Source organism: Poeciliopsis prolifica, unplaced genomic scaffold (assembly GCF_027474105.1).
Source record: "Poeciliopsis prolifica strain line A6 unplaced genomic scaffold, Auburn_PproV2 SCAFFOLD098, whole genome shotgun sequence".
Taxonomy (NCBI): domain Eukaryota; kingdom Metazoa; phylum Chordata; class Actinopteri; order Cyprinodontiformes; family Poeciliidae; genus Poeciliopsis; species Poeciliopsis prolifica.
This window is the reverse complement of record NW_026562473.1, coordinates 189,771-331,701: the sequence shown is the minus strand read 5'-3', so window position 1 is coordinate 331,701 and position 141,931 is coordinate 189,771. Positions and strand designations below refer to the sequence as shown.

Here is a 141,931-nt window from a genome sequence, read left to right as displayed (position 1 = left end):
CCCACCAGGTTTGTAATAATGTTTTTCTGAAAGTCTGACCTCGTCTGAGCGTCAGCCACTTTCTCTCTGGCCATGCCGGCGATGTGACTCAGATGGTGGTAGTTCTTCTTGACCCTGTGCAGTTCACGCAGCGTGTCCACCACCTCGCCCTGCACCCTCTGCAGCTGCTCCAGAACCTGCAATGTGATGTTTCCCCATCATTGTTTCTTAGGGGCTACTTCGCTCTGCTAAATGATCCACAGTATAAGGTTCGCATGCCGTCTCACTCGTTTGGCGCGGATCTCCTTGGCGTTGTGGATGCTTTTGGAAGCGTCTCCAAAAAGCCGACGGTATTCTTCTGCAGCAGCGAGTCGAGAGGCGGCAGTCTGAGCTGTGGCGTCCACCACCGAGCGCCACACTCCAAACACACTCCTGAAAACACACACACCAGCAACAATAACTTACACTCATGCAATATACACACAGAAAGTCACTAAATCAGAACTTAAATAAGGTAAGCCTCACTGTGGGGCCAGCGGAAAGAGGCTTGAAGCAACAAACCGGTGTACTTCCAAATTAATATGCATCGTCCCTGCTTTAATTAAATAGATTTGAATATATGGGCATTCAAGTAAATTATTAAATAAAGCATTAATTACATATACTGTTAAAATAATGTGTTCTCACATCTGTTCTGTGCAGACATATTCAGCAAAAATACAATGGATTTCCATTATATTACTTATTAATCTTTGTGCCATAATCATGTTTGCATTAGTCATGTTATTGATTTAGTACCTTAGGAGCCTGAACAATGGGAATAAAGTATAAAAATAACTTTGTGATTCTGATAATTCACCAAAAACTTTGTTCATTTTCACCGTATTAAAAATGAAATATTTTGCTAAGTGAGACAGGATGGAGGTAGTCAGTTTTTCTTACTTTTGCTGCTCATTGTGTAACATAATCAGACACCAATGGCTGCATAGTTTACAACAACCATGTTTATCCCGTGTGGGGAAAATGACCCACACAGGATATTCATAACAAGACGGAATGAAAAAGTGTTGTGTGAATAGTATCTGTGTGTGCGTGTGTTCGTCACCCAGAAATCACAGTGTCTGTATTTCCTCTCTGCCAGTCTCTCTTCTGGTACTGGACAGCTAACCTCTGAAGAGCCTGAAAACGAGATAACCTCATGCATAATAACTGTTTTACACAGGTAGATGCATTATTTATGCCACAAAAACAAATAAAGTTATTTTAACTTCTACTAGCAACCAATCCACCCACCACCATCAAAATAAATACATGTATAATAAAGCTTGGCAGGAAGTATGTTTTCCATCTTGATAGTTTTATCTGATGTTTGAGTGCACTAGTTTAATAAGTATTGCATAACATTTTGTTTTAATAATCTGATCTCAAGAATCTAAATTGCATAAAGAATTAGGATGTGTGCCACACAGCAGGGAAGACACACGTGCCTTCACATGAAGGTGAGCCATTTCTCACACACGAGTGTGTAAACATTTCAGGAAACTGGAGTTCAGCCAGGAAGCTGAAAGCATGCCCAATCAAAACCCTCCAGGTCCTGGTAGATTTTATGAAGAATTCTGGAATATTCTGGCAGGAAATGGGGGAAATTAACAGATTTCTGCCAAATATTAATTCTGCCAACAATAGTCTCCTGCTAAAACCAGGAAAGGACCCAAGTGACAGATCCATTATTAATGTTGATCTTAAAATAATCTGTAAAGCCCTCAAAAAAAGACTGGAGATGGTATCTGCTCTCATAGAACAATAGATGCATGATGCAGCTGTTTCAAACCTGCACTGTCACCAAATGTCTCTATTTATTCTTTTAAACCTTAGCCAAAAAACAGCAGCTGGATTTTAAAACTAAGGTAAGGTCATGTGTGTGTTCCAGGAATGGTGATCCTTAAAAAGTCAATTTATTAAGTAATATAAATCATCAGTAAGATAGATATATGAATGAATTGTATAATAAATCATATGTAAACACAAAAAGGAAAATTTATTTGGAAAGTTTTTGCAGATGTTAATCCTTACAAGTTACGTGCTGAAAAAAACATTCCATGGCATTGAAAACACTGGAAATCATCATTTCTCTAATGAGATATTTATGACAACAAAATCTCCTTTAATCTCCATGACAACCATTCAGCTGTGCAAAATGCCTGGGTGGACGTAGCCCCGCCTTTGAGGATGAAGCTCCTCATTGAAGTTGCTGTGTCTGAGCTTCTTGCTTGTAGAACCCCATCAACCCTATCCTGCAACTTCCTCATCCAGCTCCTTCAGACTAGACAGCAGCAATTAGCAAACACCTGGTGGAACTGTGCATCTGCTGAGCTCAGTGCAACACTGGTAAAAATGTTGTTAAAGGCTTTCTAGAGGAGCCACATTGTGATGGGTTTCAGAAAGAGCAGGAGCCTTTAAAGATACAGAGGCTCAATTTTAAGGTGTTAAGCTCAAAAGTCACATTTCTTTTAGGTCATATTTGGTATCTACAACATTTTTTATAACAACTGAATGTAACACAGCTACTTGATTGTGCTATAAAATGGCAGTACGTGGCTGAAAAACACAATCTGCTCCTTTAAAACCTCAGCGTGAAAACAAAGGTGAAACTCACACACTCATCGCACTTAGTAAATATTTTGGGTGTGTCAACTTTTTGTCAGGAAATGCATTTTTGCTTAATGAACAAAACAGGGTTTATTTTTGCTGTTTACTCACAATGAAATCATTTCTTTTCCAGTGATAAATGAAGACTAGACTAAAAAGCTGGATATTTAATGAGGCATTCTTTTTTTCACGTCTACAAAAGTAGCTGTAGTACTGTGCACTGCTGTGCAAAACTAACATTCACAGGTGAGCTGAAGCTAGAAACCATCACTGTCTTGTTCCTGACAGCAGGGCCCAGTAATGTCACAACAGAAGCAAATATAGAATAGGAATTCAATAAAGAAGATGCTTCCTAGTAAAACCATAAAAGGTGCCAGTAAACGGTCCAGCAGTGGACTGAAATAGAACATGTGTCCTCACCTGAGCATACTCCTTCTCTATAGCCGCTCTCTGCTTACTGAAGGACCTTGGGGAAAACAGAGACAAACAGAATATGACACTGTTTCAATTGAATGTCAGTATTGATCTGTCAGCCTATCAGTGATCCTGTTGGAGGGCACGTGGGGGGTAGAGGGGGAGCGGCAGGGTTCATACAGATATCCCCCAATCTGTGTTATGATCCACCTGATCTCGTCCAGCAGCTCGGTGTCCTGGTGCTGTTTGGACTGCAGTTTGCTGAGCTGCTCTGAGAATAGCAGCTTCACCTGCTGGCTTTCCTTTACCTGCACACAGGTTCAGAGATGGGTGTGGTGGAAAATTACTACAAGTTAACATCTGCTGATCATGTTATATGAAACTCTCACCAAAACACCACAAACTAAAGTGTTGTCTCTGTCTTCATTATTGATTGTCCTACAAGCTCTCTGTATTGTGCACAATATATGAATAAACCTGATTGAGTGGTTTCCCGTTTTCTCATATCCACAACTTCACAGAGATAATCCAACTCTTCATACATTTTGTCAGTAGAATTTAAACATGGACGACAAAGGGCTTATAAAAGCTTTTTTGTAGTTTGACCAAATTATAATCTTTGTTAATATGTCATATATCTTGGTATTTTAATAGCATTCTTACCAAACAAAAATATTTAGCAGCTACAGGTTAGACGGGATGTGTATCTGACTATCAGCCTTCGGACCCAGATCAGCAATTCCAGTTGTTGTCTTTTTCTGCAGGTGTGGGAGCCGTCTTCTGGGATGTGGACTTGGTTTCTCTGCTTCTTTCTTTCCTCTTATCTTTGGCTCTACCTTTAAAACTTTTCCCCACTTTTTCCCCTTTGCGTTCTCCTTTATTTACCGTCTGCATGTCCATTACATTTGAGCCCAAAGTGAGTTGATGTGGTTATACTGTTTAAAGGCAGGTTGCACTGTGGTGCAGTTGGTAGTACTGTTGCCTTGCAGCAAGAAGGTCCTGGGTCACACACCGGAGGTTCGGGGTCTTCTGTATAAAGTTTGCATGTTCTCCCTGTGCATGGGAGAACATGCACAGGTACTCCGGCGTCCTCCCACAATCCAAAAACATGACTGGTTAATTGGTTTCTCCCTACTTGTGAGTGTGTGTATGTGTATGGTTGTTTGTCCTGTTTGTCTCTGTGTTGCCCTGTGACATTCTGGTGACCTGTCCAGGGTGAACACCACCTCTTGCCCAGAATGTTAGCTACAGATAGGCACCAGCACCTCCCAATCCCACTAGGGATAAGAGTGTTAGAAAATGGATTGATGGATGGACTGTTTAAAGGACTGCAGTATGTGCAACTCCATTCCGATATTATAAATGAATAGTTCAGTTAGTTTTGTTGTGCTCTCTCACTCCATTATGCAATGGTGCCAGCTAAAGCGATAGCGTGTTTTACAATGCATGACCAGCAGAAACCACAAACAGTGAGTTGTGAACTTTCTCATCATACTAGCCTGGCTCTTATGACTCCTCCTATGACTTAAAGAACAGACTCGCAGCATCTGCTTTGCCGTTGCTAAACATCCTGTTTACGATGACCCAATTCAAGTGACGTATGAGTAGATATGGAGAAGAGGTAACTTCTTCCTTCCTGCCCCCCATGGCAGAAGAGTTTTCACATGTCACCAGCCTGCCACAAAGAACAGCGATGGCGCTATGCTAGTGCTAACAGGGCACAGATTATCCTTGTAGAGACCATGGTCTGTGTTAATGATGTGAATAGTCGGCATGATAGTGAAGGGAAACGAGCGGCAGGTTGCTGTGTGTTTGTGGTCAAGAGAGAGCAGCTGAAAAACCACCTAGTAACATTTGATATTGATAGAAAAAGAGCAGTGTTTATTAAAGTGGAACCTCCTGATTAACTTGAACTGCACTGAAGTTTAGTGCAGCAGGTTTAATTACTGAGTCATATGGAAACAGAGAACATGGTGATAGCAGCTTAGCATGTCCACAGTCAGCAGGAGGGAGATGGAAAAGGATATCTAGAAACAAACCATAAGAAAACTAAATATTTAGCTTCCAAAGTAAACATTTAGCTCGCTAAATAAGTGTTTAATTTTGAAATGAATCAATTATATTGCTAACTAAGCATTTAAATTGGCATTAAATATTTAGTTTGTAAGCTCTACTAGTTTGCTAAGTAAATATGTAGCTTGAAACAGTGGCATTTATAAATGAATGAATGGCATGCTGAAAATAGGACTTTGAAAACTGAACCTCCTTTTCTTTGTTATGACTAGCTAAATATCCAAAATTGTCGCTGTTCGTTTTTGTTCACTCCACCCAATAAACAGCAGCTGCTCAATATATTATAGATTATTTTCACATCAAACCAATCTGACATATTCAGAAAGCAGTTGAAGTTCCATTGGTATTTAGCTAGATGTATTTATTTATGTTTGTGGTGGTAGGGCAGAAAGACACTTTCCCTGGTATCACTTTCAAACCAAAATCAGATTTATGAAAACATTTTTGTGAGACATGCCAGCATGTAGCTTCCTTTCATTTAGCATACTGTAGAACACAGGTGTCAAACTCCAGTCCTCAAGGTCCATGTCCTGCAACTTTTAGATGTTTCTCCTCTGCACCACACCTGAATAGAATAATTGGGTCATTAGCAAGGCTCCGGAGAACTGATCTACACAAAGAGGAGATAATTAAGCCATTTCATTCCAGTGTTTTGTAAATGTGGCACATTTAAAAACTGCAGGACACTGGCCCTTGAGGACTGGAGTTTGACACCCCTGCTGTAGAAGAAGTCCGAACAATAACCTCCACTTTTAATCTGTACTGCCCCCTTTCCTCACTAACATGACTATTTTCAGACATGAGAAAACATTTTACAGAAAAAGATCAATATTATCTCATTTAATGTGAATATAGTCAACAGAGTAAATTCATGAAGATATTCTTGAAACAGATTTTACTGGACATCAGACATCTGATTTTACAAAGTTTTGATGCTAACTGAACAATATTTCTAATGAACTGTTTCAAGAAAAGCTGGGAGGGCATTCATTGTTTTCCCCCAAAGAGTAAACATTTCAAATATTACAAATACGTTGCTGTCACACACAGGAACCTAATGTCAGCTTTGTTTAATGATCAAGGAATGGCCTTAAAATAACGGTTCAATCTGTTCAGATGTGATCCAAGTCAAGCAAACAGAAAAGTGAAAGTAGGTTTTAAAGTGAGTGAATATTCAGCCATCCTTCATCAAACCCTCTTACCTTCCTGGGTGGCGGCTGCATGCTGCGGTCGCTGCTTCAGGGTCTGCCTTTATGGAACTGTCGTAGTTTGGGTTAGCTGCGACTTCCTCAGTAGGTTAACCTAACAGTTTTGTTAGCCCTTCACTCTTTCCTCCCTCTCTTCCTCTCTCCCTTTCTTTGTCACTGTGTTATTTGGAAAGAATCCCGTAGAGGGCGCCAAAGACCAGCAGACGCAGCAGAAGCAGAGGCGACATCTTGAAGCTTCATTTTCACTGCCAAATTCAATTTCTGCTGGCCCAACAAACATTATTATTTTTGTAAAATAAGTGCCGTATTGACCAAAATATATATTTAATATGAGAATTACCAGCCTGGCCATCGCCTTCCTTAGCAATTTCGCTCGAAAAAGATCTCGCTTCCAACAGTCTGGACTTCCTCCCATAGACATGAACACGCTTTCTCCGCTTGACTCGTATTGTTCCCGGTTGATTTTTGGCGGGGCCAATCAGCGAACAGAAGAAAAAGTTGAGACAGTCTATATAACACCCTGGCATTCTTGTCTTGTCTGTTTTGTTACTTATTTGTATTGTTCTTTTTGCTGTTTTATAAACCCCTTTATTATCATGTTGAAATAGAATTTTAAAAGTAGCACAATAGTACATAAGTTAACTTTTACGTTAAGACAAACTTAGATAAAAATCCAAACTAAAACAACTGGCCACTCTAAAAGTTTTACATGAATTGTATAGGGAGGATCTTAAAGAAAGACAGAAGAAACACAAACCCTTTGAAACTCGACTCTTTGGATTTTCTTCTCTTTAGACAGGGCATCTATCTGCCAGACAATTAACAAATTCCTTAGCATGGTTCAAAAGTTCACTAGGATCTTAAAACTTTTCATAAATAATTTTATCTATATTAGAATTAAATATATTTCTTTAAGCATGTTTTGAATTAGTTATTTCTTAGATCCAAACTTATAGTCATTATTAAGCAATACATTTTGTGCGAGTTTGTTTAAAAAACACCAACTGGTTTCTTGTTGAATCATTTTGAGGCAGAGATAATGCTGCAGCTGCACGTCATATATCACAGTCTGGCCAGAGACTGATACGAGAAGAGCTGGGTGTTTCAGTGGGTCTCAGAGGTAATAAAATTAACATTTAAGACAGCCCACACAAAGGAAAAACACACCTCCTAATGCATATATTTAAATGAGGAGAATACACATTTTTATAAAATGGTTTGTTTTACAGCAGAAGTTCGAATCTCTTTGTGCTGAGTGAGAGTTTCCCAGAAGATGCATCTTTTGTTTGTTTCTGTTTCCCTTTTTACTCAGTTAATTGTTTCTGTTTTGTCATGTCTTGGACTTTTGATGATCTAGGTGAGATGCTTATTGTAACATTCTTCTTGCATTGATTTTCTCTGGATAAAACTCTGGATATCTGAAGTCTGATGTCGTATGATTGCTCTTTCTCCCTGCTTATATATACAGACACAAGAATTCGGGACAAAGAGGAATGAATTAAAGAGCTAAATCAAGTTATTCCTCTTTTTAATTCTCAACAATTAATAAAAAAAATTAAAAATAAACAAATAAATAATGAAGCCGTTCAGTCCATGTTTGCCAAATACTGAAACAGCTGCTTTATCTCACCCAGACCCACTCTATGAAGTGATGTGTTTTTACAACAATACATATTTGATAACTTTGGAAGTCCGTTTCCGCCACTCTGTTAAAAAAATAAAATAAAATAATCTCATTATAATGAGATACTATCTCATTATAATGAGATACTATCTCAAAATAATGAGATAGTATCTCATTATAATGAGATAGTATCTCAAAATAGTATCTCATTATAATGAGATTATTTTATTTTATTTTAACAGAGTGGCGGAAACGGGCTTCCATAGATAACGTATGAAATTATTTTATTGATGAAAAGAAAAAAAAAATGCTCTTGGGGTCCCCTGGTGGCCGCGGAAGGTACCGCACACTTCGCAGGTGACGACCTGCTGTGCAATGTGCAGAGCATCCAAACGTCCAAAGCTCCGGTCAGAAGTTAAGTAAGCAAAACAATGTCTCAAAAAGAAACTTATCCTCCAGGGAGGGAGACTGCCGTACAGGAGACATAAAAGACTCACCTGGTATAAATTCTATTTTTAGCTATTGCAGTCAAGCTTAAGAGAAATGTATTTATTCAAAGAATGTCATCAATATGTGAGTAGAGCTGCACGATTGCAGTTTTCGGGCCGATCCCTGGTTACCGATTTTAAAAAGCCTGACCTGCCAATTTTGATTTTGTCTGAAATGTTGCTAAATATAGCAAGAAAGTCACTGAGTTGGCAAAAATAGGGTGAATGTTGTAAACATTCAGACCTGACCTGGTGGGCTGGTCTGTCAGTCAAAACCTCTCACTGTAGAGCAGAAGAGGAAAGAGGCTAATTTTTAAACCTTTGCTGACAAAGATGTGGGATAAGAAGGGCTTCACATGTCAGCATCGACAGATAACGATCCCCCAAACTTAAGGAAATCAGCGCCCAGAAATCAACTGATAAATCAGTTGGTCAATAAATGTATTCTATGTTATACATGTACATGATGTAAACAGCACTGCCGGAGATGCAATAAGTTTATAGCAGGTGTGTGAATGATCTAATGATCAGACTGCTGATCCACATTGTTAGAACCAGAGGGCCCCAAAACCAAATTTTGCTTAGGGCCCATGGAGGCGTAGGCCGGCCCTGCCGTCACCTCACCCAGATTTTGGGCCTGATCATTAATTTCTAGTTGTAATAACTGAGGTTGTAATAATTAACTTTAGGATTTAGTTTTGACTCCATCCTTGTTCTTTGTGACTGACGATTTAAGAGCTATTTTGCCTTCACCTGGTAACACATGTGGCTTCAATCAGTGACTAGTCAGGATAGCGTAAAGCAGAAATATACACTCACAAAGAGGATACATTGTTAAAGATTAATTTATTCATGCACAATAAAATAACACTTCAGGACCAAAGTAACACAACAAATTTCATACAAAGTAAAGAAACAAGGGAACTGTTCAATATGACCAAACTGGAAGGGGATCCTTGCATATTATCTCAATAAGACATCAGTATGATGTTAACTTTCAGTTACATGTTTAAATCACATAAGTTCAACACTTTTCTTAACATATATAAATACACAAAACTAAAGTATAAAAACTCAATATGCGTCTGCAATATATTCATAAATTAATGATAAATAAAATAAATAAGTAAACCCTTTAACATCACATAGCACATACCATGATCAACTTCATAATGTTACATTTTACAAATGTACTGTTTTATACTGGCATAGTGTTTGATAAACCGTACTTTTTGGAATAAACATCTCCTGGTTAATTATAAGAAAGTACTGATAATATTCAGAATACAGTCACAAACTAATAGAGACATTCCTTCATCACTTCTTTAGCTAGATTACTTCTTTCTTTGTTTTAGTCAGAATCGTTTGACCAGATTGGTTCTTCTGACCTTAAATAATAATAATAACAAAAAATAAAAAATAAGGAAGAAACTGGATTGATTGTAAAAAAAAAAAATAATGACAATAATATGTTTAACAATGAAAGATTGATTGTTGCACAGAAAGGATAATTGTAGGAAGGTAGTCGGGAGGTTTCAAATGTTTCCCCAACATTCTGAGAAATATATCGATGCCCAGTTTTTATGAGATTAGCAGTGATCCCCAAAACTCTGAATCTGATGGAACTGCATTCTGGTCTGAATTAAACGTTGCATTTCTCTCGGAACTTCTGCAGCAGGTTTGTCAGTTTTTCATCCAAACCTTCTAGTGAGGTGATGGGAGCAGAACTCTCAGTTGTGTTTGCACAGTACAGGTTCACCTACAGGGAGAAACAGCAGTTAGACCCAATGCTGCCATTTTTCTTAAATCGTGTTTCCCAAAGCTATAAAGCTATGAAGCCTGTTCTGTTTTCTTCTTGCATGATTCCTTCCCACTCATAAGGTTTTAGCTCCTGCTTCCCTATCTGTTTGCTACATCATGTTGAAATCCAGTGGTTTCCTGGCAAGTATGTTATTTTTAATTTTGAACCTTTCCAGATGTGTCTACAGAACAACCACCGAATGAAAATGTCAGTGTAAAATGCTACTCGTTCCGAATGGAGACAGCAAGTGTGTCATAGTTACTTACCAGAACTGGGCAATCGTTAGCGATATTCAGCCTGCTGATCAAGTGCTCGATGTGTCTGACATCAAAATCGTTCTTCTGTAATTTGCATTCTGTTAAAACCAGGCTGAGCAGGTTTCTGAATTGACTAGGAAAGGCACATGTCTGCACAGAGGGAGAAACACGATGTTATAAAATAAACTCACACACAGTTTTCTGACACCTGCCAAGTTGTTGGACCACAAAGTTGCCACTGATCCCAGACTACTGCAAAGCTCTTTCATGATGTCACTTAATATTTGGGTCATTCCAAGGAATTTCAGCTTTCCATCTGGGTGCAGATTTAACAAAAGGAACATTTAAAGTGTAATCTTTTTTTTATATTTATTTAAATTTTTTCACTGAATCTGTACCTTTATCTGTTTCAGGCACAACAGTGTCTAATAAGTGAAAGCAGTAAATCTGTGGTAAACGCTTCTAGAAGAAAATCCACTACATGTATAAATGCTCGTGTTTCAATCATCCATAGTTTCGTTAATATCTTTGTATAACTCTTTGAAGAATTTTGAATGAATATGTGTGAAAGGCTAAAAAATGAAATGGAACCCTTACCTCCTGTGATGAAGAGAGGCGGCTTAGTGATGAATTCTGCAGGAAAAAGCAAAAAGGCGTGTTACTCATTACTGCATGAAACCATCAAATCGCTCCCAGAGAGTGCAAATGCTAACTGTGTAACCACAACGCAAGTCTTCATCTAACTGCCTCAGCTGGTTCATGTGTGACAGCAGCAGAGGAAAGAGGAAGTGGTGAAAGCACGGGGATGCTGAGCCTCTCTGGTGGCCCTGCACATCAGCCTCAGCCGCATGATGCAGACTGCTCATCTAGCACTTTTTAATTCTTCATGATAAAATGAACATTTCTAGCAGGATCAGCTCTCCTAATTCTCTATGGTGCTGCTGTGCTTTCTGTACACATTGGATCATTTTAAAGTCACACTGTCTTAAAATAATTGTTACTTTTTAAAGTCCCTGTTGACCTCGGCAGAAGTTAACAAGTTAAACACTATATTGAAAAGTTATTTCAATATAGAAAAGTTATTTTTAATATTTCAAGTTTTTTAAAAATATATTATTATTGAAGCATGGAGTCTTTTCAAAATCAGACTGGCATCCGTATATCAGCTTAAAGGCAATGGAGAGTGCAGAGAGTAGGATTCTTAGATCAGTTTAGCCCCAAAAAGAAACTGCTATTTCCAGGGCAATCATAATAAATTTTAACTTTGCATTTTAAAAAAAATCAAACAACAGATTCAGGAGTAAAAAATAAATAAATGTATCGGTTGTACTTACCAAGTTGTCACACCCAGGGTTTTTCTGTCAAGTCAGAAAAACAGGATTAGATACATCAGACCAGAAGCGTTACAACCAAAGAAGAGCTGAAGACAGTGAAGCAGCTGTAGTGACAGTTAACTGACAGCATTCAAAGTTATCTCTGCATCGCTGAACCCACACACACACTCATCTGCTCTCTCAGTGGCTGACATGACGACCAGAATGCTACATCTTGTCAGTCAGTCAGATGGTGAAGTGCATCTCTTAACCCAAAGCAGAACTTTGCACCCAGTTCCTGCTGCCTTCATGACGCAGAGCACAGATATGTGAAGCACGGCGTTCCCAGTGTCTCCCTTACCTCTTTCAGATCCCTTAGTCCAGCTAAATTCTTCTGAAACTCCTCAATACCAACGTCCTTACAAGCTGTGACATTGCAAGTGATGGTAACAGGAGCAGCGGATGTCTGATAAAAAGAGATGAAGAAAGGCAGCAGCAGCAGGACGCTCAGTGTCCATGTGGAGGTAGATGATCCGGCCATGGCTTGCAGTTAGACTCAGCTTCTGTTCAACGTCCAGATGATAAACTTAAAACTAAGCTTTTGCCTGTTGTACTTCTGTTATCAACTTGGATTTTGTCACTATAAAGATCCAGCTAATGCAAGGTTCTGGTGTTCTGATGCTCTTGTTGCATGGAGGTTCTGCTGCTGCTTTGTCGATGGATAGGTGACAATTTGAGGGCCTTAAATACAAACAGGTTAGGTCTTTTCCTGACCTGTGGGGAATCCCGACCCATGTTGTCCTTGGTTCAATCACTTTCATTCAGAATGTTTCCACGCAGGATGTCCTTAGTCAACAGGACCCTGACACTATGGCAAGAGAGCTGCACTGTCAGCCACATATCAGCCAAATCTGACTGATTATGACTGTTGCGGCATTTCCTCACCTCTCTGAAAACATGGCGGCCTGTGCACAAAGGAAAGTCAGAAGCAGACATTTTTTCCTGCTGCTTTGCGGCCATGAGTGGGCAGAGTTCCCAACCAGGTAAGACTCCGACATCCACAATGACGTCGAGGGCAATCCCAGGCAACAGATCCTCCACAGATTTTGACACCTCAAATGATTCAATCTTTAGGAATGCAGAAAGCTCCTTCATCATATTGTTTCCAGAAAAGAACATATTTTATCTAAGCCGGTATTAAATATGTTTTTTAACATGTGTATCAGTGTCACTGATAACAAAAGTGCCATGTTTCTATTTTGTTGCTTTTCTGGAACGCTCTGTGCCTTTATTGCTCTTGTTTTCTATTGCACAATGTGCTCTTGGTGGGAAACAATATTTAATAAATTCTTCTGGTGAAAAGATATCAGAAGAAATAAAAAGAAATTAATGTTGAATCTTTTTTCCTCTACTGTTGCTACAACTGCTGCAGCACATAGGCAGACACACAGGATCAGGCTTGGGATTGAATTGTAACTGACTTCGGTCCCAACATGGAACTGTCAAACCCATTTTCATTTTGAGCCATATCAAGATTATGAAGATCCTCCAAGGACCAACAGTGGCTCAATGTATTTATAAAACCCAATTACAAACCATTAAAATATCAACTGGTATACTGGTCTCAGCACTTGATGAGTACTTCTAAATTTAATAATATTGAACATCTTTTCATAATGATATATATCAATAAAAATGTCTTTGATTTGCTTTCTAACATTTTATTTAAGCATATAAAGTTATATTTATGTGTCCCTTTAGAGTCTAGAGGGCCATTAAAAAGCTGTAGTGGGCTGGATTTGGCCCCCGGGCCCTGAGTTTGACACAGTGAACCCTTCCTCTAAGTGAGACTCAGCAGTCAATTAAATGAACATCCTGAGAATGTACACAATTTGTTCTGCCAAAAAAAAAAGAACACATTTAATACATTTTACATTTCAACATTATTTTATTGTCAATTAATCAAGCTTCATTAATTTTTATCAGATATCACTTTGCAACAGCGTCTTCACAGGTCTGTCCAACAAATCAATCCTCCAGCTGCAGCTGATCCAGACGCTGCTGCTCCTGTTCTCACTAAAACCAGGAAGATAGAGACATAACAGCAGTTTTACAGTCCCTCCACTGGCTCCCTGTAGCTCAAAGAATAGATTTTAAAATACTGTTGTTAGTTTATAAATTACTGAATGGTTTAGCACCACAATACATCAAAGATCTGCTGTTGTTGTATCAACCTTCCAGACTCTCAGGTTCTGGTTCTGGTCTGCTTTACATCCCCAGAACCAGAACCAAGAGAGGAGAAGCAGCTTTCAGCATCTATGCACTAAAAATTTGGAACAAACTTCCAGAAAACTGTAAAACAGCAGAAACCCTGACTTCCTTTAAATCTCAATTAAAAACACACCTGTTTAGAATTGTATTTGAAATGTAATGTGTAACAATGTATTGTTTATTCCATGATGCATGACTTTGTGTTTTTGTGTTTATGATGTAAAGCACTTTGAAATGCCTTGCTGCTGAAATGTGCTATACAAATAAAAATTGATTGATGTATTGCTTGGTTTTAATCTGCTGTTGATTTTACTGTGTTTCTCATGTTATTTCTTTACGTTAGTATCAGCTGGGGAAGTTGTTACAGTTCAGGTTCAAAAGGATGCAGAATTCCACTCACAGAAAATGTAATAAGCACATTGGCTTATTTTCTAGTGTTGCTTTTGTTGATAAACATGAAAGAAAAGTGTGAGAAAAATTCCCAGCCCTTTCCCCACACACAGCCTTACACTGGAGATAGAGAGAAATAATCGCCCCCAAAAAAGTCCTTTAAAGGTCACTTTTTGTTTTTTCCAAGCAGATGATATTGTTGTCTAAAACAGTCGGGTTTTCACAAATTTCCACATCAAGCAGTGTAAGCAGGGCCTTGCTGCAGCCGAGGAACACATTCAGACTGTAACTGAGATGCAGCAGATTACGCTGTGAAGTGGTTTTCTTGGAAAGTAAAACCACAGCACCACATCTTAGGGTGTCACTGTTGTCAGCGGACATTTAGTTGGGAGCATGCTGCTGACAAAATGGCTGACAGCGATCTCTCCGTGAGTAGAAAGTCCACAAAAGCACTTTTAAAAAAAATAATTAGCTTACATGGCAAGCTGCTTCAGAGGTTCCCGAAGCAGAAGAGGGCTGTTGATTTACACCAAACCAAACTGATAGTGGTGCCAGCGTTGCCAGGTTCACATCATCAAGGAGTGAAAATGGTTTTCTGATTCCCCTCCCCTCAGCACTGGAAAGATGCTTAACTTTTCCTTCCTTTTGTCTTTGCTGCATCACCTAGAACAGGATGTCAAACTCATTTTCATTTTAGGCCATATCAAAAATTTGAATGTTCTTAAAGAACCTGTTGTGTCAGAATGTCTTGATAAAATTATTACACTGTTAAAATACCTATCACTAGCTGTTTGTTTCACCATTCAATAAGTGTTTCTTAAAATTAAATAGTGAACATCTTTTCACACTGATCAGTCCCTCCAGGATTTCGTGACTGTTTTTGTGGTTTTATGTAGTTTTGTGGTGCTAAATATGTGTAAGGAATGTCTGACGTTAAACGTGACTTTTTATGACTTGCCTTATCAATAACAGGCTACAACTTGACATTTGCCGTCAGCGGACATTTAGGCAGCACTCAATTAAACTCAATGTTTTTGACCAATTATGAGAAAAAAATTGCAGTAAAAATCAAAAGGAAATGTGGAGATCTGTTGACTTTGTGTGAATTTGACATATTTGTGGAAAACTGGAGGGATTTGTTGATGGAATTTGGAGTCCAGAGGACCACATACAAAGCTACTGGGGGCCAGATTTGGCCCCCGGGCCTTGAGTTTGACACATGTGACCAAGATCAGGGTGTCTGACTCATTTTCATTTTGGGTCACATCAAGATGACATGTGTCCTCAAAGCGTCAGTTGGAGCACAACATATCGATAAAAGTATCCACTGACATCCTGTTAAAATGTTAATACTTTTGAAGAGAACATAGACTTAAATAATATTCTACATGTTTGATGTTATTTGATAGTATCCAGACAAAAACACTGATAAAATCACTTTCACACTGTACCGTGTTGAATGAAACAAAGCCTTTGAAAAACTTACCCCCCTCCTGGCCTATGGGGGCGCTGCAACAAGAACCACCAAAGGAAATGACACTGAAGAAGACACTGAACTCAACTTCCTTATTGATGAATTAGGAACACTCTTTCTACTTCTGTCAGAAATAAGGATCAGAAAACTAAAGCAGCTATGACAAAGACAGAAAAACATTTTGAACCAGTTTACCTTCTAAAACATATCCATCCATTTGATTGTGGTCAGAGTATGAAACAGCTGCCGGCCTACAAAGATATGACCTTCCACTTCAACCAACAAGCTGGGCAGGCAGAGCATTAATATTAACAAGCCAATTAGTCACTTCCTTCACCTGGCCTCGTCAGTCCAAACCTTCATGTAGCTTCATGAAACATAATCTAAGTTTCTACACTGATGCAAACAATAAAGGTAAATAAGTTACTGTATGCTGTAATCTTTGCTCCACATGTGAGATTATGTACCTCACATGTACCTTCTTTGTATTTAAAACAAAGAAGTTTTAAATAATCTGCTTTCTGTTTATAATCTGATGCAGATTGTAGCTTTGTGTTGGTTTTTTTTTTATTTGTATGTACCTTCTTTGTATTTTAAACATATAAATAAGTCAGTGATGCATTAGAAATTTCAAGTCATTACATTTGTAGTGTCTGGTAACGTGTTACTATATAGGAGGGGAGACTGTTTCAAAGATGGTTAGGAATCCTTTAACGTTCAATTCGTCTGTAATTTCTGATGTCAGGTTGATTGACTTAAAGTCTTCCTTTGTTCAGAAAAGTCTGCGTTAAAAGGATAACTTCCTCAAACCCTCGCACTAACAGTTTGAAGGTGACCAACAAGAACTTTGTTCAGTTGAGCTGGACTTTGTTGGGAAAGTTTTAGACTATGGGAAAGTTATTTTATTTGTTACTATGCTGCATACTACCAGATTTCTGGTTTGGTTTACTTATCACATTTTAAAGTTTCAGATCTTCAAACTAATTTTACCATCAAATAAGTAAATATAAGTTGCTTTCTGATCATGTGTTCAGCCTTCTTGGACCGACCCAGTCCAAGAAGGCTGTGTGAAAAAAAAAATAGCTGTAATTTTGTGATAAAACAGAAAGACTGAGTTTAACTTGAACTTGGTAGAATGAATAAATCATTTAGATAGAGCCTGTCTGGCAACATAAAGTGGGCTAAAGAGCTCAAAAAGCAACCTACATTGGTTCAATCTAAAAGAACTCAAGAACAGATACAAACCAGAGAGTTCTTCAACGACCCACAAGTACTGCTGAGCAAAAAGAACATAAGCAATCATCCGACATCTACAAAATTAAAAAAAAAACATTCTAATAAAGAGAAAACTTCTGCAACCTGAGAACACAAATATTTATGTTTTTGCAAAATTCTCTCCAGTACTATCTGGGGTAAAACTAACACAGGAACACGGTACCTCCTATTAAACATGGTAGTGTGATCTGTAGGGTTCCTCTATCAGTTTGTCATCTTAAAATCAAATACAGTTGTGTTATGCAGCAGAATTATGGTCCAAAACACTTCAAAACGGTCGCCTGTCTGGGACAAAAAAAGAAAAAAGAAAAAGAAAAAAAACACAAAACAAACAAAATAAGAGAAAACTTCAGAGGTCTACTAAAACCTGAACCTACAGTGACGTTCTGGCAGGATCTTAAACATTCTACTCAGCTCTTCAATGTTGTTAAATTGAAAAATAATAATAATCAGTTCAATTCTGTAAAAGACCATGACATTATTGTATCAGCTCAGGCTATTTTTGTGTAGCATTGGCATTGGTTTGGTGATCTGAAATCATTTAACTAAATAACGTATAAAAAAAAGATTGAGGGCCAAATTGTTTGCCACATCACCGTTGATACATGACAGGTGCAAAGGTTTCTTTAGAAAAACATCCACTGAAGATATCACCATTAAAATAGAAACTCAAACTGATTTTGGTGATGAACCGAAGCAGCACTTCAGGAGGGTCCTCAGTATTACTCATGGTGATACTGAAGTTAGTTATTCTTCACCAGAATTAAACACCATTATCTTAAGTTTAAACGCTTGTTCTAAGTAAAACACATAAGATGTTGTAAATTTTATAGAGTTGGGGAATGAGTAATAAGTCTGCTCTGACATTTGTGTGAAGGATTCAGTTTTGACTCCATGCCCACTGAGGACAGATATGATCAGAGTTTCATGGCAGAGACAGATGTCCAGCAGAGCAGTGGGGTTCTGAGGAAGTTAGAACACGGTGTGGGAAAGACGAGCTGTGCCGGTTGGTTGCCACGTCACTTTTCAAGTGACTTTGGAAGATTGGGATGTATTGATATACTCTAAAACACAAGAGGTAAAAATATCAAAGGTCTTGAAACACATTCTGGCACAATGAGAAGCTATCATTGCAGAAATGAAAATTGAAATTCACAGAAGCTCAGCCCCAGCTGTGACTAGACAACAACAGAAAAAGAAATATGTCACATGGAAAAGTGAATTCTGAGTTTGTCGGGAGCATTGATGGTTATGAAGCCTAATAGCTGCTGGGAGGAAGGATCTATGGTAATGTTCATTAGTGCACATAAGATGCCACAGTCTGTCACTGAAGGACTTCTCCAGTTCAGTGACAGCTTCATGCATGTGTTGGGACACTTTATGATGCTGAGTTAGCCAGAGTTCTTCTGTCTCCCATCACCTCCATCAGGTTCAGTGGTTGGATCATCTTCACCTAATAACCCAAACACAAATAATGATGTCAGCTTGTTGCATTTTGGTCACATGTTTCAAGGTGTGAATATGTGTAAAACCAGCAGGGGATATAAGTCAGGGCTGCAGAGGTGATGTTAAAAAGATGAAACCTGAGGCCAACCCCTCAGTTTAAGGTTGCATGTTCGAATCATAGATGCCGTCTTTCATCCCTCTCTTGAATCACTCATCTTCACTATCTTTAAATGAGACCTGATAGTTTTTTGACCTTCTGTGTTGGGACATCAGTTTGTGTAGCTGCTGTTCAGTTTCTCCAATGTAGGATGAGAACAAAAAAATAATAAAATATTTATTACCAAGAAGAAATAGCCAACCAACCAAGCCTGGATGTCACCTTTTTGTTTCGAGCAGCAAGAATAAACATGTTCTTTCCCTGCTTATATTTTGACTGTCACAGAGATTGGTGTGATATCAAGTGTAGAGTGTGAAAAACAAAACAGGATGATGTAGTAAAGCTAAATTTGCAATCCAGCACTCACCGCATTTACATGTGATGTATTGCACATGAGAAATATGACTGTGGAGGCAATTTCATCTTCTCATTGTTTTCAGGTCCTTCATGCTCGAAGGCCCTCTTGGTGTGGCAGCTGGAAAATGGTTCTGCAGAAACAAAAGGTATGAAATAATCTACAGTGATGTCTCCCAGCTCATATAAAATCCTTTCTCAGGTCATGTCCAGAATGTCATCCTAATATTCTTGATTGGAGTTTTCTGCTGGAGTTCAGTGAATTTAGACCCTTGGGAATTCCACAGCATATTTCTTTTTGAAGACAAATTATTCTATGATTATTTTGTGCCTTTAATGATTTATGGAGAGTATCAAACACGTAAAAATGAAAGCACTGGCTTTAAATTGGATATGTATAATGTTGGTTATAATGAAAATATTTCTGAAGTGCTTTTGTTGATGGTTTGAGGAGATTTAAAGTCTATCTGGGTCCTTATTAAGGGAAAGTGAGCATTGTCCTTCTAGATTCCCCTCATCACTCAGGTATTCTGTCAGTTTGACTCAAAAACAATCAAATTTCAAATAGAAGATATAATTATTTCAGGCCCAGTATGATGCCTCAGTAAAACTGATGTATGCTTTGAAAATGTATGATTTGATGCCTTCAAGTCGGTTTATTATCTTCTGCCTGTCTGGTGGTGGAGGCAGCAGCCTCAGCAGGGAGACCCAGATTTCCCTCTCAGCCACTTGGATCAGCCACTTGGATCAGCAACTGGAAATTTCTCTGAGTCTTCCTCTGTGGGATACTTGGGCAACTGATTTCTGTCAGATACCACCTAACCTGGCTTCTCTCCACATGGAGTGGTCTCTGATACTTGTGGCGACCAGCTACTCTGAGTCTCTTCTGGATGTCCAAATCATATCAAAATCAAATCAAATTTTAATTGTATAGCACATTTCAGCAAGGCATTTCAAAGTGCTTTACATCATAAACACAAGAACACAAAGTCATGCAACACATAATAAACAATACATTGTTACATATTACATTTCAAATACAATTCTAAACAGTGTGTTTTTAATTGAGATTTAAAGGTAGTCAGGGTTTCTGCTGTTTTACAGTTTTCTGGAAGTTTGTTCCAAATTTTTGGTGCATAAATGCTGAAAGCTGCTTCTCCTCTCTTGGTTCTGGTTCTGGGGATGCAAAGCAGACCAGAACCAGAAGACCTGAGAGTCTGGAAGGTTGATACAACAACAGCAGATCTTTGATGTATTGTGGTGCTAAACCGTTCAGTGATTTGTAAACTAACAACAGTTTTTAAAATCTATTCTTTGAGCTACAGGGAGCCAGTGGAGGGACTGTAAAACTGCTGTTATGTCTCTATCTTCCTGGTTCTAGTGAGAACAGGAGCAGCAGCGTCTGGATCAGCTGCAGCTGGAGGATTGATTTGTTGGACAGGCCTGTGAAGATCAATCAATGAGGCTAAAGATAAACGTATGGATGAGTTTCTCTAGATCTGGCTGAGACATTAGTCCTCTCACCCTGTCTGTAGGGGATAGTCGAGACACCCTGTGGAAAAAAGTCATTTGGGCCGCTTGTTTCTGCAATTTCGTTCTTTCTATCACTGCCCTTCACTCACTACCATCCAGTGTTCAGTAAACTGACACATGACAGACCACTCCACTGCAGATGCAGCATCCATGCAACAAACTAGTGTGTTGAGTGGGTGTTTAAAGTTGCAGTAAATAACTTTTTTTTAAAATATTTTTTGACATGTTTGTTGACACTGCCACTATGTTGTGACAGTATGGATGAGACAGAAAATCAGTGAAAAAACTTGAGCTCCTCTGCTTTCTCCCATTGCTAACTAGAAACAACCAATCAGAGCCAGGAGGCGGGTTTAGCGTGTCAGTCACCCTCTGCAAATATGGCCAGAGCAAAATATGATGGCTCACTCTCCTCCCTTGCTCTCTGTTACAAAACAGCTTCTCCCCATCAGCGCCGCCTGTCATGAATGCTCATGCTAGTTAGCAAGGTCATCGATAACGGCAGCAAAACTGTTTTTCTGTAACAGTAAGGTGTTTCTCTGCCATTCACATATTTTGCATTGAGTACATGAGTTTGATTGACAGCACTAAGGCCCTCCTCCTGGCTCTGATTGGTTGTTTTTGGTCAGGAGTGGTGAATTTCTTCAGATGGCGATAAAAGCTCATGGATGAGGTGGAGCAGATGGATCTCTTCACAGATTATCTGTTTCATTGTATACTATTACAACATGGTGATAATTTTAAGGAATATGTAAAAGCATATTTTTTTTAATAAAAGTTACAAATTGGAGCTTTAAGAGGTCACAGGGAGAGTGAAATGACTGTGCAATCAGTTATTGTAGCTTAAATTAATGTATTTCAGTAAATTAACTCACACAGAGAAACTCATTATATAATTAAACACAGATTGATGTTTCCAAGTCTTTATTTGTTAATGACAATATTTTTCTGCTTGCAGCTAATTGAAAAATTTTAATATTACATCAGACCAATAAAAAAGTTTAATGCAGAAAGTATGTTATCTCATTAAAGGTTTTTATTTTCAAAAGCTACTTTTATTCTGACAAACAAGCCTCAATGGAATGCATAGTGTACACACCTGAATCTGTTTTCAAAGATAATTCTGTTAACACTGAGCAGGTTTCTTATGAGCCCAATAGAACATAAATTATTTTTAATCGGGTTACAACAATAACTCCCCCAGTTGGAATGGTTTTCACAGTGCTCATAGTTGCTTCTTCACTGGATATATCATTTAATGTCAATCAGCAAGAATTTTTTCTGTTTCTGCTCAGACGGCCTGCTGCCTCCTGGAACGTTTCATCCAAATCAATCTATATGTAAATAGAACGGAACTGAGGAAAGTTCTGTTTTCATAAATATCCAGAAGAGTTCAGATTACAATATAAAATTTAAAAAAATACTAGATATTTTTGTATTTTATTTGAACTAAAGCTTTACTTCTGTGTCAAAGATTAAGGTAAAATAATGAAATCTGTTCGAATGGAGATAACCACACAACAACATAGTGGAGCTGCTGTTCATATTTTACATTGTCTTGTCACATAGAGTATTATTAGCTTGCAGTGTGGAAGCATTTCTCATCGCTCACCGGTATCTTGACAAATACATCTTAAAAATAAAGAAAAACAGATTATTAGTCAACCTGAAAATTGAGAAAAGTCCTTGTTTGTTAACTCTGAAATGCTGACTAATTTAAAGGTGGAAAGGGATTTATGCGGCCCGAGCAAAATACGATGGCTGAGATAGAGGAAGAGAAAGTGAGAGAGCAGTCGCCTGTCTTATCTCGGTGCCGTGACGAGGAGTTCAGAACACACCACCACGTGGTTTTCCACAGGCCTATTTATGAAAGTGAACATTTGCACTGTTCCTCTGAACTGTCTCAATTCACTGAACTGTACTCTTCCTGAGAATTCCTGTTCTACACAGAAGAACAGAAGTTGTTGTGTTCAGAGGTTTTCCTTTGCATCTTTCTTTCTTGATATTGAATCTATTAATAAACTGAATTTAGTAAGAGCAGATCATTACATAAGCACCTCAGATTTTTGCGGTGTAGCTGAGCCTCTGCGTGTTTTACGATAGCTGACACATTTTTCCTTGCGCTTATCTAAACGATTAATGTAGAGCTGAGTTTGAAGGATTTCTGCTTATCTTACTACAGCTCCCTCTATGAGTGTAATGGGGCAACCACAGCAATGTTGCCTCTGAACTTGCAGTAACTGGTGTAGATAATGTGGAATCAAAGGCTTCCACTTTAGCCAACAGATCCAGGTGGGGGAGTTCCGATGTGGAAGGTCACAAGGCTGAGGCAGGTCTCCAGGCACAACTATAGCAAAGGTGATGACTGTTGTCTGAATGAACTTTACAACTCTGGTCAGAATGTTACAGCCATCCATCACAAACATGACAATTAAGTCATGTTCGACTTATTTGAGCCATTCATTCCTTCTACAGAGTGAAACAACTGTTACTACTTACCTTACCTTACTTCCAGCAGGGTTCTGGATCAGCTGGAGTTGTCTGGCTGATTTTTCAGTCTGATCCTGTGTAGACGCTGCTGCAATAATCAGTGCAATGAAAGATAAACACTTGGATGAGTTTCTCTAAACCTGAGACATTCTTCCTTTCATCCAGGAAATGTTCTTCAGGTGATAGAAGACAAGTTCTATCACCTTTGTAGCTCTGAAGGTTCAGATCAGAGGTCATCTCTACTCCCAGATTTCAACCTGATCTCTGATTTCTATCTGTCATAACTGAAGCTGTGTGCTAAGCCTAGATCATTCCTCTTTGGGTCCAAAGATAATAACTTCAGTTTTGTTTCTGTTCAGCTGGAGAAAGTTATGGCACATTCACACAATGAGAGGAATGTCTATTATAAGATTGGAGGGGGAGAATGATGACTGATGAGTTAGAATTTTTATTTTTATTTACATGTCAGTAGCAAATAAGAACCGAAGACATCTGTGAGACATTCTCCTGCTGCATCGGACCAGAACAGAGCAGAGGGAGTTTCATGTTTCAGTCTTCAAGGTCTCGATTCCTCAAAGCTATCCATCCTGCTCTGTGGCTCAGAAACCAGCTTGTGGAAGCTGAGTGGCAGCCCGCACAATTCTGACCAATCACACAACAGCTTGTACCCCACCTCTCCATTTGGCTTATTAAAAGATTAAACCACAGGTTCTGATTGGTTCTGATACAATGAGATGGATGATGAGTTGTGGCTCAACTTCTAGCCAGTTTTTAATGTCTTTCTTGGATTAAGGTTTATCAGGTAAATGGATGTGAATTTTATAGCACCGTTCTACTCACATGACCACTCAAAGTGCTTCACACCACAGTCACATTCACCCAACCACACACACACACCCATGCACGCACACGCACACACACACACACACGCGCACACCCACACACCCACGCACGCACGCACACACACACCCACACACTCACACACGCACACACACATTCAAACACTGGTACGCAGATGAAAAGGCAAATTGGGGTTATCTGCCTTGCTCAGAGGTACATTGACAACTGACAGAAGTCTTCCCTCTGCTGTTGGTAATTCTTTTAATACTGACTGATGTTCTAATACATGATCTAAATGTGGGTGTCTGGAACACAGTAACTTTATTACATACTGAAAACTTATGGCTAGACATTTTCACGGGACACAAAAACACTTTCATCACTCCAAATAAAGTCACATTACACACAACACTGCTGAGATAATGACATGACACAAAGTCATGTCATTATCTCATCATTCATAGCTGCAGTTATATGTATTGACAAATATAGAAAGAAATTACAATTCAGATTTGATCCCAACACTAAATAGTAAAAGCTTCATCTAGGCTTTCATAGCTTCAGAGCCCACAATAGCTTATTGCAGCACCAACATATAGTCTCTCACCGAGATGTCAACCAAACAGCGCCCTCTGCTGTCCGGTGGAATGTTCTGCTGATTGAAAATATTTTCCATAATTTTACAGAAATGTTCACTTTTTTCCCTTGAGTTTTGAGTTGTTTTCACACACAAAACAACTCAAAATTCAAACTTACAGGTCCATGTAGGTTTGACTTTTTTCTTCCTTAATAATAAATGTCCACATCAGACAGACATGTCTGGGTTTGTCAAGTGTATTGTTTGGTGCATAAGGGATTCCGGAGGGGGGCAGTTCTCAGGAGTTGTGCTTGGCCCTTTAGTGTCAGTGAGAGGAACTCTTAATGCTGCAGCATGTGGGACATTTTGGAGAATTACAAGCTTCACACTTTGTGGGAACAGTAGGTGGATGGTTCCTTCAGTGACTGTGTACCAGGACACAAAACAAAGTAAAGACAGGGACAACTGAGGACAGAGGGACAGAACAGCTTTGGGATAAATTAGAGTAGAGACAACAAGCCAGGAATTCTCTCCCATTAAATTGTTCCCACAAATGATCCAGACATGTGCAGCTCCACAATTTTCCTCTTGATATCTTGACAGATTTTTGTTTTTTACTTTCCCATCGTGTCAAACAGGAAAGCAGTCTGTTTCAGGAGTGGCCCTGAAATGCATCCACAGGTTTCACAAAAATGTGCCAATTAACCTATTAAATGTTTATGGAAGGAAGCCCACAAAGTTTGACCCAAGTCTTACATTTTGAGAGGCAGATATTCCTGATACTGACCAAATGTATGAAAACTTTTGAGTTCAAGGAAAGTTACAAAATAAAAAAATAAAAATAATAAAAATCTAAAAATGTTCTTGTTAAATTTTCTGGCATTCAGCAAATAGAAATGGTTTTGATCATTCTAATTGAGCAAAAACAAAGCATGAAAAGTCTGATGTACTTTGACCCGAGGTCTCTCTACTACATCCGGCAGAGGCAAATTATATGCAATCATGACAGATTCCAACGGACATGCTAAAGCTTTCTTAACCTGAACTAAAACTACATCTTTACGGCTGCAGTGTGGATTTATTCTGTTACAGTTACACAAACACTTTCCTGATAAAAACATGAGATTTTCTAAAGAGTGGTCAGACACCACGTCACCAGCAGACAAACCAACAACCCAGATGCTTTGCTGCCAGCTGGTGCTTTGCTTTGGCATGTGCACTGTGTCCAGATGTGTGACTCGCTGTCCTGTCTGTATTTGGGTTGATGCCGATGTCTGTCTCTCCTGCTCCCTCCCACATTCCCGTCTTGCCCGTCCTCCCTCCGTGTTTCACGCAGCTCTTGTCTTCCCGCAGGAGGAGACAGAGACAGGGAAAAGTCATCCACTGCGGGAGGGGATGAGGAGTCGACGCAGTCCAACCAGTCTGCAGCGGAGGATCGTGGGTAACCATCCTGCGGTGCAGAACCTGGAAACATGAACTTCCAGTAGGAATCTCCTCTGAACAGATAAACAGAACCTGAAAGTGGGAGAAGAAATTTACAACAGGGACAAGGCTACACTGATAACTTCAGCAGTTTCTAGACGAAACACTCAGCCAACTTTTTAAATTTTTATTTTTAAAGGGGCAGCATTATGTAAAATCACATTTTTTGAGCTTTACATCATGTCATAATGTGATTTTCTCATCTAAAGCATACCAGACGCAGCCCCTCCTAAGTGCTGCAGTTTCTAGGCTTTCAAGTTTCCGCTTCACTGCTCCCCCACATCTCCCTCACTCAGCTCCTTCAGACTAGCCAGCAGCAAACAGCAAACACCTGATAGAACTGCTCATCTCCTGAGCTCATTATAGGAGCTAGTTTTCAGTGAAACGCTGGTACAAATGTAGCTAAAGGGTTAACAGAGGAGCCATGTTGTTACGACTTTCTGAAGGTTTCTGAAGTTTCAGAAAGAGCAGGAGTTTTAAAGACACAGAGGTCCAATTGCAAGGTCTTAAATTATGAAGTCAAACTTCTTTTAAGTCATAACTGATTGTAAAGTTTTGGAGATTTTTTTTTTTAAGTTAATGTAGTTACTTGATTGTGCTATAAAATGAAACCATGTGTCTGGCTGGAAAACACAAATAACTGGCCCTTCAAGCAACTGAATTCCACTTCAATTGATTTCTATTCATATTTAAAATTAGAGCAGAGGTTCCAACACATTCCAAGGCCATTCACTTCCTCACCATCGTTATCGGTGGTGATGCCGCTGACACCGTCCCTAAGCAGCTGACTCCACTTGTCTTCCTGCTTCTTTTCCTCTAAATCTCCCACTTTTCCCCACACAGGTCCTTCCTCTGGATCCCACACCAGGGCCCACTGTCCAGATCCCCGCACTGCCTCATCTTCATCATCATCATCGGGCTCTCCTCGGGTCAGGCTCACCCCCATCCGGAGAGCAGTCAGGGGCTGAGGGTAGCCGTCCTGAAGGGCCAGATCTCTGAACAGCCAGAACCTGGAGCCTGCAGCAGCACAGACAGTGTCCAGGTAAGGCAGCTGAAGCTGTACACTGCAAAAGAGTTCACACCTACTGAATAACTCTGACTAAACGTGATAAAGAACCAAACAATGTTTCTACATATAGCTATGACAAATACAGATTTTATGTCAGGAACTGGGTCAGGACAGAACACTGTGGTGAGGTCTACCGCTGATGAAGATGATGGCGTGATCTGAATGCCTCTCCAACACGGCGTCCAGGCGCAGCAGGTCAGGGGGCAAACCCCTCCACAACCTCCTGACTGCAGCGCCACGCCCTGACACCAAACCCCCACCGTTCACCCGCCACACCGTCAGGCCTGCAGCGACACCAACGAACACATGATGTCACACAAATGTTATTATTCTGAAAGTTACAAAGCTGAAGAAAGAGTTTCTAGTTGTCCCTCCAGAATGTGCTTATTGGAGGCAACATTGGCAGATCAACAGCTTAAACAGGAAACATGAGAGCCTTCAGCACACTGAAGGATGATGTTTATAGAGACAGAGATTTATATTAAAGATAAATAGAGTTTATAGATTTTTTTCATTTTTTTATTTTAGTCTTTCTGTCTTTTTGTGCTATAAATGTTTTCAGAAGCACATGCAGTTAGCTACTGTTGCTATAAGCTACAAGCTCAATGGATAGCTCTGTAAAAAATTAAGAGACCTTTTAAAATGATCAGTTTCTATGTTTTTACTTTTTACAGGTTAATGTTTGAGTAAAATGAACATTGTTCTTTTATTCTATAAACAACATGACAACATGTCTCTGAAATTCCAAGCAAAACTTTAGTATTTATTTGCAGAAAATGAGAAATGGTCAAAATAATGAAAAAGAACTCAATAATGCGAAGGAAAAGTTCATGTTCATTTAGAAACAACAATACTAATGTTTTCATTGTGGAAGAGGTTCAGAAATTAATATTTGGTGGAATAACCATGAGGCTTTCAATGGGGTTCAGTGCAGTGGATCTTCATTTGTATACATTGAAAGAGATAACAAGTTTAATTTATTTATTGTTTCTAACAATTCTGATGGAACTATGGCAACTTTCAAACCTTTGAAGAAGAAAGTCTCTCCTCTTATCTTTGCCACAGCATCAAAGCTGGTGTTACAGCGATCTATGGGAGGGCTGAAGGGACAAAAACAGAGTCAAAAGACTCATGGTGATTCATTTGGTGCCAAAACATAAGTAAACTGTCTTTTGTGTTCGTTTCCATCACTCACACACTTTTTGACTCTGTGCTGATCCTACATCTGTTACTGTCAAAGTGTCACTCAGTTCCCCTCCAGCTCTACTAAACTGTGTTACATACAACTACTTCAATGAACTCACCCTGGGTTTTCTTGGCTACGTTTTTACTCACTTAAGCCTTGAATGTGCAACTTCCTCTGAGCTCAGCGCTATCACTGGCCTTCAAGAAAGACTATGAAAAATGTACTAATACAGAATTTTAGCTGTAAACACTGAAAGCATTTTGAATGAATGGCTTATCCCAACTCCATTGTGACAGTCTCCGTCTTTGTCTTTGTACAGGACGAACCCATGTCTGTGATGATGGTGATGGACTCTGTGGTGCAGCTTAGGCTCCGTTGTAAGATGAGGAGCATCTGTCGGCAGAAGCTGGTTCCTTTTGCCTGCAGCGGAAATTAAAATACATTGAACTTGTTAAACCTCACACAACAGGAATGGGGTTATTCACATAAAACCCTTAAAACCAGTTGGTTACTTTTATCTGCAAACGTGGTAAAAGTAACCACCACAAAGAGAAGGGAATGTTGAGAAAACATGCAGACAGGCATCTATGTCTGCAGAGTTTTCAGGGTATTCTGGGAAAGGAAATGATGCAATCAGTTCCACATTTCACCAGATTTTTCCCTTCCTCTGATCCTCTGATGCTTTACAATACAAGGTTTTGACATGGGATGGCAGGGCAATGTGGAGGTTAAAGCTGACAGCAAACAGCAGTCAGTAACAGCAGATGTCAGACCCGCCAACATATTCTATTGACCTCTTGGGATGCATTCACATCAGCCCCTTTTAGCTTAACTTTAGTTCATTTGCCTAGAAAGTTTGGTTCATTTGTGGAGGTTTGAATGTATAATCGAACTCTGATGAGGATCAAAAACATGAATTCTGATCCATCTAAAACCAAGTCCTGGGTTCAGTTGAAGTGAAATTTGGTGCAGTGGTTCAAATGCATATGTGAACACGAAGCAAACCAGAGACCGCTCTAAAAGCAGGAATCAGACTGTAGCACAGATAATTCTGGGTAAATACAACCAAAATATAAATAAGCAAGTCTAGCACTAAATTTTGTTTTACCAAAGACAAAAAGAAATCCTATAGCCGCTAAAAATCTGACTCTTACTCCATTTTGGTTTTCATTTTGCAAAGAAAAAAGTTGCTCTCAGTGTCTTCAGAGGTTTTTTTATTGCTTCTCTGAGTTGCATTGGAAGAGGCTGTCAGGACCAGGAAGAGGCTGTAGTTTACAGGATAATGTTATCCCTCATGGGGTTCGGTTTATTTGACTCAGTGCAGTGTGAAAGCAAAGCGCACCAGCTGAAAAAGGAACAAACATCATTTTCTTCCCAAAGTTGACAATTGAACTAAGAGTGAAAACAGTCTTTATTGTAGTCTAAATCCTTGCATGTTTTCATTCCAATGCACGAAGATGCTCAGATATAATAAAAGTTGCGTTTTGGTTCATCTATCTTGTGCTTCTTTACAATTACTTACAATTACATTCAAGGTTGTCATGTGGCAGTGATGTAGTGATGTTCCTACCATAGATGTGAGTGATGTGCTCCAGGTCTTGCTGTCCCAGGCGGTAGTGCAAAGGGTCTCCAACAGGACCCTGGTAGTATGGCCTCATCACCGAGTGGCGGGACGAAGAGTGGGCCAGGCCCAGAGCGTGGCCAAACTCATGGACCAACACTGTAAACAGGTCTGTGCCCTCATAAGCTGGAGGGGAATATACACAGATAAACAAGAGTTACCACAAAGTAGATGTGTCTTTTAAAGCTCGTTTCTGACCACAGGATGGCGCTGTTGGACAGACATGAACCAACTACAACCCAAGAACCTTCGGGGTGATCTTTGACAAATGGTTTTGCACATGAAGTGAGCAGAGGGATCTTTTTAAAACGCAATACCACAAACATCCACTAAACTGTGCCTCCAAAACATTTCCAGTTTCTGATTCACAGATAAAGAGTTAAAACATCACAACCAGTGATGCAAAACTTAGTTAATTCCAGGGTCTGTAATTAATTATGTGATGTTAAACTGAAAATTGTACAATGTCAAAACAAGTAACACTCTCAATTTAACAAAAAAACTATTTTTGCTGTAAAAATTATTGAATCATATACATATGAGCGCAACAAGCAAGACATTTATTGTTATTAAGATGGTGTTTGTTCAACCATCAGATTGGTGCAAAGTGGTATTAGACCCATACAAACAACATCAGAGAAGTTCATGATCATTCATATTGGAGCCACTGTATATAGAACAAAAGGAATACACTTACATAAAAAGTTTGAGATTATTTTCAGAAAAAATGCCAGAAAAAAAGCCCAATTATTTTCTTGTTCCCAACACAAGCAGTTGTGTTGGGAATGTTAGCATTGGGGACATCTGTGGTTATCATTGAGATGCTATTTTAGGCTTGAATAACTTCACTGACCGGCTAACTCCTTTCAGCACAAGTTGAACACAACAATAGTCTTTTCCAGGTCCAGTCACATTGATTTATGAAGCTAAAACTAATCACATGATCCAAGTGTAGCAAGTTCTCTTGGCTTGTGTTGTTTAAAACAACATGTTTTTGAGCATCAGATTTATGGTGTACCAAAAATGATTCAATACATGCAATGTATGTAAAAAAATCAAAAATGTAATTAATTGTGTTAAAAATTTGAACACTATAAGCTTCTAAGTTCAAATCGAAATGAACGTGTTAAAGTTCCAGACCTGGTAGAAATTTTTAAATATAGCTGATTAAATTACTAATTACAATGTAGTAAAACAACACTTCTCTGGTCTTTAAACAATCATGCAGATTTCTACTTAAAGTCAGATGAATGGAGTCTTTTTGCCAACAGGTGTGCAATGGCAGATTAATATGTGTAAAATGCCTTCTGCCCAGTGCACCATTCTCTTGGAGGAGAGCATAAACACTCTAAAATAAAGGTACTATTTATGTTTTTTTTTTCATTAATAAATAAGTGCAGGCTGACCCGGCTGTCTGAAAGCCCACTGCTCCTCTGCATCCAGATGAACTCCTCCTGCCCTGGCAGGATCTGAAGGGAAGAAAGCATGACCCACTGCTCCGCCCGCTCCATCGAAGGGATAGCCATCACCATGGTAACCTTGGAGAAAGTCTACCTGCAGGTCAGCTGCCTCTGGGCTGCCCACCTGGATTCAAGACAAATAAACAGAGTACAACACCCAACAAAAGTATCCATGGCAACCACAAACTTTGGCACTTCACTGGCATTTTAGTGGATAGAAATATTTTGGCCCCCTGCCTCAATAATCTGAACAACTTCCTTTCACTGAAACCTAATTATCCAAGTTTTGATTATTCGATAAGAGGTTTGCCCCTATTTGTTTCATGAACTCTCAGTGGTGAATTGCCTATTTTATTTGATTTTAACAGGCACCATAAAACAAATGTGCCGACCTCATGGAATTCCAGCGGCGTTGGCTCTGCCCAGACTCTTAGAGCATAGAAGACCAGAGAACGAATCATCTCCTTGGACAGGTGTGAAGAGGAAGGGTAGGAGTGCAACCTAAAAAGGTGAAAATACTCGTGTGAGTAGCAGAAAAGGGCAAAGTGAAAGAAAAATGATAACTGCACTTTTATAGAGCTTCACAATGCATGTTTTCCTTACATGCAACATAAACCACAGGATCTGTGTTCAGTAATAGACTCAGCAATATTATCAACCATTCAAACATCTACCAAAATAAAAAGAAAGGACAATGTATCAGCCTCAACTATGATTTATCAATAATAACTGTACTTCAAAGCACACCACCACGACACAAATATCAGTTCTGTATTATTCTGAGGTCAACATGATATTAATTTTTTTATCCTCAGCTGCTACGTTTTCAAAAACAGAAGTAGGTTTTATTTGTAAAGCAACTAAAAGCGACCAGGAAGAGGCTTTAGTTTACAAGATAATGTTATCCCATCTGGGTTCAGTTTCACTCTTTTACTAGCTACTAACTTCAAGACAACTAAATTAAAACATGATTCCACTAAAAGACTAAATGTGGCCAGATTGCTCCAATAGACCAAAGGTAATATGAAACAAACACTACCACACATGACTGCAACATACAATGTGACAGACATTGTCACGTTCATTTAATGAAGCAACATTGGTTGCAATGAGCTATTGATGCTTTACAACTGCTTCACTTAACCACATTGAAGCACCATGATGGACAGGGAACGGAATGCAATTGTTTCCTAAGTTGTTACTGCCAGTTTAGTCGTGGCTTCTAATTGTTCAAGTCTGGAGAAGCACCACACCTATTTATAGTGACAAAGCAAGTAACTTATTTACAAACCAACACATACCTTCTCTCCACTGAATTGTTTGTTCATTTGTTCAAATTTCTGACTTTTTCTGAATTTACGCAACATGATTTATTCCACTATGTCATAGACAATATTTGTCTTACACTGGAGGAGGCTTAAACACGTACAAAGGTTTATATGCTTGTACGTTAGGCAACATGATAGTGGGTAGTTACTTACTATTGATTAGACGTGTACCTTCTCCATAATGCAATATCCGATTGCATCTCACTAATCTTGATGACTCGTGAAGTATATGAAGATTAATCTTTTTACTTTATAAAAAGTGTTTACTGAAAATCTGCAAATACACAGAGGGTTTTCCGTTCTTATGATTGGCAGCTGTTTTCCTTCGCCGTCTTCGTTCCTCATCAGAAGGTTTATGATAAAATGACAAGCTTGGTTTGCATCCTCATCTGTTTGTGCATCTGTTCAGCTCCCTGTGAGCATTTCTAAATAAAAGCAATATTAGTCAACTGTCTGTTTTGGGATAATCATTACAGGAGTTAACGCAGGTATGGGTTGTTTTGCTCTCAAATTTAGGCTACGCTGCAAGTTCTGGTATTCTGGACGAGCCCCCAGTTTCTAATCTGATCAGACCATTTTGACTCCAACATGAAATGCAAGCTTAGTGCTCTCTTTTAAACCAGACCTAGCATGCCTTCCCTTGGTCTAAAAAGGTTTACATTTTTTGGATGACATGAATGATACACACCAATGTGCAATTAGGCAAAGTAAGAAGAGTCGAAATAGATTTCCATCCAACCTCCAGTTTATGTTCCTGCGGGTCCACATGGAGACAGATCTCTTCCTCCTCTTCCTCTTTCGTATGTCCTTCCCCTGCTGGAGGACCAGTAACTTGGATGGTCCTTCTTGGTCAGGAAGGGAGCAGCGTGGGCTCTTCATCAGTGCCAGTGTCTCCTCATCTAGACAGTCCAAGTACAGAAAGATACGTTCACATTTAAACCTCGGCTCAGAGGAGAAGTCAACCGTCAGTCCAACATCGGGTGTCGTCCTCACCTAAAACTCCAGAGTCTTTGAGGCCGGCAAACATTTGCATGGCTTTGACAGCGTCAGTGACAGCTGTCCAGGCTTGCAGCTGCCCGGTGGAGGAGTCAGACGGGGGCAGGTAGCCATACTTGATCAACCAGTCCTACAGAAAAGTAATTAGGCCTTTTATATAAAATCCTTGTCTCTTCTTTGGGTTAATGAGCCACCTCATACTTGGTAGGACATTATCTTTTTGGATCACTGAAACTTCAATTTAAAGTCAGAAATCTGTTTGTGGAAAGTGATTCTCAGATAATTTCTCACTTTAATTAGTTAATTTTTCTAAGTGTAAATCTATCTTTGTGAATTAGTCTACCATAGCAGTCTGCAGAAACAAGTAGAGTATCTTTCAACGCTGCATATCTACTAAATAAGATGTACTTCTATATTGTCTATATTGGTGAAGCTATTTGTCTTCATATATATTTCACAAAAGCGCTGCTGTCTCAAAATAATGTGACTTAAATTCACATATCAAATATTGTTTAATAAATAAAAACTATCTGTTATTTTACCACCAGCTGGGTGCTCTCATCTTCGGTGGGTGTAGCGGGTTGAGACGAGGGAGTTGGGGTCACACTGGCAGCAGAAGCTGTCTGCATCCATTCATTACTCAGACACAGGATGAAAATCCACATTTTCATCTTGGTTGCATGTTTTTTTGTACAGGAAGACTCAGCTCTCATGGACTGTCAGCCAGAACTCCATCCCTGGTGGAACAAAAAGCAACTGCAGCGTTAATGTCAGAATGTTTATCATTCAGCTATTTGACTCAGAATGAAATGAAATAACATAAGATATTATCAACTAACAATTATCTAATTGAACGATTATTCTATCAATTTTTGGGAGGTTCAACTGATTAATTTTTGCACTAAACAAGAATTAATTGTATGGCAAAATGTACTTAATAGGAGATTTTGTTTCTGACAGAATTTGAACCAGGTGAAGTTAAAACTACAACTTCAGGACATCTGGGTAGAACAGATTTACAGACACAGAAGGTTTTTATCTAAAATCTAAATGTATATTTTTGTATCGTTTTTGCTTAGCTACTTGTTGCAAATAGTCTTTTTTGAGGCTACTCAAAGAAAGGCCAGTTCATAATAAATGGATTACTGGATTAGTTGATACTCATTTCAAAAATCAGTTAATCAGGATTAATCAGGGTTAATCTGATTAATCGTTTCAGTCCTATATCATAGGAAGCATGTTCCAACAATAAAACATTTCCTTATTATGGTATAGTAAGGTATCAGCAACATTGTAAAATGCCCCCCAAAAACAAATTGGTATTTCTTTTGAAATTTGCTTATCTAGTTATAGTAGACATTAATCCTTTCATTGTAAAACAGAGAAAATATTACATATTACAAGTCATCTATGTGTCTGTTTGCAAGCCTAGAATCTTTTAATCTTCAGGGAGGCTTTGGAAGAAAAACAAATTAAAGTCGTTTGCAATGTCTAAAACTTTAAGATGTCCTCATATCTGAGCACAGTCTGAATTTGGACCAGGACATTTTGTTTATGAAGGGTCTGGAACATTTGGATGGTTGTACTAAACCCTCTGGTGTACCTTCAAACTGTCACAGGTTTCACTTTTAGAAGTCAGAGGCCTGCTAAAGCTAGCAGTATCAGCACAGTATTTGGTTTGTTTGTCAACTTGCTTTTTTAATCCACACAGTGATCCATATTGTCTGGCTTCAATCTGCCAATACTGCTGCCACGGCGATGCTGAGATCTCATCTTCCAAAGAGCTCCTCTTCCTCTGGATGCATGACGACTCCTGATTAAGTCATCAGCTGCTGTCAGCATTATGCTGAAGCTGCTCTAGCAGTTTAGGCTGATTTTACAAGCTTTAGAAGCTTGTATCATGCTGCGTATTACCAAAGGGATTGCTATGATTTTTTTTATTTTTCATATGGGGAATTGAATTTGACCACTTTGACAGAAATCATGTTTTTTTTTTTAAGTTTATTTTGGCACTAGAGGCCTTTATTTGAAAGTGCTGGAACAGAAAAGTAGGAAAAGAGAGAGAGGGAAAACATGTGGCAAAGATCACCATTCTGGGAATCTAATCTGTGATGGCTGCATGGAGGACTAAGGCATCTTTATGAGAGTTGTACTTAACTCCTGGATGGATGGATGGATGGATGGACGAACGGACGGACGGACGGATGGATGGATGGATGGATGGATGGACGGATGGATGGATGGATACTTCAGGGCTTCATACGCAGTGATACCTCAGATACCTCAAGACTGACATCTGATTGGCTCCCTTTGAACTTTTGCATTGTGTCTGATGTGCCCATAAAACTGACTCACAAGTATAATCCTCTAACAACAGTGATGGACTTCACAGCTCCTTCTTTTGGGCCATTTTTGCTTCAAAAAACAATCTGTTTGGACGATGGTGTTCAAATTGTGTTAGATGGATTTAGCCTGTCAGCTCTTCAAGCCTAAAATAGCATCTCAGTGCTAAACATGCAGCTGCAGCACAGTCAACCCCAACGCTAATGTTAGCAGCTGCAGTCCACATTTCCAAAGAAGTTCCATGAATGATCAGGAAAGCGGAATGAATAGAATAACACTTTGAATCTAAATAACAGATTGAAAAGACTAAGTATCTTTGTTGTTGATTTTATATGTATATTTATTCAATAAATATACACGTCCCTGATTCAGCAGCAAAAAAAAAATAAAAATGCCACCAATAGCATGTCAGTGTTTTGGGGGTCTGCTACACAACAATATGGAACTGGACAATTTTCCATGAATAATTTAGAGTTACGTTCCGCAGAAAACTTAACTGCGGAACGTTACATTTTCTGGTTGAATCAGCAGAAATGTAAAGCAAACAGGCAGGGGTCAATCACATCTCAACCAAGCCAAGGTAGTTCCTGGCCTAAATATTCTGAGGATTCACAAAAATGCTACTTTTATGTTAGATATGATTGTTTGATTTGAATAAAATGTTATGTGACAATAGCAGCAGAAAGCAGTACCCCACTTTATATGATATATTTAAAATGAAAGTGATCAAATGAGCAGTTCTGCACTGAAGTCCTCAGAGTTGACTCTCCTTGAAGCAGAGAAACATGTTCAAAAGCAGCAGGAGACTACTCTACTCTCTGCTGGCCCTCTCTTTCCCCAGTCTTTGCCCATTCAGATAAAGAGGAAGCACCTTCAGTTGGCTCCACTCTGCAGGATTGAAAGAAATGAAGAAACACTCAGTGCTTTCTCTCCAGATCTCATGCCAACTTTTATTGCGTCTATGTCTCTGTTTTTCCCAGTAAATATCAGCTAGAACACCTTCACCTCACAATATCACTCCAACACAAGTCAGTCAGTGCTGCGGGTGAAAAAAGCTGACGGGAAACATTTGTACTGTTGCCCCAACAGAGATATGGGGGGGCGACAACGGAGGGATGCAATCAGAAGATGGAAGGGAATTAGCATAGAGTACAGAGGGGAGGGTGCTGCTGAGTGGGAGTGTGTGTGGCTGTGTTGGGTTGAAGATGCTTCATTTAATTAAGTTAGAGGGTTCCCAGTTTCAAACAGGGTGGGAGGGAGGTAAAGAAGATGAATGGATGAACCAGTGCAGCGTTGAGAAAATGAATCCAAAGGCGAACAGAGAGAAGGTCAGAAGACAGCGAACACTCCCATCTAAACACAACACACAGACCTGTGCTGCTGTGAAGATCCGTTATGCTAAAGCATGCATTCATGATTTAGCAAAGATACTGAGGCCCACAGAACATGTTTCAAATGAGTTCAAAGTTTTCTTCTTACATGATTTACTGAAGGAGGGAAGTAAAACGTCCGTCAGGTTTAGGTAATTATGTTGTTCAGGGAAAAGGACAGAAGAGTTTGGTGCTACAGCCCACTCTGCCACGATGAACATTAAAACTATATGTGTACATTAACTTGTCAAAACAGACAATTAGTAGACTAATATTGCTGTTAACTTCACTGTAAAAACAGTCACAGGAAGCTGCATGGTCGTCTCCCCAAACAGACGAGGACGAAACCCAAACTTGTCTCCACAACCTTTTGAAGAGGAAGGAAGACGACGATGGACAGCAACCATCCATCACGAGAACTGAAGACCATAGAAACATTTGCAGATTTGCAGCAAACACGTTTTACAAAGTAAGATTAACATTTATATATACTTCAGAAATAAGTAAGATTAATAAGATGCAATCAAATATTGAACTTTGGAGATGATATCTAATCATTAGTAGCCATGGAGAAAATGTCCTCCTGTCATCATGTTTTCTACCTTGTAGGAAAAAGAATTAGTTAGCATCCAGATTTTTGTGCAATTGTAAGTCTGCTCCAGTCTGAAGGAACATGTGCAACTAGACTCAAGAAATGTTTTTACTGACACTGCATTATTAGTTAGAATTAAACAGTCAATTTAAATGAAAAGCTGAAATTGAAATAAGTTTGAATTTTTAAAACTGAAAACAAATGTCCAAAATAAACATCAGTATTCCAACTATTAACTTCAACTTGGATCTCAGGGATTTCTGTCCTACCCTGACCTTGGTGCTGATCCCTGATCCAGTCTGATTGTGCAGGTCAACAGAATGCTGTGAATCAGCCTCCAGCATCCGTTGCTGAATCCTGTCAGTTCATCCTGGCTGTCATGGTTTTCTGCTCCCCGTCACAGTTCACTTGTTAGTTTTTAACTTGTAAACAACTGATTCCAAACATTCTGCTGCAAGAACACCTGCTTCACAATACTTAGCATTACTTTACATCATTTTCAGTGTGTGGTTAAATTGTGGGGAAGTGAAGAAGTGAATCAGCTGTACAGTGATTCTGTCTCTATCTGCTCAGATGCTAACAGTACTGTCACCATCTGCTGCTGTAGTCTCTCATCACACAGCCTGCTTCTTCCACACACACCATGCTGCCATCAGACATAAACTTGGCTCTTGTAGAGACTCCAGATTGTCCCCCAGACACCCTCCACTCCCCGCAACCCCCGGTCACTGAAATCAGCCTGAACAGAGGCAGAAAGCTACAGAATCGTTTCTCCTGCTTACCTTCCTGCTCCTGCTCACGCTGTGCGTCTAACTCCCTCTCCAGCTCTCTTTATCTGCTGGGGGATGAACAGATGGGTCCTTCCTCTTCTCTAGCTTCTTCTTTCTCTCAAAGCTTCGTCTTTAACCTCCCCAGATCCCCCGACTGCCCCCTCCGCCTCCAACCCACCCACTGTCAAAACCATGGTGATGAATGTAGCCTCACTTCGTGCCCTTCATTGGTCCCTTTACACTCTACTTTTCCTGAACATCAGAGCATATTGGACCAATATGAAAATGAAATAAAAAAATAGAAATAAAAAAAAAAACCTGAAACAATTAGTTAGAAGGCAGAATGCTTCCCCGCACGCAGGAACAAGCAGTGGAGTCAGCAGGGAGGATTAGTGTGTGTTACACAGAAAAGATAGGCTTTGTGAGTGAGTGTGTGCGCAACATCTGCATGTATCTTCGCTCGTGATGCCATCAACATTTTCCTCCCAATCCTCTTAACGTGAGGATTAAAACAAAAGTAAAATGAAGTCGAACAGATTTGTCACTCCATCCCTTCCTGTCTGCTCTGGCCTCTCATGCTGCTTCTTCATGTTTAAGCTACTGAACCAACTGTTAGACAGCAACACGCCATGACCTGCCATTCACCGCTCACATGCAGCTTCCTCTCTCTATGAAAGCATCTACGCAATGCAAAGCTGGAAAACAATTTGACTGGGTGTGTCTCTGTAATAAAAAAACGTTTGTTCCTGGTTTTCCTGGTTCATATTTTCTGTATTTCTACAGATTGGGGAACATCGATGCTAATACTGTTTCTTCCATTGTTGGACTCCCTGGCCTATTAACTCCTGCCGAGTCCCACTGGGATCATTACGCTCCATCTCATCTGTGTGTGGAGCTGGATGGAGGTTTAGCAGAAACACGACTCTTTCTGCAGCTTCACACACACATCAGACACGTTTTCTCCAGACACAGGTAATTGTCTTCAACGTAGATTTTACAGAGTCTTGAAAAGCTTTTCAATTCTCTTTGACTTTTCTGGACTTTGTATATCTTTGGGATATTAGGTGTAATTGTCTGAGTTTTTGCTGCAATCATGTTTCTCCACTCAAAAATGTGAGACCTGGCTACATTTATGTCTACAGAATAAATACTCGTAGCCTGTCCATGGATACTAATTATATTGTTTTTATAAAATTCAGGATATTTATATATTGTGTTTTACTTACTTCTGTATAAATACAATCTACTTAAAATGACTAAGTTGAATGAAACTATATTTTATCATTCAGGTCAACAACATCAAATAATCGATAAATTCTACCCAATATAAATTGCCATACGCTTTCTCTCCAGAAATTGCACAACACTGAAACAGTGTTTTGTGTGTTTTTTTTTTCTTAAATTTTACGTTCTTACAAATCAATTCAGTTATTTTAACTGTCACTTTGAAAAACAGGTTACCTGTTAGTTGGACTTTCTCAGATTTTATTGCATGTTCAATCAACTTGCATTGTTGGTCACCATGTCAAGTAATATAAAAAGAACTACAGCTGCCTCACTTCATATTTTATTAAAAATTGGATGCACACTTGCTTAGAATCAAATTGCTTGCTGATCTGATTTGAATGTGTAAAACATTTTTTTTTTTTTTGCTTTTTTAAATTTTCCGTACAGAGAAAGGTTTCAGTCAGAGCCATTGTATTTGCTGTTTTATCGTTTCTTTTTATGTTTTAATCTTCTACAGTTTTCTATGCTTGTTTTCGTTGTAAAAGAACTTTGTCGTTTTTGACTTATGAACATGAATAAAGTTTACAAAAATATGGAAATGCATGATGCATCTTTAATCCTAACAAAGTGATGGATAGCATTAGATTTGCTTGTTAATTTTGAAATATTAGCTGCACACACAGTGTAACACACTTGCGTAGGTGTAAAACTGCCATAAATAGATATGTCAGTGAAACAACCCTGAACAGGATGGATGTTTGGGTCCTTTCACAATGCAACTTTTTGAAAGTCAAAGTCTATTAAACGTTTCCTCTGTCACCGTGACAACAGACTACTTCCTCCTGAATGCAGCTGCTGGGAAGGGTCAAAGGTGACTTGGGGTTAATGGGTGATGGAAGCTGGATGGGGGATCTTGTTATAAATATGAAAGGAGCTGTGTGTCTGTGACTGTGAAGGACTCGTTTAGTTGTTGCCCGTAGCAACGAAAATGCTCTTTTTCTTACACTCCGTGTTGTGTCTGTTGCTCTGAATGACCCTCTCCCACGTTCACCACAGATCCCTTCTGAGGACCACATGACGATTTTTACTAATAAAGCCGTTCAGGGGTCAGAGGACAGCATATTGTCTCAGTGTCCATCAGTGTAATAATTACGCAGATCTGTGATGATGTAACCCTGTGGCTGATGATCAAATGCTGGTGAACCACCAGTGATGCACTGGGCCAGGGAGGACCAGGGTCAGTGCTTCAGACCAACAATCAGAGCAGTGTGGAACTGAACTGTGATTATTAATGTGCATGTCAGAACTGTTTATAACATTCACTGACTTTGCCCTCTTAAAGTTCTGGATTCTCCTCAGTCCATCTCCACTTTGCTTTGCTTATTGGGCCAAACCAAAGTGTTCTCAACTAATTACCAAGCATATTATTGTTTGCTAAATACTAAAAAAAAACACTTGGAAAGAAGATATTTTAGAGATTTTTGTGGCTCTCTCCATTGTGTATTTCAGTAACTCAGTTCACTTAATGACACATATAATATAGATTTATTGAACACAGACTGAGGTGTTTCCACCTTTAGCTCTGTTAGTTATGTATTCATTTGCTGTAAACGACATTGGTGTTACAACATCACATCAGACAAATTTAAAAAAAAAACAGACATCAATCGGCTTCTACTTTTTGCTATTTATGTGCTTGGAGTTGGAGTGTACAAGATAAAGTTATAAAGTTCTCCAAAAGGATTATCTATTGTACATTAATGGCATAAAGTGTTTTAATCTTCGAATAATTTACTGTGCGAAAAATTCATTAAAAAAAAAAAAGTCCCACTGGAGATGCCGGGGATTGAACCCGGGGCCTCATACATGCAAAGCATGCGCTCTACCACTGAGCTACATCCCCTGGCGGAAATGCCGTGCGGAATCCTGCTATATAAAGACACACTGAATCCACGTGACAACCAGAGGACTGTGTTGGTTCGATGCAATGTGAATCTTGCTTTTGTCTTCTTCCTCTTTCTTTCCTTGCTTCCTTTTTTTTCTTTTTAAATCACGTGACATCACATGAAGCAGAGATTTGATCTTCGTTTTCTTCCCCTGACAGCCAACACTCACGGAGTAAATTCCCATTGTCCTCTAAACATCGCCTGAACAATAAAGCAACTGAATCAAACTCCTGCTGTTTCTGCACTGAACGACATTAGCTTGTGTCATACCTGTTATTGCATAATCAACCACAAGATGTCGCTCAAACGTCTCCCTACCGTTAGCAGAACAGTTCATGCAGCCCAGTCCATACCTGGGCTGCACGAAATAGGTGTGTTTAGTACTTTTTGACGTAGTCAGTTGCAAGCCGTGAACAGCCAATAACAAGCCTCTAACGCTAACCTGGGCATTCACCTGCAGCCGTCCACCTGCTGTCTATGCAGTCTTGCGGACAGACGCACATTGACAGAGGAAGGACTGCCAGTGAGAAATGAGATGAGGTTTTACCCCCTGCGAATTGGATGTTTGTTGGTGATCGCGTGTTTTCTGTCACTTTCTTGGATAACATCATTTCCGGATGATGGAGGTAGGTCCGATTACCTTCCAAAACAAACATATTGGAAAAAAAGCCTAATTTTTACGTTGCCCTGCAGCGCGGGTTGGTTTGTATGACGGCAAATTTCATCAACTGAAACTGATTATTGGAATCTTCATGCTGAAATAGTTCGATTTTGTTAAACCGTGTTGGACTTGAGGTATTTTGGTTCTGCTGATCTGTAGAATCAGACTGGATCAGGATCAACACCGAGGTCAGGGTAGCTCAGAATGAGTAACAGAACTGCTTTCACTTCCAGTCACTACAGCTATTAACCCTAATTGTTAGGCATAACAATTAGGGTTTTACTTTACCTTTTATGTGTGTCGTAAAACTCTTCAGTTCTTCATAACTGTGCATGTTGTGCAACTGTCCCTCTCTACCTGATCAGTTTCTGTCTCATCTTCCTAATGTCAGCCAATGAACAGCTGCAGCAAGGAAGATCCACAAACATCATTCTCCCCACAGAGGTGATCACATGATCATTTGACAATTTTTTCAGATCATTTCACAATTTTTAAAATCAGACCATGTTCTATTCTTATCTAATACTAACTGAATAATTTACTGTGAGATGGAGGGCTTATTGTGAAAAACAATTGATCAGCGCAAGAACCACTTCGGGCCACATCATCCGTATTTTCCAAATAATTTACTAAAGACAGAAAATACTTTCTGGAAACAAAAAAATACATTCCTGTATTTATAAATACCTGCTGCCTAAGCATACATCTCTGCTCCCACCGACGGTTTTGGAGGTGAAATGCTGTTCCAGAGTTGAACTTTGCCGCTGAGTTACTTCCCCATGGGAACAACCAATCACAAGTCAGGGGTTTAATGATTGGCCAGCAGTGACCCAAAATAACACAGGTTTGAAAAACAGAAATGAGACAAAGGTGGTACTTATGCAAATTGCAAAACTAATTTTTCAGAAAAAAAAAAAAAAACTCACATTTACAGTAAAGCATGGTGGTGGTCATGTGGTGGTCTGGGGTTGTGAGTAGGCCACAATTCCTCCATAGCAATAAAATGTAAGTTTTTGCAAATGTTTGGGAGTTTTTGCTGCCAAAAGTGACCCAACAGGGGACAATTAGTTTTCCACATAAGGTAACTTTGTCTCTTAATTGAGGTGATCCTTTACATTTAGAATTTTTTTAACTCATTTTATTATCTGTCTGATAATAAAATGAGTTTGAGGACCTTATCGTTGTAGCTTCACTTGGACTCACAAGCAAAAACTGGAAAAGAGAATACAACTGACCTGAAACATGAGTATATTATTCTTAGTGAACATGCAGGCTGGTTTGTCTGAGTCAAGATGAGAATTTCTACCATATCGTGAGCAGAATCACTAGAGTACACACCTGTCCCCACAACAGCAGAACTGCAGATGCTGCACAAGAGACTGTTGGTGGCAGAAGAACTGGGAGGAAAGGTGAGCAAGGACCTCAGCATCATCCTGGAGCAGCTGGGGAACATGACGCACGGTGCCAACGTCAGCCACCTCTGGAGCAACACGTCCAGCAGCAGCAGCACCATGGGTGGGTAGCAGGACACTTAGTCAGACCAGCCCAAAACATTAGTGCTGTAGAAGAGCAAATACACCCAACAGGTTCTGCTTCAGCACAGCCGAGGTTTCTGCAAACATTTCCTGGTCCGTGTGAACACATACAATGAAAAGCCGAACCCCAGCTGCTCCAGCTCACTTTTGCAGAAGCTGGTGACGAAGGATGACATGAACTGTTTAACCCAAGAGGCTACATCCTGGTATATGCTGGGTTTGTTTGTGATTCTCTCCCTGCAGTGAACTGGTGTGTATTGTTTGTGTAAAATACACTCAGTTGTTCATTAGCTAACAGAACAAGGTCAATGTACAGTGTTTGTATTAAGTGATTAGAGGTTGGTAGGATGCAGGTTGGCCTGCACAATATTAGAAAACCTTGCAAAAACAACAGAAGAGCAAATACACCTGTCCCTCTCATTTGTGCTTCCATCACTCCAGCCATGGTTCCATCAACATTTTTTTTATCCACATTTTAAAGTATTGCTTTAGAAACTTTGATGGAAATGGAAATATTTTTAATGATCTTCCACAGTTTGGCAAAAAAAAAAGGTTTTGGTGATTTTTTGGCTTGATTGAAAATGAGTGCATATGCTAACTGGGCGATGGAAACATGTTTACTGGATAAATTCTGACATAGAAAACTCTTTCATCCACTGGGCAGTTGATGCCTTACCAGAGGCACAAAACTCTGAAAAATATCTGTCAAAACCTCAAATTTGGAAGGTACAAATGTCTTCATTTTTCTCCAGTTTGCAACCTCTACTTCACGTTTATTACAGCGTCAACAGCGTTGCCTGGTTGATGCATTGTGTTGTCAGTCTGCATGATGGTTTCTTCCAGAACAGAAAGTTGCAAATGAAATGAGTGCAGGCCTGAAGGAGCCTGAGCGAGACGGAGTCTAACAGTGAGACACGTTAGAAGAGCACAGGGTTACAGGGTTTACAGTTCGTCTGGCTTATGTAGCTTTAATAAAGGCTGTATGCAGAAGGATACAGGATCGGTTGTCAAGATTGTTTTCACGTGTAAGCTTTGTTTGATTGCTGATATCTAGTGAGTGTGAGAACCACTGTCTAGGACGAAACATCTAAGATCCATAAATACATCAGGGACAAAGCCTCAACAGACAATGTGCTCAGTGAATGTCTCAGATCACAGGATACCATCATGGGAGGACAAGCCCCTACATGGGATGTACCACCAGCAAGTAACCCAAGTGGCTGATATCAGTAAATCCTACCAATGGCTGGAAAACAGTGGTGCCTGTGGTCATCGGGGCCCTCGGGGCAGTAACCCCCAAACTGGAGCAGTGGCTACAACAGATCCCAGGAACAACATCAGACATCTCAGTCCAGAAATGTGCAGTCCTTGGCACAAGATACTGCAGGTGTCAAGGATACCTCTGGTAGAGGACCCGAGCTCAGAGGATAGGCTGTCTGAATCCAGCACATTCAGGGAGCCTGACATCTGAAAGCTTAATAGTCATCATAATAATTTTTAAATGCTGTGGTTTTTGTTTTTGGTCTTTGTGTGTAACAGCAACAGTGAAGCATCTGATGGATGACCTGGGCAGGCAGCTGCTACCTCAGGCCAGCATTCACTTCTACATGCCCCACCTTAGGGAGCATCCCGACAGCCTGGTGCCACATGTGGTGCTGGGGAAAGGACGCAGCGGAGGTACAGAGCACACACACACGCACACACGCACGCCCACACACACACACACACACACACACACACACACACACACACACACACACACACACACACACACACACACACACACACACACACACACATACAAAACCACATAATCAATATAAACTCAAGCTCCCTAAGGTGTATCTGCACTTTTTTATGATCCAAACTTCATGTTTGTTTCAAACCACTTTCTAGTCCTTAGGATGTTGCCAACTAGAATTATACAGAGTTGGCTAGTAACTAGTTACATTTACTTTTGTAAAATTTTTCAAAAAATTAACTTTTAGGAGGTTTACTTCTACTTGAGTAATTTGTATTCTAAGTATTTTTACTCTTTCTTGAGAATCATTTCTGGATTCTCTGCTCACTGAGTGAAAAACAAACATATTTTAACCAAAACTTCACCAGACACTGACACACACCTGCAGTTTTTGTTAAAGTTTGACTAGTGTTTTTTTGTTTTTATTATTTTTAATCAAAAAAAAAACTGATGTGGAAAAAAAAATTCTTGCTGGATTTTGTTATTTTTTTGATCATTTATGACTTATTTGTACTTTCTTCATTAAAACTCCTAAATTTAAACTTAACTTTATATTTTGGTTCATCTGATGATGCTATTTTTAAACATTAAATTACTGATCATTTCATCAGTTCCTCCTTACTTGAATAGGCTTTTTACCAAGTACTCTTTTACTCTTACTTGACTCATTTCTTGGATTTTACTTTAATGTTGTTGAAATAGAGCTACTTTCACTCGAGTACATTGTTTGGCTGCTCTGCTTGTCACTGGAATTACATTTCTGAACATTCCAGGAGAGCAGGTCCTGTGGTATGCGTTTGGCAGCGATGGGGTTTGACTGAGTGTTCATCTCCCTGCTGCTCCTCCCACAGTGAGCATGGTGCTGGGCATTCCCACGGTGAAGCGTGAGAAGCAGAGCTACCTGGTCAGCACCCTCAGCTCCCTGCTGTCCGGCCTCACCTCCTCAGAAACGCAGGAGCTCCTCATCATCGTCTTTGTCGCTGAGGTTGCATGCAGCTTTTTATTCAAACCAATCATTTTCTTGTTTTTCCTATCACTGTGGCTCCAGTACATTGTTTTAAAGTAGGACTGCAGCAAACGATTATCTGACAATTGGCACTCTGCAGATTTTTTATTTGTTCTGTGTTAGAAATCCATTAAGAGATTCAAATAAACAAAACCTTCAGCTCCTTTTTTAAATAGAAGAATAAACATTTTATTACCTAAAATACAGTAATAGAGTTCTGGGTGGAACAAATTTACAGACATTGTTTTCATCTTTAATGCAAAATTTATAATATTTTTTGCAATTACTGCTCTGACTGTGTTATTCTTTCAGCAAATGTCCTTTTATGAGCCTGTATATTTCAGTTAACAATTAATCAATTACTAAATTAGTTGACAATTATCTGAATAATCCATTAAACATGATTAATCCAATTAATAGCTTCAGCACTACTTAAAATATGCAGAATAAACACAGATTGTGTGAGATTAATAATCCTAATGATCCACTTGATTTTGGGAGCAATTTTTCCAACCAACCAATAATTCGACATATTGATTATTAAAATTGTAGTAATCTTAGCTAATGAATTTAAATTTTAAAAAATGCAAATAATATTGTGTAGCACAGAACATGGGACCCTCAGATCAATTATTTATATATTTTAAGTACTTTATATAAATATATATAAATATTTAGAAGAAATAATTCCACTTTATGACTCTCAGTGTTTTTCACAACTGAAAATATTCCCTAGCAGCTGAATTGTTTTCCATGACAGTTGAGTGTTGAGGTTTTCTATCAGCCAGCTGACCAGCAGTGTAGAAACCTCATCACTGGCATCACATTGAGGGACTGATACAGACCTTGGTACCGGTCCATTTATGGTTCTGCTCATGCTTGTGTTTGTACTCAGACCTTTGAGCTTTCCCCAGCATGCTGCTCATAAAACATGTTTTATCACCAAGAAAACATCTGGAGCAAAGTTCATCTTTCAGTTTGATTTTTTAATTTTATTTTTTTGCTCTTCATGCTGCATGAGGACAGAGCAGTTCTGGGACATAACATGTCCCTCTTTGTTGAGACGGACGCTGCGTGATAACACCAACGTTTCTAATTCAGAATCTTCCGGCCTGCAGTTCCAGAAGCTGTTTGTATTTTGTGGGTCTGGCAGAGAGATTCACACACTGTACCAGCATGCAAAACCAGTTTTGATGTGTGAACCATTGTTTTCTGTGGATTATCAACCATATTTGAATAGAAACAGATTCCACTGAATGTGACTGAGGCGAGGCCTCATACCACAGCAGTTCCTTGTTCTATTCATTCCTTTCATACGTTAACTTCACTAACCTGTTTTTTTGGTTTTTTTTTTTTAGACGGATCTACAGTATGTGGAGAGCATCGCACGCAGCCTGGCTGAGAAGTGAGTGGCTTCTAGTTGCTTCCAGTGGGAGAAACTCGTTGCTAAATAAGAACCTCTTCTATTGCTTATTTTCCATGGATTATTATAGGCTGTAAAATGACATTGGTCAATATCAAAAAGATTGTCTGGGGTTTTTTGACTGTTTTAGGGTCATTTTAATGAAATGAATCCAAAAATCAGGTCAACTTTCTGGACCATGGAGCAACATGAGCATCAAAATGCAGGACTTGTTCTGACATCTGGATCAGTTTCCTGACAATCTGGATCAATGAGCAGGAGGAGAGAATCCATCAGACAGAAAAGAGACAGAACTTTACACAATGAAGACGTAATTTTCAGTTCATTTCTCATTCATTTTTTGGATGAGAAATATTAATGGAAATAAATTGATAATGTCACAAAAATTTCATCGATTTAGTCAGAAGACTAAATTTCTCTAAGTCAAATTAGAATGAAAACTATTGATAAAAATGGATGTCATTTTTGGATTCAGTGGTGCTAAAATTGTCCTTATTCAGTTGAAAAAACAAACAACTTTCAAAACATATTTTTTGTAACCCAGTGTAATCAGCCACCTTAAAATGTCATGATTTTATGCTGTATGTATAAGAAAAAACAAAACAAACCAAAAAAACATCCAGATTTACTGAGACTCAACAGCTGCTGGATCATCATTTGACCCAGAAGTTATTGTGATAAACAATAATATTGTTGTTGTGAAACCATTTTCAAGTAATATAAAGGTAATGACATGGCAATGCAAGAACACATTCACAAAAATCAATAAACTTTACATTCTTATGGATTTTATAGACTAGAACTGGAAAACTTTTTAAATATATAAAATAACAACAATAAATAGAATTAATAATGACGTCTCTGTAAACAAAACTGTCCTTCAAGCAGAGAGCCAGTAGAGAGCAGAGCACCAGACTGAAGACGTTTGTCTTCAAGTTTTTGGTAGAAAGAGAGAAAAGAGAAAAACAATAAATCTTGCAAAATAAAATTATTAAGTTTGTTTTTAACTATCATGTGATTAATTGATTAATTGATTTATTGCTTACTGCAGGCCTAATCCTTTCTGAGCTGCTGGGAGCCTAGAAAGGACTGATGGTCCCACTCAGAAAAGCAAAATGCTGCACAAACTCTTTCTGAACAAGGAATACCAGAATCACACTAGAGATAGTTGTATTCTTTATTGATACAGAGATCTTAGTGATTGATTGAATGTTTTAATAGTTGTATTGGTTGGGTGGTTTTGATGTGTGTATATCACATGGTTCTGTCATCTACATCTCAAAGGTGAAGTCATCAATTGAGAATTATTGATTTGAAGTCGAATACGGAAAGTTTTATTTATGTGCAACGTGCCGAGTATTATACATTTAAGAACAAGCCCAGCCAGAAAGTTACAGGGTGACGGTTACATAACTCAATACTTGCTGCTGCCTGAGGGCCAGTTCAACACTAAACAAAAGGAAGCTGGAGAAAGTGGAAAAGTACACAGGATAATAACAATCACTGGTCTGCACAATGTCTCCACTGCATCTGTCTGTGACCTGGAGCTGCAGGCCTTCTTCAAGTCCAACAGAGACATGGAATCATAACTCACTGTCTTAAGGTACAGTGGGAAGACATCACTGATGCTGATGGAGATGACAGGGTGACATATGTTCACTACACTGTTCATTTATTTTATTTCTGCAAATTAAAAACAAAATGCATCAAAGGTATTTATTTTGCCTTCAAAGTAATGCACTGCTTTAAGAAGCTGTGACTCCTGCTCTGTTTGTCCTCCGTAGTTTTCCAAAGGAGGTGCAGTCTGGTCTACTGGAGGTGGTCTCCCCGTCGCAGCATTACTACCCCGACTTCAACACCCTCAAAGAGACGTTTGGAGACTCCAAGGACAGAGTCAAGTATGCATCAAATATCTACATGCATAAGCGTACTCCCTGCTACAACAACACAAACATAACCAATGTGAATGTATGCAACACATCAAATAGGACATTTAGCTAAGTCATGGTGAAATCTGTCTGCGTCTGAAGCCCCTGCTGATAGTTACTGAGTCTGTCTGGATGTCAGCACAATAAAAAAAAACAACAACAAAAAAACCCATCAATAACAAATTTAAGAGAATGACAATTGAAATTCCAGCAAAATGCTTGAATTTCATGTTAATTATGGCTGCAATGTTGATTGTTTTAGTCATTCATAATTTGGACAATTAATTGATTAATCAATTGCAGAATACGCCACACATTTGCACATTCTGCAGATTTTCATTTAACCATTTATGCCTTTTTATACAATGTTAGAAATACATTAAAACATGCAAATAAACAATTAATTCAAATCATTTTTTAAATAAAAGAAAATATATTTTATTGCCATCCATCCAGGGTTGGGTGTCAGGGGTAGCAGCTTCAGAATACAACTTTACTTTAAAAACTTGATGCGTTTTTGTTTTATCAGTAATCATTAACATTACTGCTACAAACTGCAGCTCTCAGCAGTGTCTCTTGGTTGGGTGATAACAGAACGCCTAACAAAAGAACGATTTTTATAGTGGGGTTTATGGTTTCTGATGGGAGTGAAATAGTTATATTTTACAACCAGCATCATGAAGAAATCAATACTTTGTACTTCTGTTGCACAAAGTAAATCTGAGTGAAGAGATTATATTTGTTGCTAAAATCATTCATGTTGAATCATCATCTGTCCACTTTCATCCAATTCTTCACTCTAAAAACTCTAAAGTATTTTTATCTTGTTTTTAGTGCAATATCTTAGTGCACTTGAAATAAGATAAAACTCACTTGCAAGTAACTTTTCAGAAAGATATGGGAGCTTGTTTTAAGTCCAACAAGCTCTTTTTAAAAAAAATATTCATTAAAAAAAAGGAATAGTTCCACTGGCAAAATATTTCACTTAAAAGAAGATATTTTTTACTGACAAGTTACTTGTAATGTATTTGTCTTATTTCAAATATACTGATTGAAATCTTACCTAAAATACTTGGTAAGATGTTTTTGCAGGGTTGTGGTTGAGTGAACTGTGGATTTTTATTAGACACACAGGCAGCTTTCATACTGTAACAGTAAAGTTTGCTGCCAAACAATACACAGAAAATATCCACTCTGAATCTTTTCTTTTTTTAGCTTCCAAAGATATATTTTTTAAGTCAATATAAAATGCCATGTCAAAACCTGAGTGACCTTGAAGGGCATTTTGTTAACCTTTCACTCGTTCCTGCGTAGCTCTGCTGCTGATCTAATCAGAAGGACAATTTTTTGTTCTGCTTTTTCTTTTATCTCTTCATTCAGCTGAGCTTGGTTACACTGATGAGGAGGTTCACTGTCTGCTTACATCACTTCCTGTTCTGCTGCATACCTGTGCTGCCACAGCTTGCCTGATAACGAACATTTCTGTTTGATGAGAATGTTAGAATGTGTTCATCATGTTGCTTATCTCACAGATAGAAAAAAAAGGCAATTTGTTCTGTTTTGTTTTGCAGATGGCGAACTAAGCAGAATTTGGACTACAGCTTCCTCATGCTGTATGCTCAGGACAAAGGAACGTACTATGTTCAGGTGATTTTAGATTTCTACCATGAAGCAACTTCAGATTTCATGTATGAGACATTTTGACCATCATGACTGGAGTTATGTCACCTGTGACTGTGCACAAACCTTTGTCATTAATCCGCCAATGTCGGAAAAAATGCAAATCTGCAATTACATTGTTTCCATTAAATAGAAAATACATTTTAAGTTACACAGGAATATGTTCATGCGATAAGTCATTTAAAAATGAAGTCTTCTTCATCAGGAGTAACACCTGGTTGTTGATCATGTGACTTGTGTTATGCAAAGAAAGTGTTTCCATTGCGGTTTTGCGAAACACACTACTTTCAAAAAACATCTTTAAGAAAAAATGATAGAAAAACATGAGATTATTTTTTTTCAAATATCAACCAAGGAACAGACAGTTTGAAGGTACCGGACCATATGCAACAGGTCAGGGAGAACATCACACAGACAAACTTCAGGATACAGTTCTTTGTTTTCTAAATGACATACTTCACAGTTGTACAAGAAATGTAGATTTTCCTCATACAGTCATATTCAATAAATTTAAAAGAGTTCAAATTTGATGAAGCCCAATTGTCAAATTTAAGGTATCTCTTGAAGACAACAACTTTTAAGTAGGTATTGAGCATACTTCTAATTAAGCCCACATTTCTGTATAAAATATGTTTTTTATTGCCTGATTTAATAGTCTGACTCTACATTTCATGTTTCTATTAATTCATCATGATTAACAGAAATACAGGCTTCCATCTGTGTATAATCTATGTAATTTCCTTTGGTGTTAAAGTTCCTGGAATAATTAGACTTTTTCACAATATCTTAATTCATTAAAAGGGTCTCTTGATTTAATGTTGTAATTCAACAATTAAACAGTCGAAACAGTCCGCACCTTTCAGTTAAAGTACGCCACATAAAGCAGAGTTTTGAAACATTTGACAAAAGCATGAAAAGAAAACAGGAAGAAATGTTAATAGTTTCTACCTTATGCCGGTCAACAATTGAAATTAGGATGTGTGCTGATGTCACAACCTGGCTCTGGGGTTATGACAAAAGAAATGACACAAAATAACACTTTGCAAATATTTACTCTCTGAAGAAAAATGGCCAAAGCAAACCAGAAGGCAAACAAATGTGGCCCTGGATGACTAACATTCAGCAGCTCAAACAAATAATTACCTGACAGGTCGTGATCTTGTTGAAGAGGTAACAGTCAACATTTCCTTAAAGCTACAGGACTTTCAGCATTTCAAATGTGTCGTGATGTTTCCCTCAGCGTCTCTTCGACTCATCAGTTCATACAACACTGTTCTATTCCAGCACTAATTTCTCTGCAGAATGTTCTGGAAGTGAGATTCTAACCATCCATGCGTGTTTTCTAGCTGGAAGATGACGTTTTTGCAAAGAGTGGTTACTATAGCGACATGAAGGCATTCGCCACCCTGGCGTCTTCTAACGAATGGCTCTACCTGGAATTCTCCCAGCTTGGCTTCATAGGTGTGTTTGTTTTGCCACTCAGCATTGCAGAGGGAAACCAACTAAGAGGCGTGGTTCTGACGTCTTCTGTTTGTTTATTATTGTTTCTTTTCCAGGTAAGATGTTTAAGACCAGAGACCTCCCGATGATAGCTGAGTTCTTCCTCATGTTCCACAAAGACAAGCCCATCGACTGGCTGCTGGATCACATTCTGTGGGTGAAGGTTTGCAACCCGGAGAAAGATAACGTAAGTCTGCTGACCTCAACCAGACACAAAGAACTTTAATACTCTGTTTATTTTCACTTTGTTAAAACTTTAATGTCCCATCAGTTTGATGATAATTGTTTCATTTACTACATGATTATTAGAGGCACCAATCTAATATTAATATCTATATCAGTCCTGATGTGAAAAAATATTCCACATCAGTGACAATATGACTGATCCACAAGTGCATATCTATCCAGTCGAATTCTATGCTTTCTGTTCTGAGTGATGTCATGCTCTATTATTTACTTTAAATTATAATAATTCCTATCTGAACCATTTGGTTTGTTGTAATTCATTTTTGCTTGTTTGACCAAAGTAATCAACCTATTGTTTTGTCAGTTTCTTTATTATTGACATTAATATTACTCCCCCTGCCAGCACTGACTGAACAAGTTAAAGCTGTCTCTACATGTTTGACCATGCTTGTAAAGCTGTTGGTGTGTTTTACTGCGTTGTGCTGGTGCAGAGTGTACATTTCTGGCCAATCACCTGCTTATACAAAGCCTGAGCTGCCAATTACCTTCTTTTTTTTCTATTTTTGGTCTAAGAAATTGCTAAATATAGTCACTAAGTTGGCAACATTGGGCGAAATACTGTTAATGGAGCATGTGACCTGGTGGGCGGGTCTGTCAGTTCAGACCTTTGTGGAGGAAGAGAAGATTGATGAATAAGATCAATATCTCCCGATCGATCTCCCAAAAGAAAGAATTCAGAGACGGGTGATGGGTGCAGCCCTGATATGGACAAGACTTCCAGCTTTCTAAACCTGTCGTGAGGACATAGCAGCAGTGGACCACTGAGGCTGTGGAGGACCAGTAGGGATGCTCTGACTGGATGTGTTTAGGACTGCAGCCTGGAGAAATACACAGAGGCTGGTTAACAGGGACTGCTGTGTACCGTCACACACCAGGATGAGTTCCAACAATGACAAACCCTGGGTTTCATCCAGTTGTCTTGAAAAGGAAAAAAAGAAGAAGCATGTGTGAGTGGGGACAAAGACCAGATTATAGTCATCACATGCAACACTTCTTATATGAGACAAAAGTTCCTGCAAGGTTTGGCGCTTAGAAATAAAACTGGGCCCAAAATATCTCATGCTTGATGTAAACCAAAAGAAGAGAACAAGATGTGACACCATATTCTCTGCCAGGCCTAAAATACTCTTGTCTGCAAGTCTGGTGGTTCCAACAACTCCAGACAAATCCTTGTCCTCGTTTTCAGGACGAATTACAAAACTTCCTCTTAAAGCTAGAAAATGTAACATCTTCAGGAAAACTTTGGAGCCACATGGCAACATCTATATTGGCTTCTGTGGCCACACACCCCTCAGGTATAAACCCTGAGTCTTTTCATTGGTCCAGCTGCTCTGTGTTTTACTCTGCAGCAATGTGCTCCCAGTCTTTAGCAGCATTTTTAATATCTCACTGAGCCCTGCTATGTTCCGATCTGCTCCAAGACCTCTACGGGTTCTGGTCCTGGGGTCCAGGTCCTGTGGACCACAGGACCTGGACCGGTGGTCCTGTGGTCCTGTGGTCCAGGTCCTGTTGCTCTAACCTCTATTCTTATGAAGTCTTGTGAGTCCCTGGTTATCTCCAACCTTGAAGCCATCGCAGCCTTCCTTCACCCTTTACTAACGGATCCAGCAGGTCCGTAGACGATGCACTCGGCATCTGGTCTTCCCAGGAAAAGACACCAGGATCCAGTTTGTGGATTTTGGTTGTGCTCCAGTACAGTTCCCACCACATTTCTAATGCTTTGTTGAAGAATCCATTCCACTTTATTGATAAACTAAAGCGGAATGGATTCCATAAAACTCCACTCCGGGTTTTCTTGATTGACCACATGCTCCAAGTATAAGCAAGTGAATCGCACTAAGACCTGGCCAATGAGTCATGAGGTTACTGAATCTTCTGGTTTAGCTGTGCTAGTGGTTCAGTGGTCAGAGATGACTGAACTGCAGTCATCTGTAACGACTGCACCACTCGGTGTCTTTGTTGGCTAGAAGTCGAAAGGAGGTGGTAGTTGATACTTTTCAAGAAAAGATACTTTATTTTGACTTGTCTCTGTGAGGAACAAAAGAAAGAGAGTAGCTGCATGTGGCTGGTCAGCCGTTTGTTAGCTCTTCTGAGTCTCAGACTACCAGTCCTGGATCTCTCTGGATGTGTTCATTCAGCCTTTTGGAGGATTTTAATTTCATCTTCAGCTTCTGCACACAGCATATCAGCATAATAATGACTCTAATCCAACACATGATCTCTGCTCTCACTAATCATCAGTGGGTTTCTTTTTGCAGAAACACTGTGACCTTCAGAAGGCAATGCTGAAGAGGAGATGTAAGCCCTCGCTCTTCCAGCATGTTGGTCTTCATTCCTCTTTGCCTGGAAAACTACAACAACTGAAGGTGAGTGAACCGCTGACCTCTGACCTCTGTCGCCACGAGCGCCGTTTGTGTGGAGTGCCACATTCAGTAAAAGCAGCAGATAGCTTCTTTGATTACATTTAAATTACTCCATGGAGAGAAAGAATCACAAAAATGTAAAATACTTCCGATAATACTTATTGTTCTCTCTTGATCAGAAAACCGTTTTCTGAATGAAAAATGAAAATCCTGACCGAGAACTGAAGTCTCAAAGAGAGCAAATGTTTGAGTGGATAAAGTTTTGCTCATATTCAGTAATTTAGAGGATGATTCTGTCAGAAGGAACACAGACTGTTTATACAAGGACAGCTGTGGCTCAGCTCATTGTCTCTTTTATCTTTTAATGTTTTTTTGTTGTAGTAGTTTATGTTCACCAGGACTTGGTGGGAGAATGATCTCTAGACAGGACTTGGGGTGTGGAGAGGGCTGCTGCTTGATGCAACAACAAAAGACTTTATTTATAAATGCTGTTGTATCTCCTATCATCCACAATCTGTGCTTAGGAAAAATCTGTGGTAGCAGTCTGTCTTTGTTTTACACAATTTCAAAAATTATAGTGGCCACAAAATAATAATAATAATTTTTTAAAAAGCTACATATTTTTCGCAAAATATTTCACAGAGCAGAACTCCAGGTTTGGGGTAAGGGAGCAGGAAGCATTTCCCCTGCTACAGTTCACACTGTGCATGGCGGTGGAAATGCTGCCCTCCTCGTCTGATAGCACATTCATCTCATTCCCTCCTGTCTCTCCTCAACTGCAGGATAAGGACTTTGGGAAGCAGGGTTTGTTTCAGGCTCACAGTAACCCAACTGCTGCAGTGAACAGCAGCATGAAACACTACCAGCTGCACAGCCTGGAGCGGCTTTACAAAGGAAGTGACTTCATGTGGGCTTTGACGCCGGTCCGGGGCGACTACATCCTCTTCAGCTTCCCTCAGCCCATCCGCATAGCCGGGTCAGTCATGTTTTAGCTTTTTGATCAGCCTGATGGGGAGGTGATTAATAGCCAGTTCTTATACTGTAGCTTTGGAAGTGTGAACAGATGATACTTTCTGCACTTTGAGCCGGTATTGGAAGCAGAAGTTAAAGCTTTTATACTTCAAATTCTGCTTGAATTTAAAGCTAAATTTTAATTTAAAAAGCAACAGAAAAAAAAACAAACAAAAAAACACACACATTACAAATAAAAAATAAATTTTGTTTTAAAGCTCTATCATCTGAGGGGGGAGGAAGTATGTATGGTTTTAGAAAGACTCTGATATAAAATTTTAGTGTTCATGCTCAAGGACAAGAAGTTTAAAGGCAAACTGTGCACAGCAAGGAGAAAATATTGGAAAATATTGATCCTGTTAACCTGAACCCAATTTACCTGCTGTGAACACAGTCAGTTTAATGAGTTCTCAGTAAACTGCATGTTGCTGAATAGTTGATTTAAGATGCAACTAAAACAGTTTAGTTTTAGGTTTTATTTACTTCTTATACTTTATGTGGATCATAACTGAGCATATTGAGGTAGAGATATGGATAAATATTTTTTTATCTCCAACAAACTGACCTGAGTCACTTAAAAGACAACAGTTTCAGTCTGATTCATCGTACATATAAATTAATACCATCAGTATTATTTGTACGGTTCAAACGTAAAAAAAAATGTTTGCACAGCTTTAAAAAATCTTCAAGTATCAAAAAGGAATGACTTAAAATGCCTTAAATTCATAAAAAAAATATATTTGTATGTTGGCCTTAGATACATTAACATCATCTATTAAATTTTGTCGTGACAGGATTATTTCATCTTGTAGTTTTTTTTTCTGTTTTCTTTTTTTCTGTCAGGCAAATCCTTGACTCATGTGCAGATGCCCCCAATGATTTCTTTGACCTGAGGCAATTGAGTCTATTGCTAGCCAACCTCTAACATACCCTTGCTAGCTAGCTAGCTTTTTTTTATATCTATCAAGGGTGTTAATAGTTTTTGCCTCTGACTCACTAGGTGCATTCTGGAGAAAAAAATTTAAGTTGGCACTATGAAGGTCAACATTGCAGAGGGTCATATGCAGTGGGAGGATCACAAAGCTGCACCCAAAGGCCACAAACAAGAATAAAACTACTTGCATGTTTCTGATTCATCCTTGAATCTGATGCATCTGTCAATAGATGACAAAGTCGCTGTTCTTGGACCAATAGGGGTTCATTTCTGCTTCAAAAAACTATCTGATGAAATGCTGGAAGAGACTATTATTGTCTATTGTTCTAAAATGAGTTAGCTTATCAGAATTCAAGCCAACAACATAACAATGATAAACATGTAACACAGACACTAACATCATTGTCTACTGTCCATGAATGATCAGGAGTTTCTGAAACTTTGGAATGGATAGAACAACTTTGCACCAATCTGATGGTGGAATAATATAAAAAACATAATAAAAACAATGAATATCTTTGTTGGTGAGCTGAGATACGTATCTGATTACTCAATAATTTAGCAGCAAAAAGGTTCCTTGAATGAAAATGTTGCTCATTTTGTCGATATAGTTTTTGATAAAATTTGATTAATTGCAATTTATTAATTACAAACCCTGCAATAAACTCAATTAAACATTATGGTAATCTAGTCCACTATTATTGCTGAGTTATTAGTCAATAAAAATGTGTGTTTTTTTTTCTGTAGGTATGTGTTTCGTAGTGGAAACAGCCAGGCAGTGGAGGATAAATTCCACAACACCACAGTGGAAGTTCTCCCCGGCAATGTGAGTAACCCGTGTGTGTGTGCGTTTGTGTGCGCGTGTGTGCTCCATGCGAATGTGTGTTCTCTGGTTGCTCTACCTGCTGACGGCGTCCAGTCTTGGTTTTCATTACAGGTGTTGATGCCTTAGGAAAGAGTGGCAATGTAACAGGAAACACCCAGCAGAACAAGCTATCTGTTATCACTGCACCACCCTCTGCATTGTGTGTGTGTGTGTGTGTGTTCAGCCACTCTTAAGGCACACTAAAAGGGAAAAGTGTTTATGTGACAGCTGACCTTTGAGTAAAGTTAGACTGACACTGGATCCCTGAGTGGAAGATAAGAGGGAAACCACAATACAGGAGATAAGTCCAACCTGGCTTCAAGTTGCACTGCGGCCAAAGGGAAGTGCAGCATGGCAGGAGCAGCTGGCAAGGAAAACTATGTTCTCTGAATATATTACATCAGAATATTGAAATAATTCTAGAACTTGGGTATTTTTAAAAAAGTGACAGAACTTAAGTCAAAGGTCATTTGGATAAATTAGCAACAACAAAAAAGGAAAGTAAAGTGATTTAGTGAAGCTTCTTTTGATTGAAGTTGCTGAAAACATCGGAAATGATGAGAATCTTCCTCAGATCAAAAAAGACCTGGAGGAGAGGATGGAGAAGCAGAGGCGTTATCAGCCTGATGGAGGATTCAGTCTGTCTGCATGGGGCCAGAAATTCCAGCATTCACAATCACAATGTTTTACCATGTCATTAGGTAAAACATAAAACTCAGTGAACAAAATGGACGGAAATGGCACAACGAAAAGATCAAAACCCTTATTTTGAAAAGCTTTATCTTCCCACAGAAACCAGTTTGACTTGATGATGTGTACAAGTCACGGTCCTCCATTTCAAACAGCACTGCATCGGCCTGGAGCAGCAAAATGAAGTCATATGTGAAGGCTTTACCTACAAGAAAATACTGATTTGTTTCTTTTAAAATGTTCAGGCTTATTTTAAGAGATCCAGTTTAACAAATCCTAAAGCTCAATCATATTTAAGTTGTTCTATTAAGCATTTAGTCAACCCAGGCCTCTGGTAAAACAACTGTAGTTAGATGAATGATGGGATCTTTCAACAACTAACAAAAACAAAATGTCCTTATGCTTTCTTAGGACACCTACTGATGAACTCTGGCCTCCACTTCATTCATATTCCTTGGTTTGCATGTTGCGAGGGTTCTTTAGCAATAAAAAATCATGTTAAGTCTTTACCAGTCATTAAAACATGGCGTCCCTCTCTGTGCTGGGGTAAAACATGGTTCTTTTCTCCAGGCTCTGACTCTTCTGTGTTTGCGTCTCATAGACAATGGCTGCAGAGAAGCTCCTGGCTGGCTCACCAATTAAATACAAGAGGTCTGACAGCAACTTTGTTATTATTGGTGAGTAAATTACATGTTGAGTCCATCAGATAGTGGCCTTAATGTATCAGGTTGATCTTACTCTGTACCACTGCAAGCAAAGAAAGACAGAATTAGTCTTAATAAACTGATCTGTCACCAGGTGTTAGGAGCAGACAGCATCCAACCTGCAGACTAAACTGAAAGGAGTTGTTGCATCTGAGCATGACATTTACTGAACACACACTTCCTCTAGACATATTCTAGTGCAGCAGATCATAAACAGCCTGGATTTATGGAACAGGTGTCATCATGTTTGCATGTCCCTTTATAAAACACAGACCTGAACCTCTAATGAATCTCCTCCACAGGATGAGTCAGGCCTGATAACCAATAACTCAGCCTATGTTAGGCCACCTGCCATGGAGGTTATTCTGTGGGCAAAAGGAAGTCTGTGGGAAAGCATTCTGTGAAGGCAGAGCAGCTTGTAAACAATGATATTGATGTCAGACCTTCTCCATGGATACTGTTTCCTGTTCCAGAATAAGCTGACAAGAAGTGAAAGTTTGAGGATAAAAGCAACATTTACACCAAACAGGTCCCAGACCAGCGTTGTTCTAGAGGTGCTAATAATCAGGAGTTATCTATCATCTTCAAAAAGAAGCAAAGGGTCAGTGTCGGCATGGAAACAGTGTCTGTGTAACTGGCTGGGGGCTATTAAAAGAGCAGTGGTATTAATATTGTATAAAATCAAAAAGCTAAACCCAGCTAGTCTAGGGCTGACATGACTAGTTATGATTAATCAATTATTTAAGTAATTGTCAACTAATTTAGTAATTTATTAATTAACTGGAGTAAACTGACTGAAAAATCCTGTAAATAAATCTCCTATTGACCTTTTGCTGTCTAATTAATAATTGTTTAATGCAAAAATTAACCAAGTGATCAAGCATATACTAAAAGATGGCTACTATTGCATTTCTACTCAATAAAAGGTTTTTCTTATTTAAAATAGGAACTGAATTATTTGTTTATTTGCATATTTATAACTTATATATTTTTAATTCAATTAAAAATTTTTACAATGTGCCGGTTTCTTATCTGATTAGTTGTCAGAATCATGGCTAACTGATCAACCCTGAGCTGCAGCCTGATTGGCTGTGGTTCTAACACACTGTGGTTGGTAACCAGCTGTGTTTGTTGCAGGTGAATTTTACAACGGAGTGGCTGAAGGAGAAATAGCTGAAGTTCTGCAGCCCATCTCAGCTCTGCGCCTGGTGGTTCACTCTGACTCAGAGGTCTGGGCTCTGCTGAGCGAGGTCAGAACCGGTTCCCATAGGAACGCTGAGTCACTGTTCATCAACAAACCTGGGTTGTAGAATACATACAAAAAAAGAGAATGTGCAAAGATTTTCCCTTCATATACGCCTTTGGTCTTTCTTGGCATAGAGATGTTTTTGCCCACATTGACAGAATGACATCACAGACTGGTGAATGAGGCCTTTCAATGTCTAATGATTCAATTCTGATCTTTAGGGTCACAATTAGATTCAGAAACAATTTTTTAACTCAAACCAATTCTTCTATTCAAACCGTCTGAAGTTTGTCTTTAAATTATACGAGTGACAAGAGCAAAAAAACAAGTTTAAGAACAATTTATTCCACCACTGTGATGTTGCAAGTATACAAGCCACTAATACTATAATGTACAAAACAACAACAACAGCAACAAAAAAAACACAATAAAAGAAGACTTCATGTTACAGAGGTTTGTTCAGCCATGGCATCAACATCAACACTGAGTGATCAGTTTTCAGCGTCCTATTCAGACCGGCTTGGTGTTTAATCCCACATGGATCCACATCTCACTGTGTGTATGTACATAAACACCGAGAGAATGTATGGAGATTTTCTTCTGATATGTTTTTATGATATGATAGTCTTGATACCTGAACAGGATGTTTATGAAGTCAGGATGGTGAGTATGAGCCAGGAGGAACCTGGATCATACCTCCAGAAAGTCAGGATTTAGATGAGCCTGTGTAATATTTCCTGAACCCGAATTCAACTCAATCGGTACAATAATACTGGTGTCATTGAATTGAACACAAAATGATGTTTTCTATTAGAATCAGCTTCCTTTAAAGGTTTCTGTTGTGGCAAAAGGTTTCTGTTGCCACAGAGCTTTAGCAGAACTAAAGCTCTGTAGCTTTAGTTCTGCTTTCTTCTGTTTCTGGACTTTGTTCTTCAGTTTCAGGTTGATTTGTTGAATGTTTAGATGAACATTGTAACTGTTTTATGATACTGTATCAGTTATGATACTGTGTATCACACAACAGTCCAATTCTTGGACAGTTGTTATTTTGTCTAACCATGGCAACAACATATGGTTTTTAGAAAACAGGAGGAGCTAATGAGCATCTTATACACGCTAATAATACCTGAGTGACAAATCCCAGATCTACACATAAATGGTCTACCCAGATAGATTTGCATTCACTAGATTACACAAACCGAAACACAAATGTGCCAGACATGCTGTCAGTATTTTCAGGAAGTCCACAGAGAAGGCACCAGTTTAACAGTTACTGGAACTTTCTCTGATGTTTTGTTATAATCCCTCCCCCCTCATGCTCTCTCCTATGTTCTTCTCCTCCTTAGTGAGAGTTAACCTAGCTAATTATTCTCTACATCTCACCAGACACCAGGCACACTGACAGTCTGGTCACTTAATGACCAAACGCAGAATGAAGATGAACATTTTCAGCTGCTGTTGGGTTTTTATTGTCTTATGTTTGCTGTGCAGGGTATGGGATGAAAGATAATGCACAGATGGGCAAGTAGAAACATGGCCAACATGTCCGAGCTCAGAAACACGTAGGAAGTGTGTTTGATGAAGACAGATCTCAACTTCTCGTCTGCCTGTCATGTTTTCAGCTCAGACTTGTTTGGTCTGTAGGTTCTAGATACTGGACAAATAAGAAAATGTTACCTTCTGTTAACAGTAACAGTGAAGCAGCAGAAACCAGTTCAACTTGTTCTCATAAATATCTGAATTTCCTTTGTTTCAAATCATTTTCAGAAAAGTATCATATTATATTGTCTTCTTCAATGAATGTCTGCTGGTTGCTGGAGTTTTCTACCAGGATGCAAAAACGTGAAATGCTGAAACCAAACTGAAACTCATTGTGGTTTCCTCTGCCCGGCAGATTCACATCAAGGTATGAAGACAAGACGCGCCCTCTGCAGGACAAAGACTCGAACGACTGGGACATTTTGAAGCAGCTCTGAAGCCTGATGAGCAGATCACCTGTTGGTGACCTGAGAGGAGCTTCAGACAGGAATCTGACTCATATTGAGTTACCATGTGGAAGAAGAAGCACTCCACACACTGATGGGTTTACACCAACATGACTTCTCACACATACTTTTGCACTACGACAGATTTTTATTCTATGAAATAAACATGTATGAAATATCAAACTGCCTCACCAGGGATCACTTTCATTTCTTTAGGCTTTTTCTTGACTTACTTTTGTTTACCATTTTCTTGACTTACTTTTGTTTACCATGTTAAAAATTACTTTTAGTGAACAAAAGCCTTTGTTCATATAGACTAAATCCCCACAGATCAGATTTCTAGTCTGTTAGTGACCCAGAAAATGTGCCAAACAATAAAAATCAACCTGAAGTCATGCATTTAAAGTAAGGGTGCTCAAAGTAGGGACCAGGGGCAGTTAGCAACCCCTGGATGTTTTTGTTTTGTTTGTTTTTTTTGTTTTGTTTTTTGTCGTTTTCTTTTGCAGCCACTAAACCATGATTCAAGATTAAATAATTCAAAATCTACATACAAACAAGTTAGACACAAGCAAAAAATAGAAGTTTGAATTATTGCAGGTCCAAATTTTAAGGTTTTGACATTATTAAAAGTAGATTGTTTGCCAAACAAAATAAAGTATTTTCTGAGTATTGGGGTCACTCTGTTTTCATAAATACTTACTGTATTTAGCCATTTTTAATAAATGAATTAAAAGCAGATTTGGGTTCTCTAAAGTCAGATGATAAATTGAATCTTTTTACAAAATGGAAAAAGCAGAAAACATGGTTTTCAAAAGATATTGTACTTAACATTTTTTGTTGTATGATTTGTCAGAAATACTTTGCTGTAAGTAAAGAAAGATAGTCCATCTGCATCAACCACCTTTCTGCCATTTTTATTTGTAAAAAAGTGAAAAACTTGGATTATTATCTAATATGTGTCAGTTTGAAACAGAAAATCCAAAATAAATTATTTAAGTTTCATGAGTGGAAGTTGAGATGATGAGAAATGAGCTCCTTTGTGCAGGTCTGTCAAACCATCAGTACCAGCAGTCTGATAGTTTATTAAATCCACAAAAACAGCCTGACAAATGTTCATCAGAAACAACCATCACAACTTTATTCAGTCAATATTAGTAATAATAAAAACAATCCACAAGCACAACAGGGTGGATGGCCTCAGAGTCTGGATGCTTTAAATCCAACATGGCTGCCAGTCACAGGAAGCACAGACAGAGACATTACTGAGCGCAGCAGGAAACAATGACTGCTTCACCTGGACAGCAGAACTAACACTGACTCACTGACGGTTCCTGAACACGAACAGAGGCTCCATGTTTCAGACAACAGAACATAATGGAATGTGCGACCACCAGGGGGCAGTGTTGTTTCTGCTGGTGTCTGGCAGCAGAGTGGAGAAACCAGCAGATAAACCATCTCTCACCCTTCCAGCCACCTGCACTTCCAAACACTGGAGCCGCAGCGCTCTGCAGACCGTCAGGAGGATGTGGGCAGATCTCAGGCTGTGTGCTTTCAGAGTGAGCAGCTGGTACTGTGGAACCAACGGACCGAACCGCTCTGATCAGACAGCATGAGGAAAACAGGCTCAACTTCAGCAGCTACGCAGAATCTTCAGCTGATTTTCTGCCATTGATATTTCTCTTGGACTGAAAGGATTAATTGGACAAATTGTGATTAATCAGTTATTGAAATAATTATCAACGAATCGTTGACTCAAAAAAATGTTAATATGGCTATTATACATCCTGCATAATATGTAGACATTTCAAATTTAAGATAAAAGCGCCATTATTAATATTTAGACAAAAATCCTCAAGTATTTTAGCTTCAACCAGGTTCAGATTTAAAGGAATGCCACTGCGCTGCATCTTTGGATATAAATTTATTTTGAAATTAATTGAATTGTTTAATTGTCTTAATGTATAAAATGGCTTACATGATTAAATGGAAAATTTGTAGAATGTGCCAATTTTTTGTCTGATTACTCATCAGAATCATTGATAGTATAGTTGCTAAAATAACCATTAGTTGCAGCCCTACATCTTTCTCATATGAGATTAACTCTGCAGAGTTTTGAAAGCAGCCATGAAGATAACAGGTTTATTTTTACCCCTTCTTTTTTCTGCTTCATAACTAAATTATGTAGCAAATATGTAGTTTACCTGAGTGATGTCATTTATCTTGGTTATAGCACAGTATTTACAATTCGAGTGCTTCAGGTTTTAAAAATGGATTTTCTAAATTCTACCTGTGTTTGGAAAAAAAAGCTAGCATAATTGTGTAAACTGATCAAACCGTTTTGAAATCTATGCTAGGAAAAAAAGTCCCATAAACTAAAATACTGAGAAACACAGCTCACTACATCATAACATGACTTGTCCAATCCACTGCTGATCCTCTGGCTGACTCCTCCTTCCAACCAGCTTATGAGTCTGATGTCTCCAGAACCAATCTAAACACAGCAACACTGCCCTCTAGTGGTCATGTGAAGATAAATACCAATATTTACATTCACGCATGGCTTTATGTCCAAGATTAGATGTTATTAAAGAGTCCATGAGGCCAGACGCTGCGACCTCTCCGGGTCCAACTGGGCTCAGTGATGTCAGAAGTTCTTCCTACTTCCGTTTACTCTTGGTGTCGGTCGTCTGGAAGACACTAGAGGCAGACATGAGGTTCTCGATGTACTGGCCCAGAACCTGGTTCTCCGACTTCAACTTCAGGTTCTCCTCCTTCACTGCATCCACCCGGGCAGACAGGTCTGGAACACACACACGGTCCAGTACATCAATCTGCAAGGCTGTTCGTCTTACTGAAGAAAAACGTTGACTCAGGTAGTAAACAATGTCAGGTGGTAATGTGCAACTATTGTGAAAGTAGCTGCACCGATTCAGAGAAGGAAAAGATTTTGAGTTCAAAAAACATAACTGATTAATGTGCTTTGTAATATCAACTGGATTAAAAACACATCTTCTGATCTTTTTCAGGTTGTATATTAACCACAATGTGATCTTTATAAATAAACTCAGATCTCCGGTGGCAGACAGAAGCAAACGCTCAGCAAACAGCCAAACATGCTGCTGCACACACATGGATGATGAAAACTCAAAAACACACAAACACAAATAGAACAGAAAAACACTGCAACCACAGGAAGTAAAAGAAAATGGCTTAAACAAATCCAAACATGTAAAACTGCAGACCCCATTACCACTAGGGGCAGTCTAGAGTAGCTGATATTATTTACATAAATATCCTGCTGTTTTAGAATATTGTAAAAGATTGCATTTCAATAAGACTAGTTCACCTTTTCTACCTCCCATCCTTAATGAGACTCTGTTTTGCATTTGTGTGTTTTGAGGTTTGGACCACTCATGCGTTTGCAGCACATTGCCTGCCACCATCCAGGTTACTCTGCCAGCTCGCAACTCCTCACTTCCTCCTGGCTGATTCACACAAATGTGGAATAATATTCCAGGAATAACTGACCAACTGGAAACACTTGCACTTAGGATTCGGATAATGTTGCACAGTCACCATGCTGACCAGGACCATGTGGACTCATAATCTCAGAATGGATGTGTTAGGCTTGTTCTCACGGTGCTGTCCTCAGTTAGCAGTGAGTGCAGAGAGACATACTCACCCTCCAAGGTGTGCTGGAGCTCCAGCACCTGGTTGATGAGCCTGGTCTTCTCCTCCAGCTCTGCCTGGTTCTCCAGGTCACCTGCAGCCATGAAGCAGCTCACACTCTTTACATTCAGCTTAACATAGACTGTGTGTGTGTGTGTGTGTGTGTGTGTGTGTGTGTGTGTGTGTGTGTGTGTGTGTGTGTGTGTGTGTGTGTGTTCTCTCACCATCATCTGAGCTCATGGTGAAGTACTCGTCTTCCTTTTTGGGATGCAGGGCTGCGACTGTCAGAGACACTGGAGCACACATTCAGATGAACCATTTACAAAGAGTTTACAGTAGGAGTCGATCTCCTACTGTTGTGATTTAAATACCACACCAAATACTGTTTAATCACTGCCGTTTATACTAATTTTTTTCAAACTTGACACAAACAGTCGTTATTTGACTAAATGCGGTGCCATTGTAGACCGACAGTCTACAAGCTAACTCGGTCACCATCCTTTAAAACCCTTGTTAGCTTCTTTAGCCGAAGCTGTCAGGGCTTTGCCTGCTGCTGCTAACTAGCTGTGAGCATGCTAACAGGCTAGCTGCAGGCTGCTTAGCATCAGGGACAACAAACCAACATGTCCTCTGCTGTAGCCGTGGCCAGGATACCTACCGTGTGATGGGAAAACAAGAGGCGCTGCGCTAAACTGCGAAGCGTCGATAGACAATTTGAAGCTTGGTACGTGTTAGCTTAGCTGATGTTTGACACCATCTGTTTGATTTAGACAAGTCATACGCAGCTTAGCCGCTGGGGGGCGATGTACCATCACGAAGTGAATATATTTTTTTTATGTCTGTTTCTGGTACGCAAGTAATCCTTGTTGTTGAGCTCAAAATGGAATTTTGAATTGAAAATGTTACTTATTTTGTCAACATGTAGTTTTCTTTAAAAACCTAATTAATTACAAGCCCTAAAATTAACTCGACTAAAAATTTTAACAAAGTCCCACCGATAGTATAAATGCATGTTAACGAAATTTAAATACACTTTATTTTCTAAACTTACAATCCATTTACATTGTCTTACCTTTAACAGAAGGCTGTCTCATTTCCAGTCAGAATTAATGAGACGCCTTCACTGAATGAAAGGAATTTAAAAATTGACAGGCATAAGAATCATGTTTTAACAGCATTAATTTAAATTCAAATGAGAAAACATACTTGGGTGAGGGGAAAAAAAACCTTTATTGGTTAATACAAATTTGTCAGTTACACTCTATTAAACTTAATTTTGGAGCATTATGATTGGCTGATACTTAAATGTGAAGCCAATCTTATCCACCGATCTGAAAGGTTTGAGTGATGCACCATCCACCAGGTCATGTCTGCACATTCCCAGCCAACAAAAGTCACTCCACTGTCACCACTTCAGTGACTTTTTGTTAGATTTAGCAACATTTCAGAAAAAATAATTAGAATCGTCATGGTAGACTTTTTAAGAATCAACAATTGGCCAGAAAACTCATTCAGTGGTCAGAAACCACTTTTAGACAATTATTGATAATTTCTGAGATTAATCAGAACAGCTTCTGCCTACAGATTACTCACTTGGAGAACACACGCTTGAATATTGATATTGCTTTTATGCACATATGTGCATAAAAGCAATATTTGCAATCCGTTTGTTCTTCACATGAAACAGATGTAAATCTTCAGATAGGGGTGTAAAAGTACTTGTCCAGGAGTCCGCGCGTTATTCCGACCACAGCCAGAACAGACATGATGAGAAGTGCAGCCAGGGTCAGGTAAAAGCCGGGTAACCTGCAGAGCAGACACCATTCACTAATCACAATGCTCTCCTGACATCTGTACATGCTTTGTTCTTAGGACAGACGATGAGGGCAGGTAACCTTTTCTTGGTGGACTTGGTGTAGCCGTTGAAGTAGAGCTGCCTGGCCGCCATGTAGACCAGACCTGTTGCTGCTGCTAGCACCTCGCTGAAGAACATCCCACAGGTCCACAGAGTCACCAAGAACAGGGGGTAGAACTCCACACAGTTCTGACTGCAAACACACAAAACTGATGTAGCAACGTCTGCAGGTTCGCTCATTAGAGGTGATTTTAGAGCTGCAGTGTATCAAAATTTGTTTTCCCTATTGTACTTCTTTGAAGTGATCCATCAACTAAAATCCTGATAAAAATTCTCAAATATGGCACCACTTAGCCAGTCTGAACACTCTCCAAACAGAGCTTCTTTCCATTGCAGTCTTCTCAGCATGTGAGACCAGTTTGATGGCAACAGATGATGGTTGCATTCTCTTTTGAGGTTATTATTGCCAACGCCAGAAGCTAACAGTTTCTGTTTAAAAGCTTCCAAGTATGAGCGGCGCTTATGAGGTAACTGTACAAAGTTGAAGTTTGAAGTTGTTCTGGAAAACCTGTTTCCAGAACAACATTATCTAAATCCAACTTTTGGAGGAATCAAAGATGGAGGCCAGAGGCAATCATGGAGCCAAAACGGAAAGGTTTCTGGAAAATTATGACACCCCACAACCATAAACACTCACAAAACACGAAAAAGGTTAACAGAATTTAGAAGTGATGCACTTTCTGTTCAAAGTCACTGTAATTTGGTAAGTCTCTTCCCTATCTTCCAAAGCCAGCGCATTAAATTTGAATCTGTTCAGGCAGCTGACTTACTGCGCACGAAAAGTTCGTTCAAACTCTGGAGGACCGGAGACTACAGGAGGGAGGATCTTGTGAGCCATTCTGGACCATCCAACTCTCCGGGCCAGGTACCCTGAGTGAACACAGTGATGGTAGGAGACAACCTTTTGTTAATAATTCAAAAACAAAACATTTGTAGGCATTTAGAGCACCTCACGGTTACATATTTTATAAAATTTTACATTTAAAATGTTAGAATCCTGCCAGTCATGTCAAAACATACAGACAGTAAGGAACCTTTTGTCCCTAATTATTGGCTGGCTAAAACAATAAATTACAGTGGTGTTATCATCATCATGATGTGGGTGTCAGACATGCTAATAAACATTGATTGCAGAGCATATCCAGTATAGTAATCAGCTCCCCATCCTATTGTTCTGCAGTCAGTTTCTGTTAATGGCATCCAGTCAGCTGAACCTCCATTGTTCTCCAGTTTGAACCATTCCAGCCTGTGTGGTCTTTGGTGGTCCGGTAATAGCTTTACAGCATTTAAATTGTCTTTAGTTTCGTTTGTGTTTAGTTTATTCTTCAATGGCGGTTGTCTGGCCACATTTTGGTGCATTATCGCCACTTCTAACGTCCCATTGGTAAAAATTAAACCCTGTGATTTACATTCCAAACACAGGTGTTGGTAACACAAAGCTGTTGGTAGTGAAAAATATTTGAACCAAGTTGAAACGGGTGGACAAGAGCCATAAGAAGTAAATGCAAGGATGAAAATATCACCATGAAAGAATCAGCTAACTAAAAGGTCAATGATGCTTTTTGAATGAATCACTGTTTTAGAAAGCAACAACCTCAGAGGAAATCAGATTTTTATTTTTTTTTTGCATGGTCCTCATAATATTACAACTGCAGTCAGACTTGTGTGTGAATAGTTTGCAACTCCAATGTCATCCGGCTTCTTCTGCTGCAGAATTATGACGCATTTTGCACAGCAATGACGTAAAAGTTAGACGAAATATGATATGACCATTCAGAGTGCAGGCACTTTTAAAAGAATCTAATTAATGCTGCCTTCCAATCGTAATCAGAACTGGAAAATTCTGACTTCCCAGTTGGAAAATTTAACTGCAAGATCCTCCAAAATCATATTTGGGATAGTGTAATGCTGGCTTCATGTTCCAATGTGGCTGCTCCTCACGTCAACTATAGTAAGCTGTGGCAAAAGCATTTTTATTTTTCAAAACATATAAGTAAGAAGAATGCATCTAAAATTAATATTACAAAATCCAAAGCATGCCAGTGGATTTTGTAATGTGGCAAAAATGTGGCAAAAAGTCATGACCGGGGTCATTCACCCCACAGGTCCACACTGACACCAGGAACCGGGCGTGAAACTCAATACAGCTCGAACTGCAAACACATCAAACTGAGGCAAAAGTAATGTTATGGTTACACAAGTACTTGTATAAGGATTTTTCATTTAATATCAGTTAATACTCACCCATCTGGAAGGCAGACAGAAGGGTCACTGCAGCCAGGAGAACAGGGGAATCTGCTGCCATTGCAGACTGAACTTTGCTCAAGTGTTAGGAGGAACTTCCTGGGAAAAGACTGAAAGTCATCCATCCCACTGTGTCCAAACATGTCTGTACAGAAAAGCTCTGCCCTGCTCTGCCTCTGTAAAATACGGACTGGATTCTCAGTTGCATATTTTTGTTTGCGGCCTATGAAGGAAAACATGTGAGAATGTTTTTTCAGTGAAGCATGGTGTGAGTTTTATATGGCTTCCTGTCTGATCTGTGTGCAGGAGCCTTTCTGGCAGCGCTGTCAGGATTCCTCTAAAGGAGATTTTCAAAGAACGAGGTGAAGTCAACAGTTAACGGGTTCAGTGTCTAATAGGTGGCATGTGTTACCACGCCCCACGGCAGCCCACGGGTGACAGCGCTGGGATTGCGTGCCGTGATCAGCCGGCTTCCTCCCGCGGCGGCATGGACAGCGACGATGAAAGCATGGAGGAGGCGGTGGAAGGTTTGTACCGCTGCAACACGCGCTGTTGACGGGGGGATGTGATGAAGGAGCGCTTTGATTCCGCTTTAACTGCTGAACGCGTCAGAGCCGAGCCTCCATGAGGCGGCCTGACTCCGGGCCCGCTCCGCAGCGGGCAGCGCCAGGGGCTGGAGTTGTGACGGCGATCCGCGCGAGAGGCAGCTGAAAGCGGCGTGGGTGCAGTCAGAGCTCCGCAGCCGCCGGAAGTTTAACACGATACAGTTTGTTCGATTCATCCCCGCTGAACGCGCTGCTGCTGTTAACAGCTGCTGTCTGTTGAACAGTTTGTTTCTAGAGTTGACAGAAAGTTGACTGTGAGTCTATAGAGGCTCCAGCTGTTGGGCTTCAGTGAGTTGTAAGCCAGTAAAACTACAGCAGTTGTAGGATCAGATCAAGGAATGTAGAAAAAACACCACAAATTATTTATATTTTTATATTGTCTATTTTTTTTTACTTTTTTTTTTTTTTACAAATACTGAAAATCAGTAGAATCACTCAATGTTAAGGAAATTTTTGAGATCATTAACAAAAATCTGCATAGCAATATATTATGACCACCTGTGATATAGGCCGGTATTTTTCAAAGTTGGGCACCAGAGGGCGCTATATGGGCTGAATGGATGGATGGAAGTTGTGAGAAAAATGCAAAAGTAAAAAGTAAAATATCTGGTACAATTTTTGCAAAAGATTTTAATCAAACTTTTTTTAAATCAAGAATGCTAATCTGTTTTTCAATAGTAATTAAAAAATTAAAAATAATTTATTAAAACAACATGGCTGCATTGCCATAACAATGCAACAACATTCAGTTGATAATTATCTGTCATGTGTTCAAATGTGAGTTTATGTTTTGAACTTGCGTGATGTGGTCAGATTAAGATCCCAAATAGTTGAGCCCGACCAATCAGAACCCATTTGTGTTTTGTGTAGGCCCGTTGGATGAAGACAGCCAGCCCCATGGTTTCTGCACAGTCACCTATTCCTCCAGTGATCGCTTCGAAGGACACTTCACCCACGGAGAGAAGAATGGCAAGGGCAAGTTCTTCTTCTTTGATGGAAGGTAGTGACTCACTGTATCACGGAGGTTTCTAAATCCTCTCCTTGAGGGCCGGAGACCTGCAACTTGTCCTACACATGGCAGCTGTCTGTTTTGTGTCCACAGCACCTTGGAAGGTTTCTACGTTGACGATGCTCTGCAGGGCCAGGGGCTGTACACACATGAGGACGGCGGTGTACTCCATGGGACGTATGTCGACGGTGAACTCAACGGGCCAGCTCAGGAGCTGGACGCAGATGGCCGCCTTGTCTTTAAGGGTCAGTACAAAGACAACATCCGCTGTGGGGAGTGCTGGATCTACTATCCTGTGAGTGAAATGAGTGCACTAATGATTCTGTAGTCTGAAGGATAGCAGCCATCTCATATGTGTGTGTGTTGGTGTGTGCTGTGGTTAGGATGGGGGCAGTGTGTTCGGGAAGGTCAATGAGGATGGAGAGATGACTGGCAGCTCCATAGCCTACATCTACCCAGATGGCTGCACGGCTCTCTATGGAAGCTTTGTGGACGGAGAGATCATCGAGGCTCACCTCGCCACACTGACCTCCAACCAGACCGGAAGGCCACGCTTCCAAATCGCTCCAAACAGTAAGATTTCATCTCATCTTCAGTCACTCGTAATGGTTGTTATTTGTAAAAGGTCTCTTCTTTATTTAATTCCGATAGTGTTTGTTACTGTTTTCTATGAATAATTTATGTGAAAAAGTGTGAATGCAGTTAGCTGGACTCAAACAGGAAGTGCGGCAGAGACATGTTGGTGACATGATGACTTCATGTGACCTGCAGGTCCTGTCTTCTCCTATGACAAGTCCACCTCCACCTGCATCACCACCCACCCTCTGCTGCCGGACCCATACGAGAGCCAACGGTAGGGCTGCTCTGTGTGATGATGTCACACTGCGGAATGACAACAGTTGTTCCAATGAGCCGGAACAGAACCAGAACCATTCGGAACCTTGTGTGTTCCCTCTCTGTCAGGGTGTTGGTGGCAGAGTCTCTGATTAAAGGAGCCGGTCAGGGACTGTTTGCCAAGGCAGCTGCTGAGCCTGGGACTGTCATGGCTTTTTATAACGGAGTCCGGATCACGCACTCAGAGGTATGGCGTGCTGCTTCCATGGAAACGAAGCAGCACGTTTGGAATTCTAAAAGGGAAAATTGACATAAAACGTAGCAAATTTGATTTATTGATGAAAAATGATTCCTAAAGGACTGTTGTTGCTTTGTTAGGTGGACAGTCGGGACTGGACTCTAAATGGAAACACCATCTCACTTGACGACGACACTGTGATCGATGTCCCACAACCGTTCGACAAGACGGAGAGGTACTGCGCCTCCCTGGGTCACAAGGCCAACCACTCCTTCACTCCCAACTGCCAATACGAGCCGTAAGTTGAAATGACAGGAAGGAGGACTGTCAACTTTTAAAATATAAGCAGATCAGACACTCCGCTCCATGCAATGCATCATTCAAGCTATTCAGAATCAGATGATTTTTTTTGTTGTTGTTTGTTTGTTTTTTTTTTTTTTTTTTGCTTGGTTAACGTGGTTTGGTCATCAACCAATCCAACAAAAAATTCCAATAATCTTCTAACCAGTAAATACACCATACTTAAGAGCTGGCATATTGTACAACAACGTAGAAGTTATGACTGTGAGAAGCCATTTTCTGTTTCAGTTTGATGTTTAAATGAAGACACAGGAAGGACAGAGACTCTGGAAGGTATTTAAAGGCCAAGTTATGAAAAATTAGCTGTTTTAGCTTTACGTCATGTTACAATTTTATCGCTTCATCAAAAACATACAGACTTGCATCCGTCTTTCATGCATGTCTCAGAAATCTTTTCATCTCCATGGCAACCATTTAGGTATGCAAAATGCCTGGTTGGATCTAGCACTGCCTTTGAGACACAGCTCTATGATTCCCCCATTCAGCTCCTTCAGACTAGCCAGGAACTATTAGCATGCACCTGATGGAACGGTACATCTGCTGATTACATAACATGAGCTACTTCTCAGTACAAAGCTGGTGAAGAGTTGACTTCCTGGAGGGAAGAGTTGGAAAGACCAGGACTTTCTTAAAGAGACAGAGGCTTAATTTTAAGGGGTTAAATTACAAAGTCAGATTTCTTTTCAAGTCATATTTGATGCATATATCATTTTGATAGCACTGCGCTGTAAAATGTTACTATATGAAATATCTAATGTTTTCATATCTTGTCATAAGGCACTACACTATCTGATGATTTTGGTCAGCAGAGATCCTTTCTCTTTCCATACTATTTGAAACCTGTGGCCTGCTTAATAATGTGGAACATTCTTCTTAATTAGATTTTCTTTAATTGAGCTCATCAGACAAACTAATCAACCAGCTCTGAAATTTATTATAGTGATTCAAAGAGCCCTGACACACACCATCTATAAATTTAATTGCACAACAAAAAATGTTTATCTTTCTGACGCTTGAATCCAATTTGCATAATAATTTGAAACGTGGTGTATATATGTTTTCTGTGTAAATTGAAATTGGGTTGTGGAGCTGTGACTGCACATCCCACATGTAAGGAGATTTAGTCTGAGGCACGGTTTAGAGGTCTAGAACACAAACACCAGATCAGACCTCAGTCAACATTTCTCAAGGAACAGAACTGCTATAAAGTGCAATCCATCTTTGATACGATGATGTTTTTTTATCTGTAGCAACCAGGAAATATCTGTAGTTCCAGTGCGTCGATCTTTTTGCATTTTCAGTTTGTGTTTCTTATGTATATCTGTCTATGCTCAGGTTTGTCCACCCTCGTTTTGGATCAATCAAGTGCATCCGAACACTGAGAGCTGTGCAGAAAGACGAAGAGCTCACGGTTGCCTACGGTTACGATCACGAGACGTTGGGGAAGAACGGCCTGGAGGCTCCTGATTGGTACAAACGTGAGCTCGAGGTTTTCCAACAAAGACAGGCAGCTCCTGTGAGCCACTGAAAACCCAGAGGAAGACCCCTAAACTCCCAAACCCCAAACTTGTGCTGCCACTTCATAAAACCTCTGGAACTGCTGCAGCTGCCAACCTTCCAAACTGCTTTGACCAGAGTGACACAAGAACTATGCAAGAAACCAAGTGGTCTTAGAAGTTGTTGTTCTGACTGGAAGTGCTGCTTCATCTCATGTTTAAAGATTCACATGTTCATCACTGGTGCTCCTAGACGTCATGGAAACCCGTTGTTTTCATTAGGTCAGTTTACGCGACAGGAATCTGTTCAGGTGTTTGCTGTAAGAGATGTACAGTAGATCTGACCTCCTGCCCAGACTTACATTGCCTTAACATATCTGTTGACCTGACATGTGAAATGTGCTAGAGATGATTGTATTTATTAAAAGTTACATGAATTATGTTTGTGAAGGACTCTGAAGAAATGAGTGGACTTTCTGCTACACATGAAAGGATGGAGCTTTCAAAATCTGTACATCCCACATAATGAAACACCCCAAAATAAACAAACCAAATCTATTCCATTGCTTCTTTTTTCAATGTTCTTTTCCTTCACTGAAACTCATTGTGCCTAAATGTGATAAAGTCTTAAAGTTCCTTTTTCATTTTTTAGCCTGCTGTTCTTTAATTCTTCAGACTAAAAACAAAAGGAACTTCAAGACTTAAGCCAAAGTATTTCACATGGTGGGATCATATGCACCACTATACAATCAGACCAGTATAGCAGTCTGGTTGATTTGCTGCTTCCAGATTCTAGATGGTTTGCTAGTTCTAGGTCTCTGAGTTCTACTTACCCGAAGAAAATTCAGGTGAATTTTTAGCCATCAGTTTGTGATCTTAAGCTCAAGTGCATTTGGTTTATATAGGGTTATAATGGTTTTTCAGAAGTAAAATTACATTTTCAGAAATCTTAAATGATGTTGGAAAATATCTTTGGTGTTTGCCAGATTTGCCTCAGAATGAAAGATTTTGAACTGTTTCCAAATCATGAACTTCCAGATACCAGCTTTGGTCCAATCTGCTGCACATGCTGTGTACAGCAATATTTGTACATTTATTACACAAATATACAAAGAAATACAGATAGACATTATAGGCAGTTGTTTACTGGAATAAAAAAACTTAATTTGCAACATTTTCCAAGAGCAGTTTGAACAAATCTACTCTCAGCCAGTCCTAAAATCACAGAGAATATTGACTTGTCAAAAATTTGATAATTTTTCCAGAAATAGTCTTTGAAATTTTATGAACAGCGAAAGCAAGGTTAAAAAACCCACTAATCTCCAAAAGGCACCTGTCATTTCTGTACCAGGAACGAATGGCTGGAATGCGATGTGGGCGGGGTGTGAGAGCCTGAGAGTCCAAACTCTGGGCAGAAACATCCCACGCTTCCCTCCACCTGCGGCTGGTCAGCCAGGTTAATGATGAACAAACTTCCTGCCTCCAAACTGACACCGAAACTTCTGCGCTGTGGTGGCGAACCTGTCAATGGGACTTTTTACAAGAAACTTATTTTTTTCTCGAGTCAATAGTGATTAGTGTTAATGTTTCTGAGTCAGAAAGTCAACCAGACGGCGCTCAGCCTCAGCCTCGCTCACACCTTTCCCTCGGAGTTTCTTTAAACCGAAACAGAAGCAGAGCGGGGGGATTTCCATCTGAACATGGACCGGTACCGGTACTTCATATTCAACCAGAGGAGTGTGCTTATCCTGGGCATCCTCCAGATAGCCTGTGCGTCTCTCTGTGTCGTCAGCGCCTTGATGGACGCTGCTTTCCGCAAGAACACCCCGCTGAGCAGCAGCAGGACGCCGGTGTGGGGGGGACTGGTCAGTATCCCCTCTGATAGCTGGGTCAGCATCCAGCTATCAGGACACCTACAGAGTGTTACTGGTGTGTTACAAGTTTCTAAAGTATGGTATGGATCCTCTTGGAGAAGAATAATGACTGTTGACAGGGTCGGCCAAAGATTGGCTGAGGTCGTGAGCAGACTTTCATTTGGGGCCCCACTTCCAGCTGCAGTCTTTCATGATTATGATGAACATGAAGAGTCTGGAGGACAGACTCTTCATGTTCATAATATGCTTAATTAATTAATTTGCTTTAGATTCTGCTGTAAGAAAAACAAAAAACTAAGCAATCTTTGATTATTCCATCCATACATTTTCTAACACCTTATCCAGGGTGTCAAACTCCAGTCCTCAAGGGCTGGAGTTTTGCACAACTTTTACATGTGCCTCTGCTGCACCACACCTGAATAGAATAATTAGATCATTAAGGCTCTGGAGAACTGATCTACACAAGGAGGAATTAATTAAGCCGTGTCATTCCAGTGTTTTGTACCTGTGGCACATCTAAGAACTGCAGGACACTGGCCCTTGAGGACTAAAGTTTGACACCTGTGACCTTGTCTGTAGTGGAGACAAGGAGGGGTGCTGGTGTCTGTCTCCAGCTAATGTTCCAGGCGAGAGGCGGGGTACACCCTGGACAGGTCGTGACCCTAGACAAGTCACCAGTCTGTCACAGGATCCTTGATTATTATTTTTCCTTTTTAATGAGAAAAATAATTTCCAGTTAACTGACTTGTAATGTTTTTAATCAGTCAAAGGGTAATGTTCCTTATTGGAGAATATGACATCATCACTATTAAATATATGACAATGTCACTAGCTTGTACTGCTTGTCCAGATGAATATTCTAGCTAAATTCTCAAATTGACATAGAAAATATTTGATGGAAAATGCACCTTTAATATGATAGTTATGGATATGTTAATGTAATTTTGGTATGTAGTGAACCTCCAGGATTTGTGGGTGTTAGGAAGCAGAGCTGTGTGTGAATGGCTAAAATCCATAAATATTTGAGATCCCTTCTTAAAACACTTGTAACTGCCTTTTAATAGTTCAAACATTAAATATACCTTAATATGCATTAATACACACAGTGGAAGCCATGTTGACACTACCGCAAAGGCTAACATCCAGTCTTCCATATTTCCATTTTGAAATTTATAATCAGTACTGTGGAATTTAACGGTGCTCTTCAATTAAAATTGCTTGCCAAGCAGCGTTACATCAAGACATTTAAACTTTTCAAGCTGCATTTTATCCACAATAACTCAGTTGGGTTTTGCAAAAAAATTAAAAAATATTTGTGGTTTTCATAAATCATTTGGAATGGCATTCTATGGAAATATCTGTAAATATTGAACCCCAAAAACTGAACCATGAATAGTCACTGTAAAGCTATTGAAAACATGACTAAACAGAATATTTTAAAAAAATCTAGATTTTGGTTAAGTTGGACCAAAGTTTGAACAATAAATCTGTAGCTATGCCTCCAGAGGAATAAAAAACAATCATCAACAATCTGGCATATTCTGGATGTAGTTCAACTATCAAGGGGAATGCTTGAAATTCCAAAACTGCAGCCAAATAAAAATAGGTCATTTTTGAGGACACAATGGAGCCAATGTTCTGACCACAAAGATAAAATTGGAAGAGAAACAGCACAGGTGGACTCACTGATGGCTCTGTACCTGCTGTTACGCCATTTATCCAGAGGGAGGAAGAGGAAGTTCTAATAATCTCTTCCTGCAGTCATAACGGAATGTGTGGAGATTCTTTATGAAATGATGAACTTTATGGACAACCTGGAACATCCTCATTATCGGACTATCATACAACAGTGTCTTCTTCAGATCTGCAGTAATACAGACTGCTACAGGAGTTGATCCCTACGCACAGCCATTAACATGTTAAAGAACCTTGGATGATATACTTTTAAACAGCATTTCATCTGTTAATGTCACAGTGTTCATGAAATGTGGCCTCAGCCCTGACACATATCAAATTGAAAATTATAAAAATTTTCAATCATGAAAATTGACTAGTCATAATTAATACTATGATCGAATTAGGATTCTTGTTCACACTGCTTCCTGTTGTTTTCAGATCATGGCCTGTCCTGGTGTGCTGGCGCTGTTTGCATCCCAGAGGAAGAACGCTGTGTTGGTGAGTCTCTAGCTTCTGAACTCTGCTTCTCTTCAGGTGACAGACAGTAGGTTGGTACATATGGCAAGTTCAGAGACATCTCTTCAGTCTGTTGACATGGCAACCTGCTCATGACACTCTTAAGCTCAGTGGCCTCTTCCAGTTTGATTCCTCTCAATACTGAGGTACTGTTAACTTTTTACAAGGACTGGGCGATATGCTGAAAAACATGTCACAATATAAACATTTTATATCTGTTGATGCTGTTAATTATAGATTAGCTTTTGTTTTAAATAGCTGAAATGCTGCCAAGCTGGTGACATGATCTTTACTTTTTAATCCTCAATTTCACTTGTTTTCTCCTTTCACTCCATGCTGCTGTTTATTTCTAAGCTGCTAAGAGGTACAGTGGTGAAACCTGAAACTGCTGCTGCGCGTGGTACTCAGCGGGCTGTTGCTAGGAAACCAAAGAGTGAGCAAGTGAGTTAGTTGATGCCACCAACCTAGCTTAGCTGGTTGTGAGAGGTTGAGCGGCTAAAGCCTTTCCTCTGCCTACATCCCCCAGAATGCTTTTCTGGATCAGAGTTCAGTGAAAATTGTATAAGACATATTTTCTATTGATATTGATGATTTTCTGTTGTGATATATATTATTGATTTATCGTCCACCACTACTTTTTACGAATTTCCAAGTTTTGACTTTTCAGAGCCAATGGCACCTCCAGGGAAGTTTTAGATGGATGGATGGATTAAGTGATTGATTGATTTGTCAGTTCATTTTTTATTGGGTTTTACGTTTATGTCTGGATTGCAGAAGATGACTCTGTATGCCTAGCTATGACCTGAATATGAACATCTCTATGGTGGTGCAGTGGAGTGAATGTTTTTCCAGAGGGGGTCATGTCCCCCCGGCTCCCTCTTTTGAGGGCACCACTGTTCAGAGTCAGTCAAATCTCTTTGTTTTTGGCAGTTTTGTAGCTTTTATTCTGAATTCCTTTATACACCTTGATATAGATGATCTCCTTAAGCAGCACCTTCCCTCATTACACAAATGCACATCTCTCTTTTGTTCAGTAGATTTTTCAATACATATATTTCCCTCATCTTAAGAACTACTTGGGATGGGATAATTTGAACATTGATGATGATTTCAATTTAGGGTGTGTGTATTTATCTTGTACCATGGCTGTGTGTGGAAGTGTTGTGGTGTAAGCTGATACTGTGGTGCTGCATAGCTCTCTTATGAAATGGCCTGGAAATGGAAAGGTTTTATTAAAAGGGAGGATGAGCTGGAGTCTCTCAACAGGTTAACTTCTCGTTCCATCGTTTCCCTGCTGCCTGTCCCTTCCACACATAAACAGGTCCCAAACGGTCTGGACATTTTGTGTCTGTCCTCAGGTCAGCTGCATGGTGATGGCTGCAGGACTTTCCTGCGCAGCTGCGGTCGTCATCTTCGGCTACTCCTGTCTGACGCTGACCTACGGGGAAGAGGACGAAGACGTCTTCCACCAACACAAAAGTGCCAGAGTGGTAAGTGGCGCACACAGCCGGCTGCATTCAGAGCTCTTCATTTGGTGGAACTTCAAATACACACACATCTGTCTGCTGTTTCTCAGTCTTTCTAACACCTGACAGCAGTGATAGTAGCTGCTGACTACAGACCAGACAAGTTGAAGTGACTCAAGCTTCTTTTAGCTTGGTGGAACATGCTGTTTTACACTGTTTTACATCAGTGTAAAACAGCACACTGTGTTACACTGATGTTATTTCTATCTCCTAACTCAGACATTTGTTCTTCATCGGATGGTGAAAGGAGCCAATGCCACCATCATCCTGACCTGCACCATCAGCCTGGTTCTGTCCTCTCTCATTGGTTATGTGGGTTTCCGGAGCCTTCCATGCTGTGGCTGCTATGATTCCAGGACTGGACTGGTAAGGATTGGTATCCTCTCTGTGTGAGGCTGAAAGGGTTAATCATGTCATGGTACAATGTTTCTCCAAAGGTCATGCTATTGTCTCTGTGGAAGTTGCTAGTAGGGTTCTCAAGTCCAAATAACCAATCTCTTGTTTTAATCAATACTAAAAAAAAGAATACCAAAGAATGACACTATGCTAATACTGATGTTTGAAAGCAGCCTAAAATGGACATTAACGTTCCTGTATCTGTGCTGTAGTAAACTTTACAGAGCCACAAACAAACACTACCTGTTTCCCTCTGCAGCGGTCAGAGGTGGGTTCATTTGGACCCTCGAGTTTTTTCCTACGTGTGCGGTCCGGGGGGATTGTGCTGACCTCGCTGCGCTTTTACAAGGGTTTTTTTGTGTAGTTTTGGAACCTTATGGTTCCCCGGTGTCCAACTGTGACATTTGCTGGAGTTTTAGCGTAATGCTCTTCATAAGCATTGTGCTAAAACTCCAGGAGGGTTACAGACTAGCTTCACAGACGCATACAGCCCTGTGACAGGCTGCAGTCGGTTGGAGCTCCACCGTCAAGACGGGCTCACAAAGCTCAAAACTCCCCAATTTTTTGTTCTGATCTGCGTGATTAGACAGTTGAGAGTGAAGTAAGGACGAGGCACTGTGTAGAGTAAGATGTACTATAGGAATTTGTCACAAGTGTAGGAAATTGACACAGTCAATGAAATCTATGAAATTTCAATTGTGGCAAAGGCAAAATGCTGCCCTGCCCTGAATTATATTCACCTAAATCCCCACCCACTGTTTAAACCACACCACTCAAGACTGAAATCAGAAAGTTATGTGTCATGGAAACAGTTCCTGTTGCTATCAGGTAGGAAATTGCTCCTAATCCATGAACCCTTAGCAATAAACCACACAATCCTCGACCTGGTGCCCCTTCACTGCCTGCCAGCTCACATGAGCAAAGGACAGAATGTATCAGTGATTAGATCACCACCACATGATTCAATGGAGTCAGTACCATCATGTTTATAAAGCCTGGCAGACAGAGGGAGAGAGAGGCAAACCCAGATCAGCCTGGTCTGTGAGTGAGGTGTTTTATATTTGGTGAGCTCTGCTCAGGTAATAATGCTCCATAATCCAAAGTTCAACACTGAATGTTCCCATTAACTCTTTTTTTTAAAGTATCCAAATTAGAAAAAGTCAATGGAAACAGCAAAATTTGAAAAACCCATTTTCACGCTCACTTGAGATGGCTTTTGGTTTTTCTCAAACAATCAATGTGCTACAGTGGAGATGGAAACACGTTACAAACACTTACCTCACACTACTGATTAAAATCACTAGAGTTGCATTTCTTTCTCTGGTTCTCTGGACAGCATGCAACATCATCAATACTGCAGACATGAGAGGACAACTTCAACATGTCCTCTCATAGCAACACATTCCTGACCGTCTCTCTGTTTTTCTGAGATGTGTGGTCCATGCTAGTCTGTTTACTACAACCATGCTATTCTTTAGCAGTTACGCAGTAACGCAGTTAGAATCTAGTGTATTAGCATGTACAATAGTTTCTAAAACTCAGGAATGAAGTGCCCAACCTTAGCTTGGAAATAAACGGTCTTGTATTTCAAATGTTAGAGTTTGTGTCCCATGCTTTAATTTAAAAAGCGTCCATCAAGTATCTCCTCCCTGAATTGTTATGGTCTGTGTTTCAGGAGACCCTGGTTCCTCAGAGTGATCCTGGAGACACAGAGTTGGTGTGTACTTGGCAAGGTAAGCCATCAAATCAGACATGGTCTGTTTGGGTGACAGTCAGTGTGTGGAGCTCCAGACAGTGAAAGTCTTAATGTAAAGACATAGAAGTCTTCAGTGTCAGTATTGTTCTTCATGCATGGTGCATGTCGTGCCTGTTATGTTTTCAGATAAGTTGCATTATGTAATACTTATCCTTATTAAGGTGTTTGTAGTATCACTAGTGATGGGACTCCGTTAAAACTTTTAATCAAGTTAATTGCAGGGAGCGCTTTTAATCACAATTAATGGAATTTTAATCCAAAACATATCAGCAAAGTAAGCAACATTTTCATTTCAAAAACCATTTTTGCTGCTAAATTAGTAGACATAAAGATTTCTTGTTTTAATCTGTTCTTCTGGTTATTCAGCCATCATAATGATGCAAAGTGCTATTAAAAAAATACGTCTATCTGTTTTAACATTAGTGTTGTAGCCGCCAATGCTACTGCTACATGTTTTGCATTGAGGTAATACTATGGGCTTGAATAGCTTCACTGACAGGTTAACACTTTTTAAAACAGCCTGAACACAACAATTGTCTTCTAACATCTCATCAGATCTATTTTTGAAGCAGAATCCTCAGTTTGCCAAGAGAAGCAGCTTTGTCGTTCATCACTGCTGTTTGTGTATGTCGCTTGTGCATCAGATTCACTGGGGTAAAGAAAGACATGAATACAAAGGTTCCAGCTCTGAACATTTGTATGTTTAAAAAGAACTGTGGTGAAATGTTTAACATGTTAAAAGCAAAGTAATTAGCCCTTTAAGGTCCTGAGCCTAAATATTGCCCATTCGGTATGTCTCAGCCATCTTGTGATGTAGTTCTCCTGTATGTCCAGCAGGTGGTGATGACAAACTTTTCAACTCTCCTCAAACATCTGCTGGAGTCACCAAAGAGGAATACGAGGCTCATTCTAACCTTCCTCCATACAGCAAACTGACCTGAACCAGAACCCAGCAGCTCTGCAGACGGGTTCCATCACCAGTTTAAGAACAGTTTCAGTTCTCGATCAGCCAAGAAATGAAGACATGAAGTTAAAAGATCGGTCAGACGGAGACTGATCAGCACAGCATCCATTAGTTTCCCTTTAACTCCCTGTATTTTCAGAATCTAAGTTATGATTTTATTGTGCTTAATAAATACATTTGAACAGTAGTGTTTATTTGTTTTTGAACAATTGACAGCTTAAGATGACACATGTGTCAAACATTTATTGCAAGGTGATGTATGGTGAAAGGAAGCGCGTTCCTGTTTAACTTTGTTCCAGGACATCCAGAGCAGCAGCAGCATTTCCTGAAGGAGCCAGGATGAAACATGATGCAAATGGATCAGATTCAGAGGAAACCACTCAGCCTGGCTTGTGCTGACAGGCCACAGAAAGGCTTGATTAGATTCTTCATGTGAACAGAAAGTCCTGAGAGACGGTGACAGTGAAGCGTGAGGCGATCATCAGCAGAACCACAGGACCAGCTGTGGTCACACAGCAGCTTAAAACAAGATGCAGGTCGGTGCTGTTACTGTATGAATATACAAGCTCATTTCATATTCTGAAAAACACTCTTCTACACGTTAAGACGCCTGAGGTACACAATGGAGCGCAAGCCTGCACAAAGTGTCTGATTCTGTATCACTGAATGCATTAAGTGGCAAAAGGCTCCAGATCTATGATGAAATCACTGAAAATAAGGAAAAGCTTCATTATCCCATTCAATCCAGGTTTTGCTTGGCTGGTGAATTAAAGGGATAGCTCATATTTGAGATGTGTCACAGAGTAAAGTCCTACCTGCAATATACAGACATTTAGGTAAGAAGAGCCAAATCAAAGGAGAACGATTAGCATTGCTTTCTGACAGTTGTTGGTGTCATCCAGGACATAACGCATTAAATAATAAATTGTATTGAGCTGTTAGCAAGTCATTACCATCATGAGAATGATTGATGGAGCTGGCATTAGCATCCACAGCAACTCTGAAGATGATGTAGGTGATGCAGGTAATGAAAATGTTTCATTCTCTTATAGAAGTGAATAAGAATGAAAATCTGAATTATCCCTTTATGTCATCAGCTAATGCTGCACTGCATTCCTTCCCGTTTATCATTTTGTTCAGAGACATTACAAGAGCAGGTGTGAACATTTCACTCACATTCCACTAGCACTGACATCCCAGTGTCAGTGGGCCAGTTCCCAGTAACAGCACACCATAGAGTAAAAAATTACAGTTTCAAAGTTTTCATTGCTGTTCCAAGAAAGACTAATTTGGCTATTTGGAAATATTTCAAGTAGCAACAAACTAACAGTCATGGTGTGAAACCTAAAGGACCACAACTCATCACTCTTATTAAGTAGGGATGCACAATATATTGGCTGATACCAGCCATGTTTCAACATTGGGATGTTATTGGTTTGATAAATGATCAATATCCTCCTAGATTTGGATATTTGTGCATTCTTACTATTAATAACTAAACAGTTGTGATGACACCAAGGCTAAATATGGCAACAAAGTCGGTGACAAAAAAAAATCTGCCAAAATCAGAATCAAATTCGGGCTTTTTCCAGATCAGTGATCAGCCATGAAACTGCCATAGCTGTACCCCAAACTGAAACGGCTGACTCTTCATTTCTTATCATCCTCATACTGATCCATCATGCCAACTATGGAGCAGCTCAGAATCAATTCAGGAATTCACGTCGCTGGAGTCCAGGCTCCAGCTAATCTCTGTTTTTTTTAATCTACCATCAATCCCAGCTGGTTTCTAATGAACGGTAAAAATCAATGCAAAAATGTCCAGTTGAGAATTCCTTTGATTAAACAATCACCTTGAATACCAAAGTATATAAAGATGATCAGCTTCTGTGCTCAGTGTCTTCCATTTCACTCACGTTTCACTCAGATGCCCTGACATAACTGGAAAATCTAAAGAACAGAGGTGAGCCCTGAAGGCAACAAACCATGCTGCCAACCAGAGTGGATGCCTGGACCGGTCCACCTCCTCCTCAGCCTCTTCTCTGCTCACTAAGGTGAAGATGGTTCTGTTACAATCACTTCTGGTCTCTGGCATCCAAACAAAGCACTTTTGATTGGAATTTACTGCTAAAATGTGAGAGTTTTTATGGGAAAATGAGTTCCTCCTCTACTCCGGCCCTGCATGCTTTAGGTGTCTGCTTGTTTCCAAACAGCTGAATTAAAAGAATGAGTGACTAACAGGCTCCTGCAGCAGTGAGTGTCTGCAGAGGTCATGAATGCATCTAAGACATGCAGGGCAGGAGTGCATGAAGCAGGTTTATGAACCACTATACTAATGGGTTGGACAGGATATTTGGCAATGAAATGGATCATATCTGGACAACATGAGCATCTGACCAGAAAACAGCTGCATGAAGTAATGGCATAAAAGAAATCATGTAAACAAACAGTATGGTTCCTCTACGACGGCGTACCAGGGCCAGACAGAGGAAAACAAGAGTGCATTTCCACAAATAAACTAATTATTTTCTAGAACAAAACCACAGATATTTCTCAATTTTATGAGTCGAAAATTTGCAACTTTTAATTTCAAAATTTCCCAGTTTTTTGTAGCAAACTTTCAACTTTTCAAACTGAGGAGATTCTGTGTTTCTTCTAGAAAATCTCAACATATAGATTTTTTTTCTAGTGAATTTCAACTTTTCAAACTCAAAAAAATTCCTTATTTTTTTTCTAGAAAATTTCTGAGATTAATCTCAAAATGTTTGAGTTTTTCTATGTACTCTGCCTTTCTTTTTCTATCTACCATGGCTCTAACACGCTGTATCAGTATCATCAGTGCTCTGTAGTTCCTCTCCTTGCTCCAGGTGTGGACAGCCAGTGGAGTTTGAGTCCTCAGCAGCTGCTGCAGCTCCACCCTCTGCCTCCGCCCCCGTCGCCGCTGTCATTCCTCCCTCCGCTCAGGGTGACGGTGCCTCCCGATCCCTCGGCCGGCTGGCTCAGCACTAGAGGTTTCTGGGACTTGAGCTTGTGGGCCACAGTCATAAAGATGGCTTCGACGTGGTCGCTGTCGCGGTAGCTCCCGTCTCCCAGGCTGTTGGGGCTCTTGGCGGACGTCTCAAACAGTGGCATGGAATGAGTGTCCGCAAACTGCTGCGCTACATCCGTGCCCACCTGGACGGAGTCCTGCAGGTCGCACTTGTTCCCCACCAGGATCCTGGGCACCTCGGTTCCCAGGGCGTGCTGCTTGCACTCCTCGATCCAGGCGGGGAGGCTGCGGAAGCTGGTGGCGTTGGTCACGTCGTAGACGAACACCACGGCGTGGACGTTGCGGTAGTAGTGCTGCACCATGGACTTCCTGAAGCGCTCCTGGCCGGCGGTGTCCCACAGCTGGATCTGAGTGGACAGAGCGGCCTTGTTATTTAGTTAACACCAAATAAACCAGAATCTAGAAGCTCTGCTGCTTCCTCCACAGGACTGGGAGTGATGGATAATAACAAGCTGCAGAGAAGAGGCAATATTCAAAAAACCTCAGTTTCTTCCAACTAACTGAATATGTTATTTATTCATTATTAATTATTAGCATCACTATTATTTCTACTTACAGCCCAGCAAAACATCACACTGGATAACTATAGTTAGTACTAACTGAACATGTTATCTGTTTATTATCAATTATTAGCATTACTACTATCATTAAGACTCGTGCCACAGTGAAATACTGTTATTGTTGGTCCACTACAGACCATGTTTACCCCACTGGATGACCTTAGATGACCCTGATGACAACTAATGCTGTCCTGTAAATCATTGCAACCAAACAGTTCAACACAGCCTCCATCAGGCCTTTAACTACACCAGAGCAGCAGAGCATGTCCACATTCAATCAGTCAAATCACATCAGCCTGTACAACCAACCAGCCAACGCTGCAAAGCACCATGGGTAGGATATTTTTCAGTCTTTTGCTGTATGATATTCTGTTGTATGATGTTTTAATGTTTCCTGAATAGGTCAATGTCTAAAATGAGAATTTGCTCTCAATCAACTGGCCTGCTTATAAAAAGGTAAACAAAAAGAAAACGAGATGGAGAAGCATCGTTTCCCCAAAAACTGATGGTGTCATCCAGGTCATGTTACTGTGGAATATTATGAATGTGGAGCTGTTAGCATGTCAGGACAGTCATCTAGTCTTCAATCAGAGGCTTCAGACTGCAACACTGACAGCTACTTAAGATCCATCCTGCCCACAACATCACCATCCATAATGACTGATTGCGTTATGACGTCATTTAATTTACCTTTAGGATGAATAAAGTATTTCTGTGCGCGTTTTATGATTTTAAGGTAAAAACATCAACTTTTCCTTTAAATCTGGTTCTATAAGAGACCAAATAAATATTCACAGTTGCAGTAGTTGCTTCTGCAATGAAACCCATTTTGATATTTGTTATATGAATATTTTTTTTCGGGCTGCAGCAGTAGAGCAGCCTCTTGCACAGTCATGTTTACCAGACTGACGGTTTCAGAGTCTAAAAGGCCGCAGATCACACCTTGATTTTCTCTCCGTCAATCTCCACCAGCCTCTCCCTGAAGTCCACCCCGATCGTGGCCTCGGTCTTCTCGGGGAACCTGCCCGCACAGAAGCGGAAGGTGAGACAGGTCTTCCCGACGCCAGAGTCCCCGATGACGATGATTTTGAAGATCCGGGTCCTGGGTGGCGGAAGAGCCGAGCTCGTCAGGGAGCCGGACAATTCAGCCGCGGAGCCGCTCTCTGCCATGTCCAGTCGAGTCGGGGCTGGTGACCTCACACTCCGGCGGAGGCTCCCTCACTGCCGCTCCCCGGGGAGAGGAAGAAAGGCGGACGCTAAAGAGCCTTCTAGAAGACGGCTGCCTCTCACATTTACTTCCAGACTCGGACGGTGCGTAAATATCAGCTGGTAGTTATCTATGAACGGATACTGTAAATTTAAACATTGTGTCTCCACCTCACTACGCCACCGATGAACCTCCACTGCCCAGCTGTGAAGCTACGTACGGTACTCGAAGAGGTTTAATTCTCGCGAGATAACATTTATGAGACGTTCATAGTCGCGTAAAAATCGTTGGAAACATAAGTTTTATAGAGATGATCGCCGAAGGCATTGATTAACGCATGAGGTGCTGGGTCAAATCTGACTCCTGACCGATGAAAAAGGTAGAAAGTGTACCATTGGTTTTATTGTAAAGGTTTTTTTAGAATATTATTTTTATTTTAATAAAACATAATCATATATTATAAAGGTCACTTAAAAGTGACATTTGTGCTGACATTATTGACAATAAAGAAAGGTGTTGGTAGCATTCAAACACATTAAAAGGGTTACAGTTCTTAAGTTTTACAGCTTTGCTTTTAAAATTTCTTGTTATGAATAGGGTCTTCTGACAATGTACAACTATGACTGTTACAGCATCTTGATTTTGATAGTTCATTAAATGATTCAAAAAGAAAAACATTTGGTAAATAAGTAACACATGTTCCAGATAAAAGGTGTTTTATGAATTTACTAATTATCCTGTTTCAATCAAAGGGATAATAAACAGGATAAGAAGATGAAGACATCAGGTGAGTAAAATGGTGCATGGAAACTAATCATCAGCAGCTGCTCTGTTGCTTCGTCCTCTAATCTGGACAAAGTTCTGTGGAGAAAAGAAAGAGTGCATCTGGTCAAGATGAAAATTTTAATGTTCAGCTAATGTCAAAATCATGAAAACATTGAATTATTTTCTGACCAAAACTTGGAAGTAAAAATGCACTAAGTTGACAAAGAGAGGTAGTGCAGGATACTACTACAATGTTTCAGTCGAACAAACAGTTGTATAAAAACACAAAATGCATATTTAATTTGTCCAGGGATAAATTTATCCTTTCTTAAATGCTTTTAACAATTTTACACCTAATACAACATCACACGCCTTTCCAAAAGGTTCCTTTTTTTCTTGTCAGTCCACAGAATATTTTCCCAGAAGTCTTCGCTTTTGGGAAAAGTTGGTCACTAAAATTTGTCCTAAATTTTTCAGCAGTGCTTTTAGCATTGGAAGCCTCCCACAGAGGTTACTTTTGCTCATGCTTTCTTTTTTACCTTGAACCTTGAACCTTGACCTTAGCATGTGAGGCCTGCAGTGAAGTTTGTTGCCAACCGCCAATAAACACAAGAAGAAGAACAGGCCTGCAGTGCTTTAAATGTTCTGGGTTATTTTGTGAACGTCTGGATCAGATATCAATGTACACTTGAAGTCATTTCTGCAGGCTGAGTGCTACTTTAATGGTTAGAATTCCTATTTTCACTTTCTGAACCATTAGAAAGACGGTTTGGTGAAGTTTAATTTTACATGTGTGACCAACGTAGTCAGTCTATTGTTTTTGTCAGTTTCAGATTCTTTATTATTTATTTAACATTTTACTCCTAATTGCACTGACTGAACAAATTGAAGTTGTTTTTACATGTTTGACCAAACTTGTGAAGCTATTGGTGGATTTATATGTGCTGTTCTGGTGCAGTTAGAAAATACATTTGTAATTTAGTATATTTATGTCTGTGTTGAAAAGAGCAAAACATTTTAAGTCAAATTAGCTGTTTTTCTGTATCAGATCAGTATTGACCGATACTAAACCTCAGATATCTGTATTGAAGTGAAAACAGTAGCTCAATGCATCCCTATCATGTGATTTTACAAATTTGTAATATTAACAATCAGGAAAATGCATCTTTATTTTCAGTTCTCCTTCCTGAGAGGCGAATGAAAGAAGGTTCTTTTATCAGATTAGATCAAATGGGTCCTTTTCACATATATAAGTGTGTTCTGTATCATCAGGGACTGGGAAGCTGATCAGAGTTGGGAGATGGAAGACCATCCAGAACAAGCCTGGAGGAAAACGTGGTAGAGTCTAAGGCAGAGGTTCACAGCTACACTGAGCCTGCAGCATATCAGCAGTGATATGATGGATAACTTGGATCAAAATATATTCTAAAATGGCCCATTCAAAGTCCAGACACTGATCTGTGGGATCTCCATCTACTCTGACTGAGCTTGAGCTGTGTTGCTTGTTTCTATCAAGCAACACAAGACAAGCAACAATAAAATCCTAATGAAATACATTCAAGTTTCTAGCTGTAAAATTAAAAAATGTAAAAAAATAAATAAAGTACAGGGACATTAAAATGGTCAAAGTTTCTTGAAAGTATTCTGCCATGTCAAAGCTTACTGTGAAATTCCAAGTCTTTGCCACTGATGAGGGTAACATTCACTGCGCTTCTGAGGCATTGTTCTTTGCTAAAACAGGAAAAAAGAAATAAATGAGTTATACTTGTGAGAAAATGTGTCATGGTTCACCACAAAGTGAATCATATGCGACAGAAAACTCCATAAAAAGCTCCGGAATAAACAAGAAGAATTACTGGATGTCTATTAAAGGCTGCTTCCTAAACACGCCTATTGATTGTGTAATCCAGGCTTATTTAGGAACCAATAAAGGAGAGTTTTCTACCTGAAGCATTTTCCAATTGACCCTGCATGTCACTGAAGTAAGTTTCAGTCGCAATTTGATGCTTAAACAAGACAAGCAGTGACAGAAAACAATGTTTGCTTACATTGGTACAGGCTGCTGCTGTGCTGCCAGGCAGTTTGCCTGGTCTAACCTCAGGGTCTGGTTGTCTGCTGTTTTGTTCAGTACCATCCACATGCTTTCAATGTGGTCCAGTACAGGGCTGAAGAAGAAGAGGCCTGCAGTGCTTTAAATGTGCTTTAAATGTTCTGGGTTCTGTCCCCTCAATGACTCAATCCAGCGGCCCAGGATCTGCTCAAAGAAAATAATCATGTTTTAGCTGCTCTGTTATTTTACACAGTCATGGTGAACAGCAGCAAGTCGACGTTTGTGTTCCCGGAGTTCCATCTGCTCCGGAGCTTTTATGGACAGCACACACGCTGTCCATTGTTTGCTGTGTGGTTTGATTCACTCCAGAACTGCGAAATTCTGGAGAATTATGTTGGTTAATCTTTATGGGGCAAGTAACATTTATGTTCTTGTCCTTTTAACCCAAGACTATTCGAATAGTCCTTGTTTTGACTTTTAAAATGAAGTTAAACATAATGACATATTTTTATTGCTCACTCAGGGGTAGAGAATGTCAATTTATTATTGCTAATAGTGTCATTATTATTACCAGTTTTTTAGTAGCATTTTTAGTATGATCAGTAATGTAATTAAGGACTTGCATATTTTTTCCTTTGTTATATAATAATTTATTATTATTGTTATTGTTATTATTATCATTGTTGTTGTTATATTTATTCCTTTATCTCATCAACCAAACACACTCTGTTACTTATATAGACTGCAATGGACTCTTCTTTTTCCGCACATTTTGTTTGCAATCTGTGTAACTCCTCTATTTGATTTGTTTATATAACAATAATGGAAAAACCATAATGACACATTAGCTTTGGGGCTAAGAATGACATGCATTAGTGAATCACATAAAATCACAAATCTATGTTTCTGGTTTGGACAAAAACAAACAACAACAAATCCCCCACCCCCAAAAAACAACTTATTTTTGTTTCTTTTCAAAAATAATAATAATTAAAAAAACAACTTATTTTTATTATTTTAACTTCAGCCATCTCTCCAGACATCTGGAGTTGAAAAATTTTTCTAATTTTATTTTATTTTATTGGTGAATTCTATGGTACAAAACATTGGTGCTATTAAAATGTTCCAAAATCTTTTGAAGTTCAATAAATCTGGCTGTGATACGTGACTTCGTTTGTAGCCAGACTCCAGAAATGCTTCGGGTTTTGTTTAGATTTTTTCATGATTATTTTTGCAAATATTTTTAGTGAGAATTTATGACCAAACACAGTTCTTACTTTAACATAAGCTTGTTTTTTTTTTTGTTTAAATAATAATTTGACCTGTAATTTAATGACTAGTAGACATGTACAAAGCTTTGATATTTAGATCAATGTGTTTATCTCGTGGTTTATTATTGTTTGTGCATGTAATAATCTTTAGCTTGGCATTTGTGTTTACTGTTCAGGTATAATTAATTTCTTCAAATTTATCAATCACATGTATTCCAGCATTTCGAACATATAGGGAATAACAATAAAAAAACAGCCACATAAAATCGTAACAGTGTGTATTGGCGCTGGTTATGACACAACATATACAGTACGTTCATTCAGCGTCACTGATGTAACGCACGTGAAACCTCTGCGTATTTGTTACATCATGACCTTCACATGCCCCACTACCTGTGTCTGTCCCACTCCGCCCACACTAACAAAAAAGAGAAAAGGAGAAAAATAACAAACTGTACACTCTCGATATTTTTTTTACAATTGTTGTTCAGTTTATACCGTCTGGCATATATATGCATAGTATTCACGAGCGACTGTAGAATATTTTGTAACTCAGTGTAATTTTTCAGGCAGTATCTATACAGCCTAATTCGGGGTCCTTCGGTGGTGTCTGGTGCAACATGTGTTAGATCATTCCAGAAGCGTCTCCGCACTTTCTTTGCTGTTGCAGACCAGACACAAGTAGTCAGAACGGGCCTGAGCGCGAGCTTCTTTCCGCTTGGACACTGACAGAGGACACTTCTGCAGCTTTATCTCCACAGTTAAGCTGTTCTCAGGTCGCTCTGGGGCTTTAAGCCTATCGCGCTTCTTTTTTGTTTGCTCGTTTGGAAACAGCTTTAGTTAGCTCGTTAGCCGGCTTGTCAAAATGTTGAGTGTCGCAAGGAGCGTTTCAAGGTCTTTGCCAACCAAGAACTGCTCTCGAAATGTGTCGTCTTTGGTGAAGAAGGTAAACGTTCAATCATTTTATGACCACATTTACACACGCTCTGTACTCATTCCGGCATGACACCCTGACAGCTAGCCGCTAGCACAGCATGCTAGTAGTGCTAGCTTGAGGCCACCTCGGTGAAAAGCTTTCGAGGTTGACCGAAGTGGGTAGTGACGTTTATGTCTTTGCTGGGATATTGAACATCTGCTGGGTGATGGTGAGCTGCTCGTGCTCTTCAGTTAGCTACCAACCTCATCACGAGAAGGATGCGTCAAAACTGTCACGCGTGAACTTAAGAGGTTATTACGTGAACAAATTAAGCAGAGTTAAAATTCACACATTCTCAGGTTGTTAATCTAACAATTGTTCATTCGTCTTCGAACTGTGTAAACGGGCACATTTTCTGACAAGGTTTTTCGAAGGGGTTATTAATGGTTCTGTGACCTTCATGAGTGCTCAACCCCTTCATGCTGTTGCACCGCTAAAAAGGGGCCCGGAAATCTTCTGTCTTCAACTAGTTTGACATGTTAATGTCGAATGGTCCTCATGGTAATTTCAGTGAGTTATGAATCACTTTGTAATTTTTTGTTCTCAGGCATGTTGGAGTGGGTTCCAGTCAGATGCAGTCAGAGCTCTGTCCAGAAGAGACTATGCGTGAGTAGAAACGCTGTCATACTGCTGAATGAAGTTTAGCCATGTTCAAAGCCAGTTACACAGTGTGAAACACAAACTCACCACTTCCTGGTGTGTAATGTGTATGTGCTGCAGGTCGGAAGCCATCAAGGGGTCAGTGATCGGCATTGACCTGGGAACCACCAACTCCTGTGTCGCCGTCATGGAGGGGAAGCAGGCCAAGGTGAGGATTAGCTCAGGGATGTGGACACACTGGCTTTAAACAGAGATGCTGTCTCAAAGTTGGTCAGCATATCTACTTTATTTGGCTTTTTATTTGGATCTTTTTGATGCATATTGGAATAGGGTAAAGGATTAAACATTGTTTGTTTGTGTCAAATAATGTTTATTCTGAAATATTTATGTGTCAAGCATTGATTTTATCTTTTTAGTTTTTGTCCAAGTAGAAAATTTTGTTTCCTATTGAACATATGTTATTTGAAATATTTATTTGTAGAAAGAGCAGTAAATTGGTGTTCGTTAGTTTTATTTACCTCCAATTATCATCCAAATTTTGAGCAAACTCCTAAAATGTCGCAAACTAGGCATGTTTCCATCTACTGGCTTAGAACGAATCAACCAGGCTACACAAGGCGTAATTTCATCAATAATTTCAGCCATTAATACTGGCTGTATTAAAGAGGAAGTAGAGGTTTCAAACTCGCATGGATCGCATCTCAGAAAAATGGAGAGTTCTCGCCTCTGAACTAGAAGTTTTCTCTTAAATATGTTTTGAGTTTTTGTGCCTCGTTTAAGGCCAACTGGTCAGGCTGGGGTAGATTTGATGCATCTAACTACTTGACAAACATTTTCCATCTCCTCTGTAGTGTATTAACTGTTTTTGGAAAAAGCCAAACCCACCCTGAAGAGTTCCTCCTCCTCCTACAGGTGTTGGAGAACGCAGAGGGAGCCAGGACCACCCCGTCAGTCGTGGCCTTCACACCGGAGGGGGAGCGACTGGTGGGCATGCCTGCTAAGCGCCAGGCGGTCACAAACCCTAAGAACACGCTGTACGCCACCAAGCGACTGATTGGCCGGCGCTTTGACGACGCTGAGGTCCAGAAGGACATGTGAGTGACTCTCCAGAGGAGTGCGCCTTTATCCCTGAACACACATGATGTTAATGTTCTACTTTCCTCCATCCTCAGAAAAAATGTCCCCTTCAAGATCGTCCGGGCCTCTAATGGCGACGCTTGGGTGGAGGCTCATGGGAAAATGTACTCACCCAGCCAGGTGGGAGCCTTTGTCCTGATGAAGATGAAGGAAACGGCAGGTATGTTGCCAGGGTAACACCGGTTCTGTGAGGGAGCAGAGGATGGCGCTCTGACTCTGATTGTGTTGCAGAGAACTACCTGGGCAGCAACGTGAAGAATGCCGTCGTCACTGTTCCAGCTTACTTCAACGACTCTCAGAGACAGGTACCACACACGCACACACACACGCACACACACACACACTAATCCCCGGTTGTCTTGTTTGGGCTTCAGCTTTGATTTGATACTCAGTTTTTAATAGGCACCCCAGTTTCTGGCTCTGTCCGCTGAACATATTGCTTCTAAAAATGAGTGAACTGGGTCACCGGATTCCGAAAAGGGAAAGGCTGCTTGGGACTGAAAACAAGACTGTGTGTTTGTTCTAATAATGAAGTCAGCCTCTTTATGCAGGAGCTAAATATTCACTAATATTCTGTTGTTACTTTCAATTTAAACTTAAAAATATTTGGTGGCGACATTCTCTTTTTCTACATTAGCTTGTAAAAGTTAACAATTTCCTGCTTTGATCCCATTGAAGGAACAAATATGTCTGTTGCTTTCTTATCTTACAAAATAAGACAATTTCTGTGTTTCACTTCAGTAATAATCAGAAAAACATGAACTATGACATTCAAACTCAAAAAGACTTTATTTTTCCCAAAGGGAAATTAAATGTTATAACTCATACCATCCATACAGAGTTGTTGTGGATGGTGATACTGAAAGATCTCCAGTAGCAGTCAATCTTACAACAAAAATGAAGAGGCCAAATTGTCCAAGCAGCATGATCTTCCTTGGATGACATCATCAGTTGTTGGCAGCTCTGCCATTACCCCTCATTTGTTTCTATTGCTCCTCTTTAAAGTACAGAGGAGAAAATCCCAGTGCAATCTGGGATTTGAACCTCCTCTTCTGCTCTAGTCAGCTCCTTCTGGGGGTTATAGTTCAGATGATGCCAATCAGCTGCTCCCAGTTGTTGGAGGAACCAACGCCTCAACCCAGAAATTTAACTATAGAGCAATCTCAACTCTTGTAAAAGATGTGATAAACAGTGCAACTGTGTCCGATCAGTGTTTATTCCATCAACAGACCCCAGACGAGTCATTTGTTCAGCTACTGGGAATTAAATAAACATGAGTTCTGTCAGGTTTTAGTTGGCCAGGGTTTCTTCTGGTTTTAGATGGGTCAGACCAGGTCTCCTCTGACTGCTGTCAGGATGAACTCAGTTTCTCTTGTCTGTCCTCAGGCCACCAAAGACGCTGGTCAGATCGCTGGTCTGAACGTCCTGCGTGTGATCAACGAGCCGACCGCTGCTGCTCTGGCCTACGGCCTAGACAAAACCCAGGACAAGATGTGAGGAACAGTCTGAGGAATGCTGATGTTTGATGCTGCTGACCTGAGGTTAATTGACACCTCTGCTCTTCCAGCATCGCTGTGTATGATCTGGGTGGTGGAACCTTTGATATATCTGTCCTGGAGATCCAGAAGGGAGTTTTTGAGGTGAAATCCACCAACGGAGACACTTTCCTGGGTGGAGAAGACTTCGACCAGCACCTCCTCAAACACATCGTAAAGGAGTTCAAGAGAGAGGTAAATTGGGTTCTATGAAAGCCATTTGATCATTTTCCCAAATTTTATGTTTTTTTTGTTTGATTTATTCCAAATTCGTGTTTTTTATTTCAGCCATTTTTATTATCCCATAAAGTATGTAATCATGCTCTGAATGAAAAAATTAACAGATCAATAACTTGAGATCAATTTTTCTGTTTCACAAGTGCTGTAATTCATGGTTGGTAAGCATTGTGACACACTGCTTTCCTCCTTCTGGAGGCTGTTATTGACTCTGTATGTCTCTCCAGTCTGGTGTGGACCTGATGAAGGACAACATGGCACTGCAGCGGGTCAGAGAGGCTGCAGAGAAGGCAAAGTGTGAGCTGTCCTCTTCTCTGCAGGTAGGAAGTGTGTTGTAGTATCAGTAGCTCCTGCAGACCATCCCTCCACACATGCATACCGACCTCTGACGTGTTCCTCTGTTCCCCAGACGGACATCAACCTCCCCTACCTGACCATGGACGCCTCTGGACCCAAACACCTGAACATGAAGCTGACCCGCTCTCAGTTTGAGGGCATTGTGGCTGACCTGATTCGCCGCACCGTGGCCCCCTGCCAGAAGGCCATGCAGGATGCCGAGGTGTCCAAGGGAGACATTGGAGAGGTGCTGCTGGTGGGCGGCATGACCCGCATGCCCAAGGTATTGACAGGATTCCTATGATCATTCAGCTGAGCCTGTTCAGGACTGGTTCAGATATATCTGAGTCTAGTGTTGCTGGGAGAACTGAGTAGCACATTAAAGAAGACCTATTATGCAAAATTTTCTTAGAGCACATTTTTGTACTTTCATTTGCATTTCTATTGCTCCTGAAAACAGCCCAGCTGCTTAAAAAAACACTCAGCCTGTTCAATAAGGTCGTTTTTGTTGTCTGGAAAAACGAGCCATTTCAAAAAGCTCCATATTATTGAGTCACACTGTGCACCTATCAGCCCAAGTAGAGCTCCAGGAGGTTTGAGCAGCAGGTTTTATCGCTGTATGTGTTGTACAATGGCTGTTGGAAAAGACAAGTGTTTAGTTGTTGACTTGCCATCCAGAAACATCTTGCTGTAGTGTTTGTTTTGCAGGAGGCTCTACTGATGCTATTCAAATATTTATAGTTGAATACATGCGCATCTATTTGCATCCATTTTCAGTAACCCTAACCCTATTTGAGGTGGGGGTGGGGCCTGCTTATTTGGTTTTAAAGTGACAGTGCTTATTCTGAAAGGAAATAAGCACAACGAAGTAGACTAAAATCTCTGCACAGAATAAGGATTAGTCTGTGCAAAACATATAATGAACTTGCTTTTTACTTAGCTTAACCTGTTCAAGTGAGCACAGTCGATCGATAGAATTGTGACACCTGCTGGCCAGGACGAGTGTTACACAGTGGGATGCATGAGAAATGTAACAGTAAAAGTGTCATGCTGACAATAACCCTGCGGCTCTCTGTGTGTGCAGGTCCAGCAGACCGTTCAGGACCTGTTTGGCCGAGCCCCGAGCAAGTCGGTCAACCCTGACGAGGCCGTTGCCATAGGAGCGGCCATTCAGGGTGGAGTTCTAGCCGGTGACGTCACCGACGTGCTCCTCCTGGATGTGACTCCGTTGTCACTGGGCATCGAGACCCTGGGAGGCGTCTTCACTAAGCTCATCAACAGAAACACCACCATCCCCACCAAGAAGAGCCAAGTAGGTGGAGCAGCACCACTGGCCTGGCCTGGTTCACCACAGACAGGACAGAGACACAGAACCCACTGCAGTGTCTCTGTCCTGTCTGCATCCCCTGCAGGTGTTCTCCACAGCAGCTGATGGCCAGACTCAGGTGGAGATCAAAGTGTGTCAGGGGGAGAGAGAGATGGCAGCAGACAACAAGGTGCTGGGTCAGTTCACCCTGGTGGGGATCCCACCGGCCCCCCGCGGAGTCCCTCAGATTGAAGTCACCTTCGACATCGACGCCAACGGCATCGTCCACGTATCAGCCAAGGATAAGGGCACGGGCCGCGAGCAGCAGAGTGAGTACGGCCTGACCGTAGGAGTCTATAGAGCCACTCAGCTTTAACCGAGTGGCTCAATGTCCAGGCATAAATTGGAAAGAAAATGGGCAGCGACTGTTGCTGCTGAACAGGTACGAAGATGATTGGCATAAACCAGCTGATGTACCACTGTAAATGCAGACGGTTCTACTCAGTTTTGACTGAGGATCTGAATTCATACTTGAGTTTCCTGTGCTGAACTTGGAAGGTTTTAATCATTGTGCTGCTTGGTGAGGCGCCTGACCTCTGCATGACTTGTTCCTCCAGTTGTGATCCAGTCATCAGGAGGTCTCAGTAAGGACGACATCGAGAACATGATCAAGAACGCTGAGCGGTACGCCGAGGAGGACCGAAGGAGGAAGGTGAGGCTGTCTCGATGTCAACATGTCCTCCAGGTGTACAGAATGCATTCTCTTCATCTCACTGGAAACTGTGCTGTGACTGAAGGAACGAGTGGAAGCCGTCAACACAGCTGAGGGCATCATCCATGACACAGAATCCAAGATGGAGGAGTTCAAAGATCAGCTTCCTGCTGATGAGGTACAACTGCAACATTTTCTGTAGTCTGAGACATAATGCTTCATGTCATGTGGGTTTGCTTAGAGATCCAAATGGGAAAAAGCCTAGAAGCTTGCACTGTGGTTGAGTAAAAAAACATCGTTAAATATATTTATTAAGTCTCTGGTTCAGATTACCTATAACTCATTTCTGACACATTCATGCTAGCAGGGTTGGATGATATGGCTAAAAACGTATCTTGATATAAGGGTTTCCTATTAGTCGATTGATAATTATTGATACGTTTTTGTTTTAAATATCAAATACTGCATAACTGGTGACATGACCTTTCCTCCACTCCACACGTTTATTTTTAAGATGTTAGAGGCAAAAACTGAAACTAGACAAGTTATTCAACATGTTGTTGCTAGGTAACCAGTAAGGGAGTTAGATGATGGCAGCAACCGAGCTTAGCTGGCCGTGAGAGGTTAAGACAGCTAAAGCCCTTCCTCTGGCTACATCTCCCATGATGCTTTGTGGTTCTGGCTTGAAGTTCAGTGAAGATTCTCTATGTTGAATATTATATCAGATGCATTGTCTAATGATCTTGATCATTTGTCTGTTGATGTACAGATAGTTATTGATTTATTGACCAGCCCTACTTTCTAAATAGCTAGCTATCCTTTATGTGTCACAGGTTGGTTGACAAAGTTTGTACGTTTGTGGAATTATAGGTATTCAATTCTATTCATAATTACTTCAAAAAGTATTGAATTTGAGTTTATGAAACCTGCTGAAACCTTACATGATGTTGTGATAATTAAACTATTTCTGTCCTCAGAAATAGCTGAATGCTGACCAAACACCAGCATTCAGTCTCAACAGAGTTGTAAAAGGAAGAGTTAAGTTTAACCAATCAAATCCTCTGAAAAGAACAGGAAGTGAGCATTTATCACTTCCTCTTTGAACCAGGACTTGTGTATCCTGAGGCCATTTTCCTCACTGATGACTCTGCTGTGTGTCCCCAGTGCACCAAGCTGAAGGAGGAGATCACCAAGGTTCGGGACCTCCTGGCCAATAAGGACACAGAGACTGGAGAGAACATCAAACAGGCAGCAAACAACCTGCAGCAAGCGTCTCTGAAACTCTTTGAAATGGCCTACAAGAAGGTAGGAAGGTCGTTCACAGTGAGTCTGGCCACAGTTTGCCTGATGAGCAGAGCGTTGACTCCATGTTGGTGTTTGCAGATGGCAGCAGAGCGGGACAGCAGCAGCGGCAGCAGCAGCAGCAGCAGTGGCTCAGAGGGGGAGAAGAAAGAGGGCCAGCAGTAAACTTGCTGTCTCCATGACAACAAAGGACTTTGTGCTCAGGTGGTTCCCCTGAGTTATTCCTCCATGTGAAAGAATATTCTACTGTGTTTTTGCAGTAAAATAGATTCATGTTGATATATGCTCTCATGTCCAGCAACACCCTGTATGTTTGTAATTTAACTGTCTGTACAATGTTCTGTTATTTTTACAAAGCCCTTATATGACATTAGATTATTTGGCCTCCTCTGAGGCACATCAGCTCTTCAGCCTCCTCTCTGATCACAGGCAGGCCTAACTCCACCCAGCGTTTAGCTTCTGCTGGTCATCAGAGAATCATGCGCTGACCTCAGGCGTTGTTCCCACCTGTCCTCAGCACAGCTGACAGAATCAAACCTTCAGTTCATTTTTTGCTCTTTGAATGTTCTCACCTATCAGTGATCAGTCGGGCCTTCTACATAATGGGACGGTCTGTGTGAGGAGCTCCTCTCATTGGTTGTGAGTAGATGAGAAGCCTGTATACATAACGTTATAAACTGCAGTAAGGTGACTGTAAGTCAGACCTCTGACTCTTAAGGATGAGGAAACATGGGTCTAGCTGTGTCTGCTCCCAGCCAGGGGTGATGCTGAGCCAGGCCATGCTGGATGATGGATGTGGTCCTGTTGAGAAACTGAAGGGTCACAGTAACTGTTGCAATCTTTTCTAATAAAAAATGAAAACCCAACTCTGGCTGCCCTGTTCAGTGTGTTACTGGTGAAGTTGTTTATATTCAGTGCTGCCCTGTGAGAATTTACTAGGCCTCTACTGTGATAGGTGAATGTGTGGGTTGAAATCCACTTTAATGGAAACTCTGGTCCCTTCAGAGCTGTTGAGTATTCAATATGAAGGAATCTTTACATATTTGTTCAAACCGTCACTATGGTGTGATATGAGACTATCTGAAGAGATCCACCTCCTCTCAGTGCTACTTTGCCATCTGAAGACATACAAACCCTCCCAGTCAGAAACAGCCCATCAGAACCCATACAGCTGCTCTTACTGCTGCCAATCAAACAAGTTAAGATTCCAGAAAAATTGTTTCAGTCAACTCATGCTAACTAACATGAGAATTCACAGGAAGATTTTGATGTGGGGAACCAACTACTGTAGCAGAGCTAAACGGGGAGTGTGTGAGCAAGAATGATTGACAGCACCAAGACCCTCCTGGATCTGATAGGTTGTTTCTGACCATACTTTCTGCACATGGCAGCAGGACCACCATAGGGATGTACTGTAACAGAAAAAGTGAAGGCCTGGACCTTTTCTGGGTGCGCTGTATGAATTTTCCATAATTACAAAGCAATACAATAATGACAAATGTTAAATTGAATTTTATGTGATTGTTGCATGTATCGCTCAGCAACATTGTGTAAAACTGATAAAACGTTCAGAAACTTGAATAATGCTGAACGGTAGTGAGATGTGTTTGGTTATAAGACCTTCCGTCCTGTAGAGGGAGCCATTGCTTTATTTGTGAACCAGCAAAGCTTTGATGTTCAGCTCAGTCCTTCTGTCTTCATTAGACCCATTGACTGATTATTTATCCTATTTCCTCATCGTGTTCAGAAGTCAACATTTTTCACCATAGAGGCGCCATTTCATGAAGAGAAATGTGCACAACTAAAAACTATTAGGTTCAAAACGCCTTGTTTACCAAATTTATGGAACTTTAATAACTTAGAACATTTAGATGTACATAGTGATTTAGTTGATGTTAAAAGGTTGTGAAAGGGTTAGGAGAGGACAGAATTTTTATAACAACTGAAGTTGTTATAAATGTGCAATAAAATGGCACATTGTGCCATTTTATTGCACTATGTGCCTGGAAAACATTTAATGCTGCCCCTTTAAGCAGTGGTCCACCTGAAGCCACAGGTTGATCTTTGCCTGATTTAAATTGCTGCCACAACCAGCACATACAAATTCCACACCACTAGATGTCCTCAGCTGTTTTGGTTCCAGCTCCCTGCAGCTGTTTATCTCCGTTCAACACTCCTCTTGGCATTCAGAGCTGTGTACATCAGTTAAGCTCTGGGCAAAGATAACTGCATTGAGAATATTTCATATTAGTGATAAATGTATTATTGCCCCCCTGTGAAACCTGAGTGATCACTCTAATCAGATCAGATCAGACTCTGGGAAGGTGCTGAACTGTCTGCTGAAAAGTTGGAAGATAAACCTGATCTTGGCGTTAACAGAGATAGTCTGGCTCACTGTCTAGTTCTGGTTCCACACTGAAACCTTGTTTTCTCACACACAGAGTTCATCCATTTCATGTATCAATTACAGGGTAACAACAACCTGCACTGATTATGTCAATACCTCAACTCAATCATTAATGAATGACATGAATATATCATAAATTTGTTTATCCCAAATTCACAACACCAACACTTCAATAAAAATTTTAATGAACAGATTGCAATTAATCACTTAAGGAAATTGAAATTATGACTACAATAGAATATAAACCTTCAAAGTATCATGAACTGATTAAAGGTCGAAGCTTCAAAAGTTTTGTCAATGTCTCTTTCTGAATCTAAAACATGTTTCAGTTCCATTTCTCCTGCTGATGCTATGTCTTGTGCATTTGTTACCCAGAATGCACTGCGCTATGGTCCACTTACTGCAATGGAACTAGTACATTTTCATTAGTATTAAGGAATTATTAACTAAAAACAAAATCCTATCTGTTGCTGAGAAGCTACATTTGAGCTAGTTTTGTTGTACTCCAAGTTTACTATGATATCTGCTCTACAAACTAAACCAAAATGACTTGGTGATATTTAATGTGTTTGCTCATAAATGTTGTATCCTCCTGTTTTTGTCATCAACGGTCCTGCTGTTGTAAAAGGAGCTGCTGTAGTTTTCAGTAGACGCTGCCTCACTAGTGTAGATCTGTACAGTATGGCTCCTCTGTTCGTTGGCTGTGCAGTAAAACTTTTGGAGGTTATTAAAATTGTTCTCATTGCTAAGAGCAAAACATTTTCTGATTACTCAGCAACTCCCGGTGAGCTTGTTTATTTGTGCTGTGAGCCGGAACAGAGCATCACCAGAAAGCAACATCCTCAGTAAACTCCCAGAGTTAGTTTGTCTCTGATAGACTTATCTCTCAGCCACATGCAGACACTGAAAGGTCAACGCTGCCAGGCCGTCTCCTTCACACATAGACTTCCTTTCTAGCTGTCTGTGGTTCAGTGAGCACACTGGCTGCTATGAACTGTCTGAGGGGAAGGTGGATACGGTGTGGTATCGATCCCAGCCATCATGGTTTGTCTGAAAGGGTCAGGGGGTCAACTGGAAGTGAAACGCTCTCTTTGTTGGCTGAATCTTTTTCCAGGAGTTTGATGTTTTCTGCAAACAGAGCTCATGTGATCAAAATTGTTCTGATCTACTCTGACGCTGCTTTCAACTGACTGAATGAAATTGTAACACAAGACAGGAATAAAATTTAGCCTGATTCCCTTGTACCTTTCAGTTTTCTAAAGAAGCCTGTTTCTGTCATAAAAGACAAAAATAAAAGCCCAACACAAACTCAGAAGTACAAGGTTTAAAGTAATAAATATGAGTTTTAAAGACATGATCTTGAGTTTTAAAGTCATAATTGCAAGAACAAAAGTCACAATTCTGGGAATAAAAGTCATAATTTCAACTTTGAAAATCTTTATTAAGAGATTCAGGATCATGTAAATTCAATTTTAAAATACAAAGTCAATATTAAAAGATGCAATGTCATACTTTTGACTTCAAAGTTATAATAATGAAATAGAAGGCCACGCTGTTTCTCTAAGAAGATGAGTGAGTATCTCTAATTAAGATAAGACAAAATAATAAAATCATTTTATCAAAATTTTGAGTTTGTGTTTGGCTTTGATTTTTTTCTTTCTGGGCCTCCATAGTTTTGTCTTGGTTGAGCTGTAAGAAATGAGTTTCCATCCATAGCTTGATAACTGAAATGTAGTTAAAAAAGCCTGTCAGTCATCTATTCAAAGCTACGCTAGGTTAAAAAACAAACCCGGTCTTCTGATGATGCCTCAAAACAGGAACATAGCATAGATTAGTGTGAACCAAGGACCAAGAACTGAGCCTTGTGGAACACCACAACGTCATAAAGCTATGAATCAAACAGGTTTGTTTAGCAGGATGAATCAGTCTGCACCATTAAAGGCAGAGGCCTTTAATGGTGCAGACTAATGGTGCAAACACCTGGTTGAGCTGTTGATTTTCCACAGATTTTATTAGCAGCTGAAGTTTGTGGTAATAAAGAGACAAGTTGTGATAAAGTTCAAAGAGGATAAATACTTCTCAGAGGCTTGAGAAATTTATAAAAGGAAACATTTTCGTCTGGAGCCTTGACTCCAAAACTGTGAATAAGTGAAGCACAGGACAGGCATTCTGCTGCTGAATGACTGAAGCTCTCACATGAAGGCGTCATTATAACATGTCCCTGGGTCAGAACGGTGCTACCTGTTACCTAAATGTGTGGCTGACGGCTTCACTTAACTCTCCTGTGACTTTGCAGCTGCATGAATCACTGAAAAGGCAAACAGTGACGGTTCCCGGCAGAGAAATACACACTAATATGATTTAATATAACTGCCAACTCCAAACTATTTTGAAGCTGCTTTCATTGCTGATCTGTTCCAGCTACCTATCATGTGAAATCCACTTCTTTGCATCATTCATCAGAGGGACAGGATCATGTAAAATCAACTTTTTGAGTTTCACACCATGCTATAATGTTATTCTCTCTTCAACTGGAGTGTTGCCTTAGTTTGTTTATGCATGCTTGAGAAATCCCTTAATCTCCATGGTAACCATTCAGCTGTGGACAAACATCTTGGTGTACTTAGCTCCTCCCACAAGCTGCAGCTTCAGGGCCTCCACCTCACAGAGCTGCTCTCCCCGACTCAGCAGCAATTAGCAAACACCTGGTTGAGCTGAAAATCTGCAGAGCTCATTAAAGGAGCTACTTCTCAGTGCAGTGCTGGTAAAAATGTTAAAGGGTTAATAGAGGAGCCACGTTGTGATGACTTCCTGTAGGCAGTGCTTCAGAAAGAGTAGGAGCTTATTAAAGAGACACAGGCCCAATTTCATGATTATTAAATAGCATCATCAGATTTCCTTTAAGTCATATTTGATATATGTAGCATGTTTTATAACAACTGGAGGTCATGTTGCTGGAAAACATTTTGAACTCAAACCAAATTGGAAAGTTGTAAATGAGATTTTAATTAAGTTTAATTTAAATCTGTCAATGAGATCGGACTACATTGGATTGATTTTTACATATATCAATGTTTCAGGAAATCATTTGGACGTGCTTGTCCTGTAAAGCGCCTTGAGAGGACGTTTTTAGAGCCCCGGCTCAGTTTGAGGGGTTTGAAGAAAAGCCTGCAGCAGTTTTTGAGCGAGAGCATTCGCTGGTGTTCTGGCCCAGAAACAGAATCCAAGGGGCTGTTTGTCTGCCCCGCTCCAGTCTGCTTCATTAATATAGAACACCTTCAAATATGCAGAAAGCAGCCACTTAATTGACTCCACTGGTGCTTATTTTCCGCTCATAAGCACACATGGGTCTCTGACTTCAGGAAGGAACTCGCCTCAAAGATGTCCACCTCTTGGTTTAACTGCAAATTATTTCTCCCATTTATTCTAATCAGTTTAGGGTTTGAATGCTGGATGAGAGCCGAGGCAAAGGGAGGTCAGCTCAGAGCAGCTCATCCACACAAAACAGTCATCTGAATGCAATCAGCTCGCAAATATATCCCGTTATGCACAGTAAAACCCAGTTAAACAGAACTCCATCCTGTTATATATCCAGCTGAATGAGGCAGGGTTTCATTAGGAAGCTCACTTCCTGCTGACTCCTGTAAAGTTAATACAAAGTGATAAGAGTCAGGTGAGATCAGATCTTTTTTATTTGACTATTATTGTCGACATAAGGGTTCGGTGAACGTTCTAACTTTTATTACTTGGGTTAGTTTGCGGTATCTGTGGAAAATGAAAAAAAAAAGAAACCTAATTAAGGCCCACCAAAACAAAACTATAAAGACATAAAGAATAAAGAATGCTTCGTTAACTTGAAAGCCAAAAGTTCCCTTTCGTTGATCCACTAACGACAAATTCCAGTTCAGATGCAAGTGTAAGGATGCAACACACATTGCAAATTGTGACTTCAAATAAATGTAGATTACAATATTATATTTCGGAAGATTTTTACTGACTGTATGTTCAGAAACCTTTCCTGTGAAAATTCAATTTTCCTTTGGGTCCCACGCCAGCAGGGGGCACTACACGTTCAAAATGGTAACAAATGACTTGGGTCGCCTGAACTGAAGCTGTTTTATGTGAGATTATAAAAAAACCTTTGGAGGAAAATACATAACAAATTTACATTAAAGTCTCTTCAAATTGTTTTTCTTTCTTCCTGCAAAGGAAATATGGAATTTCAATAAGGAACAAAAAAGTTGAATATTTAATGAATAATATAAATAATAGATTCATAAATGTAATTTTACAAAATTGTTTCCTGTTGAAAAATCACTAAAAACGAGTTTTTATTATTTTGTAAATCTTTGAACTTTCAGTCCCAGGAAGAAAATGTTTTTCAATTGTTTCAGAATTTAATCTGCTATAAACCCAATTTTGTATTTTTACTTTGGTTTTTACTTTTTTATTTTACTGTTTTTTTCCCCACAGACCTTACACATAAGTGCTGCTGTTAACAGTAATTATACCAAAAACACTTTTAATGCAAAGTTGTAACATAATTTGTATTAAAAGTCCATTGAAAGTGTAAACTTTGCATTAAAAGTCTCATAACCTACTGAATGACACTTCATGACTGCAGTCATAACCATTCATAAAGACTCCTTCATGTTCATTAAAGATGTTATGTCATGTTTGTAACAATGTCATGACAGTGTTATGCACATCCTTTCAAGTAAAGTGTTGCCAAATGATCCTACACTGTATTCAATATAAGGCCACACACACTTACACCCCCCCCCCACACACACACACACAGAGCCAGCTCGAGTTGCTGTGCAGCCTGTCAGCTGGTGTCACCTCTATAGCTGCTCTCTGATCACCAAATTGTTTAGTCTTTCAGATGTAGCCGTGTTTCGCCTGTCACAGTTAATGGCGGCCATGTTGGAGCAGATGGAGCATGAAAACACAGCAGACCTGATGTGCTGACAGATGTGAGCTCTGTCAGGACTCTGTGGCTGTTGGAATGGTTTACGATGAAAAACTTGTAGATGGTGACATGGACAAATGAGACTAAAGTTGTGTCTTAATCTCAGGATTATTGACCACACCGTTGTGTTTTGGATCTTGGGTTCATTTGTGGAAAGAATTTTTCCAATTTGATGCCAAATGTATAAGCAACTTGTGTCTCTGAGGTCACACATTGTTGAAATGTTTCAGAGATGAAAATTTTGCTAATAGAGTGTCAGTGTTATGTAACAATGAAATGTCCTCAACTGTGATAACTGCAGTTGAGGACAAATCAAACTTACAAAAAGTAAACTCTTTTTTTCATCCAGAAGCCTCTTTTACCCTTCAAATTAAATATTAATACAACAAAAACTATATACAATTCCAGGTATAACAATTTTTCAAACACAGTGGGTCCAAAGAACCTGCCAAGTCAAACAGTGAAAAGCCAAAAAAACTACACTGGAGTAAAAGTAGCAGTACTTTGACTAGGCCTGTCATGAAAACAGATTTTGCTGGATGATAAATTCTCCCAGATGTTACAGCGATAAACGATAAAATAGTTTTTGAGACCATTTTTAGGTAATATGATGGATATGGCATAATATTGCAAGAAGACAAAGATCAATAAGCTTTAAATCCTAATGAACGTTTAGCTCTTTAATTCAGTATTTTAGATTAAAATTTGAAAAATAATCCAAACAGCATAATTTCAAAAGAACTAAATGATGAAGGACATTTGTACTTTAAACGTCCAGCAGACAGTGGCACAATAAAGCTTTGTTGAGTTTTTTGTATGCATTTATTTACTTATGTGTGCATTACACTGCAACCGCCCCCTCCTCCTCCATGTTTCTAGATCCACCACTGTTTAAATGTCATATTTAATAACAAGTTAACTTGACATTAACTCAAATGTTTCTTTTAAAGGTGCATAATAATTTATGAAAGTTCACCATTTTCAGTAGCAATTCTGCTAAATCAAACTTACATGTCTGTGCGCAAACTTCCATCTTTTAACAAAATATCATTTATCAGAGCACTCCTTCATGCAAATAACAAGCTTTTAATATGGTTTATTTTGTGTTAGTCCCACCAGTAGGCGTTTGTCTCCCGTCGGTTTGTCCTCTCCTTGTTTCTCCAACGTTTGCATAAGGTTGCATCAAGTGTCTTTGATGCTAGCCAAGTTCATGTCAGTTATCCCCAGGAGGCAGTGAGCAGAAACCATCTATTTATGTTGTTGATGTTCATATTTGATCTGCTGCGTAGGAAACTTTGATCTGTGATCTCTCTTTGTTGCATGGAGCCGTCTTCTTCTGCTGCCGGCTTGTTCTGGAAGCCCTGGGGGAAAACTTGAGCCATTTTTTCGGTCAGGCCTCTAAATCAAAGAACATCAGTCCCTTCACTTCTTTTCGACAGCTTAAGGCTGAAAATAAATCTTTTCTTCCTTTGTGATCTTGACTCAGATCAGGACTCAGCCTGTGGAATGGAGCTGTAGCAAAATTTTAGAAAAACTTACAGTGGTGTCCCAAACATTTCTGCCCGTCTGAGTTCTTCTGCTTTGATCAATACCCTGTATTAATACAGGTGGTCTTGCAAAAACAGGAAGAATCCCTTTTTCATGGAGAAGATGTAAAGAAAGGAGGAGTGCCAAAAAATCTGGACATTTTGAAATTAATCGCTGAAATTTTCTAGAAATAAAGAGAAACAATTTTTACATATATTTTTTTACATATTATTTGAAGTTGAAAATGTTAAAATTCAGAGAATTTCCAAAAGTTTTTTTTCCAAGAAAATTTCTAAGATCAATCTCAAAATTTCTGAAATTTGTCTAGCCTATATGTGACTTTACAAGCTGAGAAATTTTCAAGCTTTTTTTCTAGAGAATTCTTGAGATTAATTAAGTTTTTTGGCAGAGAGTATTTCAGTCAGCAGTGGTGTTAACATGCTGCTGTAGGATCCACTGTTTGCTACTACAGATGAGCTGGCTTATTTGAAATTCTACAGAAAAATGAAGGAATTAAATTTGTTAAGAGCTCATCCAGTGATGTTCTCTCTTCCTGCTGATCAAAAGTCACAGAGACTGACAGAAACTCAGGGAGCCAGTTACTGCGGCTCTTTTTCAATGTCGTCTGAATGGTTTCAGCCGTTCTGATCACTCTTCAAGCTGGCTGTGCAGATTTTTTACTTGCTCTTTAGCTTCTATCTGTGTAGCCAAGCAGCCAAACTGAACAAGCTCCATCTGTAGCCACATCTGATCCTTCCATTTTTCCACAGTTGTTTCAGTTTGGACATAAATCTCATCTGATTTCAGATGAGATTTATGCGAGATCATTGCTCCATTGATCTCTTCCTTATGTTGTGGTATCTGTGTGTTTTCTGAAGGCTTTCACTCCTTTATCCTTGCAAAGATTTCCTGGTTGTTTCCATGGCCACCGCTTCCATTGGTTGAGATGTGAATCTTTCAATGTGTAGGGATTCAACTCTGATTTTTAGGGTAGCTTCTGTCTATTTTAGGGTCACGATTCCATTCAGAAACGATTTTTAATTCAGAGACCATTTTTTCTATTCAAATGGTCTGGAGATTCTGTGTAAATGTTCTATAAGGTTCCATAATGAATTAAATTTTTATCAGTTTTTAAAAAAATTCTAATTATTTCATCAAGGGCAATACATTCATATTAAAAGATAATAATAGAATAACTAACTAAAGCCAAAATTTCAACTAACTAAAGATTCCTGTCTCTCCCCCCCACCCCACACACACACACCTACTAAGGCATACCACTCGGTTTTACTGACATCGTGGGGATTCCTACACACGTCTACATCCCAGAATAGCACATGACACAAACTCTTGAAGCACTTTCATCCCCTAAGCTGAATGACCCAAACCAAGAACTTCTGGGTTCTGGAACTCAATAAAAGCATGTATAATTTCATACAAATATCTCTCTTCTGCTTTTGTTTCCTATGTTTGGTAAAATAATCACATCAGTAAATTGTCTGCGAAAAGAAAAAAAACATGAATAATCATGATAAATGAATAAGAATTAAAAATAATAGTGGATAAATAGCTTAAGACCAAATGCAAAAATTAAATCATATACAAATCTATTAATCTCATGTTAAATAAATAAAAAATATTACTTTTTATTTAAGTATTTTATGTCAGCTTGAGTTATGCAGAACACATCTGATCATTGCTATGGAAACGATCAGAAGCAAGCCGTTGCGGCTGAAGTCCAGTGAGGTCACTGATGAGGTCATAGATGAGGTCATAGATGACATTTACATCACAATAGATCAAAGAGGTTCTGATGCTTAAATGATTGAATCTGAAAGCATCAGCCAGATGAAGACACTGGAGCATTAGAGTAGAGCATCATAATCACACAGCAGAATCATGTTTGGCCTAGCTAAAGCATTCGTCCCTTTTCTCATACCCCTCGGTTGGGGCATTGGCTACGCGGTTACCTCCAGCATGCAGAAGCTCACGGACCAGTACTTTTCCGGGAAGGATTCGAAAGAAAACGCCAATCAACGTGGAGAGGAGGATTTGCTCTGGAAGGGTCCAACCCCACTTCCACAGAACAGACCGACCCAGAGGGGGAGGTTTGTCGTGAAGCGGGTGTGAGTGGGACCTCGGCCTCTATCCCCTCAAGGACCGTCCGTACAGAGGACAACACCACTGCCTCTGAGCAAACCTGCCCGGCTGGGGAGGTATGCTCAGAGCAGACAACCGGTGTGGTGGACTCTGTACCAGACAGTCCTGAGGGGGTTCCGACTGTCGACGAACAAACTGACCCGGCGGGGGAAGTTTGTTCAGAGATGGCGGAACATGAGGGCGAGGGCGCGGTTGTAGAGAAGTCTCCCCCGGCTGGGGAAGACTTGTCTGCGACTGACCTCGCGGCCAAAGCTGTGGCTGAAGCCACAGAGAAAGCTTTGGTTTCGCTGGTCCCATCGCTGACCCTTCCTTTAAATTCTCCTCTCCGCTTGTCGTATACAAGAACTTTTCCAATAAGATGTTCCCTGGTCGAGGAAGATATTTTGGATCAAAATACTCTGTCTGCAACAATTTCCGTTGGCCTTGAGATCGATTGTCCCCGGACACGAAAAAAGAAGAAGAAGTCGGCTCAGATTTCCCAGGGACACAGAAGACGGCATTGGTAGGCCATGGACTAGCGGAGGATGGACTCTGCTACAGCTGGGTGGACGCTGCTCTCCAGAGCGTCCTGAACCTGGGCGTCACACGGAGGTGTCTCGCTCAGGAAAGGGACTTTCTGGAGGCTTCGTCCATCCCCAGTTGGACGAGGCTCATCCTCTCTGCGGTCCATGACCCCAGCAAACATTTTTGTCCGGAGGACCTTTCCCCGGTGTTGATGGAGCTGAGGGAGAGGTGTCAGCCATCGGACCTGGGAAGGGACTTGGATATAAAATGTTTGTTGGAGTCATCCATGGTCTGGCTGGACGCTTTCGGCAGTGCCACAGATAGAGAGTTGTACAACAACAACTCTTGCTCTGTCTGTGGCACTGTGTTTCTTGAGCTGCTAAACAACGGCTCCCTGCTCTCCCTACCACCGGTGAGATTTCCAGCCAGCATTGCAACTCTCTTGTATTACTGGCTGGATGTGCGGGGGAAACGCCGTTGTTCAGTGTGCGAGTCGGCCTTGGAGAGAAAGCACTGCCTTACCAACAATAAGGTCCTAGTGTTTTTCCTCCACAGGCTGACCAGGAAACACCGGATAGTTTCCAGTCAGGTCGTAGATGCCGGCCAAATGCAAAGGTGGTACTGAAAGGTACCACCTGTCTTCCGTTGTTTGTGGGGTATCAGCCGACCCACTTCTACACTTATGTAGTGAAAGGGGGACAAATCACCAAGGCCACAAACCAGAATTTCTGCAGTGTGGACTTCACTGACTGCACTGAAGACATTTCCACGAATGGATTCATTTTTATTTACGAGAAATTGTAACATCTGCGACAGTTATACGGCCCCTCGTCCGGAAGATGATGGGTGCCTTTGGAGAGAAGCCAAAAATATTCAATTCAAAAGAAGAAAAAAGATCCCAGAAGACCTAACATTTATGGGACAGGGAAGACCACTCGGAGGGAGGACCAGTCGGACGGAGGACCACTAGGAGGGAGGACCACTCGGAGGAAGGACCACTCGGAGGGAGGACCAGTCGGATGGAGGACCAGTAGGAGGTGAGGACATATATAAATATACACATATAAATAGCAAACAGCGAACCCTCGTTTAGTTTCAAAAAGAACCTGCAAAAGGTGAAATCCGCGATATTCATCATGGAGTATTTTATCATGGATATTTTTTACAGACGCAAGCATTTGTTTCACAAATAAAAGTAGTGAATAAACGTACTGTAAAATGATCATCTGAATCATCAATACGAACCGGAGGCTTCAAATTGCGAAGATCAGAACCGAACCACCTCGACCAGAGTCATTGGATTGGAACGGGAGAAATGCAAAATGATTATGAAAACACAATACAAAGTGCAGAAGGACAATAGAGACTCGCGTGTTGCAGCTGCATCGTGTCTCCGCTCTGTCGCGGTTTTTTCTTCCAAAGCCCGCGGTGTATATATATATATATATATATATATATATATATATATATATATATATATATAATATATATATTTATTTATTATATATATATATATATATATATATTTATATATATATATATATGTATATATATATTTACATATATATATATATATATATATATATATATATATTTATATATTTATATATGTATTTATATATGTATATATGTATATTTATATATATGTATATATATATATACATTGTTAGGTATTTTCCTCGAACCTACAATAAAATAACCACAGACAACGTATATGAATTAAATATGGTCAGGCTTCTGCAGAAGGAGAAATCCCGATCAACAGCCCCTCCGGGCTGGTCAATAGAGAGTTCTGATCTGCTTTCACGTGAGCTCCCTCTTTATTGTCAAAGCATCAAACAACAGAGGTCGTAAAAACATTTAACACAAACAGACCAACAACTCAGTTCCAGGTGTGATATCTAATTTACAATCTGAGCCCAGTTCAGCTCTGGGTCAAACTGTCACCTAAGACCGGATAGAAAACTTTAGGGTCTGAGAACCATAAAGTTTTACTATCTCGCATGAAGACAGTTGTAACCTCCAGGTCAGTTTATACTAAATCACAATAATACTTTAGACTGAATATAAACTAAAGTAACAACAAAATGATAATGTTAAAAAAATATCTAACATTCCCCCTTTTTATCATTTTACTATGTGTATAAACTGCTATGCAGAAGCCAAATATAGAAAATAAAATAAAAGAAAATAATAAAAAACTAATCTAAACACAGAGAATACATAATTAATAAAAGTTATATAATGAAATACATAAAAACAAAAGAATAAACAGTAAAAAATCAAATGCAGTTTTTCTCATCCTAAACATCACTTGTTCCCACATTTTCGGTGTAGGAGTCATTCAGCAAATGAATTCATCTGTTTATTGATTACAGAAATTCATCATTGTTCAGAAAATCGTCAGAAACTTGGAACAAGTCATCTTCAGTTGTTTCATAAGATGCCTTTGTCAGCTGATATTTAATAACAGTCGTGTTAATTGTTTTAAATATCATATTTCGTAGACAAGGAATAATACAACTGTTTTAAATCTTCCAGCACGTTGGGCCAATGATTTTGCAGACCCCTCCCTGAGGGGCAGTGAGACAGTCCAGGACAACACGGTTTTGCATAACCATGTTTCTCAGTTCAGTCAGTTCTTTCATGGTGCCATTGGCCAGCTGGTATGTGATGTTGATCAGTCGTAATAATCCGTACCTGTTTATCTCAACATGGTCTCGAATCTCTCCTAGACCAACCCACGGAAAAAGACCTTGCATAAATTTTTTCTCCGCCGTTCCAAATCCTGAATTCCCATGGAACTCCAGTATGTGTTCTTAGGCCTCCCCATCTTTTGACCTCTGGCATAGCTGTTCGCTTGGAGCGGGTGTGTAGATCATTTTGTGCTTTCCAGTCTGCTAATATCTAAGAGCCATAATCTCCTGGCATTATGGCGCTACACAGTGTTGTCATCTGTCTCCTCTTAGTCTTATGCGCGTGATGTTGAAACTCCTCTCCTGAAGCAGGTTGACAATCTGGGTTTTCCTTCCAGACTTTGCAGTGTGGAGTCGCCCTTTGACCCCTGCAGGCTGTGCAGTCGATGAAATCCTGTGTCGGTTCGCAGTAGGTGTAAACTCTGTTACACAAGTGCCAGGGCAACATCCCCAGAACAACATGTCCATTATTATACACACAGTTCCTCAGAGATCCTGGTTTGGCTCCTGCCAACGAAATGATCTCTGGTATTTTCCATACAGTTTGTTGAGATGTCGAAAAGGAAGTACATCGTCTGCCAGTCCTTGCACTGCCTCTCCCATCCGGAGGTCAGCTGAGTAGTCCTTCTCACGTGGTCTGTCTCCCCTTGGTGGTGGAATATGCCGCGGTCTAGTGCTTAGAACATAGAGACACATCTGTTTGTCGTCAGCAATGTTACCTGGTCGGAGACCTGAGTTGTGTATGGAAACCGGCAGTTGCGCACACACGTAGCAGTTCACAGCATGTCCCTCATAAGCAGTTTCTGTTCATCAGTTTTCAGCCAAAGATTGGTACTGTAGTCATGTGGGTGGAACTCAGGCTCGTTTCCTTCACCAAAACATCAAACATACAACAGTCACAGCGCAGCAAAAAGTCCATCTGTCATATGGAGTCCCCATTGCTGCTCGACGTATAGAGATGTCAGAACCCCCAAACTAAAGGAGTGAGAATCTTAGCGTTTCTTCACCGGGTTTGAGACGAACTACAACTATAATGTAGCTCCCCTTTGTAGCCCGGAAGCTCTCAAAAGAGCTCTCCTTCCTCTCTACTCCAACTTTAGGGGTTTAACACTCTCTGCAGCTTACAGTGACTGAGATGTATCCAGCTGGGTCTTTCAGCAATCTTTACAGCTGTTGGTGTGGTCATCAGCATTTGAACGGACCTTCCCACTGTGGACTCGCCCAGTTTCTTTCGTTTGATGACTTTTATGTAGACCCAGTCACCTGGCTCGATCGGAGCGGCCTCCTGTGCAGGAAGAGAATCAAAAGGCAGTAAATTTGCACTGGACACCTCCTTCAGTTTAAGGGTCCTGATCATATAATCTGCTAATGTCTGTTCTTCATCAGCTTTTTGTAAGTCTGGAGCAAACAGAGGCAATCTGTAAGCTCTCCCATGAATTATTTCAAAAGGTGTTAGACCATCAGCTGTCGGGGTGATCCTCATATAGAGTTTCACCAAATCTAACCATTCTGGCCAGAGCCGGCTAGTGTCTGCCGTGCATTTTCTTAATCTGCTTTTCACAGTACTATTCGTTCTATAAACAGTTTGCGCGATGCCATGTGTTGGGATAATAGTTTTACAAATAGCCTTAGCTACTGTCAAAGCATCTGCATGCTTTGCTAGAACTATTTCAACCCATTTAGGAAAAGCATCAATCATCACTAGACAATATTTATATGGCCCACTTTGTGAAAGTTCAATAAAATCCATATGCATGGTTTGACATGGATAAGATGGTTTTGGGAACCTGTCTCGTTTGGGCCTTATGTTTCCCTGAGACTTATGTCTAGCACATATTAGACATGCCCTACAAAAATTTTTTGAATAGGAATTTAAAACCATAAAGCCATATGGCATTCCTACCATCCCCCCTGTTGAGACATGAGATTCACCATGGCTCAATATTGCTGCTGCTTTAAATAAAGATTTAGGAAGGACTGGTTTATCATTAACCTCAAAACTTTTCTCATCATTAATTTTCGCACCCTTAGTTATCCACATCCTTTTTTCAACTTGCGGTGCGTTGTCCTGCATGTCTTTTAACACTGCTTTGTCTATCATGTGTTGTTCTTCTTCAGTCTGCGCTGAGAAAGTTCCTTTCCCATGTTTCCCTGCTGCAGCTTCTTTTGCAATTTTATCAGCTAGTCTGTTCCCATTTGAAACTTCATCTTGTCCTTTTGTGTGAGCTGCACATTTACATACCGCTAGTTTAATGGGGAGTTGTATTGCTTGCAAAAGATTTTTAAGCAAAGATGCATGTGTTACTGGTTTCCCAGTAGATGTTGTCATTCCTCTACGCTCCCATTGTTTAGCAAAATAAAACAGTGTAGAGAAAACATACTGGCTATCTGTGAACACTGTCAAGTGCTTATCCTCAGCCAATTCACATGCCCTTGTCAAAGCAATCAATTCAGCTGCTTGTGCAGAATAAGCGCTGGAAATTCTTTCTGCTGCTATTATTTCATTTGGTAAAGCAACAACAGAATAACCTGTCTGGTTTTTACCAATAGGGTCCTTTGAACATGACCCATCAACAAACCAGACTTCTCCCGTTTCCAATGGGGTGTCCTGTAGATCTGGCCTAGGAAGCTGCAAGTGCTCTATAGCTTCTAGGCAGCTATGTGGCGTTCCATCACAAGGTAATGGAAGCAACGTAGCTGGATTCAAAATTGTACAACGTTTTATCACAATATGTGGTTGTGATAAAAGTATTGCCGTGTACGAAAGGTGTCGTGCTGGTGAGAGCAAATTCATTTTGCTCTGCAAAAATAGAACATCTACAGCGTGTGGAACCAACAGCTCCATTTTATGAAATAAAACTATGTCAGCCGACATGCTTACTGCTAATGCTGCTACACATATTGCTTGTACACAGTCTGGTAAAGACTGTGCTACTGGATCTAACCTTTTTGAATAGAAAGCTAACGGTTTTAGCTTATCACCATGATTTTGTAGTAACACAGAGGTCATAAATCCATTCCTGCAGTCTACAGTTTGAACAAAGGTTTTTTTTATAATTTGGAAGAATCAAAGTTGTTGCCTGCATCAGTGCTTGTTTTAATTCAGTAAAACTTTTTTCAGCTTCTGGATTCCAAGTTATTTTATCAGTCATGGCCATTGGGGTGCCATGAATCAAATCTTGTAAAACCTGTGTTTTTTCAGCATAATGTGGAATCCAGGCTCTGCAATAATTGCAAAGTCCGAGAAATGACATCATTTGCTTTTTAGTTTCTGGTTTAGGTGCTTCAGAAATTGTCTCTTTCCTTGCTTTTTGTATCTGCTTTCCCTCAGCAGAAAGTGTATGTCCCAAATAATTTACTTCTTCTCTCTCCCACTGCAGCTTATCTTTATAGTATTTACTAAAGTATTTTATTAGGCGATATTCTTTGTTGACTTAATAATTCCTGTATGTTAACAGGTCAATAAGCAACACAGGCTCACTTTATAGTTTAAAGAACATCATAATTAGTTTCTTTTCAGTTGTGAAATGTTTAAAACTTCGCTTATCTTTTTTATTACACCTAAAGCATTTGCTTTCCCAAACACAGAAACAAAAAACATTAAGAGCTGTAATGTCTTTTGGAGAATCCAATAAATGAACTTTGTGGCCAGTTTGCATCCTTAACTCCTTAAGAGGGGCCTTTTTTTCAAAGAAAAGTCATTAAGGTTTCTCAACAGATCCACTCCCTGAATTTAGAAACTAAAGCTGCATCAAAACCTGCCTTATGTGAGAATAAGCAACATCACTACAACATCCTATAATCTTTGGTTTCGAACAAAACTATAAGATTTAAAAACAAGTTCTATTCCTTACGGAAAAAGGTTATTTAAATCCTTTGCAGTTTTAGTTTTCACAATTTACATTTAAGGTTATTCCATTAGTCTGAGTAATCTCTATTGTCAGACCACAAGACAAATCCTCACCTCCACCTCATGAACTTTCCTTCACCTCTTGGAGGGGGTGATTTTATGCAGGAAAGAGAGCTAATAAGGATTTCTGGAGAAACTCCTAATTTTTCTGTTTTCCTACAGTCAAGGATGAAAACCTTACACATGTGGAGACTCATCTGTTGCTCCATTAGGGTTGTACCATAGAATATGTTTTTATTTCACCTAATTTTAAGATTTGGGAGCCTTCTATTGCTTATTTCTAAATTTGTTATTCTCCTTTAACATAGACTAGTGTTGTGATGAGGTTTCATATGGTGGTCAATTGGATCTGGTGGGGGTAGAAGTTGCAGAGCTGCTGCTGTAAACGGGGATTGCAACTCCTCCCTTCGGCTTCATTTTTCTCTAGTCTAAATAAACATACTTGTTGCTTTTTCTGTTTTGTTCTTATTATTTCTTATGTTTATTTTCTTATTTTATTTGCAACCCTTTCTTCTTTCTGTAGTTGCTTTTAATCATAGTACCGATTCTCTACAAGGTGTCCCACATGCACCATAGTCAAACAAGAGAGTCATCTTTTCCCATTAACCAATAGGTTAATTTCAGGCTTAATGTTATCTAGTGATAGGAAATCTGGTAAGTTTCCTTTGTTTGATCAATTTCCATTTCATTCTTTTCATCTAATTTGGGACGCGAAGTCTCATTATACTCTGGTGCACTTGTTTATTCATATTCTAACATCTTCAGATCATGCAACGCATTTTTTATTATTTTATTTTTAGATCATCCTTTTTTTTTATTTCATTTATTTACTGAACCATTTATTTATTCAGATCCTTGTTTTTTATTTGCCAATACTCTATATCTTCCTAACCTTCTTTTCCCTCACTTTTTTGGACTTCCTTTTGTTTTACTTATTTATTTAAAAGTTTTCAACACTCTTTTACGCCAGCATGAACACAAACAGAAACACAGAACACAAAACGATTAGTCAGATATGTAGTCAGTCAAAATTTTTATCAGTCATCGATTATCAGTCAGTCCTCATCTTTTTGCTTTTCTCAAATTGTTTAGCAAATTATACTTAATTTTATTAAATTTTACTGAAGCTTCAGAAACTTTCCAATATTTTTGGTTAACATTTTTCATGTTTTAATTTATTTATTTTCTTCCTTTAACCAGTGTTCTTCAGGATCCTGTTTTAAATAATGTGCACATTTAAAAAGAGATATCTCAAACTTATGTTAGGCTCTAACAACAACCAATATTTTCCTGATGTCTGGTACCACTTTTCGAACTAGTGCTTGTTTCCAATTTACACACCACATTTTTCTATTGTTTTACTTTTAACACGCCATCTATACCGTATTTCTTCTATTTAGTCAAGTACTTGGTTGATTCCTGCTCTTTCTCGGTTTGTATTCCGGCAATCTGCTGCTGGCAGAAGGAGGTGACCTAAAACGCTGGCCCAGCGAGGAAGTTACCCCCCGGGACTTTTCAAAAACAGGTCCGCAGAACCTGACTACCGGTAGATTTCAGCGCGTCATACTCCTTCCGTCAGCGGCGTGTGTGTAAGGAATCCCGGACGAGCCTCCAATTTTTTTTTTTTTTTCCATTGATCAATTTTTTAGCTTCCCATCTATTTTATATTTCTTTTTCCATTTTTTATTTTTATTTATGTATACCATGCTACCAGGAAATCTGGACAGCATGTATTTCTCATCCCCATCGGGGCCCTCAACGAGTGAGGAATTACACGAATTTGCATTTTCCATTATACAAATCACTTGCAGTTTTGGCTTCAAATTTTTATTTATTTAAAATTTAGTCCAGTTTTGCTAACTCCTAGGGAGTTCTATGAACTGGAGATCTTTTCAGTAGGCCAGCAATTAAAAATACCTTGTTGTGGTATTCTCCACTTCAACTCTTTCGAGGGAGAATCTTGCCTCTGCATCCACAAGAGGTTTGCTGCTTACCCCCTACTGTTTTATATGAGGTAAAATACAGAGCCGTATTAAACCTCCACACAGTCTTTCACGCATACGCACACATCAACAAAGCAGCACACAAACCAGCAATGACATATAACAAGACAAAACTGAGATTTTAGCCAAAATACCATTTGACAAGGAACCACTCACACCTCAGAGTTTTAGTTAAAAACATCGTTTAACAAGGGCACTCACACCTCAGAGTTTTAGTTAAAAACATCGTTTAACAAGGGCACTCACACCTCAGAGTTTTAGTTAAAAACATCGTTTAACAAGGGCACTCACACCTCAGAGTTTTAGTTAAAAACATCGTTTAACAAGGGCACTCACACCTCAGAGTTTTAGTTAAAAACATCGTTTAACAAGGGCACTCACACCTCAGAGTTTTAGTTAAAAACATCGTTTAACAAGGGCACTCACACCTCAGAGTTTTAGTTAAAAACATCGTTTAACAAGGGCACTCACACCTCAGAGTTTTAGTTAAAAACATCGTTTAACAAGGGCACTCACACCTCAGAGTTTTAGTTAAAAACATCGTTTAACAAGGGCACTCACACCTCAGAGTTTTAGTTAAAAACATCGTTTAACAAGGGCACTCACACCTCAGAGTTTTAGTCAAGACGCCATTTGACAAGGGCACTCACACCTTAAAAAAACAACAAAAAAAAAATAAATAACCATTTAATTCACCTACGTTTTCGTAGTTCTCAAGTTGTCCAGTCGGATCTCGTCACTCCGCCGTTGACAGACAAAGTCGGACATGTGTCGCTGGCCCAGCGAAGAATTCACTTCCTGGGTCTTTCTTTCCAGGTCTCCAAATGACTCTGGCCGTGCACGGATTCAGCGCGTCTTCCTCTGCCTGACAGCGGGGGGTTGAGAGATCCCGGGTTTCGGCACCAAAAAATGTTAGGTATTTTCCTCGAACCTACAATAAAATAACCACAGACAACGTATATGAATTAAATATGGTCAGGCTTCTGCAGAAGGAGAAATCCCGATCAACAGCCCCTCCGGGCTGGTCAATAGAGAGTTCTGATCTGCTTTCACGTGAGCTCCCTCTTTATTGTCAAAGCATCAAACAACAGAGGTCGTAAAACATTTAACACAAACAGACCAACAACTCAGTTCCAGGTGTGATATCTAATTTACAATCTGAGCCCAGTTCAGCTCTGGGTCAAACTGTCACCTAAGACCGGGTAGATAAACACCAGAGAAAACTTTAGGGTCTGAGAACCATAAAGTTTTACTATCTCGCATGAAGACAGTTGTAACCTCCAGGTCAGTTTATACTAAATCACAATAATACTTTAGACTGAATATAAACTAAAGTAACAACAAAATGATAATGTTAAAAAAATATCTAACATATATATATATATATATATATATATATATATATATATATATACATTTATCATATAAATATATATACACACACACACAAACACAGAAAAGCAAATGTCTGTGACTATAAATAAGAAAAACAAATTCTCCACAACAAAGTAGGTTGATATACTTCAATGTTCACATATTTGTTTTTGTTTCAGCGATTGGGACTCAACAACTCTGAGATCAGTTTCCATTTTATTGTTGATTAGCTTAGCTGCTTAGTGCAAAGACCTACAACTTAAAACACATTTTAAATCTGATTTTTTTATCATTTTGAATTGATTCCGGTTACCCAAGATTGGGAATCGTGACTCTCTATTTTTTTCTGCTCGGCTCAGTTCGGACCCGTTCACCGTTCCATATCTGTAAAACTTTACCCAAGTCTTTCAGAGAGTTGGTCTGCTTGTGGATCGGGAAGATTAAAACAAATGTGACATTTCCTATAAACTCAATGTTGATGGTATGAATCAAGCCTCCAGTTCTTGTGGTATTAAAGCAGCATGATGTGTCCTGTTGAATCAAAGTCTGCTTGGCCAAGGCCTGTCTACTGGCTGTCAGTCTGAGCCTTCGTTCTGTGAAGATAGTCTGAGCTCTTATCACAAAGCCTGTGAAAACTTTCAACTGCTTTGGGTCTTTGACCTTTTGTTGCTTTTACAAATCAGTCATAATCAATGAAACTAGGCTTTTTTAACATTAATGGAAAAAATCACCTTTAATGACAAAAATGGAAGTAAATTTCTACAAAAATAAAAATAGAAAAATGTAAAGTCCTGTGTTTTAACATTTCAGATTGTGGCAAGATTGCAGTCTATAAAGAGCTTCAGCAAAGGTAAAGAGCTTCTTGTACCCTGATCTATTCAAATGTGTTTGCAAAATGGACAAACAGACAGAAAAACACAACATAGTGAAATTGGGGAAGTGACAAGAGAGAAAAACCATTCAGCTCTGGAAAACCAAAAGAGATCACTTCAGAGAAACCCACTGAAAACCTCCTGCTTTTTCCCCAAATATTGATTTCTGAACTCCTCCTGAGTTCAAACATTAGTATTGTTTCTATATGAATATAAATTTGTTTTATTTGAGGTTTGGAAGCACTGCATCCTTTTTATTATTTTGGCCATTTCTCATTTTCTGCAAGCAAACACTAAATTTGTGCTTGTTACCAGTAGTACATAGAATAAAATAACAATGTTCATTTTATTCAAACATATGTCTGTAAAGAATAAAATTAGAGAAAATTATAATTTTAAGTGGCCTTTTAATTTTTTGCTAGAGCTGTGTATCAGAAAACAGCCAATACTTTTTGACAAATTTTTCTCGCTTCCTATCCTCTAGACACAACACAGTTATTTTCGTTCTAGCAGATCATTCGCAGGTGAACAGGTGTGAAAATGAATCTCTCATTTATCAGACAACAGGTGTTCATACGTGATGCTCTTTGTCTAAATAACCTTCCAAATGTGTCTGTTTTTCATGTGACTGAAACATCAACAATAGATTGAGCAGAGCTCTGTGAAATGTTCAGAGATATTATTTCATAATGCTGCCTGTTAACTAATATTATCAAACAGAGGTGGGCAGATCTATTAAAACTATCAATAACATCGACATCAAGTCTGTATCAGTATTAGATCGATAGTAGCATAATAAAAAATAATAGTTTAGTTTTAGATTCCCGCTCAAAATTTTATTTTATTTTTGTATTGTTTCCAAATTCTGCAGAGAGATTTTGCCCTGATCTGCCCTCAAATTATCATTATTTGCACTTTGTTCAGGAAAAATGGAATCAAGTGAGTTTTTTTCTATTGCCATAGATGTGTCTGTATTGGCATGTGTGATACTTACTCAGCATTTATTTGATAAATAAATGTGTTAAAAGAGACGGCGGTCCAATTTCAAGGCATTAAATCACATTGAATTTCTTTTAAGTCATGTTTAATATCTGTAGCATTTTTATGACAACTGATGGTATGAGAGTTACTTGATTGTACTATAAATGGTACCTAGAAAATATGTAATACTTCCCCTTTAAACAAATGCATTTATACCTCTTCTTCACAATTATGATGTCCTTTGTGTCGATCTCCAGTGAAAATATTTTGTTGTATTGTGGATAAAATGTGGGCAAATTGAATATTTTTGAGCATGGCTGCAGCCCACTGGGTTGAGTTTGGTTTGAGTTTCATGTTGTTGCTCCTTTGTACAGAGTTTGTCTTTGAATCTCAGATTTTCTTTCACTACATTCACTGAACTCTGCTCAGTTCGATGTATTTCCATGCTGCCGTTTCAAACCATTACTCTTCCATGTGTCACATCGCAAACCGATGCAGTCTGGTCAGATTCAGCATCATGTCCCTTTACACACAGCCTGATTTCATCCAATTATAACACACTACATTCAGGTTCAGCTGATCATGAAATGCCCATTACTAAGCCATCAACCTGAATAAAATGAACTCTTAATGACTCTCACTAAGCCTTTCTCACAATCAGATTCTCCTCTCAGTTCACACAAGATAGGAGCAGAATAGAAGAACTAAATAAAGAAAGAAAAGTTTGTCTTATATCGAACCGATATGTTGTTGTGAGCCATGTGACAAGTGGGGGCCAGCCACCAAAAAGTGAAGCCATTCAAACTTTATGGTGCTTGCAATAGCCCTGCTGTCAGTTCTAATAGAAAACTCTAACACAATGCCTGAGGAGGAGGAGAGGGGGCAGCTCACAGAGCTGAGGACAGTGTCTGCTGCTGTGTGTGTGTCACTGTAGTTAAAACACACACTGGTGTAAAATGTGCTGTCTGTGAGACAGCAGCAGGACCAGAGGAGCAGCAGTTAGCAGGATGGTGGAGTGAGTTCACCAGCACTGCAGGACCAGCACAATCCAACTCACATCATCTGACAAACTGTACATAAAACAAGACGACAGCCTTCTGATCGATCATCAATCACCCTGTCAGCAGTTGACATAGTTCAAAGGAATAAAAGTTTCAATAGACGGACGGACGGATGGATGGATGGACGGATGGATGGATGGATGGATGGATGGATGGATGGGGACGGACGGATGGATGGACGGACGGATGGATGGATGGGTCAGACCCTGAGGCATCCATGTAATGTGTGATTAATTCTGCCATGTTTTCTGCTTCCAGTTTTGGATGAATTACGAAAAGAAAACTTTTTATGGCATAACCAAAGCACAAAGAGCTGTTCCAGAACTCTGTCCCAGCCCGGGCATGGCCTTCCTACGTAATTCTTTTTCTCAACTCCCTGTGGAATTTTCCCAGTGAGCACGATGGCGCTAGATGAATTTGATCCTGGCCAATCAGCAAACAGGGAGAGGGCGTTGTGATTTTCTGAGCTGTTTTGTTTTATAGTTGCAGCCTGCTTATAAAGGTTTGTAGTCTGACAATGCCAGTGACTGACAGTCGGAGCAAGAGGGACGTTTAGATGTTTTATAGCTGCTAAACATGTTGTGATTCTGAAAAGGTCTTCTCAGAGGGAGATGCTTGTTTGCAGAGCAGGTGATTCATTAACGTTGATCTACTTTAGAAGTAAATAAGGCCAGTAAGATGCAATCAAATATTGCATTATGGCAAAGGTCTGAGAAAATGCTCCACCATCATGTAGCTAATGTGTACAAAAATAACTGGTTAGCTAGTGACTTCCAACTTTCCTCAACATGATTACGTGACATAGTTGCAAAGGGTTGATGCAATGAGTAAATTTTTCTCTCATAGAAAACACCGTCCAGAATGGACAGTTACCCTGCATGCTTCAAAAGCACACACAGGTCAGAGGTCAGAACACACAGGTTGGGAAGATGTGCAATAAAAGCCTTCATATTTAACATGGCTGAAGTGTATGTCAGCTTTCATTACACCTGCAACTGCTACAGACAATCAGTATCGGTACTGATGTTAAAAATGATACATGTGCCACATCTTACATGTAACACATTACTACTAACAATTACTGGACTGCAAAAACTGACTTTAAAAGTATTTGCTTTAGTCATTCTTGTTAATCCTAACTGCACTCTCAGTCTCTTAAATACAAATAGAATGCTTTCAGGAATTTTAAAAATGATACACCAAATGTTGGAGAATATTAAATCAGAATGGAAAAAGGAGAAGCCAGAACGAGCAAGATTTAAGAACCGTAACAAATCAGTGGAAAAGACCTTGAGTTGAAGCTGAGCTGAACATAAAATGAAAATAAATTCCAGTGAACACCCATGGCTGTTGCTCTGCCGTCTGCCTGCTGCGTCTCGCTCTGGGTATGAATGGCGGCGTGGATCTGTGTGGACATAAATTCTATTGTGATAAATAGCAGCATTGATTCAGGCCATCGTTAACATTCTTCTTTATGGTTCAGATCATTTATTGTTATTTGCAATGAGAGAGCGCCTGCCTCTGCTAAACACTACCATCCTTCTCCATTTTCTCTATCAGAGATGGTAAATGTACTGCATTCATTTGTTACCTTCACCCAAGAGGTTAAGTATTTGTTTGTTGCTGCTCTGTGTTTGATGGAAGGATGGTCAGGCATAAATATGTTGGATCATCAGCTTTTTAAGCGATGATTCATGCATTAATATGAGAGAGAGGTTAAATATGCCTCTCTATGAATTTACCACACAAACAATCTGAAAGGTCCAGGTGTCTTCATCTGGCAGAACACTAACGTATAGACTGAGAGCAGACGATAGGTGTGGCTGCTCCCAAGGTATCCCAAGATGCATTATGGACTGAACAGGAAATTTATATTTTCATAGTAATGATAACCAAGTGGAAGGCAGAGCAGCAGTATATCTTTAAATTAAAGTACATTAAAAATCTGACGATACAAAAATGAGAAGCATAAAACCAATGTGTCGTTAGGCTCTTGTCATTTTGCAAAGATGTTTTTAAAGGGGCAGTATTATACATTATAGCTTTAAATCATGCTGTTATTCCCTCATATAATATGATTTTATAAAATATTAATTCAATAAGTAATAAAAAATCTCAGCAAGATTTTGAGCTTTTTTGTAAATTGTGCTTAGCATGTCACAGTTGCTAGGCAACAAAACATATATTGTAAAGGTGAAAATAAATCTTAGCGTCAACGAAGGTCCAGACCTCCATGGGCCAGATAGGCTGGGTCACGACCCTGAGGTAGGTCACTCTATGCTCAGCAAATGAGACAAAGAAAACCTGCTTCTTTCATACTTCAAAATAAGAGTCCCAAACATAAATACAACCAGGACCAATCGTCATCCTTCATAATTATCACTTTGTAAAATGACAAAATATCTCATCAAATGTTTTTTTATGAAGTGTTTTTCTGTTGAGGTCAACATGTTGACCTGTCATCTGACGAAGTTAGTCTATCTGAAGCAAAAGAGCTCATCACACTGCTAATGCTAACACCACAGACAAGTATATTTCTCTTTAAGGTGACATTAGCATTCATGCGTAGCTAGCTGACACTAGCTGCTGCTAAGCATCATTGGTTTTAAAGGAAGCAGAGCTTCCCACAGTGATAAACCATCTAATTAATCAATTAATGCATTTAAAAACCAAAGGCAACCAAAGTACTGAGCAGGTCAGTCAGAAAATAAATAGAATAATAAACAATACAATCATGAATGAAAAGCAAATAAAATAAACAATCTAATAGCATCTAATGGAAATGAATCATTTGATTTCAGTGAACATTTCAGAGGATTTGGAACTTCTTACATTGCCTCAGTTTGTCTGAAACCGTTTTGAGTAGATGTGGTTCTAAACTTGGGTGAACCTCCAAATGATAGATCGATGTATTTACACAAATAACTGACTATGTGTGTTATTTACTGTCAGAAAGGTGAACTATTTTCAGCCTTGATTGATTTTCAAGTGGCCGAGGTCAACTATGGAGCTGGAAAATAAGGGCATAAGTAACAACATTACAAGCAGACTGATGGTTGCTATAGGTATCTTAAGAGATGAAAACTTGTTCTTGCTGCTGACTTTGACCCTCTATGCAGATCATCAAAGAGGGGATCTGTGATTGGCTCAGTGTGGGGGTGTGAACAGGGAGATGCTTCTGTTCTATGAAATGTCTGGGAAAACAGATTGTTATTGTTGCAACCTTTGCAGTGTCTTTTGTAGAGCAATAGCTGCTTATAAATTGTGATGAAGTCAACTCTTTTCTGAATTTTTCTGTGCCTTGTCACTTCTCACTGACCAGAACCTCTCTCTGCTTTATTTACCATAGTGTTACCCTTACTCATTCGTCTGCGTTTCAGTCTTATCTATCTGCTTACCTGAGTCCTGTCATCATGCCATAGACGGACAGGTGACCCTGGCAGCATAGCGCTGTCTGTGACATTATCTATCTGTAGTATCTGCAGGCTGTGTGCCCATCCTGGATATCTGTAGTCTACCTCTATAGCCATCTGAGGGCGCTATATAGTCTTACTTTCTGCGCTCACTTCCTTGTCTTTGCCCTCTTTGTAGTCTGGTTCTTTGGCCATGTCTATTTGGACTCCTGGACAATAATTGTCTGTTTGGTCCTGAGTTTTTAAAGCAGCACCAAGGTTAGTGGCAATGGTGGCAACTGTGGTAGGAGTTAGCCTAGGAATTGATGGGTTGTCAGTTCGATTCATGATCCATCATTATGTCATTGGGCACTTCATCAGCCATTTTGTTGGTCAGAATAGCCTGCTTGGTATGAGTGTGTGAATAAATGGGAATTAACCAGATTTTAAGAAAAGTGCTACGCAAGTCTGGGGTCATTTCATTTCTGTGGTGTTTCCTGAACTTTGAGGCATGTCACGACACTGAACCGCTGAATCAAGCTAAAGATTCCAAACAGATCCTTACCTGGATCCAAGACCACTCTCAAAACACACCTGGAAAGAATGAAGAAGGAAAGTCACATCACAAGCAGAACTGCTCAGTCCTCCCTGGCTGAACTCTGCTCATGCTTTTATGTCACATCCTTCTTCCGTCTGCTTTGAGAAATCAAGGCCAAACGTTTGTCTAAAAACGCTTGAGTTTTTATGCTCAATAATCACTTACCTTCCTCCAGCAGCCTCAGAATCTGCTAACAGAAAAGAAAAAAAAGAGTCTTTTTTTCCATACCGTGGTTGTTTGTACTTGTTGCCTGCATTTGAGTGTGAACCCGTCATTATGAGAGGATCTGCATGCCTTCTCCTCTCTGAGACAACCCGCTGGTACAGTCTGCCTACGAGATAACGCCTGTCCACCCACTGCAATGTAAATACTGCCTGTGTCACAATGAGATTTGTCCTTCCCAAATCAGAAAAAAGAAGCTTTCCTTTTATTTGAATGTATTACAGTATGCATCAGTAGCTACAACAGGATTTATATTAAACCATCTTTGAGATCACTGATCTTCTGGTAGAGTTCACTATGGACAGGTCACCAGTCCATCACATGGCAACTCTTAGCAGAACATGTGAACTCTAACCTGCGACTTTTTTGCTACAATGCATCAGAGCTTCCAACAGTTTCCACCCATCCTACTGGTTATAACACCACATATGTCAAGAGATAAATAGTTCAAAAATGTCTATGAAACTCGATAGAGTGAGTTTATGATGTTTTATTACAAGCTCCAATGAGAGTATCCACAGATCTACCCCTAGCACCTGTCAGTCCTGCTGGGTTAATTGACTCTTCCTCTAAAGCCCAGTCTTAACCAGCACACAGCCCAGAGGCAAATCACTGTTATTTGTGGAGGATAGAAGAATCTACAGCTGTCTCTCTCTGTCTCTCTCTGTGTGTATCCACCTGACTTTTGCATCACTTTGGGGATTCACACAGACAACCTTTTTTGATCAGGAGCTGCCAGCAAAGCTCACAGCTGGCAGCACCGCCTGAAATAGTTTAGTGAAACAAATGTAGAGTTACAGTGCAGGTGAGCCATACACAGACACCTTCACACAGCTGATTGCTCTGGGACAGCAGCTTAAGCTAAAAGGAAATGGAATATTTGATCTTTAAGGACCTTGGTGAATTCAGAAGGGCAGCACTGGACGTTGTTTGTGTTGTGCTTCAGCAGACCTGAGCAGCCTGACCTCTTCCTCTCAACAAACTCAGAGAAGGTCATGGGAAGGGAAAGAAGAGTGTTTGTAAGATGTACTGCAATGTTATCAGCAAACTATATTTAGGTTCATGTTATTCATTTATTTCTAAATGTCACCTTTTTAAACTAAATATTTAATTAGCTAGCAAAATATGAGTTAATTTGATTACTATTTATGTTATGAACTAAATATATAGCTTCAATTTACATATTTAGCTGTGAACTAAATACAAAGTATCTAGTTTGCAAGCCAAATATTGACCTGGCTCAGAGCTCAATTCACTTGCCATAAGTAGAGGGAGATTTTCAAAATAAAAGCTGGATCCTGAGAACTTCTATGTAAAGCTGTTGAGGCTGAATACGTCAATGCTAATGCAATCTGTCGCTGCCTTCAAAATGGCTCATCTTTTGTTTAAAGCTGAATTGTTTTACAAGAAGGGACGAAGGAACGACGAGAAAGATGTAGCATGATTTGAAAGCTGGAAATTTTAAAGAGGTTTGGCTTGTGGTTCGCATCAAGTGAATTTCATATTTGGTAAAAGTCGGATCAGTGCCTCTCTGCAGTTTGCCACATGCAGCACAGACACACAGTCCAACTCCCAAACATGTTGAAGCTGGAAGTCAGCTGACTGCCTCATGTAGAAGGGGATCATTTCATGGAAGGTGGGATTTTATTTTCAGCACAAGTCCTGTGAGATGTGTGTATGAGGCTGCCCTGATGAAAGATGCTTTTCACTAAAGTTTTTACTCCTTATCCTGACTGCAGCAGAAAATCAACAAAGGGGCAGAGCTCTCATGTCTCAGGCTGAATCTGTTAACCGAGGGGAGAATTGATGAAAGCCTTTTACATGACAGAGATCACAAAGTGTTGTGTCACAGTTTGGTGAAAGAGCAGATGGTGTCAGCTCTGGTGGAAGAGTTTCCTGCGTTGGCCACAGGGTGGCAGCGTCACATCAGGAATCTCCCTTTGGTCTGCGTGTTTGTGCATGCATGCGTTAAGTGCAGGCGTGTGTGGAAAGAACTAAATGAAGGATATTAACTTCTTTTGAATGTCAACTTTAATAAATAATCAGCTCCCGTGCACAAACAAACAAAGCTGCTGTACACTTGGTTTGTTACTCTGAATATTATCTACTCTTTACTATCAAGCAGCACGATCCTATACAGCATATTAAAATACAATATAAAGTGGAAGGATGAAAGTGACACAAATACATGCAAACATTTCTGAAGTGTAAAAGCACAAAGACTGCTAGACCTTTTAAGCGCTGTGGGTCAATGGAAGTTAATTAGGTCTTCTGTTTGCACCAAGAAATTCTCCAAGGTTCTGTTCTTCAATAATTAGTGTGAAAGACACACAGACGCACAAAAAAAGGCAAAAACTTGGGAGATTTTCTTAGTGTTCACAATGTGACGGTGAGATGAGCAGTTGTGTAGAATTTCTGTTTGGTTTCCAAATATAATTTCAAGAGTTTGTTCGTCAGGGAACTAATAGTGTCTGTAAAAGGAAAAACAAACAACGGAAATATTATGTGTTCATTAATAGCTCTTCATATATAGCCTGTGTAAATCAGGACAGTGCCATGACTATCAGTTTTTTGGAGCTTTTATCATCTTCTATCTTTTATCATCTTCTTCTATCTGGCAGTTTATGGGAAAACCAAAAGTTCTAATTTTTTCAGAAACAGAGTAAAGGCTTCACAAAGAGGTTCATTCTAAAAAATCTGGCAATACATATTAATTAAGGCTGGACCATTATTAATTAATATATATTGCCAGATTTTTAAGAATAAAAAAGTTAAAATCTAAATGTAATTAATCAAAATGAACACAAGGCTGGAACATTATTGTGTTCATTTTGATTAATTACATTTAGATTTTAACTTGTTCAATTTTTTAAAATAAAATTAGTATTTTTTTAATATACATATCTCATGTTTCTGCTACGCGCAAACAACATCTGCTAACAGTGATGGCTAACAAAGCCGCTTGTCTTGGCACAAAAGACTGTTGTGTTCAAGTTGTGCTAAAAGGAGTTAGCCTATCAGTGAAGCTATTCAAGCCTGAAACAGCATCTCAATGCTAAACATGTAGCAGCAGCACAGAGGTCACCAATGCCAACGTCAGCATCTATATTTCTAAAGAGTTCCTGAAGTACTGGAAAGGTGAAAAGTCAGAATAAGACTTTGCTCCAATTTGATGGTTGAAGAACACAAAGAACAGATTGAAAACAATGAAAGGCTTGAATAGCTTCACTGATAGGCTAACTCCATTTAACACAATTTCTCCAGCGTTCCTTCATGTCATTTTTAGAACCCAAGATTTAACCCCAGTGGGCCAAGAGAAGCAGCTTTCACTGATGTTTGAGCAATAGCTTTACAGCTGTACCAGAAACACAAATACTAAGGTCCCAGCTTACCTAAAAATAATGAATCATTTTATATATAACATAACATATGTTGTAACACAATGCACCCACCATGAATGATATTTTTGATTTTTTTTAAATAAAATACAATCGTATTTTATAATAAATGAGTGAAATATTTTTTTTAAAAAATGAATAAAAAATCGGTTTTTAGTTCTGATTAGAACTGCAGCGGGTTAAAAAAAAAAGACTTTTCAAAGTGAAACAATGACAAGGACCTTATTGGGAGCCCAGGGTTCAAAGTGTGATGTTTTGTTTTTTGGGGCGATTCAGGAGGAAGTGCACCATCTTGTCACACCCATTCCATCTCCTCCATCCCAACACCACCTTTTAGGTTCTATGCTGCTTGTGTTTTTGACTGATTACTCTTTACTAAGATGAAATAACTAAGATTTATTTGTTTAGATGAATGATTTTTTTTTTCCATTTCCATGGGTGCAGCAGCTGACTGCTGGAGCAGACTGGCCCTCCTCCTTGAAGTGCATTGTTTTGATGAGAAGGGATTCTATTTTTAGCAGCTTTATGGCGTTGTGCATGGCGTCCCTCCCCCATCCATCAGCATCGGCTCCCTAGTCACCTGTCATGTGATCTTTGTGAAATGTGACTCATGTCTTCTGTTTATAGCTCATGTTGGGATGTTTGAAGTGCCAGAATTGATGCAGATATGCAATAATTGGGAGCATTTAGAAAAAAATATTTACATTCAAACTTAAATGTAGTTTTCAAAAAGTTTATCATTCCACATTTCAAACCATTATGATATAATTCTGAACACTGAAACACAATCATGTCCTGTTCTCACAGATTTAGCAACATCAATACCAATTCTGATTTTATATAGATACATTTATATACAGCAGGTTGCATTCAGGGTAGTTAACAGGGTTTTTGGCCATTTTAAATGAACCAAACCACTGTAAGTACTCACAGGCATAGAGACTTTAATGATATCCAACCCATAATCTGTTCCAACCATAACAACTTCAGCTTCAGTTTGGAGATTGAAGCTTTTGAATCTGCAGAAAGTTGATTCTCCATGTTTTCTGCCTTGGTGGCATTATAGAGCTGTATTTATTGTACTAACAATATCATGTCATTACAATTAAAATATTGATCACATTATTTAACCAATTGTTTCGTCTTCATACAGTATAACATTTCTGTTAGTGGTGGGACTCAATTAAAATCTTTAACAGAGTTAACTGCAGGTTCTGTAGTTAATTATAGCTAATCACATTTTAATTGAAAACTATTGAAAAATAAGCAACATTTTCATTTTAAAAGTGTGTTTTTGCTGCAACATTACTGAACAAAGACAAATGAGCTCAACGGCAAAAATATTTATTGCTGTAACATTTTTAGCTTTGAAACAGTATTTTAGTACATTCAGGTAAACTCCTTTTAGCATCATGGTCTTTTCCAATTTGATTCATTTTCGAAGCAGAAATTAAGCAGCTTTGTCGTGCGTCACAGTTTGTGGATGGAGCTGGTTCATCAGATTTATGGGCATAGTGGAAGTGCACAAATACAAAGGGCCTGTTTGTGTTTCTTTTACATACAAAGAAAGTTTGTATGTAAAAGAATAAAACCAAATACTTCAAATTATTTGTAATTAATTCAAATTAACACAGTTTAGTCCATCGCTAATCTTGAACAAGGATATTTATTGTGCAAATATTTATTCAAAAGGATATATAGTTTTACTGTTACAATGTAAACCATGTTACTTTCATAAAAAAAATAAAAATAAATAAAACATCAGTCTCTACATTTCTACAAATTATTCCAAAAGGCTCCAGGTTGTCATATCTTTAATGTGGTCTAAAGATACCACACTAACTTTAGACCAGTTTTCTCACATGGGTCCAGATGGATCTGTAGACGCCTCATGGTTCACTTTGTGACAAAGCCTGACTGCAGTCCAGGTGGGATAGTTTATATCCATGGGACATCTTGTCACTCAAGACGATCAGTGAGGAATGCTGATCATAATCATTCTTCATGTTTTTAATTCCTTTTCAGTGAACACAACACTGTTGTGGAGCAGTGGAGCTCTATCGGTTTACCAAACACTGCACTGCCATCAACGTCTCTGTTTTCTAAGATGAACCCTGTATTCATGCTCTAACAATAAAAAAGGCACCATGTTTTTATGTGAAAATGTTATTGTTTGAGTGACACATTTTCCATAGATGTTTGCAGAAGCAGTCTGCATGCTGGATTTGGAACAACAAAACAAATCCTGTAAACAGAAGCTGAATTCATTCTGACTGTTTTTGATGTTAAGGCTGGAAAATTTATAATAATGAAAAAGAAAAAGAAGCTTTTCTGCATTTCTTGCTGACAACTCCTCTTTGCCAAAGGGCACAGAATCAGAAACCCTGTTAAAGTGAAGTTTAGCCTCAGGCTGCTCTGACACGTCAGCTAAGCAGCTAGTTCATATCAGTTGCTCTCACTGCGGCTTATTGAGAGGAGATGTCTGCAATAGCAAAGATTTAGCCTTGTAAGATGTCAGATTAAAACTAGAACTTTAGCATCTGTGTTCCAAACCTTTACAGTGGGGTTGCAGTTATTTCCAGAGAAAAGTCCAAGTTGCAGATTTGTCTCTGGTTTGCAAACACAGAGGATATGATTCATTAGCATCCTAACTTTACTTTTCAAAAGTGAAGTGATTTCACAACAGCAGAGTTAGATCAGGACTGTTTGTGCTTTAGCAGAATTTATTTCAGGTCCATCACCCAGATGGACCACAGCTTTGCTAGAATGTCTTCTGTATTGTCCGTGTTGGAATCTTCTGCTTCTGAAGCAACTTGTAGTTTTCCTGAACTCCGTTAATTTTTTTCCTGTGAAAATCAACTCTATTGATTTTATATGTCTGTGGCTTCATTGATAAATATCCAGAGAAAAGTATCAAAAATAGACTTTGACTTAAAAATAGGAATTTCCACTTAGAGAAAATATGTTTTTGTTTCTTCATTTCATCAAGTTTTATTTTTGGACAAAGAAAGACTTTATCCAACATTGAGGAAATGTTATACGTCACAGGGTCACTTCTCATCTGACTGCCTTATTTCTTCTTAAATCCTATGGACGTAGTAAAGGTGCACATAGTTTTGGACTGGCTTCGTCTTAGCTTGGTAAAAACAGGCCCCTGGTTCTACGCTTCGCTTCGTTCAGAGGGTCGGGACCCTCGGCTATCAAGAAACGATTGCTTCTTGGAGAAGTGGACTCTGCAAGTTTTAAATTTCACCCTATCACTAACATTTGTCCGTGATGTATGCAATGTACCAGATTGATGCTATCACCCTGTAAAGAAGTGTCAATCTGAACCAGGCAACTGTGAACGTTAATTCAATATTAGACAGTGTAGCCAACATGGACTGAGCGTTCACCTCCGCCACTGTCACTGTTAAACTAAAGCCAGACTACAATTATAAAACAGCACAAAAAAAACAAAACAAAACAAAAAAAACAGTGTCATCGTTCACAACTTTTCCTGTTGGCTGATTGAATCCACTTTAATGGGAGAAAAGCCAGACTGAGCAGTGAAGAGAGAGGAGAATGAAATGGAAGGCTATACAGTCAGGCTGGTTTCATCTTTATTTCATCATTAAGGATGAATGTCTGGTGGTTCCTATGCAATTTGGAAAAATATCAGATTTTTCTTCAATTATTCAATGTCAGTATGAGTATAGAGAAATATAAAACTTTTTGTATTTTCAGGATTAATTTATTACATTGTCAAAGTACGGAACAATTTAATCAGTTAACAAGACATTATGATTTATGACTCAAGTTCCATCCATCCAGTTTGTGTTCATGGTGGTTAAATGTCTAATAAATTTAGGAATTTTCTCATTGAACTAGTCCAGAAAAGTAACTTTGATTTAGGAATATTGAAATGAAAAATGAGTTTGAAGCATGTCATTGGAGGTTAGCTTCTAATCAAGACAGAAACTGTCAAAAACAGCATGAATGTTAAAACTGTGGAATATTCTAAAATCAACCTTTGACATTTGAAACAGATTATTTCTTCTGTCTGAGACATTTAACCTCAGAGATGACCCTGATAAAACAATGTTTCCTCAAAGATGAAAGCTGATGAAATGTGTGAAGGGAGTCATGAAGGCAGCTGGGCTTTGTATCAGGAATTCCCTCAACATTTGATCTTATCAGGAGAGTTGAAGCCAGAAAGCAGCTCAGGTCTTTATGTGTGGACAAGGTAATCGGATCAGATGCTAGTCAGACTCAGATTTACCTCCACTTAACAACATGTGGGCTTTTGATCATTTTTTTCTTCCTCAGCTAAATAAATATAGGACAAATTCTTCAAAGCCACATCTGTTGAGATTATTTGATCAATAACAACATTTTATTTAAAGATTCTTGTTTTTAAGACTTTGTTTTGATGGTTCAAATATCTATTAAATTAAATTTAATTTCCAGGAATATTGTGATCAATTGTCATTTAGCCCTTTATGGCTAAAATATCAACATGCTCTTCCAGATACCATCACAAATACAAATACAAATTTCTTCTGTATGACAAAATAGGGTTGGAAGATTAAAAAAACAAAAACAAAAACAAAAAACAGTTGGAAGCTGAAATAAAATCAGCTTCACCAAAGTGTGAGTTTAAGAATGACCATACTTATGTAACCACATAGTTTCAGCTTTTTGTAGACATATAGCTTTCATTTTGACTATTTTTTTTTCATAGGGTCAGTTATACAGAATATAAAAACGAAACTGCTTTCTGTGTTTGATTCTTTGTTCATCTTCGGTTTCTTACCTTCCTCACAGCTACACCCTGTTCCTAAGCAACCAGCTGCTTCTCATTCAGTAATCAACTCTCCTGTTTAAATGTCGTCCAGTTATTGCCACCAATCTGTTACCTTCTTGTGATTTATTCTTTTTGCTGCAGACATGAACCTCAGCACCAGGTTTATGGTTTACATTGTGGCTGAAATTAGAATTTCTTTATGTTAGTTATGCAAGAAAACAACATTTTAGGAAGTAGTAACTCAAAGTCAGTGTGAATGAGTATATTTAAATTAATATTCCAAAAAATGTATAGCAGAAAAAAAAAATCACCAACATCACATTTTCCAGTGTTTTTTTCTGAGAAATGTTTTCTATATTTTGTTATGCAACATAAACTCAGATGTACTTTATTGGGATCATGTGACAGACCATCACAAACTAGTACATCACTGTAAAATTGAATGGATATGGTTAGAAGTATCTAAGCAGGATTTACACCAGCTGTGTTTCCATGATAAATGTGAGCAAAACTTTGTGGATATTTTGCTAATGTTGGAAAAAAAAAAACCCTACAATTTTGCAATTGCGATGTTCCCATTAAATAAAATCACCACTTTAATTAATTTGTTGACACAATAAGTCTTTAAAATACATTTTCCATTTCTGTTGAACTCTTTGTCATTTCCGTCAGTAGTAACATCCGGATCACTCATGTTTCCATGGCAGTTTTGCAAAATACACTAATTTTGATACCCCTAAAAAACCATCTTATGCTAGTGCAAGAAGCTTTGGTACTAAAAACATAGATTTTGTTTTCGAAATCTGTTTTGTAAAACAGATTTTTTGAAACATAACCAAATAAATTTGGTTATGGAAATCACTGCTATGCACAAGTGTTGCTTTATCCCTGAAAAAGTTTGTTTTGACAAAACATTAAGAAAATGCTTTACCAAGTTTCCTACTTTAGGACTTGTTCCTACTTAAAGGCCAGAAGGAAAAGTGAGTAAATCCTCAATATGAAACAACATATTGAGGTTGTTCCCGACCACCTGGGGAGGAATGTTAACTGAGGGTGACGGCCAGTGATTTCACTCATACTGGTTGGAAGAATTCACAAAGTGTGGATCAATGAAAAGAAAGAGAGGCTGTTTTGAAATGTTATGTTAAATAGATGCATGCATGCAGTTTTTGGTGTGGGAGGGTATGTGTGCATGCAGAATTGAGCAATAACCTTGCCAAATGAAAGATTAAAGACTGTATATGATTAGATGTGACTAGACTGCCTCATTGGCCTACACACACTGAGACGGAAAGAACACCACCTGTGTCCACAGCCACTTATATCTCCTTCGGTAATATAGTGTGTGTGCGTGTGCGTGTGTGTGTATGAGGGAAATAATAGAGAATGGAAGAAAACTGAATTTGTCCTAAACAATCACCATAGCGGGAGCTGTTATATTTATGCAGTGGAACAGACCCTTATTTATTGTAATCCAGTAAGTGTGCTGACTCTGACGAATGTTGCCATTTGCAGAAAAGAATATTGTGTGTGTGTGTGTGTGTGTGTGTGTGGGTGTGTGTGTGTGTGTGTGTGTGTGTGTGTGGGTGTGTGTGTGTGTGTGTGTGTGTGTGTGCCACAAGTAATTTGCAAATTGGTTGCAATCAGGCAGATTGCAGTAAGCAGGTGGCCGGTGGAAGAGAATCGTTAAACACTGATTCTTTTTGTCACTGCTGTGAGACCTTTGTTTATGAAGCCGACATGACACACCTCATCTCACTGAATACATCCTCACCACGGCAACCGGGCACCTTAAGTTTAAACCAGAAGGCCATTACAATCTGCTGATGGCTTTCAAATGACGTAGAGTTGATACAATCAATAATAACAATGTACAGTCTTAATAGTTTTCTCAGAATGGGGACATGTTGAAATTTTCAAAAAATATTCATAATAAACTATGAAAACTTAAGAAAAATCCTGTAATTAGCATCCGACACTTCGTATTCTGAAATCTTGACCTGCATTGAAATGTGATGCTGGCAGCAGCTGCCATTCCATTCACCATAAAACTATGCAAATTGAAATGACAAAAAATGAGCTCAATGGAAACACGGCAATTTCAAAAATCTGTTTTCTTTTTATTGTTTTTGCACTGGGATAAGATGTTTTTATTTCAGAAGTATCAAAATAGATGTATTTCACAAACAGAATGGAAACACTTTGTCTGATCAACAGCAGGATGTGACCACTGGAGTAAAACAATAAAAGCAGCAACAGGAGGATGGTTTGTCCAGTTTTTTGGACAATGTGCTGCTGGCTCCAGCAGAGCTCTCACAGCATCACACAGTTCATAAAAAGTTGTTTAATTTGAACATATTAAATCCGGAATGTAGCCACTTCCAAGTAGGCGGAGCTTGTTGCTCCAAAGCCTAGACTAACGTCATGGATGAATTATATATAGAACATATTCACATTTTAATGACATACAATGCAAACAACATATTCAAATGTGACTTTCATTTCATTTCTTATTTAATGGAAACATATTGCAGAATAGTTTTGGAAACTCATTGCTGACAAGGAGCAAAGCTGTTCGTTTTGTCGTCAGTCACTTGAGGTGCTGAAAGGTTCTCCTGAGGTAAAATGCTTCCACTCAGCTAAAGTTGGAGTTCTTATTTCAATTTGCTCATTGTAAAAAAAGGAAATTAAAATCATTTGCTCAAATCAGAACTCCCCAGTAATTTTTACCATTAGTCACTCATTTGTTCCCAGAGGCACTTACTATAAAATGCATGAAACATTAAAAGAGAATTAATTGCTCATGCTGTGTTGGCAATCATTCTCTTCATGAGTTATTGTAGGATGGAGCAGAAGATGGACGGATAACTAGGAACCTCATCTGCAGCAGTGATCTCTTCTCTCATGGAGAACGAAGAGCTCAGCCAAAAAGATCCAGCTCTCGATATCTGAGTGTGTCTATATTCCAAGCCTCAGTGGTTTTGGGGTTTTCATGAACGGGGTGAACTCTTAGTAGAGGAGGTTGATGTGTTTCATGCATCCTTGGCCAGGATGCCTCGCTTTGCAGGTTTTCTGGGTAAATAAATCTTACTGGGATGGAGACCCAGCCTGGTAAAACCAGCCCTTTGTTTTACACTGCGCTTCATTCAGAGGGCCTGGATCCTCAACTATTAAGAAACGATTGCTTGCTGGACGCATGGACCTCAGCAAGCAATAGCTCTTCTGTTGAATGGCCTCTTGCGTTTTCCCCAAAGCCCCCTGTGCAGCCGCTCTCCTGAATTAGACTTCGATGTCTCCGCTGATTGGCTGATAAATGATCCACCATGGCTGAATTATGGATATATCTCATGAAATTATTTACATCTGTCATTGACATAATTTTTAATGACTTGTCATGTGAACAAGCATACTCACATGTGTTCATGAGT

At 39.5% G+C, this 141,931-nt stretch overlaps 9 protein-coding genes, 3 long non-coding RNA genes and 1 other non-coding gene across 18 annotated transcripts in view; 5 read left to right on the top strand and 8 right to left on the bottom strand.

The window, feature by feature from the left end:
• LOC129353856 (F-BAR and double SH3 domains protein 1-like) overlaps positions 1-6,412 on the bottom strand; it is a 32,724-nt gene extending 26,312 nt beyond the window's left edge. The window contains exons 1-6 of the mRNA XM_055023326.1: positions 6,318-6,412; positions 3,253-3,350; positions 3,049-3,094; positions 1,085-1,158; positions 267-411; positions 40-176 (exon numbers count right to left, since the gene is read on the bottom strand). Coding sequence (XP_054879301.1) covers positions 40-176; positions 267-411; positions 1,085-1,158; positions 3,049-3,094; positions 3,253-3,350; positions 6,318-6,338 — 521 coding nt within the window. The 5' untranslated portion in view covers positions 6,339-6,412. The remainder of the gene's footprint in view (positions 1-39; positions 177-266; positions 412-1,084; positions 1,159-3,048; positions 3,095-3,252; positions 3,351-6,317) is intronic.
• A 2,910-nt stretch (positions 6,413-9,322) lies between these two features.
• LOC129353872 (uncharacterized) lies at positions 9,323-11,162 on the bottom strand. Its single transcript, XR_008605097.1, has 3 exons — positions 11,091-11,162; positions 10,503-10,643; positions 9,323-10,194 (listed from the first exon to the last, which is right to left on the bottom strand). It is a non-coding gene; the product is annotated as an uncharacterized LOC129353872 (long non-coding RNA).
• Positions 11,163-24,270: 13,108 nt separating this feature from the next.
• Positions 24,271-39,148, bottom strand: mmp17b (matrix metallopeptidase 17b). Of its 2 annotated transcripts, none has more exons than XM_055023349.1 (12): positions 38,840-39,148; positions 34,295-34,489; positions 33,750-33,882; positions 33,496-33,655; positions 31,821-31,929; positions 31,375-31,552; positions 29,918-30,094; positions 28,674-28,767; positions 28,188-28,261; positions 27,296-27,445; positions 26,834-27,109; positions 24,271-26,125 (listed from the first exon to the last, which is right to left on the bottom strand). In XM_055023349.1, the coding sequence occupies exons 2-12, from the start codon at positions 34,463-34,465 to the stop codon at positions 25,740-25,742; spliced, it is 1,908 nt and encodes a 635-aa protein (XP_054879324.1). In that variant the 5' UTR covers positions 34,466-34,489; positions 38,840-39,148; the 3' UTR covers positions 24,271-25,739. The 2 variants fall into 2 exon arrangements, with proteins under 2 accessions (XP_054879324.1, XP_054879325.1); XM_055023350.1 differs by lacking the exon at positions 38,840-39,148 and adding an exon at positions 38,333-38,355.
• Positions 39,149-41,885: 2,737 nt separating this feature from the next.
• On the bottom strand, positions 41,886-41,957 carry trnaa-ugc (transfer RNA alanine (anticodon UGC)). The gene has a single exon. It is a non-coding gene; the product is annotated as a tRNA-Ala (tRNA).
• Positions 41,958-42,432: 475 nt separating this feature from the next.
• On the top strand, positions 42,433-63,701 carry zgc:154054 (Alpha-1,3-mannosyl-glycoprotein 4-beta-N-acetylglucosaminyltransferase B-like). 3 transcript variants are annotated; one of them, XM_055023311.1, is made up of 15 exons: positions 42,433-42,626; positions 44,018-44,176; positions 45,736-45,873; positions 46,789-46,922; positions 48,302-48,348; positions 50,151-50,264; positions 51,866-51,941; positions 53,321-53,435; positions 53,531-53,661; positions 55,979-56,086; positions 56,866-57,059; positions 58,776-58,854; positions 60,185-60,260; positions 61,425-61,537; positions 63,428-63,701. In XM_055023311.1, the coding sequence occupies exons 1-15, from the start codon at positions 42,536-42,538 to the stop codon at positions 63,443-63,445; spliced, it is 1,593 nt and encodes a 530-aa protein (XP_054879286.1). In that variant the 5' UTR covers positions 42,433-42,535; the 3' UTR covers positions 63,446-63,701. The 3 variants fall into 3 exon arrangements, with proteins under 3 accessions (XP_054879286.1, XP_054879284.1, XP_054879287.1); XM_055023309.1 differs by having other exon boundaries at positions 42,434-42,626; positions 44,015-44,176; XM_055023312.1 differs by lacking the exon at positions 44,018-44,176 and having other exon boundaries at positions 42,434-42,626.
• A 929-nt stretch (positions 63,702-64,630) lies between these two features.
• LOC129353852 (short coiled-coil protein B) lies at positions 64,631-68,102 on the bottom strand. The gene is made up of 4 exons (XM_055023316.1): positions 67,846-68,102; positions 67,412-67,480; positions 67,201-67,281; positions 64,631-66,318 (listed from the first exon to the last, which is right to left on the bottom strand). Exons 2-4 carry the CDS (start codon positions 67,425-67,427, stop codon positions 66,176-66,178), a joined length of 240 nt encoding a protein of 79 aa, XP_054879291.1. The 5' UTR covers positions 67,428-67,480; positions 67,846-68,102; the 3' UTR covers positions 64,631-66,175.
• Positions 68,103-68,398: 296 nt separating this feature from the next.
• On the bottom strand, positions 68,399-71,470 carry mgst2 (microsomal glutathione S-transferase 2). Its single transcript, XM_055023315.1, has 4 exons — positions 71,347-71,470; positions 69,873-69,972; positions 69,083-69,235; positions 68,399-68,993 (listed from the first exon to the last, which is right to left on the bottom strand). The coding sequence occupies exons 1-4, from the start codon at positions 71,405-71,407 to the stop codon at positions 68,885-68,887; spliced, it is 423 nt and encodes a 140-aa protein (XP_054879290.1). The 5' UTR covers positions 71,408-71,470; the 3' UTR covers positions 68,399-68,884.
• On the top strand, positions 69,879-76,446 carry setd7 (SET domain containing 7, histone lysine methyltransferase). 2 transcript variants are annotated; one of them, XM_055023313.1, is made up of 9 exons: positions 69,879-69,991; positions 71,653-71,873; positions 72,822-72,951; positions 73,054-73,255; positions 73,344-73,533; positions 73,732-73,813; positions 73,924-74,041; positions 74,173-74,330; positions 75,728-76,446. In XM_055023313.1, exons 2-9 carry the CDS (start codon positions 71,750-71,752, stop codon positions 75,918-75,920), a joined length of 1,197 nt encoding a protein of 398 aa, XP_054879288.1. In that variant the 5' UTR covers positions 69,879-69,991; positions 71,653-71,749; the 3' UTR covers positions 75,921-76,446. The 2 variants fall into 2 exon arrangements, with proteins under 2 accessions (XP_054879288.1, XP_054879289.1); XM_055023314.1 differs by lacking the exon at positions 69,879-69,991 and having other exon boundaries at positions 71,532-71,873.
• Positions 76,447-77,327: 881 nt separating this feature from the next.
• zgc:113425 (uncharacterized protein LOC541425 homolog) lies at positions 77,328-84,784 on the top strand. 2 transcript variants are annotated; one of them, XM_055023339.1, is made up of 6 exons: positions 77,328-77,753; positions 79,878-79,937; positions 81,314-81,445; positions 81,701-81,847; positions 83,553-83,610; positions 84,471-84,784. In XM_055023339.1, exons 1-6 carry the CDS (start codon positions 77,589-77,591, stop codon positions 84,572-84,574), a joined length of 666 nt encoding a protein of 221 aa, XP_054879314.1. In that variant the 5' UTR covers positions 77,328-77,588; the 3' UTR covers positions 84,575-84,784. The 2 variants fall into 2 exon arrangements, with proteins under 2 accessions (XP_054879314.1, XP_054879313.1); XM_055023338.1 differs by having other exon boundaries at positions 77,329-77,753; positions 84,468-84,784.
• On the bottom strand, positions 84,770-89,648 carry rab33ba (RAB33B, member RAS oncogene family a). Its single transcript, XM_055023337.1, has 2 exons — positions 89,149-89,648; positions 84,770-87,993 (listed from the first exon to the last, which is right to left on the bottom strand). Exons 1-2 carry the CDS (start codon positions 89,374-89,376, stop codon positions 87,493-87,495), a joined length of 729 nt encoding a protein of 242 aa, XP_054879312.1. The 5' UTR covers positions 89,377-89,648; the 3' UTR covers positions 84,770-87,492.
• LOC129353869 (uncharacterized) lies at positions 89,402-91,763 on the top strand. Its single transcript, XR_008605095.1, has 3 exons — positions 89,402-89,517; positions 90,166-90,200; positions 91,451-91,763. It is a non-coding gene; the product is annotated as an uncharacterized LOC129353869 (long non-coding RNA).
• LOC129353870 (uncharacterized) lies at positions 90,181-92,309 on the bottom strand. Its single transcript, XR_008605096.1, has 3 exons — positions 92,227-92,309; positions 91,842-91,909; positions 90,181-90,274 (listed from the first exon to the last, which is right to left on the bottom strand). It is a non-coding gene; the product is annotated as an uncharacterized LOC129353870 (long non-coding RNA).
• Positions 92,310-94,126: 1,817 nt separating this feature from the next.
• On the top strand, positions 94,127-102,506 carry hspa9 (heat shock protein 9). The gene is made up of 16 exons (XM_055023327.1): positions 94,127-94,445; positions 95,023-95,081; positions 95,196-95,283; positions 95,988-96,169; positions 96,248-96,372; positions 96,444-96,517; positions 97,599-97,705; positions 97,780-97,942; positions 98,212-98,304; positions 98,394-98,603; positions 99,405-99,632; positions 99,733-99,955; positions 100,244-100,338; positions 100,424-100,516; positions 101,503-101,643; positions 101,722-102,506. The coding sequence occupies exons 1-16, from the start codon at positions 94,365-94,367 to the stop codon at positions 101,803-101,805; spliced, it is 2,046 nt and encodes a 681-aa protein (XP_054879302.1). The 5' UTR covers positions 94,127-94,364; the 3' UTR covers positions 101,806-102,506.
• Positions 102,507-141,931: the final 39,425 nt, after the last annotated feature.

Excerpts from the sequence above, each read along its gene's own strand:
- mmp17b (XM_055023349.1), bottom strand. The coding sequence starts at position 34,465 with ATGAGAGCTGAGTCTTCCTGTACAAAAAAACATGCAACCAAGATGAAA. Across the intron at positions 33,883-34,294 it reads ATGAGAGCACCCAGCTGGTG|GACTGGTTGATCAAGTATGG; the intron begins GTAAAATAACAG and ends ACTTTTCTGTAG. Across the intron at positions 28,768-29,917 it reads GCACATCACTCACATCTATG|GCAAAAGGAACCAGCTTCTG; the intron begins GTAGGAACATCA and ends TTTCCGCTGCAG.
- zgc:154054 (XM_055023309.1), top strand. The coding sequence starts at position 42,536 with ATGAGGTTTTACCCCCTGCGAATTGGATGTTTGTTGGTGATCGCGTGT. Across the intron at positions 45,874-46,788 it reads GGGGAAAGGACGCAGCGGAG|TGAGCATGGTGCTGGGCATT; the intron begins GTACAGAGCACA and ends CTCCTCCCACAG. Across the intron at positions 60,261-61,424 it reads CAGCAACTTTGTTATTATTG|GTGAATTTTACAACGGAGTG; the intron begins GTGAGTAAATTA and ends TGTTTGTTGCAG.
- LOC129353852 (XM_055023316.1), bottom strand. Across the intron at positions 66,319-67,200 it reads GCTCCAGCACACCTTGGAGG|ACCTGTCTGCCCGGGTGGAT; the intron begins GTGAGTATGTCT and ends TGTGTGTTCCAG.
- mgst2 (XM_055023315.1), bottom strand. The coding sequence starts at position 71,407 with ATGGCAGCAGATTCCCCTGTTCTCCTGGCTGCAGTGACCCTTCTGTCT. Across the intron at positions 69,973-71,346 it reads TCTGTCTGCCTTCCAGATGG|GGTACCTGGCCCGGAGAGTT; the intron begins GTGAGTATTAAC and ends GTGTTCACTCAG. Across the intron at positions 69,236-69,872 it reads GAACGAACTTTTCGTGCGCA|TCAGAACTGTGTGGAGTTCT; the intron begins GTAAGTCAGCTG and ends GTGTGTTTGCAG.
- setd7 (XM_055023313.1), top strand. The coding sequence starts at position 71,750 with ATGTGTTACCACGCCCCACGGCAGCCCACGGGTGACAGCGCTGGGATT. Across the intron at positions 73,534-73,731 it reads CTTCCAAATCGCTCCAAACA|GTCCTGTCTTCTCCTATGAC; the intron begins GTAAGATTTCAT and ends TGTGACCTGCAG. Across the intron at positions 74,042-74,172 it reads TCCGGATCACGCACTCAGAG|GTGGACAGTCGGGACTGGAC; the intron begins GTATGGCGTGCT and ends TTGCTTTGTTAG.
- zgc:113425 (XM_055023338.1), top strand. The coding sequence starts at position 77,589 with ATGGACCGGTACCGGTACTTCATATTCAACCAGAGGAGTGTGCTTATC. Across the intron at positions 77,754-79,877 it reads CGCCGGTGTGGGGGGGACTG|ATCATGGCCTGTCCTGGTGT; the intron begins GTCAGTATCCCC and ends TGTTGTTTTCAG. Across the intron at positions 81,446-81,700 it reads AACACAAAAGTGCCAGAGTG|ACATTTGTTCTTCATCGGAT; the intron begins GTAAGTGGCGCA and ends CTCCTAACTCAG.
- rab33ba (XM_055023337.1), bottom strand. The coding sequence starts at position 89,376 with ATGGCAGAGAGCGGCTCCGCGGCTGAATTGTCCGGCTCCCTGACGAGC. Across the intron at positions 87,994-89,148 it reads TTGACGGAGAGAAAATCAAG|ATCCAGCTGTGGGACACCGC; the intron begins GTGTGATCTGCG and ends CTGTCCACTCAG.
- hspa9 (XM_055023327.1), top strand. The coding sequence starts at position 94,365 with ATGTTGAGTGTCGCAAGGAGCGTTTCAAGGTCTTTGCCAACCAAGAAC. Across the intron at positions 96,170-96,247 it reads GCTGAGGTCCAGAAGGACAT|AAAAAATGTCCCCTTCAAGA; the intron begins GTGAGTGACTCT and ends CTCCATCCTCAG. Across the intron at positions 101,644-101,721 it reads TTGAAATGGCCTACAAGAAG|ATGGCAGCAGAGCGGGACAG; the intron begins GTAGGAAGGTCG and ends TGGTGTTTGCAG.